The 139,721-nt window shown below is 53.2% G+C and overlaps 3 protein-coding genes across 5 annotated transcripts; 2 read left to right on the top strand and 1 right to left on the bottom strand.

The window, feature by feature from the left end:
- Positions 1-39,176: 39,176 nt before the first annotated feature.
- MFGE8 (milk fat globule EGF and factor V/VIII domain containing) lies at positions 39,177-50,921 on the top strand. Of its 2 annotated transcripts, XM_004455222.5 has the most exons (9): positions 39,177-39,328; positions 41,747-41,872; positions 42,188-42,319; positions 44,271-44,452; positions 44,870-45,025; positions 45,683-45,827; positions 49,174-49,358; positions 50,356-50,511; positions 50,633-50,921. In XM_004455222.5, exons 1-9 carry the CDS (start codon positions 39,256-39,258, stop codon positions 50,774-50,776), a joined length of 1,299 nt encoding a protein of 432 aa, XP_004455279.1. In that variant the 5' UTR covers positions 39,177-39,255; the 3' UTR covers positions 50,777-50,921. The 2 variants fall into 2 exon arrangements, with proteins under 2 accessions (XP_004455279.1, XP_058150648.1); XM_058294665.2 differs by lacking the exon at positions 41,747-41,872 and having other exon boundaries at positions 39,198-39,328.
- A 2,817-nt stretch (positions 50,922-53,738) lies between these two features.
- HAPLN3 (hyaluronan and proteoglycan link protein 3) lies at positions 53,739-77,366 on the top strand. 2 transcript variants are annotated; one of them, XM_004455224.5, is made up of 6 exons: positions 53,739-53,858; positions 69,195-69,273; positions 69,397-69,544; positions 73,393-73,761; positions 75,818-76,120; positions 76,476-77,366. In XM_004455224.5, the coding sequence occupies exons 3-6, from the start codon at positions 69,430-69,432 to the stop codon at positions 76,760-76,762; spliced, it is 1,074 nt and encodes a 357-aa protein (XP_004455281.1). In that variant the 5' UTR covers positions 53,739-53,858; positions 69,195-69,273; positions 69,397-69,429; the 3' UTR covers positions 76,763-77,366. The 2 variants fall into 2 exon arrangements, with proteins under 2 accessions (XP_004455281.1, XP_004455280.1); XM_004455223.5 differs by lacking the exon at positions 69,195-69,273.
- A 2,271-nt stretch (positions 77,367-79,637) lies between these two features.
- ACAN (aggrecan) lies at positions 79,638-116,707 on the bottom strand. The gene is made up of 18 exons (XM_004455226.3): positions 116,638-116,707; positions 113,627-114,010; positions 112,153-112,327; positions 110,895-111,022; positions 109,282-109,575; positions 107,639-108,019; positions 106,468-106,642; positions 105,871-105,998; positions 104,722-105,015; positions 102,946-103,161; positions 94,563-97,814; positions 93,708-93,821; positions 86,075-86,188; positions 82,751-82,909; positions 82,290-82,372; positions 81,386-81,530; positions 80,529-80,711; positions 79,638-80,042 (listed from the first exon to the last, which is right to left on the bottom strand). Exons 1-18 carry the CDS (start codon positions 116,705-116,707, stop codon positions 79,966-79,968), a joined length of 6,372 nt encoding a protein of 2,123 aa, XP_004455283.2. The 3' UTR covers positions 79,638-79,965.
- Between the last annotated feature and the right edge of the window lie 23,014 nt (positions 116,708-139,721).

The raw sequence follows: 139,721 nt of genomic DNA, 5'->3' as shown, positions 1-139,721 counted from the left end.
GTGTACTCATGTTATCGCCCCCTCCTTTAAGATGCTATATTTTTGAAAGACGAGGACACTTTTATCCTTTAAAAAATTCTTAAAAAGTGTTTTGCACATGGGAGGAACTCAAAAATTTCTGGAGACTGTGATGCTGCGGTGACCCTTTAGCCGTAGTCATGCTAACATTCTTAAACCTGCTGTGAACCCTGGTGCCACGGAGACTGTGACCCAAACAGATGGCAAGGTCACACAGCTGCAGGGATCCTTTAGCCAGGAGTCCCGGGGCCCAGCCCGGAAGCTCAGAGCACACATGACTCCTCACGTGCCCTAGGGGATTTCAGTCTGCCCTGGCCGAAAAGGACAGCAGCTTCTGGAACTTCCCCAATGAATGGAGCACTGGACAGTGAGAGCCTAAACATTAGCCCGGGTGGCCAAAACCACAGTGTGTTTTTAATATAAGGGCCAGGGTAGCCTTGCCTGGATATTAGGACCCTGTCCTAAAACCCTGGCAAGCTTCTAGAATTATAGTGAGGGAACTGGGCATATGCACACCACACACACACACCAAGAAGGTTGTGTTATATGTTTATGTAACTGCAAATTTCCAAAAGCATTTCCTCCAGCAATAAATGTTAACAGCACATTAGCTATTGTGAGTGTAGAAAGTGTGTGTGTGTGGGGGGGATGGGAAACAGATTTGGCCCAGTGGTTAGGGCGTCCGTCTACCACATGGGAGGTCCGCGGTTCAAACCCCGGGCCTCCTTGACCCGTGTGGAGCTGGCCCATGCGCAGTGCTGATGCGGGCAAGGAGTGCCCTGCCACGCGGGGGACACGTAGGGGAGCCCCACGCGCAAGGAGTGCGCCCCGTAGGGAGAGCCGCCCAGCACGAAACAAAGTGCAGCCTGCTCAGGAATGGCGCCGCACACACTTCCTGTGCCTGTGCCGCGGACAAAGAAACAAGACGCAGCATATAGACACAGAGAACAGACAAGCAGCATATAGACACAGAGAACAGACAATGGGGGGTGGGGGGGTGGAATTAAATAAATAAATAAATCTTTAAAAAAAAAAAAAAGAAAGAAAGTGGGGGGGATGGATGTGTGTGTGTGTGAGAGTGAAGTGTTTTGGTTTTCAAAAGGGCCCTTCATATTTGCAAAGCAGGGGAGAGCAAGGTGGGCTCTGACATGAGAAACTTCCTGAGCCAAGCCCTGGACCCTGGGGAGAGCTGGAGAGGTAAGGCTAGATCCCGGGGCAGTGTTGACTGCACATTGTGATCACTTGGGGAGTTTAAAAAATCCCAATGCCCAGACTGCACCCAGACCAATGATATCATAATCTCTCGGGGGGTGAGTTGGGGGGACCCAGGCATTGGTGTGTCCAAATCGAGAACCCCTGCTTAGCGGTTGAGGGGAGATGAGGAAGCAGTGAGTCCAGTTAAGCACTAGAGGGAGCTGTGGAGCAGGAAATCTCAAGGTTAGCCATTTCCTCAAGCATCTGAAGGGTAAGGTCTGGTCCTCTTTTACAGATAGAGACCAAAGCATGTGGCCAAGGGTGATTAAGTGAGAACAAAGGTGCACGCACCACCTGATCTTGAGCTTTGGGTATTTCATGGCTTCCGCTTCCAGGAAAGGCCAGGGAAGTCCGCCTCTGTAGCTAAGCTCCTGCAGTCAAAGGGATGGCTCTCCGTTTCGTTATAGTTCTAAGAGGACCTCTCCAGGACAAATCTGCTTTCCTTCCTGTTCACTCAGGGAGGTCCCCCAGGCAGCGATGGGTGGGGACAGGGAGGGAGAAGGCAGCCACTTTAACCTACAGTGGGCTCCTTGTCCTGTCTGGGAGGAGCGAAGGGAAACTCTCCTTTAAGACAAGGGCAACCTCAGTTTTTCCAGGTGAGTGGGTGTCCAGGAAGTGGTCACGGAGTTGCCTCCAGGAGAATGAGTCACTTATTGGGAAAATGACAGCAGAAGGCATTTGCCAGGACCGTGGAGACATTCTACCCAGGGCCGGGAAGTTATGTCTTTTTCCACTGCTGCCCTGATGTTGTCACTGGACAGGGGACCAACCACAGTAGCCAAGAAACAAATTTCCTGGTCCTTAAAAAAACCTTTGAGGCAACAGACCGTGGGCCTGGGGTGGGGATGGTTGGCACAGTAGGTGCCCCCACCCCTTTAAAAAGGGTGATGGAAACTTTCCCTAACTTTTTAAACGTTGTGAACCCCCAGTCCCACCCACACCTCAGCTTGCTTATTGAATAAGAGCTACAGAGCCTCTGCTGGGTCAAGAAACATTTGTTAAATGCTCTACACAGAGTAGACGAAATCTGTGGAATGACTGTTTCATTGAGAAAGTAAAGGATCAAGTTCATTCCCTTCTTTTCTTCCTCAAAGTTTCGTACGTATTTTTCCTTCCCTCCTTCCTTCATACCTATAAAATTCACACTTTTATAGTGTGTAATTCAGTGGTTTTTGCTATATTCACAAGGTTGTGCAATCATCACCACAATCTAATTTCAGAATATTTTCATCACCCGAAAAAGAAACCCTGTACCCATTAGCAGCTACTTCCCATTCATGCCTGCCCACAATCCCTAGCAACTATTATCAACCACCAATCTATTTTCAACTCTATGGCTTTGCCTATTCTGGACATTTTGTGTAAATGAAAATACAAATACTTGATTTTTATGTTCTCAACTCCTTAAAAACATAAAGCATATGATCTCTTATGTTCTTGATTCTTTCTCTTAGCATCACATTTTCAAGGTTCATCCATGTTGTAGCATGTATCAGTAATTCGTTTATTTTTATGACCAACTAACATTCCATTATATGGATGGACCATGATTTGTTTAAGATATTCATCAGTTCATGGGCTTTTGAGTTGTTTCTATTTTTTGCCCGTTATGATTAGTACTGCTCTGAATATTTGTGTACAGTTTTTGTGTTCAATTCTCTTGGGTATATATCTAGAAGTAGAATTTCTGGGTTAAATGGTAAGTTATATTTAACTTTCTGAGATACTGCCAAACTATTTTCCAAAGCGGCTGCATTCCCACCAGTGAATGCGCAAGAGTTCCTATTTCTCCACGTCCTCACCAATGCTCGTTATTATCTTTTTTATTATAGCCATCTAGTGGGTGTGAATTGGTAGCTCGTTGTGGCTCATTGTGGCAGTTCCCTGATGACTAATGATGTTGAACATTCTTCATGTGCTTGTTGGCCATTTCTTGCCTTCTTTGGAGAAATTCATATCCCTTGCCCATTTTTAAAATTGAGTTATTGTCTTTTCATTGTTGAGTTGTAAGAGTTTTTATGTATTCTAGATATACAACCCTTATCAGATGTGTGATTTGCAAATATATTCTCCCAGTGTGGGTTGTCTTTTCACTTTCTTGATAATGTCCTTTTTTTAAAAAAGATTTATTTATTTATTTATTTTTCTCCCCTTCCCCCCCAGCCCCAGTTGTCTGTTCTCTGTGTCTATTTGCTGTGTCTCCTTTGTCCGCTTCTGTTGTCAGCGGCACGGGAATCTGTGTTTCTTTTGTTGTGTCATCTTGTGTCAGCTCTCCATGTGTGCAGCGCCATTCCTGGGCAGGCTGCATTTTCTCTCACGCTGGGCGGCTCTCCTTATGGGGCGCACTCCTTGTGTGTGGGGCTCCCCTACACGGAGGACACCCCTGCGTGGCACGGCACTCCTTGCGTGTATCAGCACTGCCCATGGGCCAGCTTCTCACAGGTCAAGGAGGCCCCAGGTTTGAACCGTGGACCTCCCATGTGGTAGACAGATGCCCTAACCACTGGGCCAAGTCCACTTCCCAATAATGTCCTTTGAAGCATAAAAGGTTTTAATTTTGACCAAGTTCAGTTTACCTATTTTTTCTTTGGTTGCTTGTGCTTTTGGTGATGTATCTAAGACACCATTGCCTAATGCAAGGTCACAAAGTTTTCTTCGAAGAGTTTTGTAGTTTTAGCTCTTGCATTTAAGTCTTTGATCCATTTTGAGTTAATTTTTTTTTAAAGATTTACTTTTTATTTATTTCTCTCCCCTTCCCTCCCCCAGTCCCCCATTGTCTGCTCTCTGTGTCTATTCGCTGTTTTTCTGTGTGTTCTTCTGTGTCCGTTTGCATTCTCGGCGGCACCGGGAATCTGCGTCTCTTTTTGTTGTGTCATCTTGCTGTATCAGCTCTCCATGTGTATGGTGCCACTCCTGGGCAGGCTATGCTTTCTTCGCATGGGCAGCTCTCCTTGCAGGGGCACACTACTCGTGCGCTTCAGCACTGTGCATGGGCCAGCTCACCACATGGGTCAGGCGGCCCTGGATTTGAACCCTGGGCCTCCCATATAGTAGGCAGATGCTCTATCAGTTGAGCCAAACTCACTTCCCTTGAGTTAATTTTTGTATGTGATGTGAGGTAGGGTCTGACTTCATCCTTTTGCATGTGGCTATCCAGCTGTCCAAGTGCCATTTGTTGAAAAGACTATTCTTTCCCTGGTGAATTGTCTGGGCACCCTTGTCAAAAATCACTTGACCGCAGGGGAACAGATGTAGCTCAAATGACTGAGTGCCTGCTTCCCATATGTGAGGTCCTGGGTTTGATCACCCATACCTCTGGGGAAAAAAATTGACCACAAATGTATGGGTTTATTTCTGGGCTCACAGTTCTATACCATTGATTTATAGATCAGTTTTTATGCCAGTACCACAGAGTCTTGATTCCTACAACTTTATGGTAAATTTTGAAAGCAGGAAGTGTGAGCCCTTCCACTTCGTTCTTCTATTTCAAGATTGTTTGGCTATTTCAGCTCCCTTACATTTCCATATGAATTTTAGGATCAGCTTGTCAATTTCTGCAGAAAAGGCAGCTGGAATTTTGACAGGGATTGTGTTGGAGCTGTACCTCACTTTGGGGAGTATTGCCATCTTAACAATATAAGGTTTCGAACCATGATCTCAGGATGTCTCTCCATTTATTTGTCTTCTTTCATTTCTTTCCACAATGTTTTATAGTTTTCAGTGTACAAGTCTTACGCTTCTTTTGTCAAATTTACTCATAAGTATCTTATTCTTTTTTTGTAATTGTAAATGGAATTGCTTTCTGAATTTCCTTTTCAGATTGTTAATTTCTAGTGTGTAGAAATACAATTGATTTTTGTATTTTGATCTTGTATCCTGCAACCTTACTGAACTCGTTTGTTAGCTTTAATTGGTGAACGTGTGTTTCTTAGAATCTTCTATATATGTCCTCTGAGAATAGAAAGTAGCTTGGCTTCTTTTTTTCCAGTCTGGATGTCTTTTATTTCTGTTTCTTGCCCAATTACCCTGGCTAGAACCTTCAGTTCAATGTTGAGTAGAACTGGCAAGAGCGGATAGCTTTGTCTTGTTCCTGATCTAATAGGAAAAAACATTCGGACTTTCACCATTAAGTATGTTAGGTGTGGGTGTTTCCTTAATACTCTTTATCAGATCAAGGAATTTCCCGTATATTCCTAGTTCGTTTAGTGTTGTTGTTTTATCACAAAAGGGTAGTGGATTTTGTTAAATATTTTTTCTGTATATGTTGAGATAATCTTGTAGTTTTTAACCTTTATTCGATTAATATGGTATATTACATTGATTTATTTTTGGATGTTAAACCAATTTGCATTTCTGGGATAAATCCCACTTAGCCTTCGTATATAATCCTTTCTATATGTTACTAGAATATACATATCCTTTCTTTTTATCTTTTATCAGGTACTTCCTTGTTTCATGGATACACTTTTACCTAGTTTCTTAAAGCATACTTATTTATATAATAATAATCCATGCACATAATAAATAAATAGGAATTCTTTTATTATAGCAAAGTAAAAAGTGAAATATTAGTCTTCAGCCTTACCTTACCCTGTCCCCATTCCATTTTGTTACTCTTCTGGTGTTTTCTTCCATACACTAAATGATATTTCTGTCCCATATTTATTGAGTTACCAATATCTGACTGTTTCTAAGGTAAGTAATTTTCAAGCTCATACTCTCTCTGGTTCCTTCCCACCCCTCTTCCCCAATTTCTGTTATTTACGTGTTTTCTTCTAATAGTGTGATAATGTTTCCAGAGTTGCCTGGGATTATATTTCCCAGTCCACATACTTTTTCGCAACCCTAATTTATCTTTTCCCCATCAAGAAGTGGAGTCTATTTTCCCTTCCCTTGAATTTTGGCTGGCCCTGTGACCTATTTTGATCAATAAAAGGCAACAAAAGTGATAATGTGTACCTTCTGAACCTGGACCTTAAGCCACCTGCAACATCTGCCTTCGCCTTCTGACATGTTCCTTCTTGGAACCCCTTCATCATCCTGTGCAAACAGGTAGAGCAGCTCCCTTGGAGGAGAAGAGAGGCCCATGGCCAGAGGTCTCTGCTGAGCTTAAGCCAGCACCAACTGCCAGTCATGTGAGTGCAGCAATTTGGGACCCCATAGCTATCCCAGTGCCTCAGCGCCATTAGAAGCTGAAGCACCCAACCAACCCTTGCTTGAATTCCTGACCCACAGAATCCAGAGCAAATAAAATAGTTTTTGCTTAAAGCCATGGGTAACTGAAACAAAAGGTTATATGTTAATTCTAAAGTCTATTCTTAAGGAAGCAGATCTGGCTCAAGCAATTGGGCTCCCGTCTACTATATAGGAAGTCCAGGGTTTGATTCCCGGGGCCTCCTGGTGAAGGCAAGCTGGCCCACGCGGTGAGCTGCCCGAGTGGAGTGCTGGTGCCCTGAGATGATGCGACAGAAAGAGACACAGAGGAGAGGCAATAAGAGACACAACAGACCAGGGAGCTGAGTTGGTGCAAGAGATTGAGCGCCTCTCTCCCACTCTGGAAGGTCCCAGGATCAGCTCCCGGTGCTGCCTAAAGAGAAGACAAGCAGACACAAAAGAACACAGCAAATGCACAGAGAGAGCAGACCGCGAGTGTAAAAACAATGTGTGTATGGGAGGAATACATAAATAAATTTTAAAAAAAATAGAGTCTATACTTAAAACTTCTATTTATTCACCAACTTCCCACTACATAAAATAAAAATTTGCTCATCCCATTATCTCCCCACATTTCCCAAACTATATTATTTTCACTTTGTCAATGCTTATAATATGTACATTCTGTCCTCTAATTACAATAAGTTATTCTTCATGTATTATCCAGATCTCCTATGTCCATTGTGTTAGCCACTAGCCAAATGTGACTCATGAGCACTTGAAATGAAGCCAATCTGAATTGAGACATGCTGAAAGTATAAAATATATAACAGATTTTGAAGATTTAGTGCTAAATCTATTAAAAATGTAAAATATCTCATTAATTTTCATATTGATTACAGATTGCAAAGATAATATTTTAGATGTATTAGGTTAAGTAAAATATATTATTGAAATTAACCTCACCAGTTTCTTTTTCATTTTTTTAATGTGGCTATTAGAATGCTTAAATTTATATATGTTGTTCAGATTATGTTTCTATTTGACAGTGCCAGTCTAGATGCTGGCTTTAAAATTTTTAAATCAATAAATATCATTTACAATATTAGGACAGAAAATTGTGATTGGATCCATAAAAAGTAAATGTAATTCTTTGCCCTACACTTGTGTTACTTAAAGCATGTGTTTCAAGAATCAAGTTCAAATGGACCCTCATTTCCTGTACTCCATCTGCTTCTCAAAATTAGCTTGCTTCAGACCTCAGATTGCTTTTGGGCTGGGGGGATCAACTGGAAAGGAATATGAGGGAATTTTCTGGGATAATGAAAACGTTCTTTGTCTTGATAGTGGTGTAAGATAAATGAGTGTGTACGTTTGTCAAAACTGATTACATGGTACACTTAAGGTCTGAGCATTTTATCATATATAAATTATACCTCGATTTTTAAAAAATAGCCTGCTTCATAGAAGGGCCATGACTTCCTTACACAAGTTTTTGTTTTACCTAGAGTGTTTTAGTTACCACTTTTTTATATTGACAGGGAGACAAAGATCATCCTTTAACGTTATCTGTTGATTGGAATCCCCTTTCTTCTTGGAGATGTTCTTCATGTAACTTCCTGACTTCCAATGCTAATTGGACCAGATCTGTGGACAATTGTCACTCTGGGATTTTTCCAAATCTGTGGACAATGAACATTCTGGGGTTTTTCCAGAACTATGGACAATTGTCATTCAGGGATTTTTCCAGATCTGTGCACAATTGTTATTCTGGGATTTTTTTCCCCTGTTGTGTTCTTCAGATGGTTTCACTATTTATTTTTCATGAATTCCTTTTTCATTTTGCTAGAGTGTGTCCTTAAATAATTTTAATTTTCAAAAGAGGTGCATAGGAGATCAATGTGCTGAGTCCTTATAGGTCTGAATAATTTTTATTTGATCTTTTGACTGGACATAGTCTAATAGGATCAAAACCACTCTCCCTGAGAATGTGGAAGGCTTTATTTCAATATCATCTATAATCCAGTATGGCTGATGAGAAGCTCAGTGCCAGTTGGATATTTATTCTTTGCAGGGGACTGTTTTTCCACTCAGAAATCTTTTCAGAATTTTTCATTATCCTTAAGAGTGCTGTAATATCATTAGACTCTGTCTAGAAGTTTTGTTTTGCTTTGGTTTTGGTTTTGTTTGTTTGTTTTATCATGCTTGACACGTGAGCCCTTTCAACCTGAGGATTCATGCCTTTCTTCAATTTAGGGATATTTTCTTCTATTATGTCCACCCCCTCTGTTCATTCCCTCCCTTCCTCCCGCCTTCTTTCTCTCCCTCCCTCTTTCCCTCTTTTTCCCTCCCTCCCTCCCTTCTTTTTTCTGGCCTCCTGTCCCGTAATTTTTCTCTCTTCTCTACCTCCTTATCTGCTAGTGCTTTAAGTGCTGGAATTTCCCAGCACCCAGCCAGAACGTCTTCTGTTATCACTCAACGCTTTCCTTGCAGGAAAATCACATCCATGCCTACAGCATTACCTCCCTCCGAAATTTTAAGGCCTGCCTAAGCTGGAACTCCTCCCATAGCTCTCATGAGCTTCAGATCCAAATATCTTTCTCCCTGTGCAGTCTGATTGCATGGTCGTTTCACAGATACCTTAAATTCAAGATGTCTCAGCCAAAACTATTTCCTTCTCACCCTTTCACCAACTCTCTCTCTAAGTTTGTCGGGAGCCAGGAAACACTTGACACAAACCCTTCTTCTGCTCACAGCACCTGGGAAGTCTCCTTCCCAGCCCTGGGGTCTGGCTGGGTGCCTGCCCTTATCTTTTACAATCATCTCCCAAATGATTCTCCTTCTCTGCCCCACTGTGAGTCATTGTCCTCACAGTTGTGGTGAGGAAAGGAAAGGGAAGAAGGAAAAAGGGAAGGAGGGAGGGAAGGAAAGAAGGAAGGATTGACACTCGAGGGGACAGGTCGTTCCTGAAAAGGGAAAGGCTGCCAATAAGTCTTAGGTCAATAAACTTGTTTTTATACGGATGAAATTAGGATAAAATTGCTCTCCAGGAGGGCCTTGAAGGGAATAAGACTGTGGCAGTAGAGGACACAGTTGCTGCGGGGTGGACAAAGGGGGTGAGGTGGGGTGGGGAGGGGAGGGGAGAGCTCTCGGCTCACTCTCGGTGGATCTTCCTAGCACCAGCTGGGGGAGCCCCTCCCTCTCCTCCAGGCCCCCTCTCCCCACTGCGGATGGTGCCTGCAGAGGCCAGGGCCTTTGGCCCCAGAAGTCCAACAACAGGGAGGACAGTCCAGATCTGGGAATGCAGGGACAGAAAAGCCAGCTGCCGAATTTGATTTGGACTTTGCACTCTTCCTGGTTCAGAGCCGCAGGGAGTCCTGTGGAGTGGAGATGGCAGTGCGTTCACATTACTTGCAGTTCTGAGTAAAAATTGAGCAGATTCCTGTGGTTTATTTACTGTTGATTGGAACGTGGGGTAGACTGGTGGCAGACATGAGGCCTGTTGCTTTCCCCTTACCAGGGCTTTCCAACCAGGGGCTGGAGAATACAGTATGAGGAGTTCAGTTATTCAAATTTTAACAGAACAGGCAGGATAGGGAACCAGGCAAGTCATGACACTATCTCCGGGGCAACCCTGGTGTGTTAGTCAGCTTTCCCTAGGTTATGATGCAGTAACAAACAACTCCCAAATTTCAGTGGCTCATTAACACCAAGGCTTGTTTCTCATTCGCATTATAGGTTGGCAGCTGCAGCTCTGCCTCAAGTGGCTGCTTATTCCAGGACTCAGATTGAAGGAACAGCTCCCACCTGGAACCTTGGATTCCCAAAGCAAAGGGAGAGAGCGAGAAAGCGGGGAGAAACCCACGATGGCTCTAAAGCTTCTGCTTAGAACTGGCATATGTCACTTCCACTCCCATTTCATGAGACATACTGAATCATATGGCTAAGCCTGAGAGTGGGGCAGGGAAGTATTCTCTTTCCCTGGGAAGCACCAGAAAATAATCCTTAACGGAAGTGTAAGAAACAAAGATTAGTTTAGTTTTCACATAAAGGAAGAAAATAATGATTAATGTAACCTGGCAGCCTACTGCCTCAGTCTCCCTCTCCTGGGTTAAACAGCAACAAAGGAAACCAGCTTAAGCCAGTCCTATAGCGATAAAAAAGATGCCCAAGAAAGAGTTAAGTCAATACCAATTCAGCACTAAATTCCATTCCTTAGTTGACAAAGGGGAGCAGGTAAAAACTAAAATGGTTGGAATGTGATGGGGGAAGCGGTTAATCACGAACTTTTGTGCGGGAAAGTTAGATCTTCTCGACTAGGCTGTAACTTCTGAAGTATCCAATCTATGGAGAAACAGAGCGAGAGCTTGCGTGCTAGGCTTAGGGGTATAAATTGTGTCATTTTTCTTTGTCTGGCGCGCCAGCCATGTTTTCTGGTTGTGCGCCCCTTCTTGCAAGATTGAGAATAAATTCTTTTTTTCTCCACAATCGGGTGAGCCTTATTTTCTTCCAGAAGATTTCTTTCTAACGGAAGGAGGCAGTGAACAATGGGACACAATTGACCACACCTGGTCAGCTTTCTTTACAGAGTTTTAAAGCATGATTTAATTAACGCTGCAGAAAATCATTGTACGCCACTGAGGCCACGTGAGGCATAAGAAAACCAAGCGCTGGGGTGAAAAGGCCAGGGACGTGGCAGAGGGCTCTCCTTCCCCTCACAGTGCTCCCACCCAGAGGCAGGGGCCCCAGCCCTGGCAGGGCCCTGGGGTTCCCCGAGGTCACTGGCCTCTGCGAGGTTACAGCTTAGCCTGTCTGCGACCTCGGTGGTATGATAGCTGCGGTTTGGGTTTTTGTTTTTTTTTTAATAAACAAAGCTCGGGGTCAGGTCGCATGAACGGGCTGCACTGTCTGAAACAGCCTGGAGCGCTGTGGCCTCTCCCTGCTCAGCCCGATTGCAAGGTGGTTTCACGTGCACCCGTGCATCAGGCGGGGGATGGCACAGGCAGATGCAGGCCGAGGGGAGAACCAGGCTCTCCGGAAGCTCCGGGCCCCAGACTCCGGAGCTTCCCCCGGTTGTTTTTTGGTAAAAGAATCCGAAGGTTAGAACAATAGAAGTTTGGATCACAACTAGAATTACGTATTTGCACAATGCAAGCTCTGGAAGGGCCTTTGGAATTCATCTGGTTGCACCCCACTGCAAAAGAGAAAACTCAGACATGTTAAGTGACCGGCCGCAGTCGCCCGAATAAACCGTGTGCCCGCACGCGCAGTGTCCCCGCATTCCCAGCTCCCAAGTCAGGCTGGGTGTTCACTGAAAGGAGGAACAACAGAATAGGTTTATCAATGGATCCCACAGCTCTTCGGTTCCACCCCGGGATTTCCAGTTTACAGGGCTGGGGCCCTGAGGGGTCAGGCGACAGTTCAAAGGTCGCAGAGATTTGAATTCCGTTTGTCTTGCTGAGTGGGGGGAGGGGTGTCTTGCAGCCCCTCTTGCTCCGACCCCAGCTTTCCAAGCTTGTGTCTACTCGGCCTAACAGCATTTTCAGATGACCTGTGGGTAATCTAAGCCACATACCAAGTGAGCGGTGAGGACCCCTGACTCGCCGGCAGATCTGACACTTCTGTAGGAAAAGGGCAAGAGGGTCAACGGCGTGGTCTGGGGGCGGTGGGACCCCTGAGACTTCATCCTGCACTTAATCCAGACCTGCCCCAACTGGTACTTCAGAAGGAAGATGCTAGTGGGTGTTAATGGAATTTATGAAAAGTCAGAGGCAATACAATTAAACCACTTGGGTTAATCATAACAAAGTCAACCTTTATCGAGCCCTCACTGTTTACCAAGCCCTGTTGCAAATGCTGAAGATGTATTAACTCTTTTCATCTTAACAGAAGCCCTAAGAGGTAGGCACTGCTATGAAAACACTGGGGCACAGATAGGGTCCGTAACTTATCCAAGGTCACACAGCAGGAAGGCAGTTAGAGTTGAATCCGAACCCAGGCCACCAGGCTCCAGAAGCCACGCTCCTATCCCTGTACCCCAATTCTCTAAGGACAGTTCTCACCCCTGCCACGGGTTGGACACTGGGCTAGTGCCTTAATATCATTTATTGGTCGGAAGGATTCCCTAATGTATGAGATATTATTCTGATTAAAATAGGAGGAAACAGGTTCAGAGAGATTGAATGATTTGCCAAAGGTCACGGCACTAAGAAGTGGTGAGCTTGGGATTCCAGGAGTTTGACTCCCAAGCCCCTTCTCCATTACTTTTGAAAATGTTGAGTGGCAAAGAAGTGTGTGAACCGCTGAGGAGTCTGTGGGTGGTGGCGGAATGGAGGAGACTTTGGAGCAGCATTGGCAGGACACAATGAAGAATCCACCCATTGTTTGAGTCCTTTGCACAGATTCACAGACTTAACTTGGGCTGCCGTGGGACCTTCTCAGATGAGCATGCTGGGGTGATCTCTGTTCTAGCCCAGCAAGCAGCTAAACTAACCTGTGACCCCACTAATATTCCTGGGGTATGTTTAGAATCAGATAATGGGAATACTGTGATCCAGAAACATGATGGCATCGCAGTGGCAGGGTACAAAATGACCTCTTGATGCCTTGTACCAGTTCTCCAGCCTGTCATGGGGACTCAGTCCTCCCTGTTAATTATCTTAGAGTACTATCAAAGCTTCAGTGTTAGGCACTTCAAAAAAAACCAAGAAAGTAAAAAAAATAAAATGTTGATAATGGTTGGAGGTGGATGCGGGGCCTGAGGGTTTACTTCACTCTTCACTGTGCTTTTGTGTATATCTAAGAACTGCCTTAAAAAGCCAGCTCGGCTTTGCCCTGCAACGCTGTCCCCACTCTGCAGCTTTGCATGAAGGGGTGGGGAGGGGAGGGAGGGGGGCGGGCTGTGCGTGCGGCCAGCAGAATTCCCCAAACTTTTTCAGCCACAGAACCCCTTTGTTTTCTTTGAGGCATCTTATGGGCAGGAAGTTCTGAGACCTTTCTTGGGGCAGTTTATCCCTCCCTCTCAGAGGGCAGCTCAGCCCTGTCCAAGAAAAAAAGCTGCCTCTGGTGCGAGTCGGACCTGCCTCTCGGAAGCCAGAGCCTGGGTCCCAGGGAGAGGGTGGCCCCAGGGACAGGGACGTGGGCTCAGGCGCCGTCCAACCAGGGCGCCGGGGAAACCTCTCCTGGCCCTGGCCGGGGTCTGCGGACAGACCCGGGGCAGCCGAAGGGCCCTTTCAGCATTTTGGGGTCACCACGGGCGGCAGAAGGCGCATGTGCCCTGTCGGGCTGTGCCTTGAAAGTCCCCAACAGCCTACGACCGTCCTTTCCCTTTGTTCCAGAACCTTCCCCCGTACAAAGCACGTTCCCACCAGGCAGACCGCTCGCTCCATCTCCCTAACCCTGGAGAAGGGGGGCAAGGTGGATGTGGTCCCCATTCGAAGGAGCCTTGTCAAGGTCACACCACCAAGGCCACACAGGAGAGCAAGATGCGAGCCCAAGGCGTCACTGCCCTGTCCACTGTCACCCAGCACTGCCCGGGGTGGGAGTCTTTAGTTTGGGGGGTGTTTGTTTAGTCTAGGAAAAAAGGGGGTGCATTCTGAGGTCACGTGGGCCTAGTCATGGGGGGACAAACAAGCAGAGGAGGCAGACAAAGCTGGGAGTGGCCGGGCCAGCGGGGACGGGCTCTTCCCCGGGGCCCTGGTTTAGGAGGCCAGAGGCCTGCTCCCAGGCCGCGCGGCCGCCCCTCCAGCCCTCCCCTGGCACGTGCCACCGGCTGCTGTTCTTGGCCTGTTGTTTGTGCCCGCTTTATCTGCACTTCTCACTCGCCCCGTTCCTGCCCATCTGGCTATCACCAGGGCTTCGCCGTGAACGACACCCATGTTGTTTCTTTGTTTCACGACTTCCTTTAAAGAAGAACTTGGGCTGTTTACAAAAATACAACCAAGACCAGCTCCCATCGTCCAGGTTTGGGAAGCTGTGGCCACCTATTACACTTCTGAAGGGGGACAGCAGAATTCTGTGATCCTGGTTTGATTTTTTTTTTTTTTTACTGTGGCTAAACACATATAAATTCACCATTTTAACATGTCAAATTCAATGGCATTTAGTATATTCACAATGTTGTGTAACCGGCACCACTATCTAATTTCAGAACATTTTCATAACCCTAAAAGAAAACCCAGAAACCATTGACGTTCCCTCTGCCGCATCCCCGCCCTTCCCCACTAGCCCCTGACAATCTATTCTCTGACTCGGGATTTGCCTATTCTGGACCTTTCATATCAATGGAATAATATAATATGTGACCATCTGTCACTTAGCCTAATGTTTTCAAGGTTCCGCCATGTAATTGTGCTTCATTCCTTTTTATGACTGAATAAGATTCCATCGGTTGGCTATACTGCAGTCTGTTTATCCATTCCTCAGTTGAAGGACATTTCAGTTATTTTTCTCTTTGATTATTGTGAATAGTAATGCTATGCACATAAGTGTACAAGTTTTTGACTGAACAACTGTTTTCAGTTCTTTGGGGTGTGCACCTTGTAATGGAATTGCTGGGCATATGCAATCCTATGTTTAACTTAGTGGGGAACCCAGATTTGGCTTTTTTTTCTCTTCCCTTCCCCCCGGCCATTGTCTGCTCTCTGTGTCCATTCACTGTGTGTTCTCCTGTGTCTGCTTGCATTCTTGTCAGCAGCACTGGGAATCTGTGTTTCTTTTTGTTGTGTCATCTTGCTGCGTCAGCTCTCCGTGTGTGCGGCGCCACCCCTGGGCAGGCTGTGCTTTTCATGTGGGGCGGCTCCTTGCATAGCACACTCCTTGCACATGGGGCTCTCCTATGTGGGGGACACCTGTGCACGGCACGGCACTCCTTGCACATGGCAGCACTGCATGTGGACCAACTCATCACGTGGGCCAGGAGACCCTGGGTTTGAATCTTGGACCTCCTCCTATACGGTAGGCAGATGCTCTATCAGTTGAGCCACATCTGCTTCCCCCAGATTTGACTTTTAATATGCACATTGGCTCCGAATTCGATGTCTCTGTGCCTCAGTTTCCCCGTGGAAACCATGTGGAGTGAACCAAGCTGACTTGAGGAGGTGGAGGTGCCAGATTGGACAGGTGCCACAGCCTGCCAGGCCAGGGTCCCAGCAGGGGCAGAGACCACCTCCCTCATGCTGCCTGCCCACCTCTCCCCTGCCCGCTACTCTGGCATCTGGGGACTTGGTCAACAATAAGAATTAAAGTAAACGTTGGCATGCCTCTGGTGCTTACTACGTGCCAGGCATGGGTCCGGATAAGGAGTGTGAATGAAAGGCACCTGCCCTTCCACCTGAACCCTCCATAGCTGCTCAATGTCCATTTTAATATTCCTTCGATTGTTTAATGCAAATGTCCAGGGGCGTATGGGGTGCTGAGGTTATTTCATGCAGTTTGCCTTACTTAGTTCCCACTGCCCCTTGCCCTCTGTGGGTGGGCTCTAGTGCCTGGCACCCCCAGGACCAGTGGCGAGGTGGTATAGGAGAGCGATGCTGACTTCCGGGCTTGGAGTGGGGCTGTATCACCTCCCAGCTCCACGGTCTTAAGGTGACTGTGCCCCAGCTCTTCATGCTCACCACGAGCACTTCCCAGTAGGGCTGCTGGGGGGAGGCTGAGTTAACACATACAACACACTGGTAGGGTTTGGATCGTGTCCCCCAAAAGACTGGCACAAGTCTCGCTCTCAGTCCTGTGCATGTGAACTCATTTGGAAAGAAGATCTTTGAAGATGTGGTTAGTTGAGATGAGGTCAAACTGGATGAGGGTGAGTTCTGCTGATGCAAAGAACCAAAACGCCATTGGCTTTTATAAAGCGTGTTTATTTGGGGTCGAAGCTTACGGTCACCAGGTCCTAAAGAGTCCAGGTCAAGGTACTGTAAGAGGTACTTTCTCACCCAAAGTCATTGGTCATGTGTTGACCCAAGATGGCGGACGATGTCTGCGAGGGTTCAGCCTTCCTTCTTCCCTCTCAAGGCTCCGTGGTCCCAGCTTCTTCCGATCTCAGCTGTAGGCTGTTGGAAGTCTCGGCTCTCTCCCCAGGGCTCATTTCTCTCCAGGCTCAGCTGCTCTGTTTTCGTCACAAGGTCAGCTGTAGACTTGTGGGCTAAGCTCTCTTCCCAGGGCCTGTGCCGTGTAAATGAGCTGTCTCTCTTCCTGTGTTCTTCTTCCTCTGTATCTGCTTCTATGTGTGTCTACTTCCATGTGACATCTGTTTTGTGTTTGTTTTTTAAGATTTATTTATTTTTCTCCCTTCCCCTCCTCCTGCCCTGTGGTTTTTGCTGTCTGTGTTGTCTTCTCTGCTTATTTTCTCTCCTCTAGGATTCACCGGGATTTGATCCTGGAGAGCTCTGATGTGGAGAAAGGTTCCCTATCAATTGTGCCACCTCAGTTCCTGGTTTCTGCTGTGCTGCACCTTGACTCTCCCCTTGTCTCTCTTTTGATGTGTCATCATCTTGCTGCGTGACTCACTTGTGCGGGCACTGGCTCGCCACGCAGGCACGCTTTTTCTTTTTTCACCAGGAGACCCTAGGTGTCGAACCTGGGTCTTTCGCATATGGTAGGTGGAAGCTCCATCACTTGAGCCACATCCACTTCCTGTGAGATCTGTTTATCAGCCCACCAAGGGGGCTGGTACTCAATGCTGAGCCGTTGTCTGATGTGGTTGACTCAAAGCCCTAATCTCAACATAATTTAATCAGATATCTCAGCTGAATCTAATACAATCACAGGGTTATCACGCCCAGACCAGTTTACAAATATAATCTCTCTTTTTGGAATTCATAAATAATCTCAAACGCCACAGATGAGTCCTTTTAAGGAGAGGAAATTTGGATAGAGACACAGAGGACTGATGCAGCGATGGAAGGAGAAAGAGGCGGCTGTGTACAGAGGCAGGGGCCAAGTCCTGGACGCACACTTCAGGGGCAGCCGGCCGTGCCTGGACTTTGGACTTCCGGCCTCCAGCGCCCAGAGAGGATCGGTTCCTGTTGTTTTAAGCCCACCCCTCTGTGGTCATTTGTTACGGCAGTTCCAGGAAACTAAGACAACGCTTAAACAGACCTCTTACTGCGGCTCTAATAAACGTCAGCCGCTATTACCTAAGGGTTAGCTCTGACCTGCTCCCTCGGTGGGAGTTCCGGGGTGGACAGCAGGCCAGAGCGTGGGGGACACAGGCACCTCCGGGCCTTACGCTGGGTTAGGGAGGCTTTTGAAAGGATGTGGCTGGCCCGGCTTCCACCTCCCTCCCCTGGGAACCCGAGGCTAACCCAGACACTCAGGAGATCCCTGGACTCAGGCCAGGTGCCCCTGGGAGGCCGGCCACTGGGAGGCCCCTCCAGGAGCAGGGGCTGGGGCTGCCCAGGGGCCTGCAGAGACTGTGGGGATGTCCACCCCCCACACTGCCAGGGCCAGAGGGTAAGCTCGGAGCTGCCCTGCCCCCAGACGTAGGTCCAGGCTAGGGCCAGCTCATCTTGCCCAGCCAGGAGGCCGAGGCAGGAAATGCCACCGACCAGCTGCGTCCAGTTTTGTTGTGGGCTTTGCTCTTAGGGGAAGCTCAGGCTGACTGTTCTAGAAATTTCCAAATGGATGGGGGTGGCCTGAGAGAAGTTAAAGGAATGTGAGGCTCAGGACCCGGGGAAGCTCTCAGCTCTCCAGGGAGCCGAAGCCCCGTCTCAGGCACTTCATCAGGAAGGCGTCCCCTCAGCAGCAGCCCGGGAGGCCCAAGGCACGTTTGTTTCTCTGTTCTGCTCAGGATTTCAAAGCATTTACAGCCCTCGATAAATTATGTCTGTGCTGTGGATGGAGCACGGCTTTTCAGAAATCCACAAAAAATGTAAAGATCTTAATGGACAGTGCGTCATCTTATAACCAAAATTATATCCTTTGGTCTATCCCGTGTTGCAGAATTTGGGTTTTTGTAAATTAAGTTTCCTGAAGTGATTACACATAGAGGAAGAAAAGGAAGAAAGCAAGCTCTACTTTCATACTTGCCAAAGAAGTAGCAGCGGTTTATCCAGGTCTTTCTATGTGGTCAGGCATTGTTTTAAGTAATTAAATGTTGACCTTGTTTCATCTTCACAATCACCCCATAAGGTAAATTTCTTTTATTTTATCGTCCTTTTTAGGGATAGATACAGGTTTTATGAGGCCCTGAAGCTTGTTCCTGGAGGGGGCCCAATTTTAAAAATTTATTTGCAATTGTACGATTATAAACACAAAATTAGGTTTGGAGCCTTGCCAACTGAGAGGTCTAGAAACATCAGCTTCATTAGCTTTGTGGAAACCCACTTGGGCCAGGTTTGCAGAGAGGCTGTCCTTTGTCCAAGGTCACACAGCTCCTATATGTGGAGGGGGAATTTAAAGCCAGGTCTGGCTGACTCTTCACTGGCATCCTGCTTTCTCAGATAATGAGAGTTACACTTACGTAGCCCTGACTATCTGCCAGCCACCATTCTAGGCTGCCACGTATTTTCAATCATTGAAGTCTCACAACAAGCCAATGATGTGGTATTATTTTTAGCTGCCTCCATCCCCCTCCTACAATTTTTTAAGAGGTAGCAGGAATTGAACCCAGGACCTCATACATGGAAGCAGGCACTCAACCACTGAGCTACATCCACTCCTCAGTGAGAGTTGTTTTTTGCCATTTGTTTGTTTTTAGGAGGTACCAGGGGTTGAACCCTGGACCTCGTACTCGGGAAGCAGGCACTCAATGACTCGAGCTACGTCTGCTCTTCCACTACTTTTATATGAGTATACTGAGACACAGAGAGGTTAAGTAACTCGTCCCCGGTCACAGAGCTAGATGGGAATGCTGAGGAGCAGTGAGGAGACCCAGTTTCCTGGGACTGACAGTTGGAGTCGGTAATAAATAAAACCTAAGAGGCTACAGTCTTAGCCTCCTTCAGTACCAAATGCTCCTAAAAGGCTAATTGAGCCTGAACCGCCGCTTTATGACTTTTTTTTAAAGATTTATTTCTTTTTTTAAAGAAGCTTTATGGCTTCTTTAAGACCTTAACCTCTAACCCAGTCACATTCTTGGTTTTCAGCCCACCTCTGTGGCAGCTTTGTCATATAATCTGGTCCATAGATCTAGAATTTAAAAGGGGATAAACGGTGTCCTAAAGAGATAGGGTGATGTGTTTATCATAACTCATATTGCTAAATGATATGCATCATGCTCTTTGACCCAATTACTTCTTATGGAAATCTACTTCAAAGACATTTTCTTAAATGAAGACAAAGCTTCGTGTATGAAAATGCCTACCTCATAGTAAAAACTGGAAAATAATTCAAATGTACAGCAGTAGCAGACTGGTTAAACAAATCATGGATGAAGCGTTAGGCAATAAGCAAACATGATGTTTACATAGCGTTTTAATAACACAAGGTAATGCTTGTGCTATATTAGACTTGGAATACAGTTTATACAATTTACACATGGTTTTGAATTATTTTCGCCACCATCCCGTAAGTTTGAAAGGATTTCAAAATCAAAAGTTAAAAAAATATGTTATATGCATGCTTTATTAGTTGACTATTACTGCATAACAAATTACCCCGAAACACAGTGGCTTAAAACACGCACATTTATTATCTCACAGTTTCTGTAGTTCAGGGATCCCGGCACAGCTGGATGGACCCTCTGCATCAAGGTCTCTCTCTCGAGGCTGCAGTTGAGGAGTCGGCCAGGGCTGGGGTCTCATCTGAAGACTCAACTGCAGAAGGAACTCACCCATATGCCTCTTGGCAGGACTCTGTACTGCAAAGCTGCTGGACTCAGTTCCTTGCCAGGTGCCCTCCCTATCAGCACGAGAGTGTGAAATGAGCCAGAGAGAGAGAATGCCAGCAAATTTGAACATGGTCTTTTGTAACCTAACCATGGAAGTGACATCCCATCACTTTTGCCTTATTCTGTTTGTCAGAAGCAAGTCACTCAAGTCTTGGCCACACTCAAGGGGAGGGGATTCCACAAGAGTGTGAACGGTGGAAGGGGGGGACCACGGGAGGCCATCTAGAAGACTGTCCGTCACACACGGCAGTAAAAAATCACACACTGGACAGAGGTTGGAAGGACGCTTGGGTCAAAATGATGACTCTGACTCTTTTCGAGTTGGAGGATGAAGGTCTTGGCTCTTTCCTTTTAAAATGCTTCTGTAGTTTCTAAACTTCTGGTAAGGGGCGTGTATTACTGTGAAAGGCTGGTATTTGGTTTTATTGACTGCCCAGCGGGGAAGAGTCAGGCCCCGGCGTGGCCGTGCTCCCTGGGACCCATGGGGCCGACTGCAGGGCCCTGGGTGCAGGGTCAGGCTCAGGCGGGGTGGGGCATCCGAGCCCCACAGCTTCTAGACCCCAAGTTTGGGTCCTTTAAGACAGTCTTGAGTTTGGCATCTGGACCCAGAGGGAGGGGTAAACTGATACCAAGGAGCCAAGAACAGGAACTCTAGGTGGCCTCTGGACAGTCCTGGGTGCTCCCAGGGGACGACTGCAGAGGCTGCCTTTGGACCCTGATGCTCTCTCCTGGGGGACGAGGGGCTAATTCTCAGGAGACAGAGCCTGCTGTCTCGGACTCCCCGGCTGGACTCATGGCATCCCCTACACCCCAAGTCCAGGCCAGAGCACGGCGGCCCTGATCCAGCAGCTGCCCTGAGCTGAGTGGGCAGGTGGGAGTGGGGGTGGAGCCCTGGCTGGCCTCGTGGCCATGGGCCCTGGAGAGGAACGTCCCGTTGGGCCTAGGGCAGGAGCAGGGGAGCCCCTGGGCTTGGGGGAGGTCCAGGTAGTCTGACCCATCCCATGGCCTGACCTCCCAAGGGCACCTGCCTTGATGGCCCAGACTGCTTCACTTCCCCTGACCTGCTAATCGTCTGGCCTCTGAGCTGGTCTCCTTGCCTCACCGCTGGCCCTTCCCAACCCAGCATCCCCAGGGCTGTCAGCAGAACCTTCCCTTCACAACAGCTTTGCACAGGGATGGCCCTTCCCTGCTCTAACCCTGCCCGTGGCTCCCGTTATCTGGCCCTCGAGTCCCTCCAGCACCCGGCATTTCAGCCTCACCTGCGTGCCCCGTGCAAACCCCTGCTCTGGCTGAACCTCAACAGGCCGAACTCCTTCCCACCTCCCTTCCTTTCCCGCACTGCCCCTTCCCCTTTTCTCGTGGCTTCAAGGTCTCGTTCAAGCTCCCCCTCCCCAGAAGAAGCACTTTCTCTGGGGGTCTCTGCCGTGCAGTCTGGACCTCTGCCCCTCATCCAGGCTTTGGTCCTTCTGTCTGGAAAGGCCCCCTTTCCCTTTCTTTCTTGCATGACGATAATAGCTAATATGCCACGGGTTAGGTGCTTCCCGGGGACTCGGCACTGTTTAAGTGCCTTCTATGAATTATCTTATTTATTCCTCAAAGCAAGTGAGCTAGCTGCTCTAAATTTTTTAAGAGAAAGCTTGAATTTATTATTAATATTTTATTTCTTTATTTATTTTTTTAATTTATTTCTCTTCCCTTCTACCCCCCCACCCCCCAGTTGTCTGCTCTCTGTGTCCATTCGCTGTGTTCCTCTGTGTCCGCTCACATTCTTGTCAATGGCACCAGGAATCTGTGTCTCTTTTGGCTGTGTCATCTTGCTGCATCAGCTCTCTGTGTGTGCGGTGCCACTCCTGGGCAGGCTGCACTTTTTTTGCGCAGGGCAGCTCTCCTTACAGGGCGCACTCCTTGCTCATGGGGCTCCCCTGAGGGGGGACACCCCTGTGTGGCAGGGCACTCCTTGTGCACATCAGCACTGCACGTGGGCCAGCTCGCTACACAGGTCAGGAGGCCCCGGGTGTGAACCCTGGACCTCCCATGTGGTGGGCGGACGCTCTGCCTGTTGAGCCAAGTCTGCTTCCCTTATCATGCCCAATTAACACAGGAGGCACCTGAGGCTGCAAGCTGCTCAATAGCTGACCTGAGGTCGTAAGCTACAGCGCAGCAGGCTGCAGTCCCAGTCCACCCCGCACATCTCTGTGCTTGCAGCTGGCCTCGCAACTGACTTATTTCCCAATAAGACCAGAAGCGCTGAGAGACGCCTTAGACCTCCTGGTGACCCCGCGGCCTGGCTAGGTGCCTAGCACAGAGTGGGTGTGGGGTGTTGGTGGAGGAGAGTCTGCTGGGTGTGGGAGGATTGGGGACGTTTTGGAAAGGGATTTGGGACACATCTCCAGCTGCGGCCGAGCTTGGGGCCAGGAGGAGGAACCCCAGAGAGAGGCACAAGGTCCTTCTGCAAACGGGCCTCTTGGGGAGGACCTGCTCTGGCAGAAGGCGAGATTCAGACATCCAGCCTTGCCGCCCTCCTGCCCTGCTCAGCAGGGCCTGCGCCCTGGAGGGCAGGCTACCCTGGGAGAGTCTGATTTCCTCTTGACACTCCTGTCTCCAAAGAGCTTTTTTTAAAATAAATTAACTAATTATTTTTTAACCCCCCTCTTGGTGTTTGCACTCGCTGTCTGCTCTCTGCATCCGGTCATTATGCATTCTCTGCGTCTGCTTGTCTTTTCTTTAGGAGGCACCAGGAACCGAACCTGCGACTGCCCATGTGGGAGAGAGGCGCTCAATGGCTTGAATCACCTCAGCTCCCTGCTTTGCTGGGTGTCTCACTGTGTCTCCTCTTTGTGTCTCTTTGTCACATCATCTTCTTGCGTCGGTTCGCGTGCCTGCCCGTTGCCCCAGCTCTCTGTCTTGTTCATCTTCTCCAGGAGGCACCGGGAACAAAACCCAGGACCTCCCATGGGTACACGGGACCTCAGTCGCTGGAGCCACATCTGCTTCCCTCCAAGGATCTTAACAGTTTGTCTAGTTTTTTTTTACAAATGTCCCAGGGCCCCTGGGAACCGGAGTCTAGTCCAAGGCCCACTTATCCTTCACGTCCAGCTGCGTGACCTTGGACCTCAGGGTTTCGGAGCTGATGGGTGCATGTTTGAAAGGGGCCTTTCCCACGCCAGACACCCATCTGGCCTCTCATCCCAGCAATCCACTGAGGTACTCTGTGCTCTCCTTAATTTTTGCTGATTTAATTTAAATTCTGTATTTTAATATACAGCAATTTAAATAAATGATTCAGAACTGACGTGGTCTCCTAGGGCTGCCGTAACCGTGGCTAAAAACAGCAGGAATTTATTCCCTCACAGTTCTGGAGGCCCAAGTCTGGAACCAGGCTGACAGCAGGGTCGTGCCCCCCTGAAGTCTGGGGGGTGGGGGAGAAGCCCACCTTGCCTCTTCTGAGCCTCGGGGGGCTGCCTTCGGTCCTTGGTGCTCCGGCCTCTGCCTCGGTTGGTGCATGGCCCCCTTTCCTGGGCCTCTGGGAAAGGGGGTCTCCTCTTTCTATCAGGATGCCAGTCACTGGGTGCCAGGGTGGTCTCATCCCGAGATCTCTCACAAATTCCATCTGCAAAGAGCCTTGTGCCAGAGGAAATCATGTTCTGGGGCATAACATTTTGGGGCACACCACTCAACCCAGTACGGACGCTTTAAAGCTACAAAAGGGGTACCCCCCCGCCTCCCCTGTGTCTCAACCACCCTTTTCCCTTCCTGGAGTCAACTCAAACCACCCATCGTTTAATCCTTCCAGAGACGCCTGATGGACACAAACAAGCAAATGTGCAAAAATGTTATGCCCGTGCTGCCCCTCCGAATGGCGGCACACACTGCGCCTTGGCTTTTTCACCTGACAGTGTATCCATCCTCCATATGTGAAATGAGAGGAGCCCAGCGTGGGGAGGGCTGAGCTGGATGGGGAAGGCAGGCCTCTCTGCATACAAAGTCCATGCTCCTTCCCCAGTGCTCGCTCTCCCAGGGGGGAAGGTTCCCACCTCGGGAGGGGCTGGCCACTGGCCGCAGCCTCTTGGATGTGCCCATTCAGGGACCTTTCTTCAGTGGGTCCCGGGGAAGCTCTGATCGCCCTCCCTCTCTGTGCCAAGGGGGGGCAGGAAAGAACCAACCAAGAGCCTGGCCTGGCAGAGGGTTCGAGGACCCGAGAAAAAAGCGTTTTGTTCTCCCCCGCTGAAGCCTGGCAGAGGTTGGTCTGCCCGGCCCTGCTGGCTTTCTCTTTACTCTCTATAAGAGCAAAAATGTTTTCTCTTCCTGCCAAGACCCGATGGCAGCATGCGGGTCGCGGCAGCCCCCTCCGTGGGCCCGGCTCCCACGCCTCACCGCTTTCGGAAGCCCTGCTGCAGACGGGCAGCTGTGCCCACCCCTGCCAAGGCCCGGGGACCTGCCGCCCCGAGGATGTGCATCTGCTCCCATGCCTGCATCGAATTGCTGCTCTGGGAAGGAACGCTCTGTGCCCACGGTCTGGGCCAACGGGCCCGCCAGGGATTGGCACGGGAAGTGGGGGGGCCTGGGGAGCTGGCCAGCCTGGGATAATGAGGCAGTGCCATTGGTGGTTAAATGTGCATTTATGCTTCTCGCTACAAAGAGCTCCCTTTGCTGCCTTCCTGTCACCTGCTCTTCCCCGGCCTCGCCTTCTCTCAAAAACTCAGGCTGAAAAGGAGGCTGGGGGGCTGCTGTAGTTTCCGGGGCTGCCCGGCTCTCTGGGTGCCTGCTCGCTGCCCGGGCTGCCTAGCAGCAGTGGGGAGGAGCTGGGGAGGGGAGGCCCCCAGGAGCCCCGGGACCCGGGGAGCTGCTCGCTGATGACAGCTCTGGTGGAACTTCTCCCCCGAGCAGCCAGTGCCCAAAGCCACCATCCGCCTTTTCTGCCCCTAGAGCTGCGCTTCCAGGCAAGGCCCCCAGCGGCCCCGGCCCAGTGCTCACAGGAGCGTGCCCTGTGCCTGAGCTTCACATCTGTGCCCTAGGCACGCTAAGAGGATTTGACGAGGGTGAGGGGCACAGACAAAGTGGAGGGTGGGGGGCAGGCCGCACTGAGTCTCCATTGGGAGACGTTTCGCAGGAAGAGCAGAAGTAGAGGTGCTTGCTGGCGGTGGGGAGAGGCGAAGGCTTCGGGTTAGCTGGGGTCCACGCCTTTTGGGGGAGAAGCAAGTCCCCAAACATGGCTGGGAGACAAGGTGTGGGGCATCTCCCCCAAGGGCCTGTCCTAGCAAGGAGGGACAGCCAGCGCTCAGGGGCAGGGCCTGCACCCTGAGAACGGAGCGGCGAGATGCAAGTCAGAGCCCATGCCAAGAGGGCTGGGGGTGGCAGCTGCGGGGAAGGGGTGCAGGCCGGGGATTTCGACAGCAGCAGCAGGGAAAATGGTCAGGTGCTTGGAGGGGGCAAGAAGGAAGCTGCCAATTCTCCTCCCAGGGAAGCGCAGGAGGGCGGCTGGCCATGAGTTCCCCGGGGGCTGCTGGGGAAGGCAGGGGCTGCGCCTCCAGGGGCTCGGGGGCCAGGATGCCAGGTGCTAATGCGGAAGGGGGAGGGTGTTGGGAGCCCCTCCAGGATTCCCCCGCTCCCACACGCATTCTTCAGGGAGCTCAGACAAGAAGTGAGCAACCACCTGCTGCTTCGTGGAGAAAACGGGCTTGGCTCTCCTCCAGCCTCGGGTCTGCAGAGGTCTGCTGAGATCCGCTCAGCAGAAAGGTGGCAGAGCTGCAGCCAGGAGGCCCCTGACTGTGCGCCTCACGCCTGAGTCCCGCCTGCCTCGGAGCGCCACTGTGGTCTTCGTTCAGACGTGTCGTGGGGCCCTCCTGCCGCCTGCCCTGTCAGCCCTGATGGGCTTGATGCTGCGCCAGACCTCTGCGTCCCTTGGCATTCGACACCATGCTTGGCAGATACGAAACGCTCCGTGTGAGGATGGAGAATTTAATGAATCATCTGCAGCTTTCCAGGGCCATTTTGCAAGCATAGCTCACTAATCTTGGTCAGTCCTGGTTTGTACTGTGGGGGGTCCAACTGGACTGGTTTCCTGGACTGCTTCCTTCCCTTCCCTCCCTGTGTAAAAAGAGGTTTTTAAGCAAAGAGGACAAAAGGGGGAAAGAAAGGGATACCGGGGAGAAAAAGGCACTCTCGGGTCTCTAGCCAAGCCTGTCTTCATGTGAAAAGTAATGTTTTACACCATCCTTTGAGATTCATGCTTCACTGATAGGATTTCCTTCTTCCAGGTAAGGAGTAGTCTCTGCAGTACCTTCTTGAGGATTGTAACAGTGAGGTTAAGCTGCCACGCTTGCAGCCAAGATTTCATCCATGGAAGAAAACCAGAGAAGGGAATGATCTGACTTCTGGGGGTTTGAAGGTGACTTGCGGGGTCAAGGACCCAGGGCCCAGTGACTTGATCAAAGAAGGAGGAGGTTGAGTGAGGTAGCCGGCAGTCCCATCTTTCCCATCTCTTTGACAGGGAGGCAGGTTCTAGCGTCAGCAAGAGCTTGAGAACATGATGCCTTTGTAACATTTATTGAAAACCTACTTTGTGACCGTAAAGATGGAAAAGACAGTCCTTTCCCTCAAGGAACTAACAGTCTTGTGGTACAAGAAAAAATACAAGGGAGCTCTGTCACATTCCCCAATGGAACAACAATAATCCCCCCAAGTGCAATGGCAAAAACCAACAAGGAAGGACAGTCCAATAATGAGCCCTTGATACTGATGACTACACTTATGAGGCTGTATGCCTGAAATATGAACTAGGCCTAGAGCTGCAGGGTGCCTAAGAGTTACCTCCTGAAGCCTCCATGTTACTCAAATGTGGCCACTCTCTAAGCCAAACTCAGCATATAAAGGGATTACCTTCTCCCCAGCATGGGACATAACTCCTGGGGATGAGCCTCCCTAGTACTAAGGGATTACTACCAATCACTAACTGGTGATGAAACTAGAAAGAGACCTTGAATAAAAAGGTCAACTCAGACCAGGAAAATATCCCACCTACAGATTGGATCAAGTATTAAAAACTGCCTTTTGACCTTGAATGAAACAGGGAAGTGGCAAAGACAAATGAGTATATATGTCTAAGAGTCTTCCAAAAAGTGTCGGGAGGTCATCAGAGGGGTCACACTTACGCATACCTCAGCAGGACCCCAGAGAGAGCCAAAATAGATACAACCCTAGGTGCTGGTTCTCCTGAAGCTACGGACATCCACTGGGTATATGGTCATGGCAGATGGATTTGGAGTTCTGTGCCATGTCAGAGGGCCCTACTTTGGAATTTGTGTTCCTGAGTGTGATGGAGTTGGACTCAGATGTGACCTTCCTACACATGTCACTTTTACTGAACTTGTGGTTGGTGCTATGGATGGTGCATACTCAGGGGACTTGAATCTCTGGACTGCCCATGTGCCAGCTGGGCCCTGAGCCTCAGCAGAGTTGTGACTCCTACTCTCTGGTTCACTGGACTTACCCAGGTCACCTAACAGGGAGGTGAAGATGGTCAAACACCATACCAGGGAATCAAGAGTGCCAGTAACTGCAAGCAGAGGAATTGCATCCATCATCCATGTGGAATCTAAGCCCCCTCTTGATCTAGAAGTGGAGAGGACATCACCATCCCAGGGTCCACAGAATGGAGGAATAAAATATGGATTGGAGTGGACTTACTAATATACTACTATAAAACTATTGTGACTGGTAACAGAAGAAATTGTAGCATTGAAGTGGAGAAAGTGACCACAGTAGTTGCTGAGGGCAGGGAGAGGGAAGAAGAGATGTGATGTGGTAGCATTTTGGGGACTTGGAGTTGTCCTAAATGATATTGCAGGGTCAGATGCTGGACTTTATATATCCTGCCTTAACCTACTGAATGTACTGGGGGAGAGTGTGAATTACAGGGTAAACTATTATCTATGTGGTGCAGCAGTGCTCCAAAATGTGTTCACCAAGTGTGAGGAGTGTGCCACAATGATGGAGGAGATTGTTGGTGTGGGAGGAGTGGGGTGGGTAGAAGGGAACCTCATATTATTTAATGTAACTTTTTTGTGTGTGAAGTATATATTTTAAAAAAATACAATTTACAAAAATGATGGGGTAGGGGTGGAGAGTGGGGTATATGGGAACGTCTTATGTTTTTTATGTTTTTTTTATGTAACATTCTTTGTGATCTATTAACTTCAATTTTAAAAGTGTTAAAAAAAAAAAAAAAAGGAAAAGAAAAAATATGAGAACAAAACACACTTTAGCTCCTTCGGACCTGGCCCTGAGCAGGCCTCTGAGAAACCTGAGGGTCAGAGAAGTGACGTGACTTGCCCAAGGTTCTCCCAGGGGTCTCAGTGGCCAGGAGAGCTCTGGAGCCTCACAGGGTCCCCGTGTTTAGAAGGGCCCTGTGCTTGGGTTAACACTCTGCCGCTGCCGTCTTAAATTTCTTAATTTTTGCACAACGGACTTGGCATTTTCATTTCCCACTGGACCCCATCAATGATGCAGCCAGTCCTGGTCTCCCCAAATGGCAGAGCCGGGTTCGGTCCCAGGTAGGAGGAATGAGAACGCCAGCTCCTCTCACGTCAGGTGATACCTTGAAGACTGGTAGGTACTCAGTCCACCTAGCTCCTCCCAGCCCCTTCTTCTTAAAGCTTCTGGGGAGCAGGGGCAGGGATGGGAGCTGAGCAGTGGAAATGAAGCAGGTGAGTGAGATAGGGAATCAATCGATGGATCTGGAATCTGGCAAGAAGTCCACATGGACATCAGTCACCCCCAGGATGGCTGCTGGAAGACCCCCACCCCCAAGATTCTGCTATCCAGAACAAAGACTTCTTCTGGAAGCCAGGAGAAGCCCTGGATATTCCCCAAGGACTTTATCTTGGGCCCTCACTGGAGAATTAATGGGTGGGGTAATCAATCAAACCAGCAAACAGCTGGAACTCCTCCCCTGCCATTAGCAAAGGGGTGGAATAATTAACAGTTTAAAAAGGCAGGTACAAAGTCTAAGTGTGCTCTCGTGCTCTCTTTCTCTTGCCCCTGTACTCATTCTTTCCTTCTGCGCACTACTCTCGCCATTTTTCCTCTGCCATGTGGTCACACAAGTAAACCTGGGCATTTATAATCTATAATGAGAAATTGTAGCCTGTAAATCAGCCTACTTTATCACTTTTCACCCACTTCCTCTCTACCTAGGATCCCTGCTCTGTTATTTTTTCCCATTTCTCGTCCCTCCTTGCCTGAATAAATTACCGGTCTAACTCACCCAGCGCGCTCTTGAAATTCGTTTCTGCAGCATAAGCCAAGAACCTAAATGGGAAAGTAGATTGGCTCAACAGATAGAGCATCCATCTACCACATGGGAGGTCCAGGGTTCAAACCCAGGGCCTCCTGACCAGTGTGGAGCTGGCCCACGCGCAGTGCTGATGCGCGCAAGGAGTGCCCTGCCACGCAGGGGTGTCCCCGTGTAGGGGAGCCCCATGTGCAAGGAGTGCGCCCGGTAAGGAGAGCCGCCCAGTGCAAAAAAGTGCAGGCTGCCCAGGAGTGGCGCTGCCCACACAGAGAGCTGACACAGCAAGATGATGCAACAAAAAGAGACAGATTCCTGGTGCGGCTGACAAGAATACATGCGGACACAGAAGAACACACAGTGAATGGACACAGAGAGCAGACAACCTGGGGTGGGGGGGGAAGAGGTGAGAAATAAATATCTTAAAATATCTTAAAAAAATATCTTAAAAGCAAAAACAAAAACACAAACTGCTTAAAAAAAAAAAAAAAAAGAACCTAAATGAAATCCGGTAACAGAAACACAGAGGCTCAGCCTTCCCCGCGTGCCTGCTGAAGGGAAGCCCCCTTTTCTCTGCCTGGGCTGCCCACCTAGCGCTGACGATTTTCACGTTTATCTCCAAAGAGCCACTCACCCAGCCAGCTTTATTCCCACCACCGAGATGCCTCCCAGGGCGCCTCGTTTTGCATGCCCAAACAAAGATCACCGGAAGAATGAACCTTAGCACCCGCTCCGCCCCCAGACTGACGCAGGAGGGCCACCCTTGACTGAGAAAGCCCTGGAGCCTCTACAAGTGGTAATTTCACAGCTTCAGCCGGGTCTTTGTGTGCGCAGCTGAGAGTAGCCTGTGTTGAGCCCAGGGCCCTTTCTTATTCCTTGCGGGCCTGAGGGGCTGGGGGCGGGGTGGGTGAGTCGTGGAGAGCCTGTGCTGCAAATTTACAGCGCCCCAAGGAGAAGGCCCTTTCTTCCTTAAGGGGTAGGAGGTGTTACCGCCGAGAAGTACGTTTGCCCTTTGGAAATACGGGAATATTGGATTCAACCATTATAAGCGGGATTATTGGAAAAACGAACAGACTTTTCTGGAACTCACTTTGCTGGTGAGGCTTTGAAAAGGTCTGGATTTGGGATGCCAAAGCTACCCTTGGCCAAAGGCTGCCGCGGTGCCTGGCAGGAGCCCCCCACCCCCCACCCCCGGGCGTTGGTCTAGATTTTACATTCTAGAAAGACAATAATAGACTCTAGAATTTAGATTCTTGATAGCCAAATGGCTTAGACTTGGGCAATGTGCTGGGGGGAGAGTGGAGTCTGGCTCAAGCTGACACAGGAGGCGCAGCTGCTTGGCACACGTCACCTGGCAGGTGAGAGCTGGAGGTGGGCTCCACCGCCAGGTCCTTCGGCTCCCAGGCTTTCTGGGTGACACCCCGCTGCCCGGTCTCAGGGGAGAGAAACCTTGGCTTAGGAGACAGAGCAGGGCCCCAGGCAGGGGAGACGGCTGGCTGGTTGGCGTGTCAGGGCTGCAGGCCTTCGGGAGAGGGGACATTAGGAGGGGAGGGCCTCAGCAGAGCCACGAGGGGAGGACAGTGGCCAACAGGAGCCCTGACTGGAGTACAGAAAATCACATAAAGCAACCTCAGAATTCGACCAGCCCCTTCGGTTTCAGCGAGAAAACCCTTAATATTTTTAAACTGAGGGCACATTTATTCCCCAGCCCTGGCCCCGGCCCTTGGCCCCTGGCTGGGAAACAAAAGGGAGCTGTTGGGTTGTCGCGCCTGGGATGTTTGCTCAGAGCGCCTGGGTGGGGAAACGGGGAACCGGCTTGGAGGGTGGGAGCGTGGGACGCCAGTCTGGTCTGTGGGGCTCCCTGATGCCAGCTTTCCCGAGTGCTGGAAAGCACGGGAGGAGGGGCTGGGCGTCCTCCACCCTCCTCCTCAACCGAGCTGGGCCCTGCGGGCAAATCATCACACACTCGCACGCCGAGGCGGAGCGGACCTCAGGCCTCCAGGCTCCCCTGCCCCAATCACACTGCCCTCCTGACACAGGGTCTCCGCTTACAGCCCTCTAAGGCTTGTTTAGGGACTGGAGAGAAGAACCTAAAACCCCGTGGCCAGGGAACCCCGCCTGGAAACTCCCTGCGGGAAAGAGCCCCCCTGGAAGGCTGCGGGAAGAACCCTGTGAAGATTCTCCATTTGAAATGACATTTTGTCCCAGATACTCTCAAGGGGCCTGAGAACTGGACCCCCGCCCCGGGGGAATTGACGGGTGGGGTAATCAATCCAAACAGCCAAGAGCTGTTCCCCTCCCCAAACATTAGCAAGGGGAGGGATAATTACGGTTTAAAAAGTAAGCACTCAAGCAAAATCTCTTTCTTTCTTTGCCTGGCGTAGCCTCCAGCCACACCTGGGAGTGCAGAACCCTGTTATTTCCTCCCATTTCTCTTCTCTTCTCCCATTTCCTTAATAAACTACTGGTCTACCTAAACCTGCACATTCTTAAATTCTTTTCTGTACCTCCCCAGGCTGCCCTGGGGGATGTGTAGCACTGATCCCCGGAGCACTCTCTTGCCTTCCCTGCCTTGTGCTTTCCCATCACCTCCACAGCCTGCCTCTGGCTCTACCCCCTGCGTAGTCACGTCATTCATCCCACAGGGATTTTCGGGGTGCCCCCCCCTCCCCAGTGCTGGGCACGCTGCCTGTCCTGGGGCTAAGGCACTCACCTGGCGGAGGGGAAGGAGACCAGCCACCAGCAATTTATTTCAATAAAAGACACCACCTTCCGCTTGGTTGCTGTCTTAGTTTCCTAGGGCTGTGTAACAAAACGTCACAAAGGAGGAGGCTTAAAACCACAGAAATGGACTGTCCATGGCTCCGGAGGCAGGACTCTGAACTCAAGGTGTCGGTGGGCCACGCGCCCCCCTGATGCCTCTAGGGAGGTGCCTCTTTCTTGGCAGCCCTTGGCTCATGGCACTCTGCCCCAGGCCGTCTTTATTTTTGCCCAAATTTCCTCCTCTTATAACGATTCCTGCCATATTTGATGAAGGCCCCCCTCCCCCTCCCCCGCGATCCTGGCACGGCCTCAGTTTAACTTGCCTAATTCCTTCTGTAACCACCCTACGCCCAAAGGAGGCCACATTCTGAGGTTCTGGGCTGTAGGACTTGAACAGATTTGGGGGCAGGGGAGAGAGGGGACACGGTTCAATCCACAAGAGTTGCTCAAGTCAGAACCTTGATGTTACCCTGATTCCTTTCTTGCCCAACCCCACATACTCTCTCCACCAGCAAGTCTTGTTGGCTCAACTTCCAAAATATAGCTGGTCATCCTGTTCCCTGCCCAAGCGCCCAGTGTCTCTTTCCTGGCTACTGCAGTAGCCTCCTAACGGGTCTCTTTCCTCCCAAAACAGAGCAGCCAGAATCATCTTGCAAGAGCCGTGTCACTCTTCTTAAAGTCCTTCAACAGAAACTTTTTTCTTTACCTCCAACTTTAATTAGAATAATGAATTTATAATAATTGGTTTATAAATCTAATAACCATAAAATACATGTGTAGTTTTTTTCATTTTTCACATAATATATTTCACTCATAATAGGCCAATCATTCTGTATTTATCCTTTTGTGTCTGGCTTGCTTCGCTCAATCTCTAGGTTCATCCATGTTGTCATATGTTTCATGACTTCATTTCTTCTTACCACTGCGTAATATTCTATCACGTGTATACACTACAATTTATCCATTCATTATCCTTCAATAGAATTTGAATAAGGGAAACCTTTCAGCAAGTATAGCCTATATTGAAAACATGACACAAATCACACATGTCCACTGCGGTGAATTTTCACGAAGTGAACATACGGGTAGGTAGCCCCTAGATGAAGAAACAGAACCTTTCCAGGCCCCTGGAAGTTTCCTGTGTCCCTACCAAGTCCCTAGCCTTCCACCAGGAATAATCACTATTCTGACTTCCAAACCAAAGATTAGTTTTGATTGCTTTTGAACTTTTTATATATGGAATCTCATGACACACATTCTTTTGTATCTGTTTTTTTTTTTTTTTACTCAACATTGTTTGTTTACTGAGTGAACTGTAAAGAGTGTGGAATTTATTCTACGAGTGAAAAAAAAATTAAACTCATTGAAGGGATACAACCACTTTGGAGCACTGTTTGGCAGTATCTACTAAACTGGATATGTGCACATCTTATGGCCCAGCAAATGCTAGGTAAATGTGTGCACATGATCACCAAAAGATATGAACAAGAATGTTAATATCAGTCCCAAGCTGCAAACCATTATTATTGCCCCATTTTACAGATGAAGAAACTGAGGTTCAGAGAGAAGTTGCGTAACTTGCCCAGGATCATCCGGTCGGTATATGGCAGAATCAGGATTTGAACCGACTGACGAGGCCCTGGTAGGCTGCCCTGTCTGACTGTGCAGCCGTCTTGGGTACCACGCCGTCCCCCCCTTCAGTCCAGTTATGTTCCCCTTTGTTTTTTGTTTGTTTGGTTGGTTTTTCTCCAGCCATGCTTATGCCTTTCTCAGGGCCTTTTTTTTTTCCTTAAGTTTTTTTTTTTAAAGATTTATTTTATTTACTTCTCTCCCCTTCCCCCCCACCCCACCCCTGTTGTCTGCTCTCTGTGCCCATTCGCTGTGTGTTCTTCTGCATCCACTTGCATTGTCAGGTGGCAACGAGAAACTGCATCTCCTTTTTGTTGTGTCATCTTGCGCATCAGCTCTCCATGTGTGTGGTGCCATTCCTAGGTGGGCTGCGCTTTTATCATGTGGGATGGCTCTCCTTGTGGATGGGGCTCCCCCACACGGGGGCGCCCCTGTGTGGCACGGCACTCCTCGTGCGCGGTAGCACTGCTCATGGGCCAGCTCATCACACGGGTCAGGAGGCCCTGGGTATCGAACCCTGGACCCTCCATATGTTAGGCGGATGCTCTATCAGTTGAGCCACGTCTGCTTCCCTTTTTAACTTTTAAAAAATGTAAAAATAGTTCTACATTTACAGAAAAGTTACAAAGACAGTACAGAGAGTCCCTCTACAGTATATGCCTCACCCAGTTCCCCCATTGTTAACAGCTTACATGACCATATGCAAAACCAATCTTGGTGCATTATTATGAACTAAACTCCAAATTTTATACGAATTTCCCTAGATTTCCCAGGAATCTTGCCCCACACTGCATTTGGTTGTCATCTCCTCTGGTCTGTGACAGGATTTCAGACTTTATTTCTCATGACCGTGACAGTGTTGAGGGGGACTTTGTAGACCATCCCTCGATTTGGGTTTGATATTGTTTTCCTGATTCGACTGGGCTCAAGTTAAACATGAATTTTTAGAAAAAATTTCTCTCCTGTCCCCCTCCTTTGTCTGTTCTCTGTATCCATTTGCTGTGTTTTCTGTGTCTGCTTGCATGCTTGTCAGTGGCACCGGGAATCTGTGTCTCTTTTTGTTGCATCATCTTGCTGCGTCAGCAGCCTGGGCAGGCTGCACTTTTTTCGCACCGGGCGGCTCTTCTCGCGCGTGGGGCTCCCCTACATGTTGGACACCCCTGCGTGGCAGGGCGCTCCTTGCGCGCATCAGCACTGCGCGCGGGCCAGCTCACCACACGCATCAGGAGGCCCTGGGTTTGAACCCTGGACCTCCCATGTGGTAGGAGGACGCTCTATCAGTTGAGGCAAATGCGCTTCGCTAAACGTGAATTTTTATTCATGTCTTTGACTAATCCAGTATACATGGTTTATTCTAGCCTCCTTTTCCTCTTACAGATTTGGAACTTCCCTCCCCTACAGTGAGAAACCTGGCCCCCACTGTCCATTTACTTATTTGCTCAGTCTTCGCACACGCACACGGCAGTTTCAGAATTGTGAGAAAAACAGTTCTGCTGGCCAGAGGTCAGGGCTTATGTACAGCTCCCTTTTCCTTTGGCCTGATGGTCTCCAGTCAAAATGCTGTTTTCCAAAGTGACTTCGGCCAGCTCTCCCCTCCCCCACCCCCTTCGGTGAGCTTATGTCATCTATTTGTAATATGGTTAGATTGTTTTGTCACAGTCTGGGATATCCCAACATCCTGGTTGATATTTTAAAAAATTTTGCATGTTAAAGTTCACTGCGCTGTAAAGTTCTCACAAAGCATCATGCATCTACCTTTCCCAAATCACACGGAATATTTCCATCACCTAAAAATTCCCATATGTAGCTAACCACTCAACTTCCCAAACTCCTGGCAATCACTGATATGTTTCCCTACCCTACAGTTTTGTTTTTTCCAGAATGTCATATGAAAGAAGTTAAACAATACGCAGCTTTGGTCTGTCTTCTTTCACTCAGCAAAACACATTTAAGATTCATCCACATTGATATGTGAATCAACAGCTGGCTCCTTTTTTATCATGGAATCCACTGCAGGGAGGTACCAACCCCAGGTTGCGTGATTATGAATGAAGTTGCTTTAAACATCTGTGTATAGGATTTTGTGTTAACATAAGTTTTAGTTCATTTGGGTAAATACCTAGGAGTGCAATTGCCCCCAGCTCATATTGTAAGTCTACAGTTACCTTTCTAAGAAACCACCCACCTGTCTCCCAAAGTGGCTGGACCATTTTGCATTCTTGCGAGCAATGAATGAGAGTTCCTGTTGCTCTGCATCTTTGCTAGCATTTGAGATGGTCAGTTTTTTGGATTTTAGCCATTGTCATAGGTGAGCAGTGATGTTTAATCATTGCTTGAGTTTTTATTTCCTTAATGATAAATTATATTGCGCATCTCTTCGTATACTTATTTGCTAGACATATGCTGTCTTTGTTGAAGTATCTGTTCAGATCTTTTGCCCACTTTTAAAATTGAGCTGTGTGTTTTCTTCTTTTTGAGTTTTTGAGTCCTTTATATATTTGGGACACAAGTTCTTTATAAGACATGTGATTTGCAAATATTTTCTCCCAGTCTACGGCTTGTTTTAATTCTCTTACCTTTGCCTTCAAAGGGCAAACATTTTAGTTAGTTGTTTTTTTTCACATCAATTTTTTTTTCATGGCTTCTGCTTTTGGCATTGTACCTAAAAACTCATCACCAAACCTAAAGTCATATAGATTTTCTCCTGTTTAATTCTAGAAGATTTAGTTTTGTGTTTTACAGTTAGGTCTATGATCTATTTTGAGCTAATTTTGTACAAAGTGTGACGTGTATTTCTTTCTTTTTTACATATAGATATCCAATTGTTTCAATCCATTTGTTGACAAGACTGTCCTTTCTCCATTGTGTGACCATGGCATCTTTGTAAAGTCAGTTGACCTGTCGGTGTGACTTCCTGGGCTCTCTGTGGCCCTGTTCTTTTCCCAGAGCTTTTCCCCCCTTGGATCCCTGTGGTCAGGGGCTAGAAGATTGGATGTCTTTCCATTTATCTAGATCTTCATTTCTTTCAACAAGCTTTTGTAGTTTTCAGTGCACAAGTCTTGCCTTTTGCTAAGTTTATTCCTAATGTTTTATTCTTTTTGATGTTATCATAAGGGGAATTGTTTTCAAAATTGAGTTTTTGGATTTCTAGTGTCAGACTTTTGTATCCCGCAACCTTGCTGAATTCATTTATCAGCTCTCTTAATTTTTTTCTGTGCGTGGACTCTTTCCGGTTTTCTATATACAAAATCACATCACCACTAGTAGAGTTTTACTTTCCCAAGGTGGATGCCATTTATTTCTGTTTCTTGCCTAGTTAACCTGGCGAGGACGTCCAGTACAATGTTGAACAGAAGTGGCAGGAGTGGACAGCCTTGTCTTTTCCTGATCTTGGGAAGCGCCAGTCTTTCACCATTTAGCTTGTTAGCTATGGGCTTTTCAGAGACCGCCTTTATCAGGGGGAGGAAGTTCCCTTTTATTCGTAGTTTTGTTGACTTTTTATCATGAAAGGGTGTTGGATTTTATTAAAGCCTTTTTTTTTTTTAATCCTTCAAGGTTTTCCTAGGCTGTTTTGTCCTTTTGAAGAGGCTTAAGCCAGGGCCTCTGCCACCTGCTAAGCCTCTGGTCCCAACCTAGTCCTCAGCACTGTAGCAAGATGTGTGGCTGTTCTTTAATTTTTGGCTAGTTTGACTAGAGCCCCATTACTAGAATTATTTATTTGTAAAAGGAGGTAATAGTTGTGAAGCAGGCGCGTGAGATAGGGCATCAATAGACGGATCTGGAACCTGGCAGAGTCCATGTGGACGACAATCACCCCCAAGATGGCTGCTGGAAGACCCTCCCCAAGACTCTGCCACTCAGAACAGAGACTTCTGGAAGGAAACGCCCGGGATATTCCCCAAGGGCTTTACCATTGGGCCCTCACGGGGGATTGATAGGTGGGGTGATCAATCAAAACAGCAAACAGCTGGAACCCCTCCCCTGCCATTAGCAAAGGGGGGGGAATAATTAACAATTCAAAAACCAAGGCACTCACGAGCTCCACTCTCTTCTCTTGCCTCCCCCTCTCTTGACTCTGGACCCTTCCTGCCCTCAGCTTACTTCTCTCTCCATTTTTCCTCTGCCACGTGGCCGTGCAAGTAAACCTGGGCATTTATAACCTATAATGGGAGATCGTAGCCTGTAAATCAGCCCTCTTTATCATTTTTCAGCCCCTTCCTCTCTACCTGGGACCCCTGCTCTATTATTTTCTCCCATTTCTCTTCCCTCCCTACCTGAATAAATTACTGGCCTAACTCACCTGGCGCGCTCTTGAAATTCATTTCTGCAGGAAAGCCAAGAACTTAAATAAAATCCAATAACACTTGCATGTGATAAAAAAAAAAAAACACCACACAGACGCTTAAAAATTTACTGCAAAAAAAAAAAAAATCGCAACAAGCAAGTATCCCTCCCACAACCTGACCCCAAGCCCAAATTCCCTGGTTTCTTTCTCCTTCTGCAACTACGCTGCTCCTTTCTTTACCCATTCTCTAGCACTGCCTTCCTGCTACAGGGGCAGAATTGAAGAGTTGCTACTACAAGCCTTAACAGCCCACAGATCCTAAACATTTTCTATCTGGTTCTTTACAGAAAAAGTCTGCTGATTCCCTTTTAGACTATTTACCGTTTCCAAAGATGCAGCTGTGACTAGCCTTGTGCGTGTGCCCGTGGATGCAATTTTGCACAGTGAGTGTCTAATAGCATGAATTCCTGTAAATGGAATTGCTCGGTCTTGGTGTCTCGGCATTTGTCATTTTGATAGCCATGACCAAGTAGCCCTCTAGAGAAATCCGCCAATTTACACTCCTCCAGCAGTGCCTGGTTGGGCCTGTCCCCCCACATCCTCGAATTAACAAGGTGTTCATAAACTTGATCCTTGCCCACCTGATAAGGGATCCCGGTCCTCAGCGGAGCCCTGATTGGCATTTCTCTGATTATGAACACGGTTTGGCATCTTTTTGTTTAAAATGCTTTAAAATCATTTTACATTTTAAAGCCCCGGAGAAAACCTCCTGTCTCCCGAGCCCTCCCCTGCCCTGGGCTCGGGCTGGGGGCGGGGCGGGCAGGAGGGCGCGGCCGGGGCCCGCGGCGGGCGCTCGGGACCCCTGCGTTCACCCCGCTTCCCTCCCAGGCTGCCGCGCTCCGCCCCGATCTGCCCCCGGCCGGCCTGGGCGGGGCCGGCGGCCCGATGGGAGGTGCCGGGCTGCCGATTTATCCTCGCCCCGGCGGAGGAGACGGCAGAGCCCCGCCGGCCTGAGCCGCCGCCCCGGCCCGCAGCATGCCGCTTCCCCGCGCGCTCGCCGCGCTCTGCGGCGCGCTCCTCTGCGCCTCCGGACTCCTCGCCTTCTCGGGTGAGTGGATCGCGCCGCCCTCGCCCGCGCTCGCCCCTCCTCCGCGGAGCTGCTGGGAAGTTCGCCGCGGCGCCTGTTTACGAACTTGGGCGAAGTGCGGGGCCCGGCGCGGGGCCGCTGTCCCGGCGGCGCGGGGGCGGGGCGCGCGCGGGTCTCCTCTCCGCGCCCGGGGCTGGGGGGGGGTGGTGGGTGGCCAGGGATGGAGGCTCGAGGTGGCGCGGGGACCCGGGCGCCGGGGGACCCACGGCCCTCCGCTTCCCGGGAGGCGGCTTACGCACGACAAAGGAATCCGCTGTGCCGGGCCTCTCTTTGCCCATCTGTGAAATGAGGCCGCGGACTCTCGATCGGGACTTTTGTATGGGTCCGTCTTGGTCCCCCCAACTTTCTGCAGCCACGCCCGTCCCATGTTGGTCTTTGCCCGCTCTCCCCCCCACCCTTAGGTGTCGGGGCAGAGGAGGGAAGGGCTGGGGAATGGGTGGAATGGCGGGCAGCCGCTTGGAAAGGGCTGCGGGAGCTTGGAAAGGGCTGCGCCCGCAGCGGCGTCCCCTCGGTCCCGGCGTCCCCTCGGCCCGGCGGCCTTGGCGCGGCTTGATCCTGCCTGACCCTCCTCCCCCGCCTGCGCAGGCTGCCTCGGCCCGAGGCCCTTCCCTTCGCCCTGGGGCCGAAAGGGGTGCCTGTTGGGGGTGAGGGCACGTTCTCTTCGGGGACCCCCTTTCTCATGGTCTCATAGAAATGGCGTTGGCTGCCAAGTGGAGCCGAGGCCAGTCCAGACTCACCGGGATTTGGGAGCTCCTGGCCCTCCCCAGTGACCCCGAAAGGCAGCTGGGCCCTCGCGGTCCTCTTCCACACCTCCTCTCTGTCCCCCCCAATCTGAGGCGTCCCTGGGGAATTCTCTCCCAAAAAGCAGGACCCTGAAATCCCAAAGGGGGTTTTGGGAAGGCGATCTGGCTCTTCCGGGAAAGGGGGAGCACTTTGTGCAGGTGGCAGGCCCTGCCATCCCGGGGCCTGGCTCTGTGTGGACACCTCACACTGTCCCCTTTCCCCCTGGACCGCCTTGCCTTGCCCGGGAGGGGGAGTTTGGGCCGGGGAGTTGGAGGGGTTGGAGCCCGCTGGAGCAGGAGCCGGGGACTGTGGCGGCTGCCGTGCCTGCCCATGGCCTGCCTGCAGCCTCCCAGGTCAGGGAGATTAGCTGCTATTTCAAGCCAATGACTAATAGCCTGCTGGGAGCCGCCTTCTCTCCTGAGGCCGAGGGCTGGGTGGCTCATCCCTGGTGCTCCCTTCCCTGGAGCTAGGGCTGAGCCCGCGGGACTGTGGGGTTTCAGCAGGACCCTCCATCCCAGGATGGGTGACCCTGGGGGAGGAGAAGAGATTTTTCCCGTCTTCCTCCAAACGCTGGCAGGGTACCGGGCCTGGGGCAGCCTTTCTGGGATGCTTAAGCTCAGCCAGAACACCCTGGACGGCCTGGGCAGCTCCAGTGGGCTTTGGTTTGCTGTTGGCTGCCAGGGTCAAGGTGCGAGGTGGACTTTGGGAGCCCGGCCTTCCAGGGGCTCAGGTCTGGGGGTGGGGATGGGGCAGGATTCGAATTTAAAACCCAAGCGCTTATCTTCCCCGCAGCGCGCTCCTCCCCCTCCTCCCGTGGGCTGTGGGTGGCTCAGGCACCTGTCGCCCGGGTCCCCCACCAGAAGCCTGGTGTCCTCTCCAGCCCACCTTCCACCTCCGCTGTGTCCCGCAAATCCATTCATTCTCCCTGTTCCCTTTGCCCTGACGCTCCTTCTCCCCAGATGCCCGTGACAGCCTCCTGGCCGTGCTCCTGACCTTCCCCCTCACCCCTGCGGGCTGGACTTCACCCAGCGGCGGCCAGAGGGCTCTTCCTGCAGCCTCCTCACCCAAGGGGCGTCCGTCAGCGTTTCCGCAAATGGGATTTTCTTTCAACACTCTCCTTCCCAGGATGGGAAATGGCTTTCCCACTCCCACCCGGCACCTGAGCACCTCTCTGCTTTTTAATTTTTCCCTTGGTGGACAGTGGTGGGGAGGCTGGAGGAGAGCTCAGAGCCGCTGGTCTGCAGGGCACAAAGTCTAAGCGCATTCTTCCCCTCCCGGCCTGGCCCCAGCCTCCCTCTCCAGCTGCGCCTTGCTTTTCTCTAACATGCCGTGCCCACCCATGCTTCTGCTTTTCCTCATGCTCTTCCAGACCCGGTGCAGGTGTCCCCTCCTCTGGCAGAAGTCTTAACTCCAGTGGCCCCTCGTGCCGGCTTCTCTCCCAGCCTGGCGCTGCCCACCTTCTGCGTCTTTCCCTTTAGCCTCTTGGGGCCCGGGTGCGCTGATCGCTCTGTGGCAGGCCCCCGGCGGGTGCTGGTGGCTGGCCCGCAAGGGCTTCCTGAACGACGAGCTGGGCCTGAGTCAGGGCTGCCGTTGCAGGTGACATCTGTGACTCCAGTCTGTGCCTGAACGGCGGGACGTGCTTGGAGGGCACGGGCAGCGTCCCCTTCCACTGCCTCTGCCCCCACGGCTTTACAGGCCTCATTTGCAATGAGACCGAGAAAGGTACCCACCCTGGCTCTTGCCTGCGGCTCCACCTCCGGCGCCTGGTCCCAGGGTCCTCTGCCTGCTGGGCTGAGCTGTCCCTGAAGTGGGCAGGGGTCGCTGGTGTTGGCTCCTTGGCCCTTATGCGGGCCAGCTCACCTGCGTATGACTGTCCCTGGCCACAGATTGGCTGGGAACCCATTAGGCGGAGTGGGGGAGGAGGGCGAAGGAGGGAAGGGGGTCCCTGGGCTGAATTTAGGGTGAGGGCCCCTCTGCTGCCTCCTGTCCCTGTCCCCAGCTCCTGGCTGACCACCTGCCATCTGCTCTCCTTCCCAGGTCCCTGTGACCCCAATCCCTGCCTACACAATGCTGAATGCCAGGTGGTTGAAGGCACCACGCGAGGGGATGTCTTCACCCAGTACATCTGCAGGTGCACCCAGGGCTACATGGGCACCCACTGTGAAGTCGGTGAGTGTCCAGGGCTGCCCGCTCCCAGGGGCAGACGCTGTGGCGCAGGCCTGGGGGCACGTGCCACGGGCTGGCCTTGCTTGCTGTGTCAAGGCTTCTCTGGGCAGCTGGAGGGTGGGATAGAGCCTCTGAGGCCAAGCGGGGAGAAGGGGCCCTTTCGCCCCTCCCCAGGCTTCTTTCTGCCTGGGCCTTTCCCGGGGGCTGCGGACCAGGCCCAGATGTCACTCCAGGGACGCTGGACGTGGGAATGTGGCGTCCTGGGACAAGCTTTAGGATTTTTCTACCCAGAGGGGGAAATAAGCATTCTACGTCCTTTAGGGCTCGGGAGGGTCTGAGAGCTGCTGGCTCCTAGTTAAACTCTGGCCTTAACGCAGAGCTTGGGCGGGACGGAGAGTTCCAGGCCGCAGGTGGGCTGTCCACTCGCAGCCGGGCTGTCCGAGCCCTGGTGTGTGCCGAGGCGCTGACCCCGCCGTGGCTGCTCGGCTGTGACTCTCCACGCAGTCCTCCCTCCCAGCCCAGCTGGAGGCCCTCCCACCCTGTCCTCCTAACCAGACAGGGTGGCCGGGTGCAACCAGGCCCGGGCGTCCCCTGGTTTCCACCGCCCAGCGGGCCAGGCTGCTGAGCATCTCAGGCAGGGGGCCAGTTAAGTCCTTCAGGCAGATGCAGAATGAACTTGACGTTGGCTGACTTTACTGAAGGAGGAGGCAACGCTGGGGCCAGCCGGGTCCTGGGGGCGGCGAGTAAAGGGCTGGAATGGTCTTTACTCCGAGGAGGTGGCACTGGGGCCCCGTGCCTTGGGCTCCGGGGTGAGGTCAAATGTGTTTGAGAGGCTGGATGTTTGGGGGCATGTGTGCTGGGGTGTCGTTCGGGCAGCGCGGGGTGGGACTGGGTGGGCCGGCCGGTGACTGGGCTGGGAGCCAGGGTGAGCATGGGTGTGCGGGAGCTGGAACGAGCCGCCCAGCCCAGCCTGGGCTCCTGGGCCAGGGTCTGCCCCGGCTGCTGCCGTGGCACCGAGGCAGGAGGCAGGGACACCTTCCCTCCTTCTCTCCTTGTTAGGTGACGGGCTTCCTTGGAGTCAGCAAGGACCCCCCTGCAGGCCCAAAGAATGCATTTGGGGCCCTCGGGGTGTGGGCACAGTGGGGTGGGAGGCAGTCCTGGCGGTGGGCCTGGGTGCAGCGCTCTGCCCGTTCCGGCTGGCTCTGGCCTTGGTGTGGGCCTGGGATGCTGCAGCTGCTCTGGAAGAGGACACCTGCCCCTGGGCTCTCTGCTCGGCGGCCAGCAGGCCCCAGAGCACAGTGTGGGATCCCAGGGGGGCTGGAGGGGGGGCTCGGCGAGTCGCTGTCCTGACTCGCCTATGCCACGTCGTGGGGTAGTGGTGAGGCTGGCAGGGCCCCAGCCAGGGGCAGCTTCCCGGGCGGGAGGGGTGCGCAGTGGTGTCCACCCCACCCGAAGGCTCCTCCAGCGGGATTTTCTAGAGCAATCGAGGCAGGTTTTTTTTTTCCGGTTACGTCCTGCGCAGTGTACCCGCGTTTGCGGCCATTGAGCGTCCCTCTCCCAAGCCTCCCTCCCTCGGAGACCTGGGCTGGCAGTGGCCCTTCCCCTACCAGCACGCCCCGCACCAGAATAATGGCCACTCAATGCCCCGTGAGAACGAGGCCACCCTCCACGGCCTGGAGGGAGACCCCACCTGCCGGCCACGGCAGTCCCGTGCGGGCCACCCTGGGCGCCCGCCCCTCCGTGCCTCTGTGCCCACCTCAGCCCCACCCCTTCTCACGTGCTGTCCTCACTGTCCCCCTTTGCCCGCTCTGGGCAGAGGAACTGCGGCCAGTGGTTTGGGGTCCTCGGCGGAGGCGGCGCTGTCCTCTCGCCTCTGGGCGGCGGCCCGGCCGCTGGCACCTGCCGGGGCTGGCACCTGCCGGGTGGCCGCTGACCGCCGTCTCGCTCGCGGCAGGCTGCATCATGCCGCTGGGCATGGAGGGCGGGGCCATCGCCGACGCGCAGCTCTCGGCCTCCTCCATGCACCTGGGCTTCCTGAGCATGCAGCGCTGGGGCCCCGAGCTGGCGCGGCTGCACCGCACGGGCATCGTCAACGCCTGGAAAGCCAGCAACTACGACAGGAACCCCTGGATCCAGGTGTGCAGGAGGGCGGCCCTCGGGCGGGGCGACGAGGCGGGGGCACGGGCCGGCCTGCATTTGGGGCCCCTGGGGGAGGAGGGTCCCTGGGGTTGCCCGGGTGGCGAGGCGGCCGTTTCCCACAGTGATTGCATGCGGGAGGGAGACCCCGGTCTGGGGAGGGGCGCTTGGCACGGGTGCCACCTTGGGTCCTTGCCGTCCCTCGTGCATTCCCCCGAGCACTGACTCCAGAGCCCTGAGAGGACCAGATGAGAAGGTCTCCTCCCGGGGCAACACGCCGCCCTGGCGCTCCCCCAGAGGGCTCCACTGCCCCCTTTGTCGTGCTCGGGTTTTCCCTGCCTGGCGGGGGGAGGCGAACGAAGGGGATGGGAAAGTCCCTGGGAGAGGCGGGTGCTGCCCTCCCTGCTCCACGTCCAGGTGAACCTGCTGCGGAAGATGCGGGTGTCGGGCGTGGTGACGCAGGGCGCCAGCCGTCTGGGCAACGGCGAGTACCTGCGGTCCTACAAGGTGGCCTACAGCAGCGATGGGCGCAATTTCCAGTTCGTCCAGGATGCAGACGGGACTAGAGACAAGGTGGGCCTCCTTGGGGTCCCAAAGAAGGGGCTGCGATCAGCACCCCCTGCAGCTCCTAGCACTGTGGGAGGACCCCCCAGTGAGGGGAGGGTACCCTGGGTGATTGACCGGGAGTAGGCCTTCTGGTGCATCCTGGTTCCCAGAATTTGGGAGACCCAGACTGTGCTCACGTGCTGAGACTGGCGAGGCTCAAAAAAGGCGAAATGACATTGAGAGCATCTGTCGTGGACAGCTGGGATGCAGTCTGGGCCACCAGGGCCACTATGTACTGTTGTGCAGGTTGTACACTGCTCAAGGATACAATGGCTGAGTGGGCACCATACACAATATGGGTGTTGTACGTTTGCGTACTTCCCTCTCTTGGAAAGATGCCATAATAAATGCAGCGTCCTGAGAAAGGAGAACCTTTTCCTAATTTGCACAGAGATGCCCTGCCAGCTAGAGGTGGCCCTGTGTGGACGACGGGTTTATGCCCAGCTGCCCACGAGGGCCGAGCAGACTGTCAGAAGGGAAACCCATGTCGGAGGCTGTGGGGTGGCCCAAGGAAGAGCAGATGGCTCGGGCCCTGCAGGCGCGGCTGTCTCCAGCCTCCCAGCCCCGCCTCTCCTCTGCCTCCCAGGCAGCCCCCCGTCCTCTAATCTGCCCTTTCCTTCCCAGGTGTTCACGGGTAACGTGGACAACTATAACCTGCAGACCAACCTGTTTGAGTACCCTCTGGAGGCGCAGTACGTGAGGCTGGTCCCCGTGTCCTGCCACCGCAGCTGCACCCTCCGCTTTGAGCTCCTTGGCTGCGAGCTGCACGGTGAGTGCCTCAGGCACAGGGGCAGGAGACGCCTGCCTGAGGGTCTGCCAACCCCTGGCCCTGGGCATTGCCATTGGTTCGGGAAAAGAACACCCCCGCGAGACGTTGGCGCTTTTCAAAGTGTCCTTGCTCGTCTTGGTTGGTTCTTTGAGCTTCCGGAACACGTGGCATGAGTTGTATTTTGCAGGTGTCAGCTCCGTGAGGGCAGGCGGTTCACCTCGTTCGCTGCTGAAGCCCCGTAGCCTAGAACGGTGCCTGGATCCCAGGTGCCCCATAAATATTAGATGCACGAGCAAGGGAGCAAACGAGGAAACCGAGGCCCAGCTGAAGGATTTGTCAAGAGCACACGGCTAGTTGGAGGTGTTGAAACTTTGACTAGGTCCCTGGTCTGCTGACACCTGCCTGCTCAATACCTTTTCCCTCAAACCTCCTATGGAAGTTTCTAGGACCCCAGGCGGGTGCCTCCTGCTGCTCTTTCCAAGAGATTTCCACATGGAGAGATGGGGGCACCAGAAATGGCCAGGAAAACTCAAAGTGGAGAAGGCAGGGTGGGAGCAGACCAGGCCCAGGGGTCTCAGAGCCCCTCGGGTCCAGCTCAGCCCACTGGCGGGTCTGCCCACCCATGGCTGGGTGTTTCCCTCCCTTTGTGGCCACAGTGCCACCTGCTGGCCGCCACTGGGACTATGGGCCCACTGGCAGCGCAGCCTTTTTCCAGCCTCTCCCCCAAGCCCTGCTCTCCTGTGCCCCTTTTCCCCTCTGCTGTGTCTTCCTGTTGCACATACCACCTAGTCCCACTCTTAACTGAGTCCTGTCCTTGGCTGGGTTTATCTTTTTCTTAGTGTGAACCGAAGTCGGTGTGTTTCCTCTCCCAGGGTCACTGCCTTTTGAATCCTAATTGTGTAAGTGGGAGGAAAAGACTTTGCCTCCTGCTAAAAGGAATTTGGGGAAACTGGTAGAGGACAGAGCCAGGTCTGTGGGGGTCCCAGTCTGTTCCCCGCACTTGGAGTCCCACCGCCTGCTTTCTAGTCTGAAGCCTTTGGCTGTTGACGTGGCCTGCAGCTGACCAACCCCGGGAAGGGAGGGCCGCCCGCGGGGGCCCCACGTGGCTGACCTGTCTGCTCCCCTCGGGCTTGGCCGCTGTCTCGCCCCAGCAGGAATCCTGATTGGCAGAAGGTGCACGTGGGCGTGTACGTGTGTGTGCGTGCACACATATGTGTGTGCATGTGTGCACATGCATGGGGCCAAGGTCTGGTGTTCTTGGGATTCCACTTTGCAGGTGTGCAGTAATCTTCATGAATTTATTTAATTGAGCATATACTTAGTAAGATAGTTATTGAGCTCCTACCGAGAGCCTGGCAGTAGGAAACAATACCTGTGAGATCTTGGACCACATACAGCTTGCATTCTAGTGAGGACCCAAGACAAACAGGAAATAAAAGAAAGCTAGGAGCTACAGAGGAAAAGCTAGAGAGGGCAAGGGAAGGGGCAGCTCAGGGAGGCTGCGCCGGGATGACCTTTCAGTGCAGGCTTGAGTGATAAGGAGCCAGTGTTGGGAGGAGCTTGGAAAGAGCTTTCTGGGGTGGAGGGAGCGGCAGTGCAAAGGCCCTGAGGCATGCTGGAAGGAAGGAGGAAGGTCAGTGGAGCTGGAACCCAGGGAACGTCGGGGAGGAGCTGGGCGATGAGGCTGGAGAAGTGGACGGGGCCGGACCAGGCAGGGGCTTGGGGACCATTTCAGGGGGTTAGGTCTTTATCCTCAGAACGAGGGGCAGCCCTTTTGGGGGGTGCTAACAGGACATGATGAGCTGTTGGAGTCTCGGCTCCGTGGAGAATGGGGCAGAGGGCTGTTGTGTACGAGAGAGGAGACTAGGGAGTGTCGCACAGTTGTCTGGTTGAGAGGTGGTGATGGTTTGGGTCAGGGTGGGTGGAGTCACTGGACGGGGGCGGTCAGAGCCGTCTACGCCAAGCGTGGTCTACAGACCAGCGTGTTAGTATCACCTGGGAGCGTCCCGGGAATGCGGACTCCCAGCGCTGTCCTAGCAACAGGGTTCTCATTTTAATAAGGTCCCCGGGTGACTGGGGAGAAGCATGGCTGTGCTTCCTCATCTTACAGGTGGGGAAACTAGGGCCCGAGAAGGGACGGGATCTCCCGGGGCTGCGTCGCCAGTGATGGAGCTGGCCTCCGGGGCCTGTTACCCCGCAGGGTGCCTGATTTTGTGGGGAGGCCCAGAAATGAGGGGAACAGGAACTGCTGGAAGCAGGTGATCCGTTGCAGATCACTTCCAGCACGCTGACGGTCTCTTTGACGGGCCTCGGGGCCCCCCAGGTCTGCCGCCAAGAGAGCAGCCACCCCCCAGCCCCAGAGCGCTGCTCCTGGTGGGAGGAGGCAGGTGGGTCCTGGTGCCTGGTGGAGATGGGGCACACGGTGGGGGGTCAGCAGCACACCCGGTGGCAGGTGTCTTTAATGCACAGGATGCCAGGCGGTGGCAGGTGTCTTTAATGCACAGGATGCCAGGCGCTGCAGAGCCGTAGATGTAAAGAGCCATGTCACGGCACCTGCTCCCTCCCCAAACTCCCCAGAGGGACAAGGAGTTGCCAGTGGGGCTTCCGCCAGGCCTGTGGGGTTTTATCTCCTGCCCATCCCCGATCTGGGCATGCGCAGGCCGTCGAGCAGGCGTGGATAAGCGGTGTGACCCGACACCCGTGTTCCCGGGCGTTTGGGGCCGGCGGAGGGGACAAGGGCAGCTTCTCAGGAGCAGCCCTCACCCCCTGACACAGCACCCCGAGAACACCTATGGGGTGTGCAGGCCCTCCCGGAGGCACCGCTCGGCCTCAGTTTCCTCGGTAGGATGGGACTGCTGATACTGACTTCATACAGCTCTTGTGCCAGCTTAAATGATTGAAGTCAGCGTGGGATCAGACCGCATGGTGATGGGCGGTTGGTTACGTTCTTGCCAATCTTCCCAGAGTGAAAGCAGAGGAGGAAGGACCTGCCCGGGAGAGGCTTCCTGGAGGAGGTGTCCTGCAAGTCAGGGCCTTGAAGGGGGGCGGCAGGAGGGCGAGCAGGGGCTGCCCTGGTGGGCGGGAGCTTTGAGTGATCCGCGAGGGGCGTGTCAGGTCTGCGGGTGGGAGCCGAGACCAGGCGGCAGAGGAGAGGACAGAGGGAGGTGGTGGGCAGTGGGGAAGGAGGGCAGGTGCTTCTGCAGGGTGGAGGGAGCGTCCGTCTGTCTCCATGAGGATGTCGGCAGCCGACCGGGATCCTCTGTTCCTCCCCTCCATTCCCTCTTCTCGTGCGCCCTCCTCCTCCGGGAGGCCGTGGGCCTCTGCCTGACGCCCCCCTCGCCGGCAGGGTGCTCGGCCCCGCTGGGCTTGAAGGACAACCGCATCCCTGACCGATACATCACGGCCTCCAGCACCTTCAGGACCTGGGGCCTGAGCGCCTTCAGCTGGTTTCCCTTCTACGCGCGGCTGGACAAGCAGGGCAAGTTCAATGCCTGGACTGCCCAGAGAAGCGACACGCAGGAGTGGCTGCAGGTGGGCACGGCCTCCCGAGATGTGGGGCCGGCGGGGCCCCCGGGTCTTCAGTGAACTATCCCCCCCCAGAGGGCGTTTCTGAAAAGCCCTGTTTTCCCCTGGCTTTCCTCTTTCTTCCCATGGGACCCCCCTGTCCTCTGATCCTTGGGCTCCAGGGCCCGGGAGAGAGAGGGAGCTTAGCGCTGCTGCTTCCACCAAGGATCCGGGGCAGAGAAAGGACGTGCGTGCGTGCAGGGGTCGAACCACCCCCGTCGTGTGCGTGTGCGTGCGTGTGCGTGTGTGTGTCGGCTGCCCCGGGGTGGACAGCCGGCAGGGTAGAAGAGGGGCTTCGGACCCAGGCCTCTCGGGACCCCTGCCTGGGCAGAGACGCGTGTGCTCTGACGCAGTGTCCGAGAGCCCTTGGACTTCGCTGAAACCGGGAAACACACTGAGTTAGGGGAAACTGGAACGTCACCTCATTTCCTATGTGAGGAGACTGAGCCCCAGCATGGTTGGGGGTGGCCTGGGCCCACCTGCTGCTGGGCAGTGAGCCGGGGGTGGGGCCTGGGACTTGGGGCCGCTGGTCTAGGGCAGCCGGCAGGTGCCCGGGGACGGTGGGGGCTGGGGGGTGGGGGCACGCCGTGGCGTTGGGGTGCTCGAGTGGCAGCCTGCCTCGGGCTCCCGAGGGACCCGGGTGGGGCTGCAAGCAGCCCTGCGGGGGACTTCTGGGGCCGTCCCTGCTCACGGCTTGTGGCCCCCCTGCCCCTGTTCCCATCCGGCCCCCCGTGCAGGTGGAGGCAGGGCTCGGCAGGGCCCTGAAATCTGAGCGTCATCGCAGTGACGCACTAGCACCACGCCTGGCAAAGGAGGCAGAGTGATGTAGGCCCGTATCATAGCTGAGGAAACTGAGGCTTGGCCGGGTGGCCCGAAGCTAAGACTCGAGCCCCAGCACGTCCGCCTCTTGCCACCTCATTCGAGATGGGCGCAGGAAAGAAAACGTGGTTTGTGTCTCCCCAAGATCTTCCTGGGCTCCCCGATGCGACTGACGGGCATCATCACCCAGGGGGCCCGTGACTTCGGCCACAACCAGTTCGTGGCGGCCTACAAGGTGGCCTACAGTGATGACGGCAAGAACTGGACCGAGTACAAGGAGAGCGGGGCCACCGAGAGCAAGGTGGGTGCCTGCCCTGCCCCCCCTCGGCCCGCCACCCCTGGGGCACCCCGCGCGCCTGACCCCAGGCCCTCGGGCTTGGGTCCTGGCTCTGGGGCCCTCCTGATTCCTCCCCTGCTTCCAGATCTTCCCCGGCAACTTCGACAACAACTCGCACAAGAAGAACGTGTTCGAGATGCCCTTCGAGGCCCGCTACGTCCGCATCCTGCCCGTGGCCTGGCACAACCGCATCACCCTGCGGGTGGAGCTGCTGGGCTGCCCGGTGTAGGCCCGGCAGGCTGCGCGGGCGTAGCCGCGGGAGGGGCCGCGGGGTGGGGGAGGCGGTGGGTGGGCCGGGTGGGGGACCTCGGTGCTGGTTCTTCACCCCAGGGTACACAGGCAGCTTCCAAAATATATTTATATTCTCCACTGGACCTTGTGCCTCATTGCTTTGTCGTAATGGTGGCTTGTGCGGGACCCTCTCTGCTCTTGCCTGTGCAGGGGACCTTGGGAGGTGGCGCGTGGGTGGGGCAGTGCAGGCCAGGGCCCTGGAGTCCTGGGCTGGCAGGCAGAGGAGGGACTGGGAAGGGCTGGTGAAAACACTTTTGTATCCGGGGGCCTTGGGATACAAGATGAATTTCCTGGGCCGAACTTCAGGAGCCGTGATGTGCTACACGCGGGCACCTCTGGGCAGCAGGGCTGGTCCCTGCCAAAGGGAGGGCGTAGGTTTGCTGGAACCTCATTAGGCAGACCAGGCTGGAAGTGGCTCCTTCTTGAGGGCTGCCGTTGCCAGGGCTCCTCCAGCAGGGACAGAATAAAAGGTGCAGGCGAGGGAGCCTTGGTGGGAACTGAGATGTGGGGCTCCTCGCCCTGAGGGTCCTTTGGCCCCTCGTTCTTCTCTCAAAGCCCTTCTTGGAGCTGCGTGGATCGGGTTTGGAATCTATCTTTGAGGGCAGCTGCTGGCCTCGGGATATCCTTCTGGGAGCATTTCCTACCCCAGCTCTGTCCTGGCCTCCCTGGGACTCGGTGGGCGGTGGGGGCGGCTCTGGGATGGCGCTGCCTCCCCAGGAACTAACTAGTCTGAGCCACACTGGACCCCAGGAATCCTGCACAGGGAAATTCAGAGTGCCCAGGGGCGTCCCGGCCCACCTCCCTCCGTAGTCGGCTGGCCCCTGCCTGGTGGTGGTGCTGAGCACTTCCTGTGGGCTGGTCTCAGATGACTGGCCCTGTGGGCCGCTGGGCAGTGGTCATGAGGCCCCCCCTGGCCCAGGTGGACTCTCAGCCCCTCCCCCCTTTCCACCTCTGCAGCCTCTGCACTTCCTTTTTTTTAAAGATTTACTTTTTACTCCCCCCCCCCCACCCCCCGTTGTCTGCTCTCTGTGTGCATTCTCTGTGTTCTGTGTCTGCTTGCATTCTTGTCAGTGGCACTGGGAATCTATGTCTGTTTTTGTTGCGTCATCTTGCTGCGTCAGCTCTCTGTGTGCGGTGCCACTCCTGGGCAGGCTGTGCTTTTTCCATGCGGGGTGGCACTGTTTGCACGTGGGGCTCCCCTACGCTTCCTGTGTGGCCAGGCACTCCTTGCGCACATCAGCACTGCACGTGGGCCAGCTTCACATAGGTCAGGAGGCCTGGGGTTTGAACCCTGGACCTCCCATGTGGTAGGCGGACACTCTTATCAGTTGAGCCAAATCTCTTCCCCCATCTGCAGTTTTAACGCCTTCCCCCAGCCTGCAGGGGCTGCAGTCTTCCATGAAGGCCCCCCCTGGGATGCTATCTGGGGACTAGTCACCCCTTCACTCCTGACACTTTCTCCTCTCCTGGGTGTTTCCCTTTTTCCCTTTTTACTCCTGACCACAGCCCCGGGAGCCGGCGCTGTCTTCCTGCTGGTGGACCCCGGCTGGCACCCCGGACTCACCTGGTTGTAACAAAGCCCACCTCCCCTGCAGCCCTCCTGCCCACCCCGCACTTCGGCCATCAGCGCCGGGACCTTTGGACCCTGCCAGGAGCTCGGTGGCCTTTCCATCTTGAAAAGAGCAGAGGGATTAGGAGCTCGGAGTCTCCCGTCAGACCATGTGTGTTCAAATCTGCCTCCAGGTGACCTGGGGGGGGTCACCCTCCTGGGCCCCAGTTCCTTCACCTGTAAGAAGGACACAGCAGGACAGGCTCTGGGGCTGTAGGGGCGAAGGAGAAGATGCATGAGAGCCTGGTCTTGGGAGGTCCCCCAAACCTCGGCTGTTGTTAGAGAAGCTTGCAGAAGTTTCCGCGTTGGTCCTTGTTTATTTTCCTCCAGCCCCTCCTGCACTGAGTGGTCAGACCTGTCTCCCCTGCAGAGGAACCTGCATTGGCTTCCTTTTGCCTGCTGAGCCTGGCAGTTTACCCTCGAGAGCCTCCGCAGCTCTGTTCACTCTGTTCAGATTTGCTCTCCAGCTGGTTGTGTGTATGCAACACGCATGCAGAGGGCTGCCTTGAGGTGTGCTTTTAGGAAAAGGCCCTGGGCTCTGTGACCCCGGGGCCTTCTCCCAGCCTTGGCTGAAGGGCCTCCTGAGGATTTTCTGCAGAGGAAATACCAGGGCTGCCCGGGCCAGGGCCTCCTATTGGTCTGGGCTGGGAGAAAAAAACCCTGTCCCCTCAGCGGTGGCCTGGGAGGGGAGCTGCCCAGGCGTCTGTGCTGACAGATGTCAGGGTTCCCAAGGGAGGGCTTGGCCCCTGTGGGAGGACCAGGGGAACCTGGGGGTCCAGGAGGACCTGCCCAGCTGCCGTGCCTCCCCTCCCCCAGGCCTCTCCTTCAAGCCACATGGTGGGGTGCAGTGCTGGGAGGAGCGGGAGCCTGGCTGGTGAGTGTGCTGATCATCACACTCGAGGGTACGCGTATGCCAGTGGCTCTCTGGCTTCCAGTGGAAGGAGGGGAAGGCAGAATTTTCACCCCTAATTTGGGGGCCGGGGGAGTCTAGGCCATCTGCTGGAGAGGGGCTCCCATTGGCTTAGTCCCATTCTTTTTGATAAACCAGGGCATTCTGATGGGACCCTCCTCTACAGACTCTCTTCCTTTATCCCGCACTCATCTTCTCCCTCAAGATGTGACAGCCTGACCTCCTGGAAACTTCCTTCCTAGTTCCTCCAGCTGCTCCCTGGGCCAGGCGGGCTGTTCCCTAACCCAACCTGGTGACCGCCCAAGTCCGCGGCACATCCTCACTCGGGGCCCAGCCCTTGGGAGGGAAAGGGGCGTGTGTTCCTTTAAGGGGCCGGCCCGGCGGGCGCGCGGGGGGTTTATCCCGAGTCGCTTCCTTTCTGGCGGTTCCAGATCCCCAAATCCGCCTCCCGCCTGGCACCCGGACAGCCCGCCGCTCCAGCCGTCCAGCAGCCCCTCGGAGGTGCGTGGCCGGGGGCGGCCGGGCTCCCGGGGCCCTCTGCGGCCCGAGTTCTTTCCTCCCGGCTTTGGGGTCTCCAGTGGGGCCCCGCGCGTGGCGGGCAGGGTCGCGGGAAGGGGCAAAGGGCAGCGAGCGGGGCCCCGCGAGGCCCGCGGGGCTGGGCGCTGCTCGCCGGCTGGGGGCGCGCGGGGTGGGCGCAGCGTGGCGGGTGGCCGCGGCTGGGACCGCGAGGAGGCAGATCCCCAGCGACCCGGTGACCTCCGAGGCCACGGCCGGGATCCCGCCCCTTCCCGCCGGGGGCCGCCCGCCTCCTCCCCGTCTCGTCCGGTCGGGGTCCGGCCGCCTCCACCTCGGGGCTCTGCCTGGGGACATCTGCCCATCTGCGCCAAGGACCTCTGGGGGCCCGGCAGGGGTGGAGGGCGCCAAGCGCGGCCGCGGGCTGCCCTGGCCGCCCCGGGACACACGCAGTGCATGTCCTCGGTTCCAGACCCAGGGACAGGGGACCCAGGCAGGGCAGGGAAAGTGGAAGGTAGAGCCCAGGGTGGGAGACGGGCTGGCTCGGGGAGGAACTGAGGTCTCGTGAGCGGCCAGGAAGGAAACGACACAGGGCCCTCGGCCCCAGCCCTGCAGCCAACTCGCCGTGTGGCCACGGGCAGCCTCTGACCCTGTCTCCACCGCGGTGCCCAGCGCTGACCTCTGCAGCAGGGGCGGGGACTGCGGGGCGCCCCGGCCCCTCTCTGGCTGCTGGGGCCAGCGGGCTGGGAATGCTGGTAGGAAACCCCTCTGGCCTCCACTTTCCGGTGGCCGAGGGTTTCAAAGGCCTTGTAAGCCTAATCTAAACAAGGGGCACCGATGTCAAATTCCTCTCCGGGAGCCTGCCGGGCAGTGGAGACCTGGAGGGCAATGCTGCCCTCTGCAGGTGGCGGGGGGACTTGTACTCTGGGGTGGTCCTGGGAGCATGCTGAGTTGTGGGGACACGCGGCGGGGGGAGGGCTGGGTACAGCACCCACCTCCCCTCCAAGTCAGGACTCAGCTTATTGTTCTGGTGTGTGGAGCGGCCCTGAGGCAGAATTTTCTCCAAGTTCCACTTATTTACCGAAGATAAGGCTTTGGGTAATTCACTCACTTCCACAGCTTGGCCTCGGTTTCCCTAACTGCGAGCAGAAGGCAGTGGGGCAGGCGCGCGGGTGCTGTGTCTCAGGCAACGAGAGGAGAGAAGCAGCCAGGGCGTTCGTGTGAGATGTTGCTTTGTAAAGGGTTAAGAGTAGCAGTAAGAGTTAATCTGTTTTTAGCATCTTCACAAAAAACGTTCTCTGGTTGGTATTGTTGTGATCCCCAGTTCACAGATGAGAAGACTAAGGTTCAGAGAGGTTCCAGGACTTTCCCGATGGCTGACGGTTAATGAGTGGGTGGAGTCGGAACCAAATCCAGAAGGGGCCATCTGATTATAGAGCCCGAAATCTTAACTACTGTGTTCTTCTGCCGGACCATGTTGGCTGCTGTTTGTTGGGCGCCTGCTGTGTGTCAGGGGCTGGAAAAAATCCACCTTATGTAGTTCTCACCAAAGCCCTATGTGGGGAGACGCTGGTTGTCCTTGTTTTACAGATGAGGAAATGGAGGCCTAGAGAGGTCGCGTGACTTGCCCAAGGTCATGCAGTGGGATGCAGTCATGCCCATCTCTCGCTCCAGGCCCAGGTCTGGGTGCCCAGGCAAGCACCAGCTGATCTGGGGAGCCACCCACTGCGGAAGCAGCTGGGCTGCATTCTGCCTTGACCTTCCGGCAGGGAGCTCTGTGCCTGAGGGGCAGAGCACGGTGCTTGGGGTGGCCAGGGAGGCAGAGTGGAGGATGCCCCTTGCTCCCTTAGGGGGAGTGGCCAGGGATGGGGCCAGGGCAGGGTGGCTTCTAAGCGATATTTGCCCCTTGCAACTCCTGTGGGCCTCTGCTCTGTGCGTTCGCCCCAGCGTTTGAGGCTGTTCTGGTCCCCAGCCCCTGACCTTTCTCTTTAATCTTCTCTGGCTAGCAGGTGGCAGAGCCAGTATCTGAACTCAGTGAGTGTAACTCGAAGCCTTGGGCGGGCTGCACCCTCCTCACTGAGGGTGGGGAAGGGTGGCCAGCACCCACCTGGGTTGTAGCGCTTGGGCAGAGGGCTGTCTTTTCGGAACTCATTTTGTTTTACTTGGTGACTCTGCACCATCCAAGCTTGCATTACTGTAGGCCTTGCATCTGGCAAAGGGGGACTTTAGTTTCCCGAGACTAAATGATAGGAGAGGGGCCGGAAGCCAGTTTTACAGAAAGTGCTGGAGAGAGGAGTTTTTAGCTTGGAATCAAGCAGCCAGGGTGAGGACATGCATTTGATTTGAGATGCATGAACGAATGCCCTAGAATGCTCCTTTTAGAATGTAAATCAGATTCATGTCACTTCTCTGTTGAAAACTCTCCAGCGTCTCCCCTGCTGAGAATAGAGTCCAAGGCAGTAACTGTATCATGGGCTCTCTGGCTACATTTTCTGCCGCTCTCTCCCTCAGTCTCTGGGCTCCAGCCTCACCGGCCTCCAAGCTATTCCTGCCAAAGAGCTTTCTTTGCATTTGCTGTTCTCTCTCTCTGAAATGCTCTCCCCCTAGGATTTCCAAGGCTCACACTTTCCCTGTACATCCCCTTCTCAGGGAGCTCTTCCCGATCTCCCTGTCTAAAGAAGTAGGCCTTCTCCTGCTTCATCTTCTCCATCATGTGCACCACATGTGTTTTTGTCTGTCTACAATGTAAAGTCTACACAGATTTCTGATTTGTATCCCTAATGCCTAGAACTGTACCCGGCACATGGCAGAAGCAGGATAAGTATTTGCTGAATGAGTAAAGTCCCAGCTCCTTCATTTATTACCCTGGGGAACCCTAGGCAAGCAACTTAGCATTTCTGAGCTTTGGTTTCCTTGTCTGTACAGCGGGCATAATCATTCTGATACTGTGAGGCATACAGGCAGTGACATCCATGAGTGAGTTGACAAATGAAAGGCAGACCTGAAAGGTGACAAATCATTATTGTAGGGGGGGATGGTGGCTGAAAAGAATTCAGTAGTCCTGCCTCTTCCACCTCTTGGCTGTGTGACCTTTGGATAGTTAATTCCTGTCTCTGTGCCTCTGTTCACCTATGGATTAAATGGGGTGAATAAAATTCTCCTTGCTGGCCATGGGGGTCGAGGAGGAAGCCGGATTTAAAATCCTGGCAGAGAATGTGGTGCCCAGGCGTGTGCTTCTGAGCATGTGCTGGCAGGTCTGAGGCTGGGAAAGAGAGGGGTGCCCCTGAGATCCCCTCAGTGTGGCTCCTGACAATGGAGCTGTCTACCTCGGCATGTTTCAGAACTGTGAATTACCTCCTCCATGATTGGTAAAAAGGGGGACGGTGTTGGTATAACATGGAATCACGTTGGTTCAGTGGTGAGTTTTCCCAGCACATTGCTGTTTTGAAGCAACCATAACAAGCTTTCTTACAATTGAAGAGCAAACCTTAGCAATGTAAGATAAATACTGGAAGTCCTGCCAGAGTGCCTTTCTTTAGCATATATTCAGATGTCCCTCCCTATCGAAGCTCTTGCTATTCCCTGTCAAAAATTCAGGAACCAGGGAAGCGGACTTGGTCCAATGGATAGGGCGTCCGTCTACCACATGGGAGGTCCGCAGTTCAAACCCCGGCCTCCTTGACCCGTGTGGAGCTGGCCCATGCGCGGTGCTGATGCACGCAAGGAGTGCCGCGCCACGCAGGGGTGTCCCCCGCGTAGGGGAGCTGCACGCACAGGAGTGAGCCCCGTAAGGAGAGCCGCCCAGAGCGAAAGAAATTTCAGCATGCCCAAGAATGGTGCTGCATACATAGAGAGCTGACACAACAAGATGACGGAACAAAATGAAACCCAGATTCCCATGCCGCTGACAACAACAGAAGTGGACAAAGAAGACACAGCAAATAGACACAGAGAACAGACAACCGGGGCGGGGGCGGGGAAGGGAGAGAAATAAATAAATAAATTAATTAAAAAAATAATAACGACATTCTATTTTTTTAAAAAAATCTTAAAAAAAAAATTCAGGAACCAAATAGGTTTGGATAACCCAGAATCTCTGTTGAGTTCTCCAAATTCTCACCATCCCAACTCAAGGATGCAGTAGATTTGGTGAGTGAGGGACGTCTGTATCACGTTTAGCTGCTTCAGAGCTGCTATACTTTCCATAACATAAAGTTTTCTGATAAAACGAGGAATCACATGAAGAAATTGTAAAGACATTTCCCTTGTGTTAAAAAAAAAGTGATTGCGAGGACTTCCGGGAAGATGGCAGACTAGAAAGACACGGCTCTCTCTCTCTCCCAGAAAAATAGCCAGAGGATAGGCAAAATGGCCTGGACAGAATTCTAGGGTTTAGGATGCTAGGGGAGGGCTGGACACCGCCCAGAAGAGAGAGGGGCAAGGGAAGAGAATCGGGAAGGCAAAACTGAGTTAAGGGCAGCTGCACTTGCCCATGCCCGCCCACACACTAAAGACACTTTTGAATTCTCAGGCTGGAGACAAAGGGGGCGCCAGGCTCCACCTTCCCAGGAAAGGGAGAGGGAGGCCCACAGCTGACTCAGCTTCTGACCCACAGATTTGGTCTGCTGAGTCCCCGGAGGTCTTCTAGGCTGGGGGGGGGGGGGGGGAGCGTCGCACCATTGTTCACCTTGGGACCCTGCTCAAGACCTAAGAGATCCAGGACTAGGGAGACACCTCCCCCCACCCCCCAATCTTCCTTTCTACCAACCAGGACTGGTTGTTGAGATCGCAGAGGGAAGTGGAATCATTTCTTACCCGGGAAAAGGGAGGGGGCTGCCAGCAAAGGTTGGAGAACTGCCCGATAAAGTTTGAATTACAAGGCTCCCAGCCCCCAGGCAGGGTCCTCTATCACATTGAACCTGTCCATCTTGCCCCAAACACTCTGACCAGGCTTTGAGCTGAGAGGACTGTCAAAGAGCGCCATCTGCTGGTGGCCCAAGGACGTGCATGTGAGGAATTGAAAAGTAAATATGTAAGAGAGGCTTTTTCCAGCCTTTCTGCCCAAGGCCCTAGGAAGCAGGTCAGCAACCCATTACTGGATCCAGAGCCCAGTTTTGAGCAACTAAGAGGGGCAACCTAAAGACCCAGAACAGGTTGAACCAAGAATCACAGAACAGCAGTAATACACAGCCCCCTGCCCCTAAATCCCTATGGAAGAGAGAGAAATTGAGCAGCTGGCTAAACTCTAATTAGATGCCTAGACATCAGCCAAAAATTACAAGCCATAGTAAGAAAATGGAAGAAATCACCCAAGAAAAGGAATTTATCAAGCCCCAGAAGATGCAGGATTTGAGACAACTAATCAATGAGATGCACACAAATTTCCAAAATTAAATTAATGAATTGAAAGACAATATGGCTAAAGAGATAAAGTACATCAAGAGGACATTGAGGGGTCACAAAAAAGAATTTGAAAACCTCAACAGAAAAGTAACAGAGCTTGTGGGAATGAAAGACATGATAGGTGAGATTAAAAAAACGTTGGAGGCATACAACAGAAGACTGAAAATGATAAAAGAAGAAATGATACTGAAATCAGAACAGCTGAAATTGAAGAAAAAAGAATGGAAAAAATTGAGAAGGGGCTCAGGAAGTTGAATGATAACATGAAACACAACAGCATACATGTCATGGAAACCCAGAAGGAGAAAAGAAGGGAAAAGGGGCAGAAGGAGTATTTAAGGAAATAATAGCTGAAAGTTTCCCAACTTTCATGAAAAAAATGAACTTACATGTCCAAGAAGTGCAGTGTATTCGAATCAGAATAAATCTGAATAGACCTAGTCTGAGACACATACTACTCAGAATGTAAAACGTCAAAGATAAAGAGAAAATTCTGAGAGCATCAAGGGTAAAGCAAATCATCACATATACAGAATGCCCAGTAAGACTTAGTGCAGATTTCTCATCAGAAACCATGGAGGTAAGAAAACAGTGGTAGTATACAGTTAGGATACTTAATGAGAAAACTGCCAGCCGAGAATTCTTTATTCAGCACACTTGTAATTCCAAAATAAAAGTGAGTTTAAAATATTCACAAACGAACAGAAATTGAGTTTGTAAAAAAGAATCCACTTTTGCAGGAAATATTAAAGGAAACCTTAGAGTCTGAAAGAAAAAGACAAGAGAGAGGGGCTTGGAGGAAAGTGTAGAATTCAAGAATAACAGAAAGGATAGCCAAAAGAGTAAAAAGACAGATGAAAATGTGGTATGAAAATGAAAACCAAAGAAGAAAATGGTGGAAGTAATAATGCATTTATAGAAATAACATTAAATGTGAATGGATTAAACTCCCAATCAAAAGAGAGAATAGATAAAAAAAACATGAGCCATCCATATGCTGCCTACAAGAAACTCACTTTAAACCCAGGGATACAAACCAGCTGAAAGTGAAAGGTTGAAAAAAGGTACTCAATGCAAAAAGTAACCAAAAAAGAGCAGAGCTAGCTATACTAATATTGGACAAAACAGAATGTACATGCAAAAAAATTATAAGAGATACAGAAGGCAGTTATATATTAATAAAAGGATACTCCACCAGGAAGAAAAAACAATCACAAATATCTCTGCATCTAACTAGGTTACTCCAAAAGTTTTGAGGCAAACTCTGGCAAAACTCAAGGGAGAAATAGACATCTCTTAAATAATAGTTGGAGACTTCGACACACCACTCACATCATCACATAGAAAAACTGGACAGAAGATGAATAAGGAAACAGAGAACTTGAACAATCTGATAAATAAGTTAGACCTAATAGACATATATAGAACATTGCACCTAAACTCAGCAGGTTATACATTCTTCTCAAGTGCTCATGGATCTTTCTCCAGGATAGACCACATGTTAGGTCACAATGCAGGTGTCAACAAATATAAAAATATTGAAATTATACAAAGCACCTGCTCGGATCACAGTGGAATGCAACTGGAAATCAATAATAGACAGGAAAGAGGTAAATTCACAAATGTGTGGAGGCTGAACAACACACTCCTAAATAATCAGTGGGTCAAAGAAGAAATTGTAAGTGAAATCAGTAATATTTCGAGGTGGATGAAAACAAGAACACAACTTACCAAAACTTATGGAATACAGTGAAGGCAGTCTTTTTTAAATATAAACTCCTCAACCGAAAAAGAAGAAAGTGCTAAAATCAAAACTCTAACTGAACAACAGGAGAAACTAGGAAAGAACAGCAAGCCACTCCCAAAGCAGAAGGAAAGAAATAATAAAAGCTGATTCTTTGAGAAGATCAATAAAATTGACAACTTCCCTGGCTAGATTGGTAAAGAAGAAAAGAGAGAAGATACAAATAAATAAAATCAGAAATGAAAGGGGGAAGTTACAATTGACCCCACAGAAATAAAAAGGACATAAAAAGATATTATGAGAAATTGTATGCCAACAAACTAGGCAACCTAGATGAAATGGAAAAATTCCTAGAAATGCACAAAGAACCTACACTGACACTGCAAGAAATACAAGAACTTAATAAACCAATCATATTTAAAGAGATTGAGTCATCAAAAATCTCGCAAAGAAGAAAAGTCTGGGACCAGATGGCTTCACAGGTGAATTCTCCCAAGCATTTCAAAAAGAATGAATGCCAATCCTTTTTAAACTCTTCCAAAAAATTGAAGAGGAGGGAAAATTAACCAACACATTTTTATGAAGCCAACATCACCCTACCAAAGCCAGATAAAGACACTACAAGCAAAGAAAATTAGGGCAGCGGACTTGGCCCAGTGGTTAGGGCGTCCATCTACCACATGGGAGGTCTGTGGTTCAAACCCCGGACCTCCTTGACCTGTGTGCAGCTGGCCCATGCGCAGTGCTGATGCACGCAAGGAGTGCCGTGCCACGCAGGGGTGTCCCCCGTGGAGAGTAGCCCCACGCGCAAGGAGTGCGCCCTGTAAGGAGAGCTGCCCAGCGTGAAAGAAAGTGCAGCCTGCCCAGGAATGGCGCCGCACACATGGAGAACTGACCCAACAATATGACGCAACAAAAAGAAACCCAGATTCCCGTACCGCTGACAACAACAGAAGCGGACAAAGAAGACGCAGCAAATAGACACAGAGAACAGACAACCGGAGTCGGGGGGAAGAGGAGAGAAATAAATAAATAAATAAATAAATAAATAAATAAATCTTAAAAAAAAAAAAAAATTACAGACCAGTCTCTCTAATGAACGTAGACACAAAAATTCTAGACAAAATAAATAGAATCCAATAGCATATCAAAAATATTATATACCATGACCAAGTCGGATTTATTCCTGGTATGCAAGGCTGGTTAAAATAAGAAAATCAATTAATGTGATACACCACATTAACCAATTGAAGGAAAAAACCCCACATTATCACCTTGATCTATGCAGAACAGGTATTTGACAAAATCCAGCATTCTTTCTTGATAAAGACACTTCAAAAGATAGGAATAGAAGGAAAATTCCTCAATTTGACAAAAGGTATATTTCCCCATTGTACTCAATGGGGAAAGGTTGAAATCTTTCCCTCTAAGAGAATAAGACAAGGATGCCCCCTCACCATTGTCATACAACATTGTGCTAGAAGTTCTGGCTAGAGCAATTAGACAAGAAAAAAATAAATAAATAAAAGGCACCCAAAGAGGAAAAGAGGAAGTAAAACTCTATTTGTGGATGACATGATCCTATATTTAGAAAATTCTGAAATGTCTACAACAAAGCTACTTGAACTAATAAATGAGTTCAGCAAAGGGCCAGGATACAAGGTCAACACACAAAAATCAGTAATGTTTGTACACTAGTGTTGAACAATCTAAGGAGGCAATAAGGGAAAAATTCCACTTACAATAGCAACAAAAAGACTCAAATACCTAGGAATCAACTTAACCAGAGAAGCACTGGATCTATATGCAGAAAACTACAAAACAATGCTAAAAGAAATCAATGAAGACCTAAACAAATGGAAAGACATTCCATGATCATGTATTGGAAGTCTAAATACCGTGAAGATGTCAATCCTACCCAAACTGATTTATAGATTCTCACTGTAATACCAATCAAAATTCCAACATCCTACTTTACAGAAATAGGAAAGGCAATTACCAAATTCAATTGGAAGGCAGCATGCTCCTGAAAAGTCCCAAACAGAAGAGCGACTTGGGAGGAATTTTCATTGAAACATGTTACAAAGCTACAGTGGTCAAAACAGCATGGTATTGGCATAAAGATAGACACATCAACCAGTGGAATAGACTTGAGAGTCTGGAAATAAGCTCTCATCTCTACAGCCAACTGCTTTTTGACAAGCCTACCATTTTTTTCGACAAATCATGTTAACAGGGCAAAACTGTCTCTTCAACAAATTGTGCTGGGAGAACTGGATATCCATAACCAAGAGAATGAAAGAGGACCCCTATCTCACTCCCTATACAAGAATCCACTCAAAATGGAGCAAAGACCTAAATATGAAAACCAGGACCATAAAACTATTAGAAGAAAATATAGGGAATCATCTTCAAGACCTTATACTAAGTTGTGGTTTCTTGGACCTTACATCCAAAGCACAAGCAACAAAAGGGGAAAACAGATAAATGGGACTTCCTCAAAATGAAATACTTGTGCACCTCAAAGGACTTTGTCAAAAGGGTAAAAAGGCAGCTGACTCAATTGGAAAAAAAAAAAATATATATATATATATATTTTAAAGATTTATTTATTTATTTCTCTCCCCTTCCCCCGCCCTGGTTGTCTGTTCTGTGTCTATTTGCTGCGTCTTCTTTGTCTGCTTCTGTTGTTGTCAGTGGCACAGGAATCTGTGTTTCTTTTTTGTTGCGTCATCTTGTTGTGTCAGCTCTCTGTGTGTGCGGCGCCATTCCTGGGCAGGCTGCACTTTCTTTCGTGCTGGGCGGCTCTCCTTACGGGGTACACTCCTTGTACGTGGGGCTCCCCTACGCGGGGACACCCCTGCATGGCATGGCACTCCTCGCGCGCATCAGCAGTGCGAATGGGCCAGCTGCACATGGGTCAAGGAGGCCCGGGGTTTGAACCACGGACCTCCCGTGTGGTAGACGGATGCCCTAACCACCGGGCCAAGTCCGCTTCCTGTGGAAAAAATATTTGGAAATCACATACCTGATATGGATTTAATATCCATGATATATAAAGAGATGCCACAACTCAACAATGAAGAGACAAATGACCCAAATAAAAAATGGGCAAAAGTCTTGAACAGGCATTTGTCCAAAAAAGCAATACAAATGGCAAAAAAAGACATGAAACATGTTCAACATCACTAGTGATTAGGGAAATGCAAATCAAAACTACAATGAGATATCATTTCACACCTATCAGAATGGTCACTGTTAAAAAGACAGAGAACTTCAAATGTTGAGAGGATGTGGAGAGATAGGAACACTTCGTCACTGTTGGTGGGAATGCAGAATGATATAGCCACTGTGGAGAACTGTAGGCAGTTTCTGAAGAAGTTGACTATAGATTTGCCACATGACTGGCAATACCACTACTGGGTAAATACCCATAAGAACTGAGAGCAGTGACACGAACAGACACCTGCACACCGATGTCCATAGCAGCGTTATTCATGAGGTGTCCTGGTGTCCATCAACTGATGAGTGGATCAACAAACTCTGGTGCGTCCATGTAGTGGAATATCATGAGTTGTAAGAAGAAATGAAGTCGTCAAACATATGGCAACATGGGGGAACCTGGAGGACATTACGTTGAGTGAAGCCAGCCAAACACGAAAGGACAGATACAGTATGATTGTGCTACTGTGAACTAAATATGTTGTGTAAACTCATGGAGCCAATAACTTGAGTATAGGTCACCGGAAAATAGAATAAGATTAGAAAATGAAAAGCTGAGGGATCACTTGTCCAGAATTGGTAAAAAGGATGTGTGTTAATCTTTGGAAATGAATAGAAAAGGTGAAAGCCCAACATAATGCCTGTAACTAGCAGTACTACTATGTGGACTAGCAGTACTACTATGTGGACTAGCAGTACTGCTATGTGGACTAGCAGTACTGCTATGTGGACTAGCAGTACTACTATGTGGGTATGAAAAGAGTTAAAGGGAAAGTTCTAAGGTCATTTATATTACTGCAAGGAAAGCTAAAAACTATAGCATGGAACTGTACAGAATAACAAAACCACATGTGAAATATGAATATGGGTAAAATTGCATATGTAAGATTGTTTTTCTTTGAAATTGAACACATGTATGTTAATACTACAAGATGTTAATATCAGACAAAAAAGGCATTATGCTGAGTGAAAGAAACCAGACACAAAGCACTACATATTGCATGATTCCACTTATATAAAATGTAAATGTAAATCATTTTATAAAGAAAAAAACGATTGAGAAAGTAACTTGGCCCTGGATCAGAGTTTTGATTTTGGTAGATCTGTTCTCTGTTGAACTCAAATGCCCCAAGGGCCTGCATCTCGCAGGAGGAAGCACTTCCTCCAGTGGTGAAGGCTGCAGGGAGCTGATGGATGAGACATGGGACCCCGGGTGCAAAACTCAGTGGAGATTTAACGGGCTGGTGTTTTTAATTAGCATTGCTCTTGTTTTTGTTAGTGCTCTGGTTACAAAATTGCATATGTTTTGAGTGGTCAGCCCCAAGTTTTTTCTCAGGGGTCTAAATATCACTTTGTGCTGGAACTGCCTGTCTCTGCTTATCCTAGGAGAGCCCTTTCTCACTATGCAGGATAAGCTGCTGTGAGAGGCTGAAACATTGCCAGTGGAGGCTGGGGAGCCCTTCCGCTCAGGAGGCTCTGGGACTGAGAGGACTCCCGCTCTGTGTGCCCACCGTGGTTCCCAGCCCCACACCAACCAACTTCTCTGTCCCCATTTCACTCCCCTCCTGGTTCCAAAGTTGAAGCCTCAAAGAAGGGAAAGATATTTCGTGCATACGAAGTCCTGCTCAGTGCCAGGCTCTGGGCTCCACACACGTCATCTCCCTGAATTTGATATAGTGGTTCTGGGCTTTGGAGCTGCAGTGGGTTCAAATCCTGGCTCTGCCACTTCCTAGCTGGATAACCTCGGGTAGTTTACTTAACCTCTCTGTTCCTTGGTTTTCCCGTCTGTAAAAGGGGATAATAATTGGCCCTGCTTCTAGGGTTGTGGTGAGTATTAAATTACATAGTACATACTCATTAAGGTCAGCTATTAATATTTTGATGATGATCATAACTGCCCTGTGTAGAAAGTGGATTTGTTAGGCCAGATGAGGCTAAGCTATGTTCCCAAAGAGATTCAGAATGTGGTGGCTTAAATAGGATAGGAATTGGTTTCTCTCTCTTGGGAAGTGCAGGTGGAAGAGGTGCACGGCTGGTAGGGCAGCTGTGCCGCTCGATGCTTAGCTTCCATCTCTGTGTCCAAGAGGCTACCCTGGGTGCCCCAGTCTTAGCCAGCTGGTTGGGGGAATGGACACCAGGGAAAGGCCTTCCTAATTGTTTTCACTGCACGACTGGGAGGTGGAACACATTATTTCTGCCCATTTCCATTGGCCAGAACTTTATCCTATGGTTTCTCCTAGCTGCAAGGGAGGCTGGAAATAGGACCATTGGCTGAGTGGCCATGCACCTCTTTAGAACTCTGTGACTCTAGGAGAGGAGTAGAACATACTGGTGGTCAACCAGCATCCTGCATGGTGACTACCGTCATCTCCATTCCACCAAGGAGGATGCCTGACTCACACAGCTAATAAGTAGTGGAGGTGGGATTCGGACCTGGACCTTCCTGTTCCCAAGCTTTTGCACCAGGTTGCCTGACTGGGCTTCACCAGCACCTGCAGGAGATTCCTCTTGAACAGGGAGCGAGGCCTCAGAGGGGGCAGTATCCTGGCTGGAAGTGCACAGCACGGCAGGGCAGGCCTGGCCCGTGGACATCTCTGCCAAAGGGTCTGGGAGGACTGGGAGGTCTGCCCTCAGCTTCCTCCCCATCCACTCCTTCCTCTCCAGCAAGAGCTCCTAAGTGTTCTAGAGACAAGAGTGTTTCCTCCACAATCCTGTCACTTACCAGCCAACGCTTCCCCCTCCCTCCCTTCCTTCCCCCTTTCCCTCCTTTCTCTCTCTCCTCCTCTTCCTTTCCCTCCGCTTTCCTCTCTTTTCTACCCTTTCCTTCTCTTTTCTCTCTCTTTTTGGTATTTCTGTCCCTCTGGTTTCTCAGTCATTCATAAAGTCACATACTTGCAATCCTAGCAAAGTGACCATTTTATGTTTTGCTTTGTCCATTTTATTTATTTTTTGTTTTTTTATTTTTTAAGATTTATTTATTTATTTCCCGCTCCCCCATTGTCTGCTCTCTGTGTCCGTTCACTGTGTGTTCCTCTGTGTCTGCTTGTATTCTTGTCAGTGGCTGTGTCACTTTTTGTTGCGTCATCTTGCTGCGTCAGCTCTCCGTGTGTGCGGCACCACTCCTGGGCAGGCTGCACTTTTTTCGCGCTGGGCGGCTCTCCTTGCGGGGCACACTCCTTGCGCGTGGGGCTTCCCTACGCGGGGCACACCCCTGTGTGGCAGGGCACTCCTCGTGTGCATCGGCACTGCACGTGGGCCAGCTCATCACACGGGTCAGGAGGCCCTGTGTTTGAACCCTGGACCTCCCATGTGGTAGGCGGACGCTCTATCAGTTGAGCCAAACCCGATTCCCGGTTTTGTCCATTTTAAATTGCTCCCTAAGCATTTCCACCTGGCTACATGATAATCCTCGTTAGAGCCAGCAGAGGGGGCCCAACCGGGGTCTGGGCGTGCGTGGAGGGGACATGGAGAACACCTGCCTGCTGGCCCCTCCCTCTACACGCCCGCCCTCCGGGCTGGGGAAAGCTGTCGGCCCTTCACCTGGTCAGCTCCCACATCTTCAGTCTAGTTTTGACCTTCCCTTTCTGTTCCCCATCTTTGTACTTGTCACTCAGCATCGTGACTGTCTACCTATGGCTCTGCCCCCTTCCTGGACTGAGCTCCCCCAAGGAATACCCGGTTTTTTAATCTTTGAGAGCGCTCGGTGGGTGGTGGGTGAGCAGGCCGGGATGTGGGTGAGCTGAGTGAGGCACTTGCTTCAGGGGCAAAATTGAGGGGGGTGCCGAAAACTCAGGAACCCAGATGTAATACTTTGATGTAGTATTTTAAAAAGTCACATCAGCAAACTACAACCCACAGGCTGGCCGCTGTTTTAATTCTGTGTCTGCCAGACCTGGAGCTGCCCTGCAGAAGTGCTGTCACGTGGTGTTTTTCAATTACTCCTATTTTTTAAAACAAATCAATTTTATTGATACATATTAATAAAGCATACAATTCATCCAAAGTGTACAATCAATGGTATTTGGTATAATCACATAGTTGTGTGTTCATCACTTCAATAATTATTAGAGCATTTTTATTATTTCAATAATAATAATAATAAAAACCAGACAAACAAGAAAATTCCTTACCTCTCAATCTCTCTGTTTTCCCTTCTGTACATAGCTGCTATTTCTGGCTATTCTTGCAAAATTATTTGTTAATTAAGCAGTTTCATTGAGATATAGTCACATACCATATGATCTATTCAGAGTGTATAATCAGTGGCTTTTAGTATAATTGCCATGTTGTACATTCATCAGCTCAAAAATTTTAGAACAATTTTGTTACTCCAAAAACAAAGGACTCCACACCCCTTAGCATTCCTTCCCCAGCCCTACATAACACTAGTCTTATTTCGTCTTTTTAAATTGATTTATATTTACATTTTATATAAAAGGAATCATACAGTATTTTTTGACCTTGACCCAGCGTAAAAAATATAAATTTCACATTGTGACTCCCCCATCCCAGATATTTCTGGACTGTGACAAAAGTTTCACAATGCAGGACTCACCTTTACTATATGCAATGCACCTGATATTATTTAGTCCAGTTTAGTTTATTTGGGTTCATTAAACAAACCTGTTCACAACCTTCCGAATTCAAACTTTCTGTTTGGAAAATGTTGGTCCAGCCGTGTCATTCTGCTTAATTTTCTCCCTGATATATATATATTTTTTTGAGGTACCGGAGCCAGGGATTGAACCCAGGACCTCACACGTGGGAAGCCAGCGCTCGACCACTGAGCTACATTGGCGACCCTGAGTTGAGTTTTTTGTTAGTTTCCTTGTTTTGTTTTTAGGTGGCACTGGGGACCGGACCTGGGACCTCCCATGTGGGAAGCGGGTGCTCAACTGCTCTAGCCCCATCTGCTTCCCCCTGATCTTTTTGCCCCTTATTCATTCCTTTTTTAGAATCTGTGTGCTTGCTCGTTCCCCAGCTCATCTAACTTGTTGCTGCTGCCTTCTTGGCTCCAAGAACCGTGCCTAGCAGGTAGTGGGCGCTCTGTAAATGTTTATTGAGCGAATGAATGGGGGTGGGAACGGAGGGTCCCTGCCCCCTGCCTCCCCCATCCCAGCAGCCTCTCTGATGGGCTTGTTTTCTTCCTCTCCCCAGCCTGGCCCCGGCCCCGGCGGCCGTGGAGTCGCCATGAGCCCCCTGCTCCTGTTCCTGCTGCTCCCGCTGCGCTGCGTGTCGGGGCTGCCCTTCTACAACAGCTTCTACTACTCCAATGGCCGGCACCCGGGCCACGGCCGCGCAGAAGGTGGGTGGCCCTCTCGGTCTGGCTCTTTGCTCCCTGGGTAACCACGGCTTCCCTGGGCCCCTGCTGTCATTGCAGGTTCCGGGTTGGCGGGGGGCAGGCGTGGCATCGGCACCCCCCCCTTCCCACCTGGGTCCTTGCGGTGGACCAGCCTGGCCTCTAAGATGGGAGGAAGAGGCGACTCAGTTTCTCCGTGTTTGCCAGCCCCCCAGACCTAGTCGAACTCAATTAAGGACCATCACTTGGTCTTTTTACACTTCCCCCAAAGTTTGGACAAGTAGTCAAGATTTAAATGTGATCTCCCTTGGTCTCCCCAGTGGGAAGGCGGTTTGGGTTGCATAGACACGAGTTTGCATCTTAATTCTGTCACTTCCTACTGCCTGGCCTTGGGGAAGGGACATTTTGTTTAGCAGTTCTCGCACACATGCTAGGCATCAGGCACACTTCTAGACGCCTTGTCTCATAGAATCTTCACAAAAACCCTGAAAGAGGCATAAAAGTATGCCATAACTAGTGCAGCGTGTGTCCTGGCCAGGCAGAACGGACCCTGGCTGCCCTCCCAGCTTCAAAGCTAGATTCGATTGCTATTCCCATCTTATAGGTGAGGAAACTGAGGCTCCGAGTACTGAGCAGTTGCCTAGGTCACACGTGCTGAGACGTGTTTGTGGAAGGAATGAGAGGGTGACTTCTGGCCATGAGTTGCTCACAGCTTCTTTCAGGGCCCAGGCATGAGCCCAGGGTTCTGGCTCGGTGGCTCTTGCCTTTCTCCCCCTTTGATTAATGACTGAGCCTGCAGGGAGCATCCCACCTTTTCCCCAGAATTTACTAACAGGCACCACTGTAATGGGATTCAAGGGAATTTGAAATCTTGAATCTCCTTCCCTTACTCCTACCACCTACCAGCCCAGCTCTTCGTTTCCCTCTTGCCCTTAGGTCCCTGAAATGTTTGCAAACAGAAGCACGTATATCCCCCCACCAGGTGAACCCCTGCTAACTTTCTAGGTACATGCTTCCAGCCTTGCCTAGGTGATTAAGAATATCGTCTTTAACAAAAGTTAGCCCTTCCCATCCCTGTGGTTTTGTAACCTCCCTCATCACTTTGTACATTGCGCGCCTTTTTCCAGGTCACTGATGAATGCACATCAGCCGGGTTACTGTGTGTTGCGTATGGCCGCGTAGTATTTTGTCATTTGGGCGTGCTGTGGTTTAGCTAAACATCATTTTATTCAGGTCAGACGCTTCAAGCACAACTTAACCGAAGAGAGTTGGGAAAACAAAGGAAACTCCCCTACATGATGGGCTTGGCTGCCATCCGCTGGATTTTTCCCGTGTGGCAGGTGTTCAGCCTTATTTTATTCGACCTCCCCGCAGGTGCTGTAGGGACTAATTTCCAGGCCTCCTCACTCAGGCTCCGCCTCCCTTGATTGCACAGTTGTGAACGGTGGAGCCCCGATTCAGAGCCCGATGGCCTGCCGGGTCTCAAACCTCTGAGCCGGACCGCGTCTCCGTCTCTGAGCAGGCTGCGCCCGCTGGATGCTTACAGACCCACCCCCGACACTTCTGATTCGGTGGGTCTGGACCAAGGCCCAAGGACGTGCATTTCCAGCAAGTTCCCAGCACCGCTACGATCCCAGAGCGCCACCGATGGGGGCAGTTCTGGAGCCAGAAGCCTGAGTTGCGGTGTCGGCAGGCCGCCCTCCCCCTACAGGCTCGGGGGTGCCGGTTCCACGCCTTTCTTCCAGCTTCTGGCGCTGCCGCCCTCCGTGGCTGTCCTTGGCATGTGGACGCGTCCCTCCAGCCTTGGCCTCGTTGCCACCTGGAGTGACCCCTGTCTGCCCGTCTCCGCGTCTCTTCTCCTCTCCGTGCTCATCCAGTAGGACCTTGTCATAGCTTGATGACCTCTGCAAAGACCTTGTTTCCAAAGAAGGGCCTAGTCACAGCGACCGGGCTTAGGGATTGAAGGTGTCTTGTTGGGGGAAGCAGTTCAGCCCGGGACCCGTGTCAATGCTGCTGCTGGTCCTGGGGCCACCCCCTGAGAGCCACCTCACTAGGGTTCGGGGACAGTGAGGGTAGCTTTTCTAGGGAGCCACCCTGCCTGTCTCCTGGCTTAGTCCCCTGCGCTGCCACCTCCCCTCCTCGCGTGCTTCAAGCATTTCTCGAAGTCCAGATGCAAGAGAATGCAGGGGCGAGGCCTACCGGGGGTCCCAAGTTAAAGGGGCTTCAGCCTTGGCTCATGAACCTGGCTCCTCGGTGCCTGCTCTTTACCCCTGAGCCCTTAGCGCAGCCGCCTCTAGAAATTCCGGCTGGATCTTGCCAGCATCACTAGGAGTTTGGGAAGAGTCTTGGTGAACAACGGAGCAGGGATGAAGGGGAGGCTGGGCTGCTCCCCTGTCCCGGGGGCTGGGGAAGGAGCCCGGGGGAGCCGCGCCACGGCTGCTGGGTGCAGCCTCCTACCTTGCGTGGAGATGCTCTTGGAGCGCCACAGCAGTTAGCTTCTCTGTCCTTTTTTTGGTTAATTTTTAATCGAGGTAAAAGTCACGGAACATGGCATTTATCACTTTAAAGTGTAGAATTCAGTGGCATTTCAGACATTGATACTGGGCAACCACCTCTTCTCTCTACTTCCAACACATTTTCATCACCCCAGAAGGAAACTCCACACCCGTTGGCAGTCACTCACTCTTTCCCTCTTCCGCAGGCTCCTGGCAACACCAGCTGCTTTCTGTCTCTCTAGATTTACCTATTCTGGATGTTTCATGTAAATGGAATAGTGCAGTGTGTGGTCTTTTGTGCCTGGCTTCTTTCACTCACCGTGACGTCTTCAAGGTTCATCCGTGTTGTAGCAGGAATCACAACTTTGCTCCTTTTTATGACCGAATAATATTCCATTATATGACTATACCACATTTTTTTATTTTTATTTTTTTATTTTTTATTTTATTTTTTTACCACATTTTTTTAATTCACTCATCTGTTGCTGGTATTGGGCTTGTTTCCAGCCTTTGGGCTATTCTGAATGGTGCCACTGTGAGTTTCATGTAGAAGTGTTGGCTTGAGTACCTTTTCCCACTTCTTTAGGGTCTATACCCAGGAGTGGACTTGCTGGGTCATGTGGTCATTCTATGTTTAACTTTTGGAGGTACCTCCCAACCATCAGTTAGCTTTTGATGCATAAAACACCCCAAAACTTGCTGGCTTAAGACAACAGCCCTTTATTTGGCTCACAGTTCTGTGGGGCGGCTTTGGCCTGGCCTCACAGACCATTTCTTCTGGTCTTGGCTCTGCTCACTCACACGCAGCAGCCCCTGGGCAGGCTGGCTGGGGTGGCGCTGGGTGGCCTCTGCTCCACGGCTCTCGCCCTGCAGCAGCAGGGTCTGTGCTCATGGCAGCTGGTGCAGTTCCAAGAGAACGCTTGAAGCCACCAGGCCTCCCGAGCCCAGGCTCAGGACAGTCATTTGGTCAAAGGAAGTCACAAGTGGGAGAGAGTGTAAACTACAACATAAACTATAATCCATGCGGTGTAGCCGTGCTCCAGAATGTATTCATCAATTGCCATGAATGTACCACACTGAAAAAAAAATACGCATTCTTCAGCTTTCTTGTGTGTGTGTGTGTATATATATATAAATTTTTTTCTTTACCTTAAAAAAAAAAAGGGCGTCACAAGGCCAGCCCAGATTCGAGGTTGGGGGGGGGACCCGCAGTCCCTGCAGGTGGAGGGAGAGGGGCAGCTGCGGCCAGTTTTGCAATCGGCCACACCTAAGCCTGGAGGGCTGGGAGGGGAGGGGGCCGTCCTCGCAGGGCACCTGTGAGCCAGGGCCTGTCCCCATCTGCACCTGTCTCTCCCCCAGGCCTCTTCAATGGCGCGAAGCTGGTGGTGCAGACGCCCGAGGAGACCCTGTTCACCCACCGCGGGGCCAACGCCACCCTGCCCTGCCGCTACCACTACGAGCCGGCCCTGGCGGCCCCGAGGCCCGTGCGCATCAAGTGGTGGAAGCTGGCGGAGAACGGGGCCCCGGAGCAGGACGTGCTGGTGGCCATCGGGCTGAGGCACCGCTCCTTCGGGGACTACCGCGGCCGAGTGCACCTGCGGCAGGATGAGGCGCGCGAGGCGTCCCTGGAGATCCGGGACCTGCGGCTGGAGGACTCTGGGCGCTACCGCTGCGAGGTCATCGACGGGCTGGAGGATGAGAGCGGCCTGGTGGAGCTGGAGCTGCGGGGTGAGACGCGACCGGGGCTGCTGGTGCTGAGACCTGGGGGAGGGGGCAGAGGGCTCTGGGGAGGCATCCAGAGCATTCGATAGACACTTCGACCCATTTCATCCTCAGAACAACCCCATGAGGAAGCTACTGTTGTCACCACCCCCATTTCACAGAGGCACAGAGAAGTGAAGGGACTGGCCTAAGGTCACACAGCTCTTCCATGGCAAGCAGGGGTTTGAACCCAGGCAGTCTGGCTCCAGAATCCTCTGCATTCTACTCCTCCTCCCTCACCCCCAGGCAGAGAAGTGACACAGCTAATTAGAAACGGAGCTGAGATGAAAGCAGAGTGTTCAGGCAGCGTGAGTGAACTAGGCAGGCCTTTCTGGTCAGGCCAGCCGAAGATGCTATTTTCGTGTGAAATCGCTGGACTTTTTTGGTAAAGAGCCTATTAAAAAAACAAAAACTAACCATCTGTGGGCTCCAGTTTGAGACCTCCAAGTTACTTCTAGGCCTCTAGGATGGGCTGTGTGTCCTCAGATGTCCCCTACCTGTTAGAGGAGTAGCTCGAGGGATGGTCCAGCCACAGCCTCTGGAGCCAGATGACCTGGCCTCGAACCCCAGCCCAGCCCAGCCACGCGGGGCCGTGACCCTGCCCTGCCGTGGGCAAATGGCTCACCCGCTCTCGTGTGTAAAATGGGGAATGGTGGCAGTCTTGCCTTTACCTCCCTCGGCATGTGAGGACAGCGTGTGTCAAGTGCTCAGCTCAATAAATGGCAGAGCAGGACACTTCCCATGTCTGCCTCCCAGAGGGGCCACGAGCCTCCTCCTCGCGGTTGGGGATGGTGGCAGGGGGTGACGGGAAGGAGCCCGCGAGTCATTTGTCTGGGGACAGCAGGGGCAGGCTAGAGAAACGGGGAGGCCTCGCCCCATTCCTGGGGCTCTAAGTAAGTCTCCCACGTGCATGTTGTAGCTGATTGACAGGGGCCTCTGCCCTGCCCCCTGGCTGCGCCCACGTGCCTGGCTTCCTGCCCCGGGTGAGCCTGGGAGAAGAGTCCAAGGACCCCGAGCACTGCTTTGAGCAGGCCTCTAGGGCGCTCCCACTCCTTCAGGCTCCGTCTGGCCTGGTAGGGGCTGCATCTCAGGCATTTAAAAGCCTTTCTGTTGTAGCAAAATACCAACCGAGAACCGTGAGTTTTGAGTACTGCCTGCCCCAGGACCTGCCTCACCTCGGCCCTATTTTTTAAGATGTTTTTTATTTATTTATCTCCCCTTCCCCCCCATCCCCCCAGTTGTCTGCTTTCTGTGTCCATTTGCTGTATGTTCTTCTTTGTCCGCTTGCATTCTTGTCAGCGGCACCAGGAATGGGGATCTGCATCTCTTTTTGTTGCATCATCTTGTTGTGTCAGCTCTCATGTGTGTGGCGCCATTCCTGGGCAGGCTGCATGCACTTTTTCACGCTGGGCAACTCTCCTCGCAGGGCGCACTCCTTGCGCGTGGGGCTCCCCTACGCGGGGGACACCCCTGCGTGGCACAGCACTCTTTGTATGCATCAGCACTGCGCATGGCCAGCTCCACACGGGTCAAGGAGGCCCGGGGTTTGAACCCTGGACCTCCCATGTGGTAGGTGGTTGCTCTATTGGTTGAGTCAAACCCGCTTCCCTCGGCCCTTTCTTTAAGGGCCCTTGCCACCCTCGCGGTCTCTTCCCACAGCTCCGGGAGCCTCTCCTTCTCCTTGGGAGGTTTCTTCAGGGCTGCAGCACACCCGCTGGGGTTCTTGCAGTGGCCTGGGAACTCTGTAGTTGGGACCTTACTAACTGGGTTCATTCATCTCTTAAACGGCTTATCAGTATTTTCTGAGTACTGCTCCATGCCGGCCTACTTCCCGAGGGAGGTATAAAGCAGATAAAGGCTCTGCCCTTGGGTCGGGGGTATTTCGGCAATGGGCAGGAGATGGCAGGTTTCGCTACCCTTCTCCGGGGACAGCTCCACCCCAGTGGAGGCCGGAGGGAGCTGGGGTCTCCCGCCGGCTCCGCCCCCACCCACCCCTCCAAGCTCCCCTTTCCTCTTTCCCCAGGTGTGGTCTTCCCCTACCAGCCCCCCCAGGGGCGCTACCGGCTCAACTTCCTCGAGGCCCAGAGGGCCTGCGAGGAGCAGGATGCCGCGGTGGCCTCCTTCGAGCAGCTCTTCCGGGCCTGGGAGGAGGGCCTGGACTGGTGCAACGCCGGCTGGCTGCAGGACGCCTCGGTGCAGTACCCCATCACGCGGCCCCGGCAGCCCTGCGGGGGCCTGGGGCTGGCGCCCGGCGTGCGCAGCTACGGCCCGCGCCACCGCCGCCTGCACCGCTACGACGTCTTCTGCTTCGCCACCGCCCTGAGGGGTGAGTGGAGACCGGGGGCGGGTTTGGTGGTGGTCTGGGAGCCTCAGGCCCCTGCCTCCTGGGACCTCCGATGCAGGTGCTTAGTAAATGAGTGGGGGAGACGTGGCTCATGGTGGGTGCCCCCCCCATGGTGAAGTAGGAGTACAGCCATGACCTCAGACAGGTGGGGAGCAGCTGTCAGAGGGGGCAGAGGGCTGGGACGGTAGCCCCCCGAATGCCTCCCGCAGGGCTGCAGCACGTGGCTCCCTGAGCTCCATGTCGTCAGGCCTCCGGGGGCCACCGGGAGCCACCTGGCCGGGCTGGTGTGGCTGCAGGCCCCGCTGCCCGGCACTCCCCCCTGCGTCTCCCCCCCCAGGGCGGGTGTACTACCTGGAGCACCCCGAGAAGCTGACCCTGTCGGAGGCCAAGCAGGCCTGTGAGGAGGACGGCGCCCAGGTGGCCAAGGTGGGCCAGCTCTTTGCGGCCTGGAAGTTCCGTGGCCTGGACCGCTGCGACGCTGGCTGGCTGGCAGACGGCAGCGCCCGCTACCCCGTGGCTCAGCCCCGGCCCAACTGCGGAGCCCTGGAGGCCGGCGTCCGGAGCTTCGGGTTCCCAGACCCGCACAGCCGCAGGTACGGGGTCTACTGCTACCGCCAGCGCTAGCACCCCGGCAGCCGGCGCCGGCCCCTCCCCTGCGCCCCCCGGGCTGCGTATTTATTGAGTGCTTCGTTTTCCCTGGGGGCTTGGGGCCAGTGTAGTAGTATTTTTATACTTCTCAACTTGAACTTTTAAAAAATGATCACTGTTCATGGTAAATCCAACAGAATCCAAATCTTCCCTTTGCTTGGCCAGACACCCCCGAGGCTCTTTCTACCCAGGAACCCTCCGCCCCCTCCTCTGGAGGCTAGAGCTCTGGGGACTTTTAGAGGGGCTCCACCCCCACGGAGTCTGGCCCCTCTCCCGAGAGGGCGGTGGCCTGCCCACGGTGCCCCCAGGAGTCTGGGCAGATCCAGACCTCGACCTTGCCCCCCACCCCCCACCAACGCATGCCTGCAGCATTCTCCGCCTCAGCCTGGGGGCGGGAGAGGACTTCCTGGTCCTAGTTGCCTTTTGAAATCCAAGGGAAGGAGAAAGCCCCCTCCCCATTCTCCCTTCTCTTGGTTCCGAAGACTGTTTTGTTCTCACTCGTCCCCATTTGGGGAGCGGCCCTCAGGTGTATGTGCTTTCTACGATAATAAATGGTGCTGTGACTCCTTTTTCCACTCCAGCCCTCCCCTGCCTCTGGCTCTCCACCTGGTTTGGGTTCCCGGCCTGGCCCTGCTGTCTGGAAGGCTGGGTGGGGGGTGGGCGGGGCATGCTGCATCCTCCAGGGCACGCCCTACCTTGAGTGCTGGCAGGTGGGGGCTGCGCTACTCTTGTCCCCAGCCCCTGGCTGTGTGTCTGGGTGGGGGTCCCACAAAAGAGGGGGAGGTGTTTCTTCACAGCCGTGACCTCCAAAGGTCTCGGAGGCCAGCGAACTTGGGGACCAGCCCTCGGTGGGCCTCACCTTCTGCATTTCCCCTGCCCCCCCCCTTAGGAAACCAGATTGGCTGCCCCCACCCAAGCACACCTCTGCCACCCACCAATCAACCAGTGCATCAATTTTCCCATAACTCAGTGCTTCCCAAAGTGTGGGCCCAGTATCACCGGGGCACTTTGTTAGAAATGCAAAATCTCTGGGTCCATCCCAGACCTGCTGGAAACTACCAGAAACTGAGTCAGAAACTCTGGGGGGTGGAGCCCGGCACTCAGGTACCACAAACCCTCCAGGTGATGCAGAGGCGGCTCAAGTTTATTGAGCCCCTACTGTGTGACCACCCACTCTTTCTGGGTTGTAGGTAATGTGGGCCTACCTATACATCACCTGAAAATACTCGCCTATACACACGTGCACGGCTGAAAAGATACCATCAGGCGCCCACTCACCCCTGCATGCACTTACCAACACACAAACCCGAAGACTCAGGCTGCCCCCCCCCCCACCTTGATCAGGCAGAGCTGGTGGAGGAAGCCTGCCACCTGGTGGGCTCATTCCCTAGCTCAAGGTTTGTCAGAGAAGCCATAAACCACTGAAACAGTTTTCGTTGCTATCCTACAGCTGCTTGAGGGCAGGCTGCCAGGCTGGCCTCTTTAGCAGCCATCATTAGTGCACCCCAAAAGTACGTTAGCAAGATTCACTGTTCCCAGCCTGCCTGCAGCTTCACACGCACATGTGTGCGCACACACGCCTTTAAAATGCCTGATTTTGCCGTTTCTCGGACCCAGTCTACTGACTCCACATGGGAGTAAGCAAGGTGATCGCAGAGAACTGAGCGGCGTGCAGTGGCAGTCTCCAGGCACACTGTGGCAGTCTTCACACAGCACCTGCTGATTGTGGCGTGTCACCTGTTAGCGGGTGTGCCTTCCAGGTTCTTGGCTACTGGGAGAAAGAATTCAAGGACGCACCACAAAATAAGCAAGCGAGCAAGCAGAGATTTATTGCAAAGTGAAAGAAGTGAAAGCACACGCTCGAGACGTGAGTGCGGGCTTCTTGCTAGTGAAGAGGTGTGCGCCGTGCCCTGGGGCCGGGTTTAAGTGGGCCTGAAACGGGGTCTTCTTGCCTTGTGACTGCCGTGGGGAAGAAGGGGTTAGGGCCAGTGTGTTCCGTCCCCACCAATTGGGCAGAATAAGACGTTATCACCTCTTTTCTGAGTTTCCTGTGCAATAGCTCAGGCCTGGCTGCCCGCGGTGCTGTGTGCTGCCCCTGAGAGGTTGTGCCCGCTGCCCCCCCAGCTTCCCAGTTCCCTCTTCTGACCTGCCTCAACTCCAGACACACACACAAGCACATCACACTTGCATGCTCACACACAGAATCTGTCACATGCAACCACACTGGCGTGACAGTCCCAGGCTCCCCGAATTCACACCAATTAGGGGTCATTTGATCAAAACACGTCCCCGCCGCCACCATTCCCAAGATCCCACAGTCGCCCCCGCTGGTGGTTGCCTTCTTAAATTAAAAAAAAGAAAGGAAAAGAGATCTCTTCCAAGGTCTTTATTATCATCATCATCATCATCATTATAATCTTCAATTTTCAAAAATATAAATAGGTGCACGGAACCCTGGTGCCTGCACGGTCCCGGGGGCGGGGGTGGGGAGGGGAGGGGTGGGGGGCACTCCAACCGGGAAGGAAGTGCCCCCCACCCAGCCCTGCGGAGATAGACTTGGTCTAGGGTGGCGGGCTCGGGTGAGAGGACTCTGGGAGAGGGACTTTGGAGGGCGCCGACGCCCACGCAGTGGGAGATGCTCTCCCCTCCGCGGCTCCCCGCCCGCAGCCCGCCCCCCCCACGCGGGCCCCGGCTCCTGCGGCGCCAATGCTGCCCCCCTTCCGCGCAGTACATTCAACTACGGTTCTGAGTCCTCCGTACCCTGCGGCCACTTCCAGCGTCTTCTGACCCCCCTCCCTCCTCCCCAGCTCTCCCTGGAGGTGAAATAACCAACGATTGCACTGCTCTTGGATAAAGTCAGGAAACAAAAAATAATCTTCTTTATTTAACTTAACCCCTCCCCTTCTCCCCCTGTCCCTGCGCTGGTCCCCGGAAAGGCACAACAGGAGATCAAAAAAGTGTCTCTAAACTCAGTCCACGGGGTTACACACGTTTGCTTGGCTTTGGTATTTGGGGGGTAAATCGGCTGAAGTTTTGGCAATCTGGGCGGCGGGTGGGTGCATACACAAGGTGGGCTTTATTTTTTCCTTCTTTAATGGAATTCCTTATATGACAAAAAGCGACAAGGAGAAGACACCGTCTGTGTGGGACGCGCTGTCAGTCTGGCAAGGCTTCCGGGCTCAGCGACCGGGGCTGGGGCGGCTCCTCCGCGCGGGCGGCGAGCTCCGCTTCTGTACTCTGCGCCTGTAGGTGGCGGCTGCAGAGGGGGGGGGCGGGAGCGAGACGGGACGATCGGTGACCTCGGGGAAGGAGGCGGGCAGCCCCAGCCCCTCCCCCGGCCCTGCTGGCTCCTCCCCCCGCAGAAAACACCCGCTCTGGGCTCATCACCGCGGCCTGGAGCTCTACAGTCTTCCTGGATTTTTATTTTCCTTTGAACCTTTCTGGGTGCAGGCTGGTGTTGAAAACAAAAGCAAGCCACCCATTTTCTCCCTTATCCTTTCAGGGAGAGCGAACCCTTCCCTGGACCTCCCCCACCCCCCGGGGACAGGGGGCAGTGATTTGCCCTGGAACAGCCTCCTGACCTGACCGCCCCGCCCCCCCCCCCCTGCAGAAGGTGCAGCCGGCTGGCGCTGGAGATGCCAGGAGAGGACCATTGCTGTGCCCCGGGGGCAGGGAGAGGCCATGGGGGGTGGGCGGGAATCCAACCCTGTGCCCAGGGAGGAATGGGGGGGCCGATGCTCACGGTCCGTGCAGGTGATCTGGGGCTCCTCCCACTGGCCGCTGGGCTGGCACCGAATGGTGGGCACGTGGCGCTGCACGAAGCCCTGCGTGCACTGGTACCGCACCAGGGAGTTGATTTCGTACCGGTCCTTCTTCTGCCCGAAGGTCCTGGCATGCTCCACCGCGGGGGGCTCTCCGCAGGCCACTGAGGGGCACACGTCCATTAGAAAAACTCTGCTTGGGGCTTCCGCCGTGACCCACCCCTGTGAGGAGCGGTGTGGCCATCCATGGCTGTGATGAGACAGCCCAGGACCCTGTGCGGGGAGGATGGCGCTGGCTTCCCTCCCCCTCCCCAGAAGGGGAGCCCTGACTCCAGGGTAAAAGATGTTTTTGCCGGAGTTTCAACATCCAAGTTCCTCAATGATTCAGAGCAGCCAAAAGAAGAAACAAAGGAAGTTCTCGAGGGGCTGAGTAGAAGACAAAAGGGAGAAAGGGAAAGAGGGCGGAAGCGGGCAGATGGCTGCAGCTTTTTCATGAAGACTCCAGGAGGCCTGGGGACCCAAGGCGACCAGCAGCCAAGGACTGCAAGCTGAGCTCTCCGGGGAATCAAGGGCTGACCACTCTTAATGACTGATTGTGACGCCCCAAACCAGGGAGGCCTCCGACCCACCTGTCCTGGCAGGTGACTTCCTGCTGCCCGTATCCAAGGTACCAGGTACGTGTGGGGAGTGGGGGGTCCCGTCCTCTAGCCTGTGACCGTCCCTTCTCTCTGCTCGTGCAGGAGAGGAGGCATCGGCAGCTGAGAGGCAGGGTGACTTGCCCAGGGCACACGGCCAGCCTCGACCAGGGCTTAAGGGTTTGCTTAAGGGCCCTGCTTACCTGTGCCCTTTTTACACGTGAAGGGTAGGTGGTAATTGCAGGGAACATCATTCCACTCGCCCTTCTCGTGCCAGATCATCACCACACAGTCCTCTCCCGTGGCAAAGAAGTTATCAGGCTGGTTGGGGCGCCAGTTCTCAAATTGCTGCGGGTGGGGGGCCGGGTAGGGGTGGGCAAGGTGTGAGGAGAGGGCGGGAGCAGCACAGCTTCCCTAACCCCTGCTTTCTCCTTGCCAGGCCTCTCCCCAAGGTCCTTTCTCTTTCAGCTCAACTTCTGGCTCAGCTGGCCTGGCACAAAGGCTGCTGGGAGTCTGTGGACCCCAAGGGCCTTCCAAGGAGCTGGTTGCACGGCCTGGTCCTTCTTGAAAGTTGAGAGCCCAGGGATTCGCAGTCCCACCTCCCTTTTCCTTCTGGGCAAACAGGCTGATCACACGGGTGGCCTCGGTGCTAGAGATGGCGCCCAACCTCCGCCCCCGGACAAATGTTATCCTCTTTCCTCTAACTTAACTGCCCCGTGACCCCTAAACGCTCACCTCTTCCAGGGAGCCTCCTCTGACGGCCTCAGCCCTTCTCTGACCTGCGCTTTCCACTGCCCCGTGCCTGTGGCAGCTCTGTCGCTCTCTGTCCCTGAGTCGACGAGTCCTTTGGGGCCAAAGAATCTCATCCATATGCCCCTCAGGATGGCTCGCCTTCGTCCATCGGCTCCTGCCTCGCTGCCTTCCCTCCTTCACTCAACCTGGCCGGCTCTGGGCCGGTCTCCAGGGACACAGAGATGAAAGAGGCACGATCCGGCCCTGGAGAGCTCAGGGTCCAGCTGCTGCTGAGCAAGGCTTTGCACATGGTTTAGTGGCGTCTCGCTCCAGTTCTCTTCATCTCCCCCCCTCCCGACCCCCGGCAGGACTCACCAAGGGGTGTCCGTCTGACCAGCGGAAGTCGCCTTCGATGGTCCTGTCATTCAGGCCGATCCACTGGTAGTCCTGCGCATTGTCTACAGAGAGGACCCTAGTGGTTGGGCAGGCCGGGCACCCTAGTGGTGCCTGAGAAACTCGCAGGGACATGGGGGATGGAGGGTTGGCAAGTGGCAGGTGGGCGCCCAGGAGCCTGCGGCCTCTAGGGTCCTTGGAAGGGCCTCAGCGCACGCGCACTGGGAGAACACCTTGGACCACGTGCCCACACTGGCATGGCCTGGTGTCGGCCACAGGGTGGGGTCTGGGGACTGACCTTGGCAGTGGGCCGCCCTGGGGCAGGCAGAGCTCCTGGTCCCAGAACCCTCCGCCCTCTTCTCTCAGGGATCTCAGGCCGTGGAAACACCCTGCCTTCCACCCCCCAAGCCCGTTCAAGGCCGCGGAGACCCCGCCACACTCACTGTTGACAAACTCCTGCTCCTCGGGGGTGACGACGCTGCTCAGGTGTGACTGCTGCTCCCGGCACCGGCTCTCTGCGTCCACCCAGGTCTCGCGGTCGGGGAAGTGGCGGTAGCAGTGGCCCTGGAACTTGGTCCAGCCCTCCTCGCATAGCTCTTGGTCTGCAACACAGGTCAGGCGCCTGAAGGGAGGGGCCCGGGGCTGACGGCCGTGGGACGGGCTGCCTGCTCTACAGCGCGGCTTCCAGTGCTCACTCCACCGGCGGGGTCGCCCTCTTCCCGCCGCTGACAGGCTCGGCTCTGACCAGGAAGGCCTGCCCCCTGGCCCCCGGAGCCTCTGCGCAACGTCCCACCCTCTGGGAAACGCCAGGGACCCTTGGTTTCCCTGGTGTAGACCCCAAAGCTTTTCTCCGGCTGATGGGTGCCCCGGAGGCCCAGCAAGCTCTCTCTGTCTTCAGGGTAAGCAGAGTTCAGCAGGCCAGGTAAAAAGAGGTGGGAAGGTGGGAAGTTTTGAGTTTTAAGACAAAAAGTGGTTCAGCAGCTCCAAGGGGCTCTGGGGAGGTAGAGGGAGTGGGGGGAGAGTGGTGGCAGCAGGAGAGGACAGTGTGGGCTGGGAAATGGGGCTGGCAGCTTCCTTCCGGCAGAAATTTGGGTGGGGACAGAGGAGCAGGAGGAAGGCAGCTTGGGTTCAGGGAAGGCACAGCTCTGAGGAGTCCACCCATCAGAGCGGGTGCTAGCTGGGTACATTATGCCTGCCGCTAGGAGGGGCAGTCAGCAGACTGAGGGTCGGTGAGTCAAGGGCACTTTTTTTTTAGGAGGAGCTGGGAACCAGAGATTGAACCCAGGACCTCATATGCAGGAAGCTGGCGCTTAACTACTGAGGCACATCGGCTTCCCTGAGTTGGGTATTTCTTTGTTTTGCTTGCTGTTTTTGTTTTTTCAGGAGGCACCAGGAATCAAACCTGGAACCTCTTATGTGGGACGCAGGTGCTCAATTACTCGAGCCACATCCCCTCCCAGCACTGTTTTTTTTTGATGGCCTAAGTTGGTAACGGCTTCTCATTTCTGGACTGGCCCAGACAGCTCTTGGAGCAGCACGGGTGGGGGACAGAGGCAGGGGCATGCTAGAGCCGGCTCACGCAGGCTTGAGATGCTCCGAGCACACTGTGCGTCTCTTCCCAACTCCGCCTTTAGTGAATTCACCTTGGTAGCTTTTAAGTGACAGTGGTGGCAGTATTTACACCACAGGAATTGGCTGGTGCTACCAAGCAGCCCTCTCTCTGTGAGAGCTGGTTTACCAGCAGCGCTGGGTAGAGGGCGTTCCAAGACTCCCTCTTCCTTCTTCCCCGGGTGCCCCCAGCACAGGGCTGCCCCGAGGGGCCTGGGGTTGAGGCAGGGCCAGGTACCCCTTCAGCTGTTTGGTGGCCTCCCTGATGGAGTGCCAGCTGCTATCGGCCGTTCCAGAAAGGAGGGACCCGGGGAAGAGTCGCACACTGAAGGGGTGGGTGCTTGAAAGGCTGGGGGACAGACACTTGGGAACAGGGGCGAGCAGAGGAGGCCAGTGGCCCAGCCCGTGGAGACTGAGGCAGAGCAGGAAAGGGGCAGGGGGGGTGCCTCAGTCCCCCTGCTGCCAAGGCCTTCCCCAAGGGATGTGGCAACGGTCCAGAAAGAGGAGGGACAGGCTGGCTGCTCGGCAGAGGAAGAGGCCAGGGATGTCACCCAGGGATGACCTGTGGGGCCAGGACTTGGCCACCCTGGTGACTGCAGGCTGAGCTGGGCAGGCAAAGCTGGAGGGTGCAGCTACCCAGAGAGGGGCCAGCGCCATGCAGGGTGGCGGCCTCGAGGAAGCAGAATCCAAGTCCCAGGAAGGCTGGAAGAAGCGGTCGGGCTCCTGTGGGGCGGTGAGGACTCAGGAGGAATGGGAGAGCACCTGCAGCCCTGCGCGGCTGGACACCCAGGCCTGGGGCCAGCTGGGTGGCTCTGCACCGCCAGCACCCCAGCAGAGCCCCTTTCTCGCCCAGTGCAGAACCCAAGACTGGGGTCTCCGAATATGTTCCAGACCCTAATGCTTTGGCATCCTGGGAAGAAAAGTTTTGCAGCTCTCCACCCCAGCCAAGACTCCTGCACCAATTTCTCAGGGTCTTGGGGTGAGGGTGGAGGGCCGCAGGCTGCAGAGGAGGAAGAGAGTCCAGGCCTTTATTTCCAGAAGGCTTAAGTTCCTTCATCAGTCTACCCTTGGCCATGCCTCCAAGGAATGTACAATACAAAACTACTTCCTCACACAAAGGGAGACTTTCCTGGGATTTCAGCTGCTTTCTGGAAGTTTCTAGGATGTTCAGCCTGCGAGTTAATTGAAAACGGTTTTGGGCCCCTGCACACTGTCAGGTCGGCATGGGCCATCGTTGCTATTAGCGTACGAAAGCCCCATTCCCCCCTTTCTGAGTTGGGACATTCCTGAGCTCCAGGAGGATGGGGAAGCCTAGGAAGCACCACGGGTGAGAGCACTGGGGGCTCAGCCTGGCCCTGGGGGAGCCCCTGGCACACAGCTCCCTTTGACAGAGCTGGCGGCCCGGCCCAGGTGCAGAGGGGGAGGGTTTGGCAAGACCCAAGAGAGGAAACTCCGCTCCTATCCCCTGCAATACTGTGTTCTCTCTGGCCAGCATCCTGATGGGCACGAGGGAAGGAGAAAGGAAGCGCAGCCCAGATGACACTGCCGTGGCAGCTGTCGTGGGGATGATAAGGGGGGTGACATGTAGCAATTCCTGCTCATGGACGACTTGAGCATGCTGGTGACACAGCTCTCACCCACAAGAAGAGGAAGGCAGCTTAGCCATCATGGCATGGTGCCCCAAGGCCAGGAAAGGGCCACAGAGGTCCCTGAGCAATGCACGCCATGCCAGGAAGATCCATGCTGTCATCTGGAGGGAGGACCAGTGCTTCCTACCCCGCAGCGTCCTCTGAGACAAATGCATGGAACCAGCTCTTTGTTTAGTCTGATGCATGCACCGACCTCGGTGTGGGATCAGTGGTCTGGAAGCCCTGGAGAAGGTTAGTGTTTTCAAGTGCCCCTAGAGGCCCACGGTCCAAGGTGCAGGCTGGCCCAGCCTGCTGGTCTGTCCTGCAGTCAGACCAGCTGACGTCCCAGAGGAGGGCTTGCAAGAAGAGCAAGAGGAGTGCGAGTGAGTGGGGCAGACCCCCGGCACTGCTGTCTGGGTGGACCTTGGGGGTCCCGGCCAGGGCCTAGAGCCTGTGGTTAGAAGGGAAGGGTGAGGGAGGAGGAGAGGGTGCAGCAATTAGTAACATTAGCTGAAGCCGAGACGGCCGTACCGATCTCACACAGGTCCCCTCCGTAGCTGGGAAGGCATAAGCATGTGAAAGAGTCGATGGCATCCACGCAGGTGGCTCCATTCAGACAAGGGCTTGAGAGGCACTCATCAATGTCTGCAAGAAACCAAGGGCCACCATTAGGACTCCTGCCGGCAACTTCAGATTCTGAAGCACGGTGGCCTCATAGCGGGTGGCCAGCCCTGCTGCTCTCCAGAGCCCCGGGAGGGAAGTGGCTGGGTTTCCTGAGAGCTGTTGCTGCTGCTGCTGCTGCCGCCATCTTGGAGTGCTGAACCAAAGATCCAGACAAGGGTTTTGTTGGATGTGTGTGATTCTTGATTGGCAAGCTTGGAGCACGGGAGCCCGCTTTCCTAGTGGGTTGGAGAGAGCTGGTTCTTCTGAAGCCAAATGCCTTTTGCAAGAGTGAGTGTGACTTCCTCCAAGACGATGGCGCTTGTGAGTATTTCAGGAGGCCATGGAGTCTGGACTGGCTCTGCTGAGCAAGGACACTGGCAGTCAAGCTGTTGAAGCTTGGCTGGAGGTGTTTCTTTTCCATCTGGGACTTGGCTTCCTCTGTGGTTCTGAACCAGGAAAAGTGGACCAGGTTGTGCAGTACCAGAATGAAGGAGCTGCAAGTGGTCTGCAGGGTGTCCAACAGGTATTTGCTTGAGACTCACTATACATCTCGGGTTGCAGACACCTTCTTTGTCTTCAGCAAGTAAGATATCTTGTAAAGATGAAGCCAGCATCTCTCTCATGTGGGAGGGATGGAAACCCTGCCCAATATTTCCCCATGTATTTTCCTTCATGCTTAGGGTCCCAAAAGTGGACATCTCCAGGGAGTCACAATTCTAGAGAGGTTCCATCCTGGCCAGTGGGAGACAAGACTTTGAAGCCAATGAAGTGCTTAGGAAGTGGCCACCCACCAGCACCAGCCGGGGATACCAACAGATCCCATCAGCCTCTTCTTCCAGGCAGGCTCTTTTCTTTTTTTCTTCTGGTCCCAAGATGTTCTTTCTGATCAAACTTCTTTGCAGGACTTGAATTAGTAAGTCGTTGGCCTTTGCCTCGACTTTTCAAGGTGAGAACGGAATCATCTGATCTTGTCTTTCTGCCTCTTTCTGAGAAACCAGATGACTTGCAGGATCCCTTTTGCCCTCTTTGTAGTTGTACTCCAAAGGCTCCTGTTTTAGTTTTTTCCTGGTTCTCTCCTGGGAACATGATTATCTTGTGAAACTCCTCTTCCTATGAGTGGGTTCCACTGGCTCATGGAGCACGAGGCTATGTGGTTTGAAGATGCTAAATCTTGGCATGCGCAGCCATGTTCATTCAACCTTCAGGATCTGATGCGATGTCTACAGGTGGTGCCCACATGAGCAGCTAAATCCTGTGTTGGCTGCAGGACCTCAGGGTCCTGTTCCAGGACTTTGTTCTTGCCTTCCATAAGAGCTGACCTGAGACCTTTAAAGCAAATCCTCTGGTAAGAAAACCGAAGTGCTTTCCTCTGGACCCTTACAGTACTGGAGGTGCAGAGTGGACATCTTCTAGGCTACAGCTGGGTATGTGCAACGGGTGGCCTGAAAATCTCTGGTTCTCAGGTTTTTCTCTCTTCCCACGAAGTTCTTAACTAGAACCAACAGCTCCAAGTTCGGAACTGTTCCAAGCAAAACCAAAATGCATGGAGGAACAGACTGAAATCCCAGCATGCACTTGGATTCCCAGCATGCACCAGGATTCCCAGCAGCAGCAGTAGCAGCAATAGGTCAGGCCAGTCGGCGGGGCAGAAGCTGGGGCAGCTCTCCTGCTTCGGGGAGGGCTACTGTCCTCTTTTGTCCATTAGCGCCATTATGGGAGCTGGGAAGCACTGGGGAGGGGAAATTAAGCAATGTAGGTGCTAAAGCAGTCGTAGAGAGCAGGGGGGGAGAGCCGGACATCAGCCTGAGGCCTCTGGCCCGCCCTCGGCAGGGAGGGCGGGAGGCCCCGGGGAGGCCAGGCAGGTGGCTTCCAGGGGTCCCAGGGCTCCTTGCACATCACCCGCCCCCAGGCTCTGGGGTCCAGGGGGCAGCGTGGCTTGGGTGTTTGGCTAGAACACAAAATCTGAGGCGGCTGTGGGGACCGACACTCGAGGAACCAATTCCTAGGCTCAGTAGCTGGTTGTTTATTTTCGCAGGGCCCCAAATTCACAGATAAGGAGGGAAGGAAGGACCCCGATCCTGAAAACCAGAGGACCTGCAGGTGCCACTGAGGCCGAGAGGCAGCACCTTCTGCAGTGCAGAGGGTGGGATACTTTGTGGGGGGGCTCTCTTATTAGCTGTGGAGGCCTTGGGGTGCCTCACCTCTGCTCTTCCTCCGGGTGGAAGGGCCCCTCTCGCCCTGCATCGCCCACCTCTCTTGAGGGAGGGCAGCAGCCAGGGCAGGCAGGAGCCGAGAGAGCTCAGAGCGGGGGCCCCGATGAGGTGACAGCCGGTGTGGGAAGGGCAGGGCTTTGGGCATTTGGCAGACTTGGTGAAGGAAGATGGAGGGGAAGAACTGATATCTGCCGAGAACCTTCTCTGAGCCAGATCTCTCACCCACGTCACCCTCCCAAGAGCCCTGTGGCCACTTTACAGGTGACAAAACAAGTGGAGTGACGTGTCCATGCTGGTAAGTGGAGGAGACAGATGGGAAGAGATGGAGGAGAGAACCAGAAAATGGGCCGGAAGTCGGGCCTCCGTCGCGGGGAGGGGGCGGGGCCCTGGGGCCCAGGGTCCTCAGCACCTCATCTTTTCTGCTGTATCCTCCAAGGGCCTGTCCTCGCCGAGCAGGGACTCCGAGGCCTCTTCCTGCTCCCATGGCTAAAAGGGGCGGTTTGTTCCTGAGCAAAGACCCCCAGCTAAATGCTCCCCAGATGAAAGCTTGCCCCTTTCCCAGGATATCCCTAACTTGGGGGAGAAAATAACTGAAGGCCCCCTGGTCAAGGCTAGGGGAGGAGAAATATTTGCAAATATTCCACTGGAGACAGTGGAACTCCCACTAGAATCGGTTTTGTCCTGCTTTTGTCAGACAGCAGGACCTCCAAGTGAGAGACAGTTTCTTTGGCTGAATGCAGAGTGACAGCACGTGCTTTTACTCAAAAGATGTTGATGCCCAAAGACCACTGTACGGATGGGGGCCCTGGAGTTGTTCAGTGCACAACCTATGCAGCTGTATGTAGCGACCCTGGATATAACTTTCCTCAACTAAAATGGGGAAAACCCTCTCAAGGAACACAGAGGAAATTTTGAACTCAGTGATGCTCTAAACCCTCCAAAGACCTAGGATCAATCAGGATGATCAGACCTGAGTGAATATATTCACTTTTTGACTAGGTCTGTTACATAATAGAGAGAAGGATTATAAAAGCACATTTATCAATCCCAATTTGCTTTTAAAATAACCATCATTAATTTTAAAAACGTTTTTCATACTTATTTATACTATTTCAAGTCCTTTTACCTCAATTTTATATTAAAGATTGCTCTTGAATGTGATTTTAATGTCCTCCTTAAATTCAACTAGCTGTCTGTTAAAATCTGCCCATGGACTCCCATGGGGCAAGGTGATCATCCGTAAAAAAGGCAAAATTTGTATTTTCACAAGCTAAGAAAGCATTTTTCCCCCTCAGGGATAAAGGTTTTTACTGAAATTCAAAAACTTCCCTGAGAGGAAGAGAAAGTGTCAGATCACAGATCAGAGCCTCAAACCTAGAAAGTGAAAAATGGAGCAAAACGGAACAGAGTGGCTGACCTCGAAGTCCAAAGTCCGGGCCCTTCTAACAGAGGACTTACAGCACCGCAGACTCCCGGAGAAGCGGGTGTGACCTGCTGAGGGCACATTTCCCAACCGTGACTGCACGTTAGAATCCCTGGCTAGTTTTTTGTTTTGGTTTGTTTTTTAAGTACCAACGCCCTAGTCTCTCCCCAAACCCACCGAATCAGAACAGCTAAGGTGGGGCACAGGTTGGTGTGTTTTAAAAGCCCCCTGTGTGGTTCTAAGGAGCAGCCAGGATAGAAACCTCAGAGGCGGGGGTCTGATCCTCACGGGGCTCTAGGCAGGGGGCGGCGAGGGGGGGTCTGCTGCTGGTTTTTCAGCAGGTCAGCCGTCTATACCAGTCCTGCTTTTAATTGCGAAAGAATCCGAGTATTCATGAAACAGATGCTTACTCTGATGCCAAAAGCACTGATTCATACTTTATCAAGAACTTGTTGACGGAATCGTAACTAAACATGATGACGGTAATTGTCAGATATTCTCTTTTAGGAGCAAAGACAGCCTCCATTTCCCTTTGCTGGGAGGAAGTTTTCTCTGAGTACTCAGATATTGCCACAGGAAAAGTGATATTTTAAAAAGTACCCAGGACCTTTGGCTCCCTTGGTATGACTGGCCCAAGCTTTCTTTTCTTAGAACAAAAACAAACAAACAAAACCAACAATAAAGCAACCTGCACTTCACCCAAAGAGACTGGAAACTGTCTGCAGTCTTTTGGAAACAGAATCTTGGGCTAAACTGAACAGGAGTGACTTGAGACCGTGGGGGCGCAGCCACAGGGAACGAGACCCCAGGCTGTGGGCTGGGCCGACCCTCACCACTTGCTTTTTAGAGATGAGAAAGCTTTTCCTAACCAGTGGAGGGAGAATTTTCATTTTTTATTAAATGCCTCTGCTGGCCAGATGCTGTACAGAAGACGATCTTACTCCTTTTCACAATAGTTCTCTACGCTGGCTGCACAGTGGAGTCACCTGGGGAGTTTCACAAACCACAACTATCTGGGCCACAGGACCCTTGAAATTAAAACCCGTGAAGGCGCGACCCAGGCATCCGAATTTCTTAAAGCTGAGAACCCCTGCCTTCATCTCTACTTACAAACAAGGAAAGGGAGTGTCGCATCGGGCCCGCTCCACCCCGTGCCCCTCAAGTCCAGCTTCTGGCTCTTTGGGACCAGGAACTGGTCATTGGGGTCAAGAGGGAGGTTCCTGTGCAGCCGAGTATGCTGCGTAAGTGAACGGAGAGCCCAGCTCTCGGCCGGACGTGCTCAGCCGAGCCGGGGGGAGGACCTAACCCCCGGGTACCCCCCTTTCAGATGGGAAGAATCACCACGTTCCACACCGTGCGGTCCAGAAAGTGACCCTGGGAAGGGAAGCCCTTTGGAAATACTCATGCTCAGGGGAAGGGAAGCCGGCTAGTAAGACAGGGACTCAAAAGATGGATCTGGAACCCGCCAGAGTCCACGTGGACATCAAAAAGTCCAAGATGGCTGCTGGGAGACCCTCCCCAAGATTCTGCCACTCAGAGCAAAGACTTCTTCTTGAAGCCAGGAGAAGCCCTGGACATTCCCCAAGGACTTTATCATTGGGTCCTCCTGGGAGATTGATGGGTGGAGTAATCAATCAAAACAGCAAACAGCTGGGACCCCTCCCGGGCCATTAGCAAAGGGGTGGAATAATTAATGGTTCAAAAAGCAGGCGCAAGGCCTGAGCACGCTCTGCCTTTTGGACCCTGATTCTGGCCACCTTCCCGCATGGATCAACAGCAAGTAAAACCTGGACATTTATAATTTATAATGGGAAACTAGTCTGCAATCAGCCCGCGTGATCACTTTTCAGCCCTTTCTTCTGTACCTGAGACCCAGGATCTCCCATCTCTCGTCCCTCCCTACCTGAATAAATTACTGGCCTAACTCACCCGACCTGCTCTTGAAAGTCATTTCTGCAGCATAGCCAAGAACCCAGATGAAATCCCGTAACAGAAGCAGAACAGCTAAGGTCCGCTTCACACCTACTTCTACTCAGTTTAGGGCCACCGGGGACACAAGCCCTGCTGTGACTCCTGATGCCAGTGTGACCTTTGGCCTCAAGTGCCAGGCTGGGAAAGGAACTTCTAGGAGCTGAGGGAGGCTCAGGAGACGCTGGCAGAGGCGGGGGCAAGGCTCCTGGTCTTAGAGGCTGCCTGGGTTCTGGAAGTCCTGCTGAGAACGAGGCTGTTTCCTGGGAGACCGAACCCCCCTTTCTCTCAGCTGCACGCCCAGAGTGGGGATGGGTTGTCGGGGGGAGAAAGTGCATATAGACGCGCACAAGCCCCTCCACCCCCCAGAGTGGGGGCTTGGAGTTCTGTACCCCAGAAAAACATGTTCTTAAACAGCACCATTCCTGCGGGTGTGGGCCCGTGGTAAGCAGGACCTTCTGAGGGGGTTACTTCACTCCCGGCGTGGCCATCAGTCAGGGGGGCCCGAGTCCTGTTCCTGGAGAAAAGGCCACGGAGAGGGAAGCCACAGGGGGCAGCCAGAAGCTGGAGGTCGACAGAAAGGGACGGGAAAGGAGGAGATGCCACCACGTGCATTGCCACGCAGCGGAAAAGCCAACGGAGTCCCAAGATGGCCAGCCCAGGATGTCACAGTCTTTAGGGAGAAAGCATGGCTAAGCTGACACCGTGACTCTACTTCTAGTGTCAAAACTGTGAGCCAAGAAATGCCTGTTGTTTAAGCTGGAAAACTAATCTCTCTCTATATTACTTAAGTATCTAATATAGAATGATGTAATTCAAATACGTATTCCTCTGTATAAACACAGACTCCTCCTTTGCGTCTGATGTAAGTAAACGCCACTGGAGGATCATTGCCTGCCAGGGTTCACCTGACTGTGGACTGTGGCTCTTTTCACCCCTGGGATTCAGTGCTTCACTTTGGCATGTGTCCAAGGAATGAAGCCCTTTGATGGGAGACCCTGATTTTGTTTTTTTTTTGTTTTTTGTTTTAGGAGGTGCCGGGGATTGAACCCAGGACCTCGTACATGGGAAGCAGGTGCTCAACCACTGAGCTACATCCGCTCCCTGACCGTGGGTTGAGAGAGGCCCGGGGTTAGGCACGAGGGGCAGTGGCGAGAGCTGACCCTAGAACACGAGAGGAGGTAACGGGCATCCCCCCAAGGGGGACGATGCTGAAGAGAGAAACGGCAAGGCCACAGCACGTGGGTGTGTCCACGGAAGGGCAGGTGGATTCTAATCATCTCCTTTTGGGGCCACCTCTAGTCAGAGGCTCCCCAGGCTCCTCACCCCCACCCCAGCCTCACGGAGCCCCTTAAGGCTCATGGCTGATGACAAAGAGGCCCCGGAGTGGTGGGTGCCCAGGGACGACGCCGCGGGTCCCGGCTCCTCCGTCCAGGAACCCCGAGAGCTTGGGGTGAGCAGCGGGGTCCGTCTCATTTCCCTCAGGGCGAGACGGGGACCCCTGCCCCACCCGGACCCAAGTATGGAGGGGCCCACAGGGGCTTTCCTGCGGAGGGGTGTCACCGGCCAACCCAGTACTCATCCCAAACTCAGCATTTCTCTGCAGTCTCACGTTTTAGCTTCCAAATTCAAGCGCGGTTTATACTCCACATAAAAGAACCATTGGCTGGACAGAACACGAAGCACTTACCAGCTTCGTCCCCTGGCCTTTTTGCTCCTAAGCCGCCATGTGAAATCGGCTCTAGGTTAAAAAAGCTGCGCCGGGCTCACCCTGTGGCTTCTCTCCCTGACGTGCCACCTGCTCCCCTCCTTCCCGGGGCTCCTTGGTGGCCACCGGCCACGTCCTCCTGCAGCCCCACCTCAGGGGGAAGGGGCGCCCACGGCCCACGGGCCTCACCTATGCCGCAGCGCTCGCCGGTGTAGCCAGCAGGACACAGGCACAGGACGCGCCCCTCCGTCTCCTGGCAGGTCCCGGCGCCACAGGGCTCCTCGGCACAGGACCTGGCGGGGGCTGGAACCGCCGGGGGAGAGGTTGAGCATCCAGGACACACCCGCCTCACGGTCCAGCGCGTTCCCCGAGACCTCACGGGCAGGACCGCGGGCCGGCTTTGGGTCGGCCTGTTTCTGGGAACACCGCCCCTCCTGGGCACCTGCCCCCCAGCATCAGGGGGTGAGCGTGGGGGCTCTCTCTGACTGGGAAAGTGCTCACGGGAAACCATCAACTACCACGTCTGGAGCCCAGGAGGGAGAGGGCCCGGTGTTCTCATTCGTGTTGAGGTGAGATGATCGAGATGGTACAGAGGGGTCCCCGGAGAACTGGGGTGGGGCTCGAGGCACAGCATCTGGAGTCAGGCCACAGCCACAATCACACTTGACAGCTCTTTGTACATGAGCAGAATTTCTAGCGCTATCTAAAGTCATCCTTCTCTCTCCCTGAATCAAGCACCCACATAAATATTCTGGTGATGGAACTTCACTACAGCTCATCTTTATGAGTGAGTACTGTGTACAAAAGTATGAGGCTAAATGCCTGCTCTGTATTATTTATATACTGTTTAATCTTAACCCTGGTACTATTCTCATTTTACAGATGAGGCTCAGAGAGGTTAAGAAACTTGCCTGCGGCGGCACAGCTCATCAGAGGTGGGGCTGTGCTCCAACCTTGAAGCCGCACTGCCTCCTACTGGACCATGCCGCTTTCTGGAGTCTCGACTCCCCGACCACATTTAAAAGTCACGAATCCCAACCATACCTGCAGCACTGGGCGCCGATTCTCCCGTCCCTCCTGAAGGAGTCGGGACAGCGTCTGTCGGGGTGGCGGCCGTTTCGGCAGACGGGCTCTCCTCTCCCGAGCGCGGGGCACCTGAGGACTCGCTCTCTGGGTGCGCCGCTGCAGGACGCTGGGTCTGCGGGGCCCACGCAGCCTCTGGGGTGCTGGTGCCGAGGACGACCTCCGCCCCCGCGGTGGGGCCGGGAGGGTCTCCGCTGCTCTCCGTCCTGTCTCCAGAAGCCAGGGGGGTGGCCGAAGGCAGGCCTGAGGCCTCTGCGCCCACGTCGTGGGTGGCAGCGGGATCTCCACTCACTTCCGGGGCGGCTGAGCCCTCCTCGAAGGCAGAGGTGCTGCCGTCCAGGCCCAGGCCTGAGGCTGTGTCCAGGGCAGCGCCGGGGGACACTGAGGGGGTCACGCTTGGCTCAGGGGGCGTGGCAGCGTCCCCACTCGCCTCAGGGGCCGCAGACGCCCTCGCCTCAGTCTCGGGATAGGCAGATGTCTCACCACTGGATTCTGGGACCGATGACGCGTCTACCCCGGGCTCTGGGAGCCTCGGGGTCGCTCCACGGATGTCCCCAGATGCAGAGCCTTCCCCGCTGGACTCAAAGGTCTGCAGTTGTGTCACGGGCGGTCTTTGGCCGAGTTCCTGGGCAACGGTTGGTTCGGTGACACCCTCCACAAAATCAGAAGTGATTAATGTAACTTCTGGAAGTCCCGAGGCCTCTCCGCTGGTGCTAATGGTTGCAGAGGATTCGCCACTTATATCAGTGACACCAGAAAAGTCCCCACTAAAATATGGAATGCTTTGTGGCTCTCCGCTGGGCTCTGCTAGCCCTGACTGCAGCCCACTCGTGTCCAAAACTCCAGAATGATCCCCAGACATGTCTGGTACTCCAGAATGGTCACCACTGAGGTCCAAAATACCCGAAGGCCCCTCTCCGGCTTCCTGGGCCGTTGGGGCCTGGGTTACAGATTCCACCAAAGTTCTGTCAACCAAAGAGATGGTGGGAAAACCCGACGGAAGTCCACTGCCATCATGTGCTCCAGAGGGCAGGCTGCTCCCAACATCAGCTCCAGAGGCTTCTCCACTGACTTCAGCTATTCCACTGGGCAGACCACTGAATTCTGGAGCCTGGGATGTAAAGCCACTGGAGTCAACTGCTCCAGAAGGTTGTCCACTAATATCCACCATCCCAGATGTGCCCGAGAGATCTGCCTCCCCGGAAGGGAGGCCACTGAGTTCCACGGACCCTAAGCCTTCTTCTTCTTTAAATGTCGTAGGGGTCACTTCAACAAGACTGGTGTCCACAAATGTAATGCCAGAAGATTCACCACTGCCACTAATGGTACCCGAAACCAGATCAGGGATTCCAGATGGTGCCCCACTTAACTCTGGCAACCCCGATGGCTGTCCACTGAGATCGGGGACCCCAGACATTTCTCCACTCAGGTCGGTGATGCCAAATGGTTGACCACTGCCAAAAAGAATTCCAGATGCTTCTCCACTGACCTCTGGTTGTCCAGAGGTCAGCCCGCTAAGCTCAGTCACTCCAGATGTTTCCCCACTGGTGGCATCAGGAAACCCTGATGGCTGGCCACTGACATCAAAGAGTCCAGATGTTTCTCCACTGATGTCAGGAGACCCAGATGGCTGGCCACTGAGTTCAGTTCCTGAAGGCAGCCCACTAGTTGCTCCACTAATATCCAACTCGGTGAAGGGCAGCCCAGATGTTTCTCCTGCACCGCTGACTCCGATAGTTCCCCTCCCTTCCAGCTCACCTGCGGTGGTGGCTGTGACCACTTCCACCAATGTGGCATCCACTAAGGAGACAGTTGGGAATCCAGATGGAAGTCCACTAAAGTCAGGCAGACCAGAGGATGGGCCACTTCCAAGATCCACCCCAGAATACTCACCACTAAATCCAGAGGGAAGGCCACTTGCTTCTGGAGCCTGCCCACTTCCTACAGTTCCAGAAGGCAGTCTGCCAAAGTCCCAGATTCCAGAAGCAGAACCCGCCAAGCCTTCCTCTCCAGAGGGCAACCCACTGAGGTCTTTGGCTCCAGAAGCAGAGGTCTCTAGACCCTCTCTTCCAGAAGGAAATCCACTGAGATCCCCTACTCCAGAAGCAGAGGTCTCTAGACCCTCTTGTCCAGTAGGAAGTCCACTGATATCCCCTACTCCAGAAGCAGAGGTTTCTAGACCCTCTTGTCCAGAAGGAATTTGACTGAGGTCCTCTACTCCAGAAGCAGAGGTCTCTAGACCCTCTCCTCCAGAAGGAAGCCCACTGAGGTCCACGATTCCAGAAGCAGAGGCCTCTTGACCCTCCCTTTCAGAAGGAAGTCCACTGAGATCCCCTATTCCAGAGGCAGAAGCTTCTAAACCTTCTTCTCCAGAAGGAAGACCACTGAGGTCCCCTATTCCAGAAGCAGAGGTCTCTGGACCCTCTCCTCGGGAAGGAAGCACACCAAGGTCTCCTACTCCAGAAGCAGAGGTTTCTGGACCTTCTACTCCAGACGGAAGTCCACTGAGGTCCCCTACTCCAGATGCGGAGGTTTCTGGAAGTTCTCCTCCAGAAGGCAACCCGCTGAGGTCCTCTACTCCAGAAGTAGAGGTTTCTGGACCTTCTACTCCAGATGGAAGCCCACTGAGGTCCCCTACTCCAGAGGCAGAAGTTTCTGGACCCTCTCCAGAAGGAAGCCCGCTGAGGTCCCCTACTCCAGAGGTAGAGGCTTCTGGTCCTTCTCCAGAAGGAAGTCCGCTGAGGTCCCCTACTGCAGAAGCAGAGCCCTCTGGACCCTCACCTCCAGAGGGTATCCTGTCAACCTTAGAAGTGCTGGACCAATCAATTCTGTCTTCATCCCCTGAGGCCAGTCCGCTTCCTGAAGGCAGACCTGAGCCCACTGCAGAAGGCAGACCACTGAAATCAAGTCCACTTGCACTTCCCTCTGGGGGCTGCCCACTGGAGATAGGGCCTCCTGAAGCTTCTCCACTGCCTGTGAAGTCACCGCTGACTTCGGGGACCCCAGATGGCTCCCCAGAGGCTGATATCCCGGTGCTGCTGGGCACCGAGGAGGCAGGTGTGTAGGGCTCCTCTGAGGGTGACGGCTCTTCAGAGGGCAATGACTCTTCCGAGGGGGATGGTGCCACTGAGGTGGAGGGCACTGCTGTGATGGAAGGGCCTTCTGTGCTTTCCTCTGTTGCTGCACCAGTGGGGGGCCACGTGGGAGGGACTCCTGGAGGAAAGAAAGAAGAAAGGGGAGGTGTGGACTTAGGAACGCTTCCCAATGTTAAGCTTGTACAGAGAAGGACAATTCCATTCCTTCCACAGTGAAACTTCTCTTGAGGGCTCAGAGATGTGCTCAGACACTTTCAAACAGAACTGTGTATAGCATCTCAGGAGGGAGGGAGGGAGGGCAGGCGCCAGGAAGCACCCTGCCACCTCAAGAGCCAGTATCAGCTGTGCTCTGCAAAGCCCTAGGGGTGCCACCCACCTGATGTGGGGGCCTGGCCAGTACCTAAGGCAACTTGGTCGCCTTTTAAGTATTTCCACATCATGTATTTCATTTCTCTAAACCAGTGGTTCTCAAAGTGCGGTCCCTGGACCAGAAGCATCAGTATCCCCTGGGAACTTGGAAAAGCAAAGTCTCAGGCCCCACCCCAGACTTACTGCATCAAAACTTCAGCACCCATCACTGTGCTGTAACAAGGCCCCCAGGTGTGCTTTCTCAAACAGTGAAGTGTGAGAAGCACCCATCTGGAGCTGACCCTCTGGGAGGGCCCCCCACTCTTCTGAATACCTGCCGGCAGTACCACCTGGATATCTGGAGAGCCAGGTGAGAGGGCTGCAAGCTCGAGCAGGAGAACCACTAGGCTCAACCCACCCCTCTGAGGTGGGGAGGGTCAGGTGGTGCTGTTGGTAAAAAAGACATAAACTTTTTCCTTTCTGAGAGAATGTGGACAATAAAAAGAGAGAGAAGAGAAAACCCCCCCATTCTAAGTAGTCATGGCTACATTATTTTCTTTTGGTCTTCTTTCCTTTGACATTCTAAAGATAACCAGCCTGGGTTTTGTGTCTTGTATGTCCTTTTGGGCTAATTTCCCAGATGGAGAACCCGTGGCGCAGAAGGGTGCTGGGTCCCATCTGGCCAGGTCCCCAGTCCACTCTTGCTTAGAAGAGAATCTCGGGTGGGGGGCGGGTAAGGGGAGTTGAGTATAGCAGCGATGGTATGAAAGATGATCTTAGGTGGGGTCCAGAGAAACATTCTTTTAATTTTAATAGTTATGCACCATTTTAATATAAGTATCAGAAAAACACTGGGATAGGTATTTACAGGAATGACATAAATTTCTCTTTAAAGTCATTGTTTCTTTTTTAAAGCAAGTCAACTTAAAGAAAAACACACGGAGTTCCCAATGGTACAGATGGCTCCCAGAAATCAGCAAGGTGGTTGGGAAAGGACTGAAGTTTGGAAAAACATTTCTATGGAGCCGCTGGATCCACTGCCCCCCACCCAATAAATCTCCTCTAGTAGTTGTCAGGGTCCTAGGCCCAGCAAGCCACACCCTCATGCCAAGGAGGACTCAGTTACTGCTCTGGCGAAGGGTGAGGAAAGGGCTATGTCAGGGATGGGTGCTGGGTGAGATCCCAGACCAGGATCCTGCTGATGCAGCCTCACCTGGCACGGAGGGAGGCTTGCATTCCAGCACCCACAGGATTGCCTAGCACAGGCGAGTTGCTCAGGAACCATGCACTGAACGGAAGCCTGGATGAATGGGCAGCTCTGCTACAGTTTTCCTAAGATGCACTTTGCCCTGGGGTGTGCTGACTCTTTTAGGCACACACAGCTTTTTGCACATTCTTTAATTCAGCCTTGCTCAACCTGGGTGCCACTAGATATTATGAACGTTCCAACATGGTCATCAAAAACCTCCCAAAGATGAAAAGCCCAGGACCAGATGGCTTTGTAGGTGAATTCTACTAATCATTCAAAGACCATCTATTACCAATCTTGCTCAAGTTCTTCCAAAAAATTGAACAGGAGAGAATGCTACCAAACTCAATCTATAAAGCCAACATCACCCTAATACCCAAACCAGATAGAGAGACTATGAAAAAAGAAAACTACAGACCAGTTATATTTCACGCCAAGCTCCGTGTGAAATCCCACTTCTCCAGGCACTTACTGAGCATGGAGAACACCATCATCCGAGAACTGGGTCAGCAGGTGTTTACTGGGAAGGGCTGGACAGTACGGATTTCTGGCAAAAATCCTCCACAAAATACTTACAAACTGAATCCAAAAGCATATTGAAAGAATTATACACCACACTCAGGTGGGTTTTATCCCAAGTATGCAAGGGTGGCTCAACACAGGAAAATCAATTACTGTAATAAACCACACTAACAAGCTGAAGAAGAAAAATCACATGATCCTCTTGATTGATGCAGAAAAAGCATTTGACAAAATACTGCATCTTTTCTTGATAAAAGCACTCCAAAAGATAGGAATAGAAGGAAACTTTCTCAATACGGTAAAGTGCATATAGGAAAAACCTACAGCCAGCTACTATACATTTCACAGTACAATGGTGAAAGACTGAAAGCTTTTCCAATGAGATCAGGAACAAGATAAGAATGCCCACAGTCACCACTGTTATTCAATATTGTGCTAGAAGTTCTAGCTAGAGCAATTAGGCTATATAAAGAAATAAAATCACCCAAATAGGAAAAGAAGAAGTAAAACTTTCACTATTTGTTGATATGATCCTATTTCTAGAAAATCCTGAACAATCCAGAAAGCTACTAGAACTACTAGACAATTTCAGCAAAGTGGCAGGATACAAGATTAATATGCAAAAATCAGTAGTGTTTCTACACACTACTGATATACAATCTAAGGAGGAAATCAGAAAAGAATTCCATTTATAATAGCAACTAAAAGAATCAAATATTTAGGAATAAACTTAACCAAGGACATAAAACACCTGTATTCAGAAAACCATAAAACATTGTTGAAAGAAACACTTACGTACATAAATGGAAGGATATTCCATGTTCATGGATTGGAAGACTAAATATTGTTAAGATGTCAGTTCTATGCAAACTGATTTCCAGATTCAAAGCAATCTTAATAAAAATCCCAATAGCCGTTTTTGCAGAAATGGAAAAACCAATTATCAAATTTATTTGAAAAGGTAAGGGGCCCTGAATAGCCAAAAATGTCTTTAAAAAGAATGAAGTTGGAGGAATCTTATGCCCTGACTTTAAAGCCTATCACATAGCTACAGTGGTAAAAACAGCATGATACTGGCATGAAGACAGACAGATGGACCAATGCAACCAAATAGAGAACTCCAAAATAGACGCTCACATCTATGGTCAAGTGACTTTTGACAAGGCTGTCAAACTGTCTCAGCTGGGCCAGAACAGTTATTCAACAAATGGTGCTGGGAGAACTGGATAGCTATATCCATAAGAAAGAAAGGATACCCCTATCTCACACCTTATACAAAAATTAACTCAAAATTGATTGAGGACCTAAATATAAAAAGCAACAATCATAAAACTCCTAGAGGAAAATGTAGGAAAACATCCTCAAGGTCTTCTGGTGGGGAGTAGGTTCTTAAACCTTATACCCAAAGCACAAGCAACAAAAGAAAAAATAGATACATGGGACCTCCTCAAAATTAAACACTTTCGCACCTCAAAGGACTTTGTTAAAAGGGGGAAAAGGCATCAGACTCAATGGGAGGAAATATTTGGAACTCACACATCTGATAAGGGTTTAATATCCGTGATATATAAAGAGATGATACAGCTCAACAATAAAAAGACAAAATACCTGATTAAAAACTGGGCAAAAGACTTGAATAGACATTTGTCCAAAGAAGAAATACAAATGCAAAAGTGATGCATTCACATGACGGAATATTATACAGCTGTAAGAAGCAATGAAGTCGTGAAGCAGATGACAACATGGATGAACCTGGAGGACATTAAGTTGAATGAAGCAAGCCAGACACAAAAGGAGCAATACTGTATGATTGTGCTACTGTGAACTAAATATATTGTATAAACTCATGGAATTAATAATTAGAATATAGGTAACCAGAAAATAGAATGAGGGTAGAGAATGGAAAGCTGAGGGTTATCTGTGCAGAATTAGTAAAAAAAATGTTGTTTGTAAACATTTGGAAATGAATAGAAATTGTGAAAGCACACCTGAGTGTCTGTATCTAGCAGGGCTATATGGGTATGACAGTGGTTGAAAAAGAAAGTCTAAGGACATGTACATTACAAGAAGGAAAGCTAAGAAAGGTAACATGGGACAGTATAAGACAGTGAAATCTCAAGTGAAATACAAATACAGGTGATGTTGCATATATAAGACTGTTTTTACAAAATATAAAGCAATCTAGAGAGATGGAAACAGAATAGCAGCTATGTACAGTAGGGAAGCACAGAGAGATTGAGACGTGATGAGTTTTTTGTTCTGTTTTTTATTATTATTGGAATCATGAAAATGCACTAATAAAGATTGAAGAGCTGAATGCACAACTATGAGATTATACCAAATACCATTGATTGTATTTGGATGAATGTATGCTTAATATGTATCAATAAAATTGATTTGTTAAAAAAAAAAATCAATGTTCCAGCAAACAAAGGCTCTGGGATCAAATTCATTTGGGTCTCACTGCATGCAGAACACCCTCCTGGAGACTTACAGTGTGTTAGCATATCCAAGGCTCTTAGGAGATTTGCAGTGAGGAAATCTGTTCATCTTTCATAAGCCAGCATTTCCCAAACCTTAGTGGCCACAAAACACTTTTTTCAGACTGCTACTTTGATCCCATCAAGTCTCATCTGCTTTAATCCTAACAGATGGAGCTCAGGAGGTTCTGACTGGGGAGGCCTGGCCAGGAAGAGGGCACGGAAGGAGGGGAAGGACAAGGAGACCGTCATGGCCAGACTCCATCAACCGTGCCCCCCCCTGCCAGGCTCTTTCTCTGCTATTGGAGATCCTCCTGTAAGAGAGTTTAGAAAATGCTTAGGAGATGGGGGTGTCACTGCACGAGGACAGAAGAACCGAGTCCTTCTGATGGCCAGTGTGGGGCATTCAGGGTCTTTGTGTAGGAGAGATAGAGAGAGAGAGAGATAGAGAGTTGACAGAGAGAAAGAGAGAGAGAGAAGTGTTATAAGGCAGCCCTTTCTCGGCGTGGGGGAGAGCCAAGAGGTCGGCTGAGATGCCTGAAGTTGTCCGCAGCATGTGGGGCTGGAAACCAGGCTGGGGAAAAGGAGCCACCCTGAGGAGACAGGGGTCTGCGGCTGCAGGGGGTACCCAGAGCCCAGGCCACACCCACCTGGCAGTAGGGACGTGCCCGCTGGGGTGTAGGCTGGTTCCCATTCCGTCTGGTTTTCTGGCTCAGTGGTGAAGTCTGGGAGTGCAGTCGTCACCTCCCCCAAGGGGCCGGCAGCCACGCCAGGCCCCACCTGGGTAACTATCCAGTCTTCCACGTCAGGGGCGGGTGTGAGGGTGCTGCCCTCCTCTTCTCCGGGAGACGGCTCTGCTGAAACACCTAAGGGCAAGGCGAGTGATGAGCTCCCGCCCTTACCAGCGTGCTGGCTCCCTGCCCCGCCGCAGGGCCTTTCGCATCAGCTGGGCTAGACTGGCAGGTGCACACCTTCAGCAACTTTATTCAGGGTACATTTCTCCTGCAGAGTCCATTATACGTGGCGGACATTATTCTAAGGACTTTACGCATATAAAAAGTCGTTTAATTTCCCAACAACCTGATGAGATGGATATACAGCTATCCCATTTTGCAGATGGGGGAAATCGAGTTTCAGAGAGGTTAAGTGACTTGCTTATGGGTGGCAGATCTAGTCATTGAAGCCAGGTATCTTAACCACTGCACGATGCTGCCTTTCTTGGGGACAGAAATTATGTTCTAAGTGTATGAGGGTCAAAAACATGAGGGTGCTAGTTAAAACCCACGAAGCCACCCTGGCATTGGAGGGGTGGAGGCAGGGTTCTTTGACCCGGGATGACTGCTCTTCCGACTTAGGGGAGACTCTCGGTGGGCTTGGTGGGGAAGGGGGCAGAAATGTCGCGGCTGGGCACGAGGCTGAGTTCACTGACGCTGAGGGCGGGGTCCCGCCTGGAAGTCGCCTGGAAGCTACCTGGCTTAGCTTCTGAGCCCAGAGCCCTCATCCAACTCTCTGGGAGGGCAGTGGCCTTCCTGAGGCTGGCAGAGTAGGGCTGAATTGTCTTGGATTTGGCTTTTAAAAAGAGACTCCGGAAGTCTGGGAAACTCGGGGGCACGCAGGTTTGTTTCTTTTTAAAATTTTGAAATAATTATAGATTTCAAGAAAGTCGCAAAGACACTCAGTTTTGATGTGTAAGGCGTAAGTCACGGCATAAAATGCTAAATCGACATCCTCATCTAAGCGCCCAGTCCGTGGACCGCCCCCAGAGAACTCAGCCAATCAGAGCCCAGCGATGCCTCGCCCGCGCCTGGCCACGCCCACCGAGTTATGGATGACCTCACTCCCCCAAGGCTTGTTATGGTCGACCAGGCAGCCGTATCCTCAGCGTGGGTCAATTAAAAACGCGAATTACGGGTCCTTACTGAAGAATACTAAAATAATTTGACTGAATTCATTACGCAAATATTTACAAGCCAGAGAGATCTGACAAAGGCATACAAATTAAAACACCATATATAAAACATAATAACAAAAGCTAACATTTATTGAGCACTTGCTGTTCCAGGCACTGAACCAAGTGCTTCACGTGCACTATCCCAGTTCATTTTAACAACTCTTTAAAGCAGGAACTACAGATGATCGTTTGGTAGGAGAAGCTGAGGAACCGAGGGGTTAAGTGGCTTGCTCAGGGTCACACAGCTATTAAGTGGCAGAGTGATCATTTGAATTCAGGCCTGCCCGATTTAAGAGCCCAAGTTCTTACCACTCTCCTCACCTCTGGGGGAACGTCAGAAGCATGCGATCCCCTTGGGGTCAAAGCCTAAGGTCACACTAGCTCCAGAGCGGCCCCTGCCCCAGAGGGACTGACCTTTCCCCCTCGCTCTGTCGGAGGGGGGAGCTGGAAGAGAAGTGAGGGCGCATGCGCCTACCTCGGAAGCAGAAGGCGTGGTGCCGGGACCGCGGGTCCAGGAGGCCGGTCTGGTTGGGGTAGAGGTAGACGGTGCGCACACCGGGCCTGTCCCCGCCGCAGGCGGGCCGGGGGGTGACGATGGGGTAGCGAAGGCTGCCGTCCGCCAGCCAGCCGGCGTAGCACCGGTCCAGGCCGCGGCTCCAGGCGGCGTAGAGCTGCCCCGTGGAGGCCAGCGTGGCGTTCTGGGACTCACAGAACTCCTGGGCTTCCTGGAAGGTGAACTGCTCGGGGCGCGTGGCGAAGAACACCTCCCCTGGGGGAGAGGCAGGTGTGGGACCCTCCGCGCCGGCGGCCAGAGCCACCCGCTCTGCCGGGGGCGGGGCTCCCCTGCCTGCAGGCCCACCCCCCACCCCTCTTCCCCCTGGCACACGCCCAGCTCAGGCAAGCCCCTCCTTGACCACCCCCCTTAAAGCTGCCGGGACCCTGGGAAATAAGGTGACCAATCCCTACTTATGTCCTACAGATCTCATTTAACTCAAAAAAGCCGCCGAAGCCCCGTTTTACAGATGAGGAGCCAGAGGCCTAGAAAGATAAGGTTACTTGCCCAGAGGCTGGAAATAAGTGAGTGGCAATGCTGAAATCTTTTCTGCACATCAGCATTTCCAAAACTGGGGTCAGTGGAATACTAACTTGGGATATTAATTGAAATGAAATGAGATGAAATAAAGCAAAAGAAAAGGTCTGCGGTCAAACAAGCTTGGGAAATGCTGGGTTAAACAGAATTAAAGTGGTTTTTGTTTGTTTTACTGCAGGACTTCTTAGAACCTTTGATTTGCTCTTTGGCACTGGGACTCTCGAAGAGGCAGATGCTATGTGTAGCATTTATTCATCATCAGAAAATTAATTTATTTACCCCCCTCCCCATACTCATTTTAAGGAACGGAGTCTCCCTTGCAATGCTGGGGGAATCCTCATGAGCCATCTAGCAGGAAGGGCAGGGGCCTGACCTGAGAGAGGGGCTGGGTGAGCCTTGTTTTCTAAATAGGATCCTTTCCCACCTGGAAAACTGAGTGGGAACGGGGTGGCGGTGGTAGTCCCCCTGCTCTCTGGTGTCTCCCCTGCCCGCCCCCTGCCCGTCCAGGGCCAATGCGTGAGATGCAGCCCGTACCCTCCAGCTTGTCCACGTAGCAGTAGACATCGTAGGTTTCTGTCGGTGGGCGCACGCCGTAGGTCCTGACTCCCGGGCTGCTGTCCTTGTCGCCCACACACGGGGTCCGGGGGCTTACAATGGGGTATCTGCAGGGAGGGTGGACGGGAGAGATGAGGGCCAGTTCTTGGTGCTGGGGAGGCAGGGCCCGGCGGCCACGCTTCAGGCCTTGGGGCACTTGGGTTGTCTGATGGGCTTCAACCCAGGAAGGGGGTCCCATGCAGCAAGTTCTCCGGGCACTGGGGGGAGGGTTCTGGTGGCCCGTTGGGAGTGGGGGTTCCGAAGCCAGCTGGCTGCATGGACAGGCACTGGGCCAATTTGGAGGGTCTGGGAGCCTGGAGAAGGGGTCCAAGGAGCAGGGGCTCCTTCTCCGTGTCTCTTGGGGGGGGAGGGGGGAAATAACCTGCCTCAGTTCTGGGGAGAAATTACGGAGTCCCTAACGACCGAATGAATGAATCCATGATGCTGGGTGCTGGGCTCCTCAGGCCCCGCCCCTCGGGGGCATTGGGATATCCCTCGCCTGGGCTTGGGGGAGAGAGGAGCCTGGCTCTTGGTCACCTGACGGTCTGGTCCTGCAGCCAGCCGGCGTCACACTGCTCGTAGCCTGCTTCGTAGGCGGCCTGGAGCTGCTCCGGCGAGGCGATGACGGCCCCCGTGCGCAGGCAGGCCAGCCGCGCCTCCTCGTAGGTCAGGGAGTAGCGGGTGGGCCCCGGGCGGTAGTGGAACACGACCCCTGGACAGGGCGGGAGGGGAGGGACAGCGCGCTCAGGCCCTGCCCTCCCGGCCATGGCCGGGGCACCGTGGGTGCGATGACGGAGGCAGCGTACCCCCGCCCCTCCCCGGCTGGGGAGCCCACCCAGGCCTCTGTGGAGGCCACTCTGGAATGCCCTCCTCGTTCATGGACTTGAGCTTGGGGAGCAGCCGAGCTCCGTGTGAAATCCCACTTCTCCAGACACTTATCAAGCTCGAAGAATGCCATCATCTGAGAACGGGGTCAGCCGGTGTTTACTGGGAAAGGTTGGACAGTACGGATTTCCGGCTTTGTGGGCCATCCGGTTGCTGTCGCAACCACTCAGCTCTGTTCTCCTGGCTCTAAGGCGGCCACAGGCGACGCATAAACGAGTGGGCCTGGCCGTGCTCCAACACGGCTTTATTTAGGGACGTTGCAATGTGGATTTTCTATAATTTTGGGGTACCGCAAAATGTTATTCTTCGTTAGACTTTTTCCTTCACTATTTAAAAATGTAAAAATCATTCTTAGCCGGCAGGCCATATAAGAACGGGTGGTCAGCTGAATTTGGCCGGGGGCTGCAGTTTGCCAACCCGGGTCCCAGAGCCCTTGCAGAACAGTGAGAGGCCTCGGGGAGCACCCAGGGCAGTGGTTTCCAAGTGACCTGATTCTAGGGAGGTGCCTCTGGTGCAAGGAACAGGAGGAGCCCCAGCGACCCACCCTGCTCCACTCCTAGGTCAGTGTGGCACCTTTACCTGCCATAGACCCTGTGCTTCCACACGTGATTTCACTGCCAAGAGCTTCCAGGCAAGTGAGTTTGGGCCTCACCTGCCTCTCTGTTTTGCAGACGAGGGGAACGCAGACTGAGCGGAGAGTGGCTCGCCCCAGCTCGTGGGATGAGTCTGAGGCACGGCTGGGACGGCCTCCGGGCCCCTGGCCAAGTTCGTCCCAGCCATGTGCCCTGTCACATGCGTCCCCTCCCGAGGGGCGGGCACTTACCTCCCGGGGAGCGTGGCTGCCCGGCGGGTCCCGGAGCAGCTGTCACATGCACGACCAGGTCCTCGCTGGTGAAGGCCGTGGCAGGCCCGAGAGCAGGCGTGGATTCCTCGGGGAAGCCCCAGGGCCCGGTGGCCTCGGCCTCGGTGGGGGCGCTGGCCTCCACGTCAGGGGCAAACGTGAAGGGCTCCTCGGGCTCCAGGGCAGTGGGGGAGATGTCCAAGATGGGCTTGACGGTGAGGATGACGTTGCCCCGGGCTTCCCCCTCGGTGACGTTGCGGGGCAGGGGCAGCTCCACTTCGGGCCAGGTCACCGTCTGCACAGTGATGTCCTCCTCCCCACCAACCCCGAAGAAGTTTTCTGGGATGTCCACGAAGTCTTCACCTGGGGCAGGGGGCAAAGACAAGCCTTAGCTGCTCAGCCTGGGGCTGGCTTGGGGGGCACGGGGGGTAGGCTGGAGACCAGCCCTGATGGAGCCACCTCCTTCTCTGCTAGAGAAGGAAAGCACCTACTGTGTGCCAGGTACCTCAGCTGGCCCACTGAGGGGGTCCTCACAAGACAAATATTCATTATAGGGGGCCCCATGGTTTTGGAGTTGCAAAAGGATGCAAGGGTCAGCGTGGCACAAGGTATTGACCCATTAACGTCCCCACTCCAACGTCCCTTCCCACTTGACACCAACTGCCACCTCCACCACCCATGGGCGCCTTGCTGACCAGCCCATGTGATGATCCCACGGACAATGCAATGCAGTTACAAAGTAAAATCAGAAAATCTAGTGGAAGATGCCAGAATTTGTGAAATTGTTGAAAATGATGTACAGATGAGGGTCTAGCCGAAATGGGCCAGTTAATTAAAAAAGAGAAGAGCCATGAGAGTGATGCAACTTCAAAAGAGCGGTTAGAATATCAAAGGTTAAGAGGTTTTGAGGTACAGGTATGAAACCCTAACTATTCTGGCAAAAATAACCCTTCTTTAATAAGAGCAGGTTTTGAAAGTTAACCATGAGCTATGTCATGATGCTGTCCCCAATCCTGTGATGTCTGGATGCATAAAATCTATGCAAAGTTGTTTGCATCTGTATTATTTATTGTCCTATCTCCTAAAGAACTAGCACTTGACTGTAATTATCACCTAAGTAATGTTAAATACAAGAGAGAAACTTATTTTTTGAAATGTTTAGTTTCAGTTCTTGAGATAGTCCAGGTTAAAATGTTCACCCACTTATTTCAACCATGCGTTGGCCTTCCTTTCAAGTGGATTGAATTTAAAAGGCCAGATGACAACATCTTTCCTCGGGGGCATGGTCTCTTATCAGTGCCCCACCCCCACCAAGTGGTACCATCACCTCCACTTTAGGCAGATGTGGAAAGCGAGGCTCAGGCCTTGATATTCTCTGGGCTGCTCAGCAGTAAGTGGCAGAGCAGGGATTCCCACCTGAGAAAACAGACTCTAAAGTCATGCTTTGAGCCGGCTGACCGGAGGAGGCAGGGTTAAGCAGGTGCTGCAGCCTCCAGCTCGTCTACCAGATGGGGTGTGCCAAAGACGTGGGGTTGGGCTCCCAGTGGCCCCTTTCCAAGCTCCCTTGCCCTGGGCCCTGATCTCGGCCCTGGGATGGCGCTTCCCGCCTCTGGCCGCGGCCTCACCTGTGTAGCAGATGGCGTCGTAGCGGGACGACGGGTCGGGGTAGCCGGTCTGGTTGGCGTGCAGGTAGACGGTCCTCACGCCCAGCAGGTTGCCCCCGCAGTTGGGCCGGGCCTTGGAGATGGGGTAGCGCACGCTGCGGTCGGCCAGCCAGCCGGCGCTGCACACGTCCATGCCGCCCTGCCAGGCCAGGTAGAGCTGGCCCGTGGTGGCCAGCCGGGCGCCCAGCCGCCGGCACTCGCTGGCTGCCTCCTGGAAGGTGAACTTGTCGGGGGACGTGGCGTAGAAGACCTCGCCTGTGAAAGACAGGGGCGGCAGCGTGAGGCCCCGAGCCCCCGGGGAGAGCCGCGTGGTTCCTCCAGGCGTCGAGTCTCTTCTCACTTGGTTTGGGCTCCACCTTCTCAAAGCTCCGGTCCTGCGCGTCTGAATCTGAGCGCCTGCCCCCCAGTTTTAATTTCTCGTCTTTTTCTGGGCTTTTGAACAAGGCAATATTGGTTAAGAAAATTGGGGGAACCAAGAAAGAAGCAGCCAGAATGGCCAGGAGGTAGGGGAGGTGTAGAGCAAACTTGGGGTACAGGACGACACTCCCCAGGCTCAAAATCGTACTTGCCCCTGGCAGTTTGCTGCAGAACATTCCACCTAGGAATTGCCCCATTCAAAGCCAATACTTAGAGAAAACCATATTTTGATGGGAAAAGCAGGCATCAGACTTCGGGCAGTGGTTCCCAACCTGGGGTCTCAGGGCCCATCAGAGCACCCTTTGGGGCCTGAAAGCGCCTGTCAATATTCGTGAAAACCTAACGCGGTTGTGCTGGGGGTGGGGAGACGGTGGGCATCCGCTCCTGGGGACAGCTCTGGTGGTCCCCTGCTGAGCGGCAGCTTGGACTGGCCGCTATGTTTGTCCTAGGTTAACCAAAAATGGGAACACAAATACTTGTTACTTAATAGGACCAGTTTGGCTCCTGGGGTGAACATGAGGAAAGGGGGGCTACAGTGGTGAGAAAGTTGGGGACTGGCCCTGGCTCAGAAGGAGCCAGTGTGTTGGCTCTTCTCCCAGCCTGGGGGGCCTGGGGCTTGGGAAGGGGCAGAGGTGGTGTGGTCAGGTGGGGGAATGGGTACTTGGGCAGCTCTAGCTATGACCAAAATTAGCGATCCCTAGAAAACAGAAGAATCCTGGTTCCTCCCTCCTGCCCCGAGCCTCTCACTGGGAAGGCCGCCTGGAAAGGGCTGGCAAGCTGAGAGAGGGTGGCTGGGGCGCCAGCTCTCCCGGGAGCTGCGTTTCTGATGGGCTCACCCTGAGTGAGCTGGGGTGCCCTGAGGCCCACGCTAAGGCTTTGATGGTGCAATTGACCCTGGGGCAGGAACAGGCTGGTGGCGGCAGCCGGGGCCCCACAGTCCCAGCAAGAGACCTTCAACACGCGGTCTCAGGCCCAGTGGTGACTCCTGGGCAGTTTATGGGGTCCTGGGGCCACCGGGGCCCTCTCAAAGGCAGGGAGAGTGAGGGGCCAGCCCACAGGCCCTCCCTTCCCACTCCTGGCAGAGGAGGCAGGGTGATCGGGGGTGTGAGCGGGGTGAAGGGACGGGAAAGGGGGTACTGGGAACAGGGCAGCCTCACCCTCCATGTCCTCAGCGAAGCAGTACACGTCGTAGGTCTCGTTGGTGTCGCGGATGCCGTAGGTTCTCACGCCGGGAAACTCGTCCTTGTCGCCATAGCAGCCTTCGCGGGGAGTGTGGATGGGGTACCTGCCGGGAACCAAAGTGGGGCAAGTTGCTCAGCAGAGCGGGGAGCTGCACGGCTGTGCCCCACAGCAGGTGATGGTGGCTTTCGGCTACACTTGACCTGGGTATGTGGACCGTCCATCATTTTTACAGGTATTGACCACCCTGTGCTGAATATTTATTGGCTCCAGACACACTGTTCTATCAGGGGTTGGCAAACTGTCCATAAAGGGCCAGATAGTAAATATTTTCGGCTTTGTGGGCCACAGGGGCTCTGTGTCAATTCTGCTGTTGTCGCATGAAAGCAGCCATAGATGATACGTAACAAATGGGCTCAGCCGCGTGCCAGTAAAAAGCTCACACATCAAGGGGTGGGCTGCATTTGGCCTGGGGGCCAGAACTTGCTGAACTCTGCTCTCTGTCTCCTGAGTCTCATCTAAAGGCAGGTCCTAAATCAACCTTATTTCCAGGAAACAGCCTCAGAGACGTTTAACAATTTGCCTTTGAGTCCAAGGCGGCCCTTGAGCCCAGTTCTTTCGGCGAGTCCTGGGCCCTGCGCAAGGCTAGACCGCTATTTTCCACAGGGATTGGTTTTGGGTCCTAAGAACTCTTTGCCTACCCTGCGATTGCAAAGTTATTTCCCTTTGTTTTCTTTAAGAGACTTTGGGGACATGATCCCCTGACTTAATGGTCTCATCTCCCCCTATCAGGCTCATTCACAACAGACTCAGACCCCACAGCAGGGGCTCTGATTTGCCCTGCCCTGAAGCCCGTTTCTCAGCGGCTGCCCTCGGGAAGAAATGCACGGAGAAGCTTCATTTATGTTTGCCTTGCCTTGTTTAAAAAAAACCACCAACCAAAGGCTACAAGGCGGGTTACATCGAAGTGAACACGTGGCAAAGGGGGAAATTACAACAAAGATGTGTCATCTGCCCAGAGAAAAGGCTCATGGGAGGCGAGGCGGCCGGCTGCCCCTCACTCTGCCGCAAGACAGAATCACCAGCATCGGCGCTGGGTCAGCGGGTGCCTGACCCTGCGTGGGCCAAACCCCGGCCCGGCCACCTTGACCCCCGATGGAGTCGCGCCCCACCGCCCGCCCTGCTCCGCGGTGGCCTCTGTCCCTGCCGCCCGCTCCGATGCGGGCCGCGGCTGACCTCACGGTCTGGTCGGCCAGCCAGCCGGCGTCGCATTGGTGGAAGCCGTCCTCGTAGGCAGCCTGCAGCTGCTCAGGCGTGGCGATGATGGCGCTGTTCTGCAGGCAGGCCCGCTGCGCCCGGTCGAAGTCCAGCGTGTAGCGCGTGGAGATGGCTCTGTAATGGAACACGATGCCTGCAAGAGACAGGTGGGAAGGGCAGGCTTGAGGGAGCATCACTGACGGCCGGTGCCTGGTGGACGCCTGGCCATAGCCTCCAGAGACCTTCGGGACATCTGGCCTAGGGCCACTAGCTGGTGCCTGGATCCTCTCTCCACACTGGCACCTTGCTGGCACACCCCCGCGCACCGGGAGCTCGTGCCCTCACAAGGCATTCCTTTTTGAATCCCTCGGACAAGCAGAGAGTTCTTCTAAGGATTGAACCCAAATCTGCCTCCTTGTGATTTTCCTTGTCATGCCAGGACCCTGTTGTTGTGGGAATCTGGTTTACCTGTTCCTTATTATAAATGTTACACCTGTTCTATTATAGATGTTGCAGTTATTAGATGTTGCGTTGTTCGCTATTATTGTAGATGATGTTGCAGTTTGAATAGCAAACAGCTGCTTGGTAGTTTCCAATAAATAGGAGGTGGAAACTAGGGTTGAGGCTCTCAGTTACAGAAGCTGTGAGTCCCCAGCTTTATCTCCTCTCTTGTGTGTCTCTCTCTGCCCTTTATTCCCGTGATTTCTGCATTGTCTCCCCTTCGCGCTAACTTATTGTGAGCTGATTGCAGCAACGGGCGCCCAACATGGGGCACGAAGGGAAGAAGGCTTGCAGCAGCTGGCACCTGAACAGGGACCCGCAGGGAATAAGGATCACCCCGAGTGAAACTTAAGTTGGTGAACATTTACAATAAGAAACAGGTAAGCCAGATTCCCACAATACCCTGTGTTTTCTCTGGGGAAAGAGACGCTAGCGCCACAGGCACTGCCACCCAGGGTCATCTGTGTAAGGTACGCCCAGGAGCTTTCACAGGGATTCCCACTGCTCCTCACTCCGGGGAACCTCTGGCACTGACCAAAGTCCCAAAGCCAACCAGGGCCCCAACCGTCCTCCTAGGGCCCTGGAGAGCAAGGTGACGAGCTTGGGTCATGGTCTCTTCTTGGCTTGCGGAGCTGGGAATGGGGGGAGGGTGCAGGTGGGGGAGGAAAAAGACCCCAGGATCAAGGATCACTCGCAGGGCATTCTTGGGCGGGTCCCTCGACCTCAGCTTGTCTGTAAAACGAGAGGATCCCAAAGCCCTCGGCCAGGTCACGTACCTGTGACCATGGGCCTGAACTCTGTGTCCATTCGACACCCAGAACTCTCCCAAGAGAAGGGTTGACAGAGGAAGCCACTGAAGCTAAGCACCTTGACCGAGGCCTGGACCAGTGGGTGGAGGAACCGTTGCGGCTCTTTCCCTGGGTGAAGACGCATGCCCGTGGGAGGCGCTCACCTTTCACCACGACCTCCAGAGTGGCCTGGCTGTCCTCGATGCCGTGCATCACCTCACAGCGGTAGACCCCGGAGTCGTTGGAGCGCAGGTTCTGGATTTCCAAAGTGGCGTCGCTGGGGATGGCCGGGTAGTTGGGCAGCGAGACCTTGTCCTCGTAGGCGCTGTTGACGCGCACGCGCCCTTCCGTGGCCACCAGCAGCACCAGCTCCTTGTCCTTGGAGATGCGGCTCCACTTGATTCTCGGCGAGAGGGGTGCGGTGGAGGGGGCGGTGGTCACGGGGTGCATGGGGTCGATGAAATAGCAGGGGATGGTGAGGGAGGTCCCGAGGAGGACCCGCAGCGGGGAAGGTTCAGGGATGCTCACGCTCAGCGAGTTGTCATGGTCTGTGGGGGGAGAGAGGGGCGGGAGACACACCTGTTAGTGCTGCAGGGACCCCCAGGCTCCCGTCAGTCTTTCTGGAACTGCACGTTTCCCAGAGGCCCCAATCCAATGGGTGTGTTTGTGTCTGTGGTGGGGGGTGTTCCTGTGACACGTGGGAATTCCCAGGAGGCCTTGTAACCCCCTTTCCAGAGCAGCAGCCCTCAAGACCCCAAGATGCAAACTCTGGAGCCAGAAAAGCATTCCAGAGGAGGGCCAGAGCAATACCAGAGCTGAGACCACCTCTCTGTTTCAAGCTGGGATGCTCCCTCCCTATAGGAGGATAAATCATAGGATAGACAGGACCCAACATTCTGGAGTGACAATTTTATTCAACTATTTTGGGAGAAACATTACTTTTACACATGCAGTAAGCTACGCGGTAGAAAAAAACTACGCGACTTTTAAAGCTAGGACACAAAACTTGCAATTTGTGATTTGTCCCACTTAGGGAGGCCTGCTTGGGGCTCTATCCTAACCTTGTAGGGAACAAGCCACTCTTTTCTGCTGTTAGGGGCTCCAGGAGATCAGAAGAGATTAGAGGGAAGCAGATGTAGCTCAACCAATTGGGCACCCGCCTACCACATGAGGGGCCCCCGGTTTGGTTCCTGGTTCCTCTGAAAGATGACGAGCAAGACAGTGAGCTGATGCAACAAGAGGATGCAACAAAGAGACGCAGCATGGAAACACAACAAGCAGGGAGTGGAGGTGGCTCAATTGATTGGGTGCCTCCCTCCCACAGGGAGATCCCAGGTTCAGTTGCCAGTGTCTCCTTAAGAGAAAAAAGAAGACAAACAGACAGCAAGCGCAAACAATGGGGGCGGGGCGAAAGAAAGAAAGAAAAGAAATCTTTAAAAAAAGAGAGAAGAGATTAAGAAATTTTAGTCTGCAAAGAGTCAGGTGGAAAACAGAATATAATGAGCTGACCCCTGAATCATAGAGAACACTTGATTGGGAAGATGTAGCATGTTTACCAAATCCTGTTAGAAGTAAAAGACCTGCCTGGAATGGGAAAGGAGCAGTTTTTGAGAAAATAGCACCTTTCATGTCAAATCATAAACTTAGGGAACGCCTCTTTTTCACAGGAGCACCTACAGGTTGAAAATAAAAATATTTGAGATATTTGTGGTGGGAAGATACATACCAAGGCAAGGGAAGGGGAGCCAGGAATGCCTGGAGTCCAGTCCCAACCTTTGGATGGCCTGGATGATCCCCACCAGCTCCTTCCACAAAAATCTCCCACAGCTCCCTGCGCCTGCACTGTCAGGCCCAGCCTGGGCTTGGTGGTGGTGGCTGTCCTCAGGGGAATGCTGAAGGGGGCTTCAGTGCCCAGCTCTGCAGGCTTTAAGGCTCTCCACCAACCCTGGTGAACTGGTCTACCCTGGTGAACCTGGGCAAACTGCACCCAGGTTAGAGCCGGGGGCTGGATATTGGTGGGTCCCAGAACGAGAGCACAAATGGAGGCCCGTGCACCATCTGTCTAGACATTTACAAGTTATAAATCAAGCCAACAGGTTGTTAAACGAAATACGTTCTGCCTTCCTACTTGACAATTATTCCTTTCAAAATGGCCTGGAAAGCCAGGTTCCAATTGAGAATTCTTGGAGGCCGTGGAGTTCTGTGCTGGAATGTGGAAGTGGTGGGAGCGCAGGTCGGGGGGATGCCCCCTTCTTTTCCCACGCTGCCGGCACTGTGAGGGGCCTGTGCACACAGGTGGAGGCGCCAGCTCTCCCATCCAAGCTCTGTCCACAGCCCGTGCAAACAGCCACCCCCGAGGCCCACCCCTAGGGGCATGGACTGGAGAAGAGACCCACGGGAGCCGTGTAAGTGGGCTTGTGCCCATTTGGACAAAGAATTCTGGAGACAGTGTGGTCTACCGGGTTCCGGGTGCACATGCCCATTGCCCCTGCAGACATCCTTTGGGAAGGGCTGAGTCTGGAGGAGGGCCAGAGGGGGCCTGAAAAGGGCATGGCCCAAAGCAGGAGCCTCTCTTGCCTGGGTCTAAGGAGGTACTTGGTTACAGCAACGCCACTAGGGGGTCAATGGATGATCTGTTTAGGGCTCGATGATCAGAAATATACTCAGCGGCTGCTTCATGCAAAGCACCAGGCTGGGCCTTCTCGAGGCTGGTGTGCCAACAATGGCAAAGACTGATTTACTGGGGCTTCTTTCTGACTGTTTCTCAGATGCTTTTTTCTTCTTTGGCGCTCCGGCTGATCCTCTCCTGGCAGCTCTTTCTCTTTGGGGTTATCTAGGTTCTGCCCCAACTCTAAGCTGAGTGTGCAGCAGTTCTAGGTGAGATCCTGGCAGAGAAGCATATACAGGAAGGTGGGCACCTCCCTGGAGCTGTAGCCCTCAGCCGTCCATCCTAGAGGGCCGCCAGGAGCACTAAGCTGGGTGAGGCATGCTGGGTGATGAGGTGTGTGTGCACGTGGGTGGTCTCCCTCTGCAGGAATGCAGGGGCAGGGCGGGAAAAGGTCAGGAAAGGGAAGTTATATCCCTGGGACTAGCAGTGCTGAGTTCAGAACCCAGGATCCAGGACCCAGGACCCAGGGCTACTGAATAAATGAAACCTGCTCAAGAATGTCCTCACCTGAAACTTCTACTGAGATGGCTGCAGTGATGACCCTCAGAGTCACAAACACCAAAAGTAAAGTGGTCATAGTTCACCTGGAGGAGGGAAGGCAGATGCATTATTTGGGTGGGCAAGGCATGGCGAGATCAAGCAAGGTCACATACCACCTATGACATAAGATAAGTCCCAAGTCGGTCTGGAGTCATATGGAGATAAGGAGGCTGTGGTTTGTGAGATATTTTCTCCAAGAGTCCTCACCTCACAAAACTTTCACAGGTCAAGCCATGCTTCCTCAGTCTATTTACAGGCAGTTAGGCTGAAAAACCTCCTCTTACCTTTTCCAGGGATCCTCCTGATTTCCAGCCAGGAAAGGCTAATCCTAAAGACCCCCCCAGAGAAGGGATGCAAGTTGCCTGGCCTCCCCGATGAACTCTGGGCCTGTCACCAATTTCAAATCCAGGCATCTTGCATTTTAGAATAGAGTGTGCCCCCAAGGTTAGAACAAGATTTGGGGGCCTGGTCAAGTCAGGGGAAGGATCCCAGCCCAGAGAACCCTTAAGGAGGCCATGGGATAGACAGATGGACAATTTAGGAGAGCAGTCAGAGTCCAGGACCCCACAGCTCTTCTGATGGCCTAAATAATGATTTCATATAAGGTAGAAAAAACAAATATTCTGATTGCCATCTGCTAGAAAACTGTCACTTTAGGTATGCAAATCTGTGGTGACCACAATGGAGAGTCCCCTGGAGTTATGCAAAGCTCAGTCTGTATAATTATAAGCAGCTATTGGGGTTCCTAGACCCAACGGGGTCAACACAGATAGACCCCAAGAAAGGCCAACTCCATTGACCAAGAGGTCAACGAGAGCAGTGCTGCTCCACCTGGGCTGCCCGTTGAAACCAGGAGTTCTCAGGGCTCCAGGTGCATTCGTCCGACACGCGTGTTCCGGGACCCGCACCCAGGAAACGCGTCCCAGGACGCTGACCGGGTGGTTCTGCGGGACGGACCTGCCTCGGCGCCTCCTCTCTGCCCCCGTTCAGCCGTTGAGCATGGAGTCTTGGTTTAAGAAGCGTTTGCATCACTGAGGCAGTGACTGAGTGACTGAGGAGGGACGGAGCCTGTGGGCTCTGCAGCTGAAGACTAGAACGGAGCTTTCCTGCGCCCAGAGTGACACCGAGGAGAAGCCGCCCCTGGCTTCCTCGGACCTGAGCTGTCAGCGCCTGACGGTCCAGCAGGTGTCGCTGTGGGCTCGGCCGCCACCGGCCGGGGCCCGGGCGCCTCTGGGGAAGAAGAGGGGAGCAGCCCTGAGGGGCCTCTGGGCCCCGGAGGGCGCAGGGGGGCCAGGGGCGTTCCCCTCCGAGGACTGACTGGGGGAGGGGCGGGACCCCTGCGGGGCGCCTGAGGGATGAAACGCCCGGCTGTGTGGCGCTGCTGGGGGTCTAGCCTCCTCACACCCCGGCGGGAAGTCTGGAAAGCTCGGAGAAGCAGCGCCTTGTTTCTCCTCAGGGATTTTTCGACTTAGAGGCGGCCTTTCCAGTCGCGGGGGCTCCGGGCCGTGGCGCGCCGAGCGGGGGCGCTCTTGGGCGAGGCCGCCCTTCGGGGAGGGGGGGGACCCAGACCGGCGGGCTCCTGTCTTCCCAGGGCCTCAGGGATGCCGTGTCGGGACACAAGGCCCGCCTGTTCTCCTCTCTGAAACACCCTTCACGGGGAAGTCGTGTGTATGTTTTCAGAGTTGTGCTTCTCCCCTCGCGCCCTGAACAAGCGGGACATTGTCCCCGCGGCGGCCGCCGCTCTCTGTGGGGCGGGAGGCGGCTGTTTTCCTCCAAGGCCTAGACCGGGAACTGGGGAAGGAACAAGGGAGGGGGCTGCGGGAGGGCCGGGGTGGAGCGGTGGGCCCAGAAACTAATTTTATTTCTTCTTCATTTCTTACAAGACAAACCTGGGGATAGAAATATCGCAATAAATATGCTCTTGTGTTTGTGTGTGTTTTCTCAGCTGTAAAGAAAATAGGGAGAAATTCCATTCTGTCTGGGTTCCAAACGTCTCCAGACTCACTGAGTCTTTCATGCGCGGCGGCCGACTTGGCCGGCCGCGTCCCACCACGGCCCTGGGAACAGGGAGGCCTTTCTCCATGGAAAACAACCTTAGGTGGTGGCAGGGGATTGTGTAGCTGGGGCAGAGGGAGGGAAAACGGGGAGCTTGGAATGGAGCGAAAAGAGGAGCTTGGGGGAGAGGGAAGTGCGGGTGTTTCAAGGCCAGGGTCTGGTGAGGGAGTTTCTGTGGGATCGAGGGGATGAGGGCCTTGGGTTGATCATCAAGGAATTAGCTTTCTCAGGAGAGAATTATTCTAGGAGACGTGATAAGCAAGCATGCGAGTGTTTTAAACCTGGGCTGAGACGCTGTGTGTGTGTGTTGGGAGAGCCTGTAGTTTGGAGACAGGGAAACCTTTTACTTCCTTGTCACCTAGATTCTGTCCACGGTTACCTACCAGCTGGGGCCCTGGACTTTATCCCATCAGATTTTGGGATTGAACTGGCAGCTCACCTGCTCCCCCTGAATCCTTCTTCCAGCGATGTGGACACAGAGACCCTCAGACCCGGAGACCTCAGGTGCCAGGCCTTTCATAATACAGGCCTCCCCCCCATAGTGGTTTCCAAGAGTGGGTGTGATAATGTGCTGGTGGGCTGTTTCCCTCCTCGAGGACCGGGGCTGTGTCTTTGACGCTGTCCCCAGCTCAGGGTTGGCACTCAGACATCCTCTAGTGGCACTCTTCTCCCCACCTCAAGCCTGATGAGCATCTCAGAATTTTGGAATAGGAAGGGAGTTTCTAGCGGTTGGAAGGAGAATTCCTGTCCTGGGATGGGGGTTGGACTGGATGACTTTCCTTAAAGAACAAAACCGCTTTCATTTAAAAAATAACATCACCACATCAACATTTAGAAAACAGAAAAATGGAGAAATAAAATCATCCTAACCCTAATCCAACCATAATTAGCATTTTGATAGCTTTCCTTCTAGTCTTTTTTCTTGGGTGTCCGCTTGTGTTTTATGTCGGTGTCATCGTTTTGCATCTGATTTGCATTTTCCACATAACAGAGTGGGCCAGATGACTTTTTTTTCTTCCTTCAGAATGGATGATTTGGGCGGTTTGCAGTTGCAGCCTTCCTCCCAGGGGTCCCGTCGGTGAAGTGTAGGCAGGGGGTCCTCAGCCTCTGCTTGAATGGCAGGGAGCTCACTCCTTCCCAAGGGGGGGCTGTTCCATTGCTGAGCTAAGGAGCTTCCATGATGGAGTCAAAACAACCCCTCGCCCTTCATAAGTTCTACCTGGGAGTTCTGTCTTCAGGTGCCACCCAGCACACATCCACGCCTCTTTCTTGTGGCTCGCGGCAGATCTCCAGGCGTCTGGCGGAAGCCCTCCCACCTGCGTTTATCCAGTGGCTACATTCCCAGTTCCTCCAACCCTTCCTCTGTGGCTTCCGGACCCCTCTCACCTCCCTTCTGACAGAAGGTCAGAGCTGAGATGGACCTCAGTGAACATCAAGTCCAACTCCTTCATTGTACAGGTGAAGAGACAGGCCCAAAGGGGTTATTGGATTTGCTCAAGGTCCCACAGTAAGCTGGTGGTGTAGCCAGGACCAAAATCCAGTTCTTGGGGGCCTGGGCCTCCTTATCCACCAGGCAGTGGCTTGGTCTGTCTGGTTCTCCACTGTCTCCCTGTCGCCCAGCACAGTGCCTGGCACAGAGGAGGGGCTATCAGTCAATGCCTGTTGAATGAATGAGCAAACGCTGGAGGCCCAAGCACCCTAGAAGCATCTCCAGCAGCCCTGGAGGAAGGCTGCTGACCCACACACTCCTTGGGCTTCTGTGTGGTACACAGCTCGATGGGGGTGGTCTAAGCCCATTTTACACTCAGGACTCCTCGGCTCTAGGTACACATTGCTTGCTCAGTGTGCCATGGGACTTTGGGAAGGTCCCAAACTCTTTGCAGGTCAGGGGTGTAACAGTCAGTCTCCTCCCTTCCTAGGGAAGAAGCAGTGCTGTGTTCCGTGATATCGCAATGGTAGCTTCAAATTGGCCACGATGGGGGGATATTTACACCATGGAAATGAGCAATTACTGCTGCTAATTTTCCACATATTCTAAGCAGACAGGGTGGGGTGGCAGTGGAATAGAGGCAGGCAGCCAGGTCCAATCCTAGCTCTGTCCTAAGTCACAGAAGGCATTTTCCCATCTGCCAACTGGAATCACAATGCCAGCCTCCCTTCAAGGATGACTGCAGTGGTGATCTAGATGGATCTGAGAGTATTTTGGAAGGTAAAATAATATTATTATTAATCCTCTTTTCGTATTTCCTCCTCTTTCTCCTCTCTTGATGCCCTCCTCCTTATCTTCTCTCTCTCCATATCTTTGATTTCCTTATTCCAAATTTATTACTTGCTCTGTCATCAACACAGCATTGTAAATCAAATTCTGCAGTTTCTTCCCTGCTTTCTGGGCAATTAAGTGAATCCAACAAAAAAGGCCGATGGCAGTGGAATGGGGGCATTGCAGATAAACCCTTCAAATGCACAGTTTTGTCTTGGGTTGGGGTTGAGCGTCACTGGGCTAAATGGCCAGTGATGGGAAAGGAGTATTTTTCTTTGAGGATCTTACAGCCCTGTGGGTGGTGACAAACCTGTACCTGGAGATAGCAGACAAGAGTGAGTGGGTACCAGGTCCTAACCTTGATCCTGCCTTAACTGTCTGTGTGACCCTGAGCCTCACTTTTCCATCTCTGACATGGGGGCATGTTAGGGAGAACTGGCTCTGGAGTTCTTTGGGATTTTAAATGCCTGCCCCCTGTAGCATAGAAGAGAGTTAGAACCTTTTGACGTCTGGGAGCCAAAGGAGGCCCATCTCACCTCTCCCAGCCTCCCTCAGGGTTTGAGACCAACTCATCTTTTGCTCGTTCTGTGCAATACCCAGCCCACCGGCAATGGCTCCAGTTCCCCTGCTGAACGCGTTCTCCAAGAAGGCTGGCGCCCACTTGGAAAGATGCCCCTGAGCCCTAGCTGTGCTGGGGGATGCAGAGAAGGGACCTGTGAGGCCATGACGGTCATGCCCACGATTGGGAGGAGTGTGCGTAGGCACTGAGGGGAGGAGCAAGGCTCAGGTGGTGGAACTGGGAGAAAAAAATAAGAAATCAAGAAAGGACACCAGGTAGAGAAGGGACCGGTCATACTTCTTACCTTGGCATTTAGGATTTTCTATATCTGATGCAATCATCCCCTGCTTTTGAGGCTCAGTGCAAATGCCACCTCCTGAAAACCTTCCCCAGGTGCCCACTTCTTTGTTATTTCTTATTGTTACTGTCCATTTCTTATTAAGGCCCCAGCTTGTGACTTCTTTGTCATCATTGTTTTAAACTACAAAGCCAATTGCCTCAGGAGGGGGACGAGGGTCCGGGACAGGGCTGTGTGGTGGAAAGAGCATGGTTTTGGGGTGACAGAGATATGGCTGGGTTCCCTGTTTCGACACTCACATGTGAGCACATTTCCGGTACTAAACCTCTCGGAAGCTCCATTTCCTCTCTCCAAGGGCAGATAAAATAGACTCTATCTGGTGGACTGTGGTGGGGACTAAGTGGAGATGCTGCGTGGCCCTTAGTGAACGCTGTCTCCTTTCCCCCATCTCATCCCATTGGAGCCTCCCTCGTTGTCCAAGAACGCCCATGTTTGGTCCAGCACAGGGGTGCTGAGCACTGGCCTCACTTTACAGCTGGAGAGACTACTGCCCAGAGAGGTTATGTAACTAGCCCAAAGTCACACAGATAGTGATTGAGTTTGTTTTGGAATCTGGGTCTTCAGGCTACAGATCCCATGGTTCCTTCCCCTCCCCCCAACACTTCCATTCCTCCTACATTCATTAGTTTCATTCATCCATTCCACTGTTCAGTCAATAACCATATTTCAATCCTGAGGAGATGGGAAATATTCTCATGGGATTTCAGATCCCGAGGGTTTTAGGGGTTGGTAGAGGGCAAAATGCATCCTGATTAGTTTGTAAGTGAAACCCAGAACCTACTCCAGCTTGGCTGGGGCCTGCCCAGTACCTGGAATATGGGTAGGGCTGGGGCAAATCTTGACACTGATGAATGCAGGGTAGAGTTTTAGAGGAAGTGATGGGCTCCTAAGCCAGAGCCTTGTGCCCTCTTGGCCTGTCATCAGGAGGGAGGGACCCCGAGGGGCTCTGAGCCTTGGCTTTCTCTGCCCTCCCAGAATCCACTGATGAACGGGCTCCTACAGTCCAAGATGGCGGCTCCTCTCAAGAGCCCTTTAGGGCAATTATCCGAGGGCTTTAAAACAGATGGCCACTGGATAAATCCACTTCTCCCTGGTAGGGCTGCAGGCAACCCTCGTTAATTAACTCCCTTCCAGGGATTTTCCGGTGGGTTTTAAAAGACTGTTTATCAAACCCCTCTCCACCCCTCTTCAATGGGCCTCTTCTCAAGTTTCCTGGGAGACAACCTGGGATGGTAGAAAGAGGCTGCTTAAAGAACACAACCCAAGTTCAAACCTGTGCCCCATAAGGTGACTGTCGACAAGTTTCTTGGCCTTTCTGGTCAGAATTTTCGCGGGTGAGGCCTCCAGAAACCACTGATATTCAGCATGGTCAGGAGGAGAGGCCGGGGATGATGACTCCCTGTGATGGGTTGCTCTAAACTTACTCTTGTTTCCTCCAAATCACCAAACAAAAGTCCCAGCATCCTCTGGTGAGTCTGATGCTGTTGGGTAGGGTGGCAGGAGAAGCTGGGAAGAAGGGAGCTTGTATCACAGTAGAATCCTGAATGAGCCAGGGTGCTGAGCCAAGATCAGGAGGGATAGCTAAAGCAAAAGGAACACTGGCCTATGTACTTCAGGGCAGAACGGGCTGGATGCTCTTGGAGCAAAAGCCACCCCTTCCCCTAGCCCACAAGAGCTCCGTGATCTGCTCATGCTGCGTCTCACACCGCCAGTCCCCAGTTGTCTTGGCTCCAGCCACATTCCAGCTGTTCCTTGAACACACACATTTCTTTTCTCCTTAGGACTCCTGTCTTTGATCTTTCTTCTTTCTGAAACCTACTTGTACTGGAGCTTTCCCTGGCTGGCCACTTCCATTGCTCCAGCCTTGATTCAAATGCCACTTCTCCTGTTCACTCACCTCTACCCCAGTCACTCCCTATCATGATACCCTATTAAAGTTTATTAATAGCATCATCATTATTTTGAAATTATTGTCCTTTTCTGTTTATTTATTATCTGTCTCTTCTACTAGAATATAAGCTCCAGGAGGGCAGGGTCTTTCATCTGCTTTGCTCACTGCTGGATTCCCAGTGCCCAGAACAGTGCTTGGCTCAGAGTAGGTGTTCACTAAGTATTTGACTGAATGAATAAAGAGCTCTTAATGAATGGGCAATGTCCTTTCTGGATTAAGTTTGGAAACGGAATGCGTGCTAAGCTTTAGATTGATCATACCTCTGGAAAGGCATCTCCTTCCTGCCTTCTCAGCCCCTGCAGAACCCCAGAAGCCCAAGGACAGAAGGTAACACTGAGTGGGCCTGTCAGGGGCCTCCTGGGGCACATACACGGTCCATGGGGATATCTCTCCAAACTCTTCTCCTGCCAAGAGAGGACGAGGAGTGGGGCCATGGGTCTGAGGCCACCCAGCCAGGAGTAGTGGGTAACCCTGGAAGCCACGTCCAGGGACAAAACAGGACTTAGGGCCAGGCTGCGTTTCCAAGGGGCTGGGCGGGAGGGCCAGCCAGGGTTTGTGCTTCCTGAGACTGGGGTGGCCACAGCCATGCCACCCCCCTACAGAATATCCTTGGGAAAGGCAGGCCCTTTCAGCTCAGCGCCACCAGCCTTTCCCCATCATTCACCCCCCTACCAAGACTGCAAAGGAAAACTAGTTGAAAGCCGAGAGGCACAGGCACAATGAATGGTTTCTGATTTACTCACACAGGGAAATTCAACTTTGCCCTGCTCTCTCTGCAAAGAAAAACCTGGTACTTGGTACCTGCCCTTTCCTGTGCTCAGCCTTCCATTCTAGTCCAGGCACTTGGGAAGTTTTCTCTGCATTAATTTCAGACTTTGTGTAAATATCAGATCCAGGTGTCCCAGGTGTTTTTTGTTTTTCTGTGTTTTTTCCTATCTGGTTGCATCGTCTTTTTTGGTGTGTCGTTTCACGGCACAGGGGCCTGCGCCTATCTCCGTGCTGCACTGGGGGCCTGTGACTCACCACGCAGGTCTGGACACCTTTTTTTTTTTTCACCAGGAGGTCCCGGGGATCAAACCTGTGGACCCAGGTTTTTGGAAAGGAGTGTCCTTTGGCCCAAACTTCCCATCAGGCACGAGCACCTTTCCTGGGGCAGGGAACTGGGGCCAAGAGCCGAGTTCCCTCTGCTGGTGCTGACTGCCGGCCTGGCAGGACAGTAAGCTTCTTCCTGCAGGAATTTGGGAAGGGGCTAAGAGACCCAGGGAGACTCCTCAGTGGCTTCTGTGAGTAGTTTAAAAATTGATCTCCAGGACAGTTTTCTGGAAGCAGAGGGTCCTGGTGGAAAAGCCTGCTTGACAGAAGGGGTCATTAGGCATTTGGGGTTACAGCCAAATTCCTGGGCAAAGTAGAGGACCAAATGCATGGCGTATGGCTGGAAAGAAACAAGGGGCAACCGGCCCATTCTTCTTAAACGTACAGGGTGGATGTTGGGTTCGTGAAGTTTAGTTCTGGGAACCAGTCGAGAATAAGAAAGAGATGGGTTATTTGGCGTCAAATCTCAATCTTTTCAACCCTCCTCTAGTTTGCATGCCCTGATTCCAGGGTTGGAAAAGACCTCACAGAAAATATCCACTTAGCTCCTTTGGGGGCATGTTCCTGGTTGAGAGCTGACAGGAGCTATGGACACAGTTCTCGGGAAATTCTGTCCACACCCATGGGATTTTGTGTATCATTCCAGGTGATACAGAGCAGCTCTTCCTTCCCTCGTTAGTTCCGTGCTGGCTGAGTGGACGTTATCCCATGTCATCCCTCGGTGGCACTGCTTTCGCTTCTTGGGGGATAGATGTTCTCTGGAGGAAGAAGAGCTTTCTTTTTTCGGCCCTCTTGTGGCAGGAATGATTGCTTTTCCTCCAGAAAAGTTGCAAGCCCTTCTTGACTTCCCTCCTACCCTCCTTTCCTCTGTTGAACACTCACCACAGGAAAGATTGAGTACTAGGTCATAAGGGAGCTCCAAGGATGGGCCTCCTGTGATCTACACCCCCCCCACCTCCCCGGAGCGCACTGGGTGGGATGGGAGAAGAGAGAGGTGGATAAATACTGGAGAACAAGGGGGAGAGGCAAAGAGGGAGGGCTTTGGAAGCCAAGAGGATGCAGCAGTCACTCCTATTTGGGGTAGCAGGAAGAGCTTTGCAGGAGAGGGAGTATTGGGACCTGAGCCTTGACATAGATGCAACATGACGCCTAGAAATAGGGGAAGGACATCCTAAGAGGAAGGGACGGCAGGAGCAAAGATATAGATCCAAGTAGTGTGGGATCAAAGAAAGTTAGAAAGAATGCTGGGCCAGAAGCTGGAATGCCTCGTGATTGTGGCTCCTTCATTCTGCAGGGGAGCAGAGCCTCTCAGGGCAGGGACAAGTGTCACGAGAGCCCCCACGCTCTCTGCCATGAGATGCTCCCCATCCTTGAAGGTCAGGGCAGCTGGTCCCTCTTCCATGAAATCTCCCTGGTGCCCCCCATCCCCATCCAGTTCACCCTCTTCCATCACAGGAGGAGCACATTGGGCTGCCTCTGGAGTGAGACTGCCCCCATGGGGGAGTTACCACGCCTTCTAGAAGCGGCCATGGGCCAAGACGCACTGCCATGCCAGCCACGGTGCCCTGCAGCATTTCGAACAGATGCATCCTCTCATTCAAGGCACACATGGGTCCTGGGAGAGGGGGCACTATTACTGTGTAGAACCGAGGGGACAGAGACTTGGAGCTGGTAAATAACTCGTCTGAAATGTCACAGCCCGTGAGAGGCAGAGTCAGATATGGTGGCCCCAAACAGGGTGCCCTCAGCCAGGACCCTGCCGCCCGCGTACGCACCGGGAACCGTGCTAGGTGCTGGGGATGGCGCTCTGGGGTTTTCGACAATCTGTCAAAAGGCCTCTTTGACTATCAGTGGCCCTGGTTTAAAATGGTGGATTCAATGAATAGACACTTGTTGAATGCCTGCTCTACAGAAAGAGTCTTAGTATAGATTGGGTTCAGAGTCAACATTTGACTAAGACCAAGGCCCCTCAGGGCTGTAGAATGAGACCCAGAAAGAGGCGGAGACTCATTTCTCTGAGCCCCTTACAGACCCCCTCTGATTCCCGACTTGTCCCCAAACAGCCCGCGAAGAGCTGCGCACATCGACGTGTCCCCAATTCTCTGCCAGCCTTTCCTGGCCGTGTGGCTGTCCCCTGTGGGGCTGTTGGGATTAGAGCTCCTCCTTGCAGCCTCCCAACAGGATGCGGGAGCAGCTGCCCTCCCTGCAGCGCCTTCGAGGAACTTGAGCCATCTGCCGCCCCCGCCGTTCCTCCCAGCCAGTGCTTCTTCAACGGCACGGCCCTCCCCTGTCCCGTTGCTTTCCGCACCCTGGGACGCCTCATGTGCTCCTTACAGACACGGGAGCCGCATCTTCACGGTGCTGGGCTCTAACGCTGCACAAGGTGGAAATAAGTAGGATCAAAATTTCCCTTGAACATCTGTTAGGAAGTGCCAAGTCGGAGACCAAGACGCTTATGCAGAGGCAACCTTTCTTTCATTGCTGGGTTAGACAATTGTTTCTTCAGCTGAGTGACAGACGACTTCATTGACTTGCCTTGAGGGTCATGTTGCATGAAAAATTCATATCACTGAACGCCAGAAAAGTGCTCGGGGAGGCGAGAGGCTCACACCAGGAGATGCACGAGAGAGCTGAGGCCACCTCGGTAGCAGCAAATTCCTTCTGACTCACTGGGCGCACACATCCCTCAGGCGGGGTGCCTGCAGAATTTCCTACTCAACTCCTCTTCTCTTTGACTTTCTCAGGGACATTCCCCTGCACTGGCATTTCAGCCTCAAACCCTTCTGAGCTTGGTGGGAGCAGCTGTGCCCATTTTCCTGGATGGAAAAACTCACCCACAGCCCCAAACCAGCAGCAGTCCTGCGGCAAGGAACTTGGGCTCTTTGTCTTACACTGATGATCAATCACTTTCCCTGCAGACAAGTCTCTCTGCCTAAGACTGTAGGCTCTGTGAGGGCCGAGAAAACTTCTTATTCCTCTTTAGATCCCCTACCATATCTGCTAAAGAGGCTGGCACATAGAATATTTGAGTTCTGGAAAACTTCTGACTTGGAAACATGTTCCTGGTATATTACTAAGCACAAAAAGCAAGTTACAACATAAAGTGTGGAATACGATTCTGTTTCATTTTTGGGAATATATCTAATCATGGAGAAAAGACCAGGAAGAGATATAGAAATTTAAATCTGGTTATCTTTGGGTGGTTTATAGTAAATTTCGATGTTTTCCATTTTGAGTGTTTCTATTTCCTTAACTTGCTCCAATGGACTTTATTATTTTTTAGAGGAAAGATGTTTCTAAAAATGAAGTTGAATTTCACATCCTTTTAAAAACATCTACGTTCACAATGATAATCACAGGAGAAACTAAGCTCCAGCCCTGGCAGACCACTGGGGGAACTGGAGCTGTGTCAAAGCCAGTGGACTCCCCAGTGACTGACATGGTAGCCAACTGGGGGCTGGAAAGCAAGGAGGGGGATTTCAACTGGGGAGGGAGAGGAGAGCAAGCTCTCGATGTGTTGAAACTCTTGGGAATCTGCTGGGAAACATGCTTCTCTTCAGTCACAATCAGTGTTCAGTGCCGTCAGCCCAAGCTCTCTCCAGCTCTTTTTACCTCACCGTGAGCCATGGGAATCCACAGGAGGTTCTCGGGCAGGGCGTGCGGGAAATGAACAGGGCTGCACACACACACACCTTGGCTGATCCGTCCCAGACTTGGTGACAGGCCCCTTCGCGTCTCTTTCTTATGCTAGATGTCAGGACCAAGCCAGAGAAATTCTTCCGTGTAGGCAGAGTGCATGCAATAGCCAGGCAACCATAGGCTTTGCAGTCAGTCCCGAGTTCAAGTCCTGCCTTTACCACTTACCAGCTATGCCTCAATTTCATTATCTGTAAAATGGGGATAATTAGACCTACTTCCTAGTGCTTCCTGTTGCTTCAGTGTGAATGTGTGCTCCTGGGGCTCAGCTCAGGGCAACAGCTTGGTTCTTATGAGGGCCCTTATCTCCTTTCTGCTCAACTTGCCTAGTTTCCTAGTAACAAAATCACCACCCACAGGAGAATATGGCATTTTTTTCACCTGTCTCCTTTGATAAAACTACCTCTAAATCTCTCACATGAAACACAGGTCTAAAGCAGAGTAACACGTCAATAAAGGGTGACTTTTTATTATACTACTACTTCTACTAAGAAAGAACTTCTGAAAACTGGAGATTCCCGATCTCACTTGGAGCCAACCTCAGGATCACTTAGCCTTTTTTAGAAAACGATTTTTAATGTCTAACTAAATCTCCCCTGCCTTTTTTCCTCAGGGGAGACAGAACATTTTGTGTCTTGGGTTCTTTCCTGACAGCTCTTGCGAGAACTTTCTCCCCTGCCCTTCTGCTTCGAATCCAGTCTTTGTGACCTGGTCTAGCAAACTCACTCTCAAGAGCTGTCATCAAATGCCTCTACCTCCCTTCTCTTCGGACATACAGCGTGAGCTCTCTGTGTTTTCTAGGGAGCCAGGAGAAGGGAGAAATATATCCCAGATCCTGGTCTGGATTCTGACTTGTTAACAAAACAAAACACCCGTATGTGAAAGCATCCTTGAGGTTTCTGGCCCATGGACTCAGGGCATCTTTTCTCCTGGGGTCCAAAGAGCACAAGAAAGACCGAAGTTTCAGCCAGAGTTAGAACGGAGTCTGCTCAGCTGCCTTGCTCAGAACCATCAAAGACTCTCCTGGGAAATTTAGACCTCCCCACGCTCCAGTTCCAGAAGAGAAGAGGATGGGGTGGAGGGAGAGCTCTGCAGGACCAGGGAGGCTCCCAGCCCCGCACCAGCCGTTCCCTCCCCAGCACGCCTCCTGCTAGCCCGCCCATGCTGGCTCGCAGTGAGAGCACCAGAAGAGGAGTCCCTGCCCGTCCTTTGGAGTGCAACATCTATGGTGCCTTCCAAGAGAAAGGTTGAAGGAGAGGAGGACGATCAGGGCCGATGTGTGACATTGCAAAGGCTGTGCCCTGCCCACCTCCAGGAGGCACGATTCACATGGCCCATGCTGTAATGGCGCCCCCTGGAGGTGTGGGGCTCTGGGTACAACAGCGTCTTCTGCAGCTACCAGGTCCACCAGGAGCCAGACCTGGCCTTCCTCACCCACCTTGTTCCCCTGCTAGCTTCTTGGGAGCAGAGGCCATCTGACTCTCAGTACATTCCCAAGTCCCTTCCAGCTCTGGCATTTGGGTGACTATCTTAAGAGGATAAATGAGCAAGAAAGCAGCTGAGAAACTTGAGTTTGGGCGAGAGGAGGCATTCACCGCTCGGGCAAGGTCATACGACCCAGGGAGCCTGGCGCCCTCTGGAGTTGTAAGGAGGTAGGGCACACAAGTTTAGGCAGCCAGGCTTGGATACATCAAAGGACCTGGCTGAAACGGTGGGGTCGGAACCATCCCTGGGTAAACCACCCTGAATCTCCACCTCCCTTTCTCTCCATGTTTTTTTTTCAATCCAAGAGAAAATGGAACTAAAATGGGCATCAAGCTTGGGCAACCTTTAAGGGGGAAATGGCCACAGGAGGGAAGGGTGCTGGCTTGAGGTGAAAAAGGAGGTGGTGGAGAGAACGTGCGGGGTCAGCGGCTGCATTTGAGTTTAGGATTTTCAGCGCCACCTGGCGGGGTCTCCCCTTCCCTGTGGGCTGCGCCTTGTGCCTTATTCCTGCTGCAGGATCAGACCCTGGCTGATTGCCTTTGTCAGCATCTCTAGGGACTCCGAGTCTCTCAATCTGCTACAGGAAAAAAAAAAAAAAAAAAGTGTTCCCTGGTCAAATTAATTTGAGAAGCTTGATTGAGATTTCCGAAGTCTGTCAGCATATTTATGTTTCCTGCCGAAAAGGGACGCATTTAGCCCTGCTTAACCTTGAATGTCTCTTGGGAATGGAAACTTTCTTACATTCAATGCCCCGTGTCCTCTGAAGGAACGTGGACCCTACTTTGGGGAGCCCTGGCCGAGCTCTGTCTGCCCCTAAGGACAAATGTCCTTTTCATCCAAAGAAAGGAAAATGATATTATGAAAGGAGGGTCCCTGCCTCAGGTAGGAGAGAGGAGACCGGAAGCCGGCTGTGACCTTCTCACGCCCCTAAAGGACAAGCTAGGGGCAGAGGCTGTAGAGAGGGGGAGAGGGAGCGGGACAGAGAGGAGGCGGGGAGCGTAAGTTACCCCAGAGGTAGGGCTGGAGAGAAGGCTTAGAACCTAACACACCACGAGGAACTATTTTGGTCCACACACCTGACTGCCCTGGACTCCCCTGGGGCGATTTTGAAATGCACAGGTTCTCTGGGCCCCGGGGTCTGACTGAAGCAGGCTCTCGGTTGCACGTTAGGGCTCTGGCACCCCTCGTTTTCACAAACCCTTCAGAAGATTCTCTTTCTGGAGACCAAGGCTACCTCTGGCGACAGCCTTCAGGACCCTTCTTTCAGTTTCTTGCTAAGCTGAAAAAACATCAGCTACATCCCTGAGTCATCCTAAATTCCAGGTGTTCCCTTGAGCCATCTGGCTATACTGGTTGAAGCGAGGAGGGTGGGATGGAGAAGAAAGGGAGAGGCCGGAGGTGGGGGCAAGGTCAGGCCAAGGGTGCAGGCTTCGCTGGGGAAAATTCCCCTACACCTGACTCCGGGGGTGGGGGGGCGGCTGGGACGAGAAAGCCCAGATTCTCCAAGGGCAGACGGGAGACCCGCTGCCTTGGGCACTTCTCTTTTGAGTGACTTTCGGCCCCAAAGCTGCCCCAAAGCGAGGCGCAGGGAAGGACAGACTCGAGGCCGACAAAGGGTGTCCGAGGGCCAACTCTGGCTGCAGCCCGGTTCTGAGGCACCCCCCCTGCCCCTGCCTCCTTGAGGTGGGGGGAGTTGCTTCAGGAGCCTGGTGGAACCCGTGGCTCTGCCGAGGACAGCCTGTGCCCCTCTCCTCTGGGTCTCCTTCTCCTCGAGTGAATAATGAAGGAGGTGGGGTGTGTGACCCCGACACCCCTTCCTGCTCTATGCTTTACGATTCTGTAAACCGTAGGCTCAGCTGATTGACCCGAAGCTGCCCCTTTGCCTGGCGGATTTCAGTTGAGCTTTAATTTGACTGTGACCTCAACTCCATGCAGTGGAGCAATGGCCCGTTTTACAGATAGGAAAACGGAGGTATTCAAGGACGTGCTTGCACTGAGACAGGTTTCTGGGTTCCTGATCCTGGTTTGGTCCTCTTTTCACCAGCTGGGTCTTCTTTCGCCCGGCTGTCCCACCCCACCTCCCCCACCCCACGGGGATCTAACCACCTTGGGCCCCGCACGTTCAACTGCCGCATCTGTGGTGCCCTCTAGAGGGCGCTGCTGCCTGGTGCTGTAATCTGCGTTTCGCCCTCCCGGGGATCTCCCCGTTCCAGTCTCTTCCCGCTTGCGTGGGCAGGAGTGGCGAGGTGGAGGACGGCTCATCGGGGTACCTGTCGTTGGTACTCTCCTTGTCGAGAGCTGCGAGGAATTTAGTGTGCTGTGGTCCATTCGTTCGTTCATTCAACAAGCCTGCCTGCATAGACTAAGACAGGGCACGCCAGCTATACAAGGGCCCTGCCTCGACTTCCCAGCCACCCACGCAGGGCAGCGTCACCACCTCAGGCCTTGGCATCTTCATTTGCAGACACGGAGCCCGAGGCTTTCGGGTAAAGCGAGCTCCCCGCAATCGCACAGCCCACTCACATGCACCTGGCCCGTGTCCACCCGCTGTGCACCCAGGGCTGGAGGACCGGGGCTGGTTTGCCACCCCCTGCGGGAGCAGATCCTTCCTCCTCACTCCTTCCTGGGGGCTGCGTGTGCGTGGAGGCCATGGTCCCAGCCCCGCACAAAGCGTCACTGTGGGGCACAGCACCCTCTTGGCTTTGTGATCACACGTCCACACCTGCAGAGGCTGTAATTTTCCACAGCTGGACCTTTACTAGCCTCAGAGACAACAGTGCCAGGGGAGGACTACTTTGTGCCAGGCCCCCGATTGGTTTCCTCTTGAATCCTAACGGTCTCGCAAGCCCCAATTCACAGATGCAGCAGCGGAGGCTCAGAGAGGGTAAGTGACTTGCCCGAGGACACAAAGGCAGAATTTCAGTCTAGATCTAAACTTTTCCACTGTGGTCCTGCATTAAAAAAAAATCGTCCATTTCTTGTCTACTCTTCACCATGTACCTTGCCCTCCCACCCCAAGGCCTCCTGCTCTTGCGCACAGTTGGGCGTGGCCCAGCCCAGTGGCCAAATGAACGTCCAGCATGGGGTTTCTTGACCTCAGCACTATGGACATTTGGGGCCGGACAAGCCCTGCCGAAAGAATAATGAACAAATGGATGGATGAACGGATGACTGAACAAATGAACGAATGAATGAATGAAGGGTCTGTGTGGCCATGGTCCCGGGACGAGGGCTGGCTTCCGGTCCCCAGGCTCTCTGACCTGCTCTGTGGCCGGGGCGCGTGCCTTCCCTGTCCCCGGGCCTCAGGCTCCGCTGCAATCTGTGAAACGGGCCTCTCCAGAGCCCCCCACAGCCCCGGCCATCCGGAGTAGGAGCTTGCGTGTCCTGCCACAGAGGCCCAGAGCCCAGTGGGCTGAGGACGGGGCTGTCCCCTAGGTCGGGCATTGCAGACTTGCCCGGCCGTGACTTTCTCTTCCTTAACCTCCCTCGAGCCAAGTCGATTTCAGAGAGACTAGCGGGCCCCTTCCCTTCTGAAAAGAAAAGGCCCCAAGCAGGAGGGGTAGCTCCTTTGCTCGGGTGTGTGTCTTAAAGGGAAAACATGTAACCTCAAAAGTAACCAAATAGCCCAATCGTGATGGCCAGCGGCGCACACCCCAAGTCCACCTATTCATGAGTTTAACAAAAAGCTTCTTTAGGACACACTGAAAGGCCATTGAGAGAGAGAGAGAGAAGCGGTTGCTTACCCGCGCACACGCCCAGGCCCGCCCGCAGGGCCGCCCGCCCGGCACACACGCTCACACACACACTTGGCTGCTCACAAGGAGGCACTGAGTTTTTAAAAGTAAACTCTGCCATTTCTGTTCTTGCCCTGGATTCAACTTTTCAAAAAAGGAACCGTTTTCCCTTTCTCCCTACAAATCCCTTCTCGCTCTGGTCCTTCTAATCGCCGGCGCTCCCCTCCCCCTCTCTAACCTTAACCTTGTCCCGGGCCCCACACAGCGACCCCATCCCTGCAGTCACATCGGACTCCACCTCCGGCGGGGCGCGGGGGCCCAGACCCCCTCCCGGGGCTGGGGGTGAGCTGTGGGGCCCGGGGAAGGGGAGCAGCCACCTGCCCCTGGAGAGATGCCACAGGGACAGCGTCCTTCGTCCCCTCTCCCGGGCTTCCTTGAGCAAGGAGGGCAGCAGGCAGCCTCCCGCCAGGCCGGAGCATGGCCACGAGGGAAGAGCAAGGCTTGCCCCGCTGGAGAGGAACCCTGCGGGGAGAGCTGGCTCCCTGAGAGGGTGGGTAAGAGCGGGGAGGCTGCGCAGCCTACCGGACAAGGTGGATCCAAGTTCAAATCCAGCTTCTGCCGGCGAGAGTGGGAGAGGAACCCCCCCTTGTTCCAAAACCTGCTCCCACCCCAGAACCCCTTGCCCAGCGCATCCATCCCCTCTCCCGCTCCATCTGGAAGCGGGTGTGTCCTCCAAGCCTTGCTTCTTTCCCCACGTGGCGTCATCTTTCTCGCACTTGCCTTTCGCCCCCATTTCCAGCTTCCATCCCTAGCTGCCTTCACTCCTGAAGGCCCAGTCCAGGCAGAAAGGATGCCACCCGGAGCCACGAGGCAGGAATTCCTCACGATAGAAACCCCATCTGGATCCGTGTCTTTCCAACTTTTTTTTTGGACCACAGTCAGCAGTAAGAAATACATTACACAAATATTAATTTTTTTATGTTTGCATATACGTGTATCTAGCACACACAAACACACCTACACATATGGGGCTGCCCAATAGGTAACAGATAAACCCCATTTTCTAGAAGCATTACTTCTCCTTACCACCTAGGAGGCAGTCTAAAATGATCTCTTCTTTCCTCTTTCATTAAACCCTCACTCAATTGGTTTCACGACCTGCAGATGGGAAAATCCTGTGCTATACGTCCCGCGTGAGCCCAGACAGACGGACGTTGAGAGCCAGGGGAAGTCTCCCTCGTGCTCGACCTATCTAGAAGTCATCATTGTTTTTGCTTTTTTCCACACCGAAAGTTCGGACACACCATCTCACACAAAGACAGAGTCTTTGAAATGGGACAGTCCTGAATGTATCGTTTGTGAGCCCGAGCAGGTCCAGGGGTCAACAGAGGAGAGGAATTAGAGTGTGTGGTGCCCGCCGTGAGTCAGACGGGGTGCCACCCCGTGTCTTTTAATCCTCACAAAGATCCCCCTGTGGGAGGTTTTGTCTTCCCTGTTTAGAGAAGAGGGGGCTGAGCCGCAGGCGCTGAGGAACCTGATGGAAGTTCTGTGGCCAGGGAGTGGCCAAGTCGGGACTGACCTTGCCCCGTGGCCTGCCCACTCTCGCCGCCCTTACGGACCATCTAGGAGCTCCAGCTCCATCTGGGGATGCCTGGGATTGGGAGTCCGGGGGTAAGAGGGGGAGCAGGGATCAGATGTGTGCCTGGGCGTGAGCGGGGGCATGCAGTCAGGTCCGGCTGCCACCAGACAGCACAGGACTTCACCACGAATGCACACACTAGCACGTCACAATATTCTCATCATCTTTCCTCTGGACTCTTTACTCTTGTAGTGACCAGACATACAAGAGTTCCCCCCTATGTACGGTTTTCACTGACAACTCGAAGAAAAGGAAAACGTTTGCACAATATAAGATTAAAAGCAATAATACGATAACCACAGCAAGGATACTAAGCAATCGAGTACTGGCCCCGTGGCAGGCACTCTGCTTTTACAGTGCTTTGCTTGGGTCCTCTCACCAGTTTATTGAAGAACCGCTCTGTGCCAGCCCTGAGCTCAGAGCCTGGTGTCTAGGTGGCGCTCCAAAGACGTTGGAGAATGAATGAAAGTACCAGGTGCTGCCCTAGACACCACGTACACATGTATCTAATTTAAACACAATCTGATGCAACCTGAGCAAGTCCAGCGTTTCTCTTAGACATTGTCTTCCCTTTGAGAATTCCTGTATGCCAAACTTTTTACACTGAGGGAACGTTTCTGTAATTTTTTTTTAAAGCTTAAGACCACTGTCTCTTCCTTAACTCCCAACAAGTCCTCAGTTTTTCTCCACATTTCCTTCCATTCTTGCTCAGTCTTTCCCCAAGCTTAGTCATTTACAAGCCAACACATCCGTCTTCACAGCTCCTCCTCAAACCACCTGGCCTGGGGCCACAGGCTACCTGATAGTGCCTAGCCCAAGACGACCCAGATGGCAAACAACAGAGGTCCAGATTAGAGCTCAGACATCTGGACCTGCTGGGGCCTCAGAGAAACCTGGACTCCGGTGCTGGCCCTGGCCCTAAGCCACAGAGCAACCTCTGCAAAGCCATTGCAGCTTACAAGGGTCGCTTTCCCACATCAGCCACCAGATGGGTGTGCAGCCAGGTCCAGAGGTGCCCTAACCTATCAGACGTCCATCCTCTTAGTGCACAGGACTGGAAACACCGCCCGGTCCCATCCAGCTTTGCATCCCCTGCCCCTTTCCTCCAGGCAGCCGCCCCTACAGAGCTGGAAGGTACACAGTGATCAAAACGCAGGGGACCTGAGCTTCTTCGTGGTGAAACCCTAGGGACATCCCATTAGAACCCAGCTCACGTCCGCACGGAGGATAATGTTGTAAAAGTTTGGGTGGGACAGATCCTGTGTCTCCACCGGAGACAGCCCCCTGCTGCCACAGCTTCTTCTGGCCTAGAATGTGGGGTCTCTTGACCTTCTAGAGCCTCCCACAAAACCCCAGGGCTGGCTTCCTGCTCGCCGCGGTCGCCTTCGTGTGCAGATGGAAAAAGTGCCCTTGTCCCACGTGGTCGTCTCCCTTCTTCCTTGAGAAACGCCACTGCCGGGTGGCGCGGGCGCGCTCCCAGCCCTGACCTTGTCTCCCTCGCGGGCTGCTTGGTAGCCTGACCCCAAGTTCTGCTCACCTCCCCTCGTTTTTTCCCCATCTCCCCTCCATCTCTTCGGGTGCCCGGTGGTCTCTGGAGCAAGTCGAGCGGCCAAGGAGGCGGGACGGATGGCCTCCGCTTAGGCAGAGCTGTGGGCCTGACACTGTCCACATCACGTCGTTTATTCCCCCAGCCATTCTGCCAAGGAGGCGGGAGGGAGCCTTAGCACCTGACAGGTGAGGGAGCTGAGGCCACCCTTCGAGCTCCAAAGTAGCACAGGGCAGATCAGAGCCCACCTTTCCCTGACTCTGAAGTTGCTCATCTGTCAACCACAGCCCTCCCTGGACCCAGGATTGGAGAACAGGGAATCTGGAGTACAGGCTCCCTTGTTCTCTATTCCTTAAATCTGGGGGGACCCAGACCCTTCTCACGTGCTCTTTACCCCCATTCATCCTCAGTCTGCAACAGTCAGAAAGTTTGCTCAACTCCACTGCGGACACAGCGGGCAGAAGTCCGTGGCCCCCAACGCACCCCTCCCACTGGGGGGAGACCCTGGCAGCGAAGCCCCCTGCGCAGAGCCGGCAGCCTCAGCGCTCTGGGCGCCCTGGAGAGCCTCTCTCTGGGGGGAAGGGGACAGTTACCTTGAAGAGTTGGACTCCCTTCTCCAAGAACTTCAGTCCTGTACACCTGGCGAGGCCGCCGGGGCTCCAGGGGCCGGAGGCCCGGGTCTCGCTGCGCAGCGGGGGAGGCGCTCTGCGCGGGCGCTGCGCACCCCTCTTCCTGCCGGTGTCCTGTCCGCAGGTCGCCTCCGGCGGTGGCCGCAGCGGCAGCGGTGGCGTTGCGGAGTCCCGGCTGGCCGAGAGAAGGGACACCGAAAGGTGCCCGGAGCCCCCCCTGGCACCCGCGTCAGATGCCAGCCGGCGAGCGTGCGGAGAGGGAGACCTTGAAGAGCGCCGCGCGCGTCGTCAGCTCTGCGAGCCCCTCTGGAGCGGCGGCGAGGTAGGTGGGCGGGCGGGCGGGCGGGCATGGCGCGGTGACACATACATAGGGGTGGGCGGGGGAGGGGAGGCCAGGGGAGGGGTGTCGAGTGGGAGGGGGCGAGCGCACAGGGAAACCCCACCCCCGGGGGACCCGAGGGGCGGCCGATCGGGGGAGGGGCGGGCAGCGGTGTCTGGAGCGCGCTGGGTCCCCGGCTCGGGACCCGCGCGCCGCTGGGGCGGCCGCCGGGCGCTCAAGGCGCGGGAGGAGCGCTCCCCGCCGCGGCGCCGACCCGCAGCTCCGGGTCCGGCGGGAGGAAAGCGGCGCGGGAAGGGCTGGAGGGCCCGCGTCTGCATTGCGGTCGGCAGCTCCGCAGTCGGGGACGCCCCGGCGGGCTGCGCCCGCAGAGCCGTCCCCAGCAGGCAGGGCCGGGCGGTCGCCGCGGCCAGCTGGGGCTCCCGCGCGCCGGGCGAGGGGTCTGCAGCTGCGGCCGGGCCAGGCGCGGTGGGGCAGGGGCGCTGTCCCCCACTCGCGGGCCGCGATCGGGAAGGATCCTGGCCGAAAGTTCCTGGGGGTGGGGTGGACCGGGATGGCAGGAGAAGGTCCGGGAGAGAAGGAGGTGAGGCGGCAGCGGGGAGGTCGAGACAGCGCAAACGGCTGAAGGTCTTAAAATTGCAGGAGGGACCCGGGACATCTCCAGCCGAGAGGGAATTCTCCAGTGCTGTACCTCCATCGTGCCAGGGCCCACCTCTTTAATAATTTTGTTTCTGGGAAAAGGATTAAAGAACTGATTGCGCTTGATCACGTATGAGCCAGTTAAGATGAACATTTGTTTTAATATTTACTAAGAGCCCAACGAGGTGTTATATACTCACACCCCCAACGTGGAAACTGAGGCTCAGAAAGGGGTGGAGTTGGCTATGGAGAGTGGGGTCTGTGCTCAAACCCAAGGTCATGCTCTCTGCTACACAAGCTGCAGCACTCTTGGGACACCCAGGCTGGCTCATGGCCCTCAGGGTTCTTAGGGAGAAGCTGCGGGTGCTTCAGGGGATTGCGCGGCCTCTGTCAACCTGGGGGAAGGCGCTTGCCCTCCTCTTTGGTGGAGGACTGAATGAAGATGAAGAAGTGGGATAACAGTGAGCTCTTCCTTGATTGAAAGGAACTGAAGGGCCTCAGTTTTCCCAGGGAAACTTTGGAATTGTGTGGGTAAATGATTGGCCATCTCTGCCTGGGGCAAGACCGGTCCTGGCCCCGCATGTCCTTTGTGAGCCCTCTCGCCTGTCCCCAGAGCCAGGCAGCGAAGCCAAGGAGGAGGGGCTCACCCGGGGTCCCTGGGAGCCGAGGTGAAGATATCCTATTGGCTGGTGCTTTCACTCCACCCCTTATCTCCCCGGATCTCTTGGTTTCTCCAGGTCAGGTCTCTAAGTTGCCGAAGCACTTGGGCACTGCCGAGACGCTGGTGACCAAAACCCCTCAGGGGGGACATTGCCCCATCCCTGGGACAGGGATCCTTGACCTTTTTTGTTCCACGGACCCCTGTGCCAGTCAGCTGAAAACCACGGACCCCTTCTCAGAATGTAGCAGCAGATAATTTTATGGCCCTCAACATCGGCATGTCTTTAAATTAAATGTTAGGATTATTCAAAATTTACGTTGTACGACTTCCCCATTATTTCACTACCTGATAACCTAACACAGTTAACCATCTGTTCAAACAGTCATTTTCGGCAAACATTTAGAAATGCC

The sequence above is a fragment of the Dasypus novemcinctus genome, chromosome 3, assembly GCF_030445035.2.
Source record: "Dasypus novemcinctus isolate mDasNov1 chromosome 3, mDasNov1.1.hap2, whole genome shotgun sequence".
Taxonomy (NCBI): Eukaryota; Metazoa; Chordata; class Mammalia; order Cingulata; family Dasypodidae; genus Dasypus; species Dasypus novemcinctus.
Note: the sequence above shows the minus strand (reverse complement) of the source record. Positions and strands in the feature narration are given on the sequence as shown.

Bases quoted from the DNA above. Each gene is read 5' to 3' on its own strand.
- MFGE8 (XM_004455222.5), top strand. From the start codon at position 39,256: ATGCCGCTTCCCCGCGCGCTCGCCGCGCTCTGCGGCGCGCTCCTCTGC. The intron at 45,026-45,682 runs GTGGGCCTCCTT...TTTCCTTCCCAG, and splicing joins CAGACGGGACTAGAGACAAG to GTGTTCACGGGTAACGTGGA. The intron at 45,828-49,173 runs GTGAGTGCCTCA...CCTCGCCGGCAG, and splicing joins CCTTGGCTGCGAGCTGCACG to GGTGCTCGGCCCCGCTGGGC.
- HAPLN3 (XM_004455223.5), top strand. From the start codon at position 69,430: ATGAGCCCCCTGCTCCTGTTCCTGCTGCTCCCGCTGCGCTGCGTGTCG. The intron at 69,545-73,392 runs GTGGGTGGCCCT...TCTCTCCCCCAG, and splicing joins GGGCCACGGCCGCGCAGAAG to GCCTCTTCAATGGCGCGAAG. The intron at 76,121-76,475 runs GTGAGTGGAGAC...CTCCCCCCCCAG, and splicing joins CTTCGCCACCGCCCTGAGGG to GGCGGGTGTACTACCTGGAG.
- ACAN (XM_004455226.3), bottom strand. From the start codon at position 116,707: ATGACCACTTTACTTTTGGTGTTTGTGACTCTGAGGGTCATCACTGCA. The intron at 106,643-107,638 runs GTAAGTGCCCGC...CGCCCTGTCCAG, and splicing joins GCAGCCACGCTCCCCGGGAG to GGGTCGTGTTCCACTACCGC. The intron at 86,189-93,707 runs GTGAGGCCCGTG...GGTTTCTTGCAG, and splicing joins CGGCGAGCGCTGCGGCATAG to ACATTGATGAGTGCCTCTCA.